The following is a 110,175-nucleotide window of genomic DNA, read 5'->3' as shown; positions in this document are numbered from 1 at the left end:
AAAATGTCTACCCCAGAGAGGAGGAAGCAGGGAAGCATTTAGGGATGGTATCAGGCCAGTATAATTAAGCTTCCCACCTGTCCAAACCACAAAGAAGGGTCTCCCAACTTCTATTTCTGGCTCTATATACTTTATTCCAAAATGAAGCAGATAGCGTTCAGACGTCGGCCATTTAGTGATTTAAGGTGAATTTCCGGCAGCAAGCATGCTTTGATATCTGGTTCAAACTACCATCAGCATGAAACCCCCCACAGTACCTGAAATGTGATTGTTGCAGTGTTCAGTTTCCTTGGGATCCTGCTCCCTTCACACCTTAAGCCCACATCCTTTCCCTTTGGCTGATTCAGCTCCCAGAAGAGACCAGGAGTGTGGCAAGGGATTGTCAAACTGGACTTGGATTAGGCACGGCTGATACTTGCCCAGCAGGAAAATTGTGGAAGGTACACTACCAGAACGCAAAGGAATATGGTTTGGTGGTTAAGGTTTAGCAGGATAAAGGGCCTGTCTTGGTGGGTCTGCCTTTGACCTATAGGCGAGGTCTTGGGGCAACTCGTGCCCCCCTCCCTGCACATCACCTCCATTTCCCCATCCTTGGCGAGATAACAGTGTGAAACACACTTGGGAGATTTGGTTGATTTGAGAAAAGCGACTTTTAAAAACAGCTTCTGTGCTCTGATATGTGTGTGAGCTACATATATGTTTTTAAGACAGGACCATCACTTTAGGATATATTGTTTAATTCTGTGGAACATGTGAAAAACCAAAATGGTTTGATTCCCTGAATTTGAAGCTGCATCTGACAGTGACACCCAGTGGCTCGAATCCTCTTGAGGGTCTGGTTGCCTTTTGCAGTTTGGCTTGTGGACTTGGCTCCTAGGAGAGGTCTGGGGGAGGAGAGAGCCATTTTTAGGGACAGGGAGTTTTATCACCTCTTTCCTCCCCTTCTCCCAGCCCTTCTTAGTCTTTTTCCCTTTGCCCTCAGCTCTCTACTTCGAGGGGCAGTTGGGGTCTATTCTGTTAAGTTAGGCCTCACGATTGGCAGAGAAGACCCCGGGTAAAACCCAGAGAACACTGGAGGGGAACGCTCCAGTTGGTTCTGTATGTCCATTTTCCTCTGTGCCAAAGACAGACAGAGGCTAAGAGACGCCATTCCTGAATCAAAGCAATAACCATCTTTTGACATATACCTGGGCTGTCTGAGAGGAGAAGGGCTCCCGGAAACAGCGTGGGCCAAGGACCCATCCCTTCCCTTCTAAGGCTCCTGGGGGATGTGGGGGCAGTCCGTGCCAAGGGGCAGGGAGCTAAGAAGGGGGTGTGATAGCTCCTGGTTGCACTTTGGGGAAGGAGGGGAAGTTTGGGGCTCCTCCGAGTGGGGCTGCTCTCTGTCCCTTGCCGCCACTGCAGAGACAGCACTGCAAGTTCTCTTCAGGCCCGGCAGACTGGCAGTGAGGAGGGCCTCGTTAGCTCTCAAGGGTGCCTTCCCCTCCTCTCGCCCCAGACGTCCCCTCTGCCACACTGGGAACAGCAGTGCCACCTAACTACCTCACAGAGCCCCAGAGGGACTGCCCGAGCTTCTGCCTCTAGTCGACCCTTCCCTCCTCCCTCTCGCTCAGGGGTGGGGAGTCCCCTTTCCCCCTGAAGCGTTGATGGGGAGATCCTAGTGGCTTTTGACGTTCAAACCATGCTAACTTTTGCCGATTTGTTGAAAACTGGTAGGAGGAAGACAGCACAGCCTGCCACCGTAATTGCAGGAAGATGGAGAAAGAATCCTCAGTGCCAGGGGACATAAAGCCATTTCCCTTCCGAACTCTTATTTGATGTAGATGCAGGACTTTTCTCTTGTATTCAGACTTAGGGCAACACCAGCTAAAAACTTCAGTTTCTTTCCTTTGGATACATAAGGCTTCTCTATCGGGGTACAGGACAGGGAGGAGGCCTCATGACCGAAGGTGGATTTAGAGGGTGAGGGCCAGAGCCCCAACCCTGACCCTCGGCCCTGTGCACCTTCGCAGGGGCACAGTCTGATAGCATCATTACTGGTGCCTGAGTCTGGTTGAATCTGGACGGACAAGACAAAAGAAAGAATTTTTTTTTTCTTAAATGAAATAGCAGGAAGCTCCTCGGGGCATGTGTTTCGAGTAACCACAGGTGATGGATGCTACGAGTATAAATGGATTAACTACCTCAATCCTCACAGTGAGATTAGAACCGAGGGCTGGGACTGGCGAGTAAGGGTATGGATCCCAGCTAGGAGGAGTGAGCTGAGGCTTGTGCCATGAAAGGTTTGTCCTTGAGGAACAGGCGTGCCTGCTAGATTACTCATCGGTTGGGTTGGGAGGACTGGCCATTAGGCCCACCCTTCTGCCTTCCTTGCCCTGGGGCCCCATGCTTCACCTTTTCCCTTCAGCCCGGCCCTCCCTCACCTGCTATATCTTGTTGGACCAGAGGGTGAGGAGAGGACTTGCCTCCTCTCTTCTACAGAGGGGGCTGCCTGGAGGTGAGATGTGGGGCTCGGCCTGGAACCCGCTACTCAGGCCCAAAGCCAGGAAGCCTGGGGAAGCCGGAGCTAAGACCTCTTCAACAGGGTTTCTTTGAGATGCTCCACCTCCTCTGTGCCCATCCCAGGCCTCAGGGGGACGGTTGGCTCTCGAAGAAGAGGTGGAGCAGGATCCCTCATCCTGAGAGTCCGAGGGCCTCGTCCTCTGGTGGCTCAGGAGTCTTTGTAGTCGGGGAGTTCCACTGGGCGATCCCAGCCCCTCCCCACCCTCTAATGGACCTCCTCATAGAAGCCCCATTTCACTTTTGTTTTATCTACCTCTTAGCAAGACAATAGAGATAAATTAGGTAGTGGCGACTCCACTTGCTTAGATTAGGGGGGGAAAAAGATTTCTTTTTTTCCAAAGGAAAAAAAAATATTACCTTAAAAATACGTTCCAAAAAATTAAAAAAAAAAAAAACCAAAAAAAAAAAAAAATTTAAGAGGGAGACATTTTCCAGTGACTGCTGGATTGTTTTAATTCCCCAAACTTTTCTCTTTTTTTCCCCCGCAAATAAGTTTCACTCTTTGGCGATTTTCTCCACTTGTTTAAGATAATGTGCTACTCTAACAGGTACAGCTTTCACAACCTGCCCCCTGGCTTGCCCCACCCCCCACCCCATTCCTGCCAGTGAGTTCCTGCCTGTGCTCTCCCTGTTGCTTCTCAGCCAGTTGACGTCACGCACCCCCACCAAGAATAAAGGCTTTGTGTGTGTTGGGGTGCTGAAGTCTCGGCTAACCGTTTCAACCTGTGGGGGTTGGGGGGGCACTTGTAACACTTCCACGTAGAGTTTCTATAACCTAGTGCAGTGTAAAGGTGTTCAAAATGAATTTCAGCAGATGATGAGGTAGCAGGAGGAATAAACATCCTCTGCCACTATTTGAGTTCTCCCCTTTCTCCAACATCTTGATCCTGGTCCCAGAAACCAGAATGAAAGAGCCCTCTCCCCTGAGGCAAAGTGAATTGGTGTCTGGTCCTGAGACATAACTCACTCGGGAGCGTGAAGGATGTATTTATGAATGCAGAACCGGGGGACTGGAGGGGGGACTCATGCCTGTGATTGTGTGACCCGATTCTGTAACTGCAGCCACTTTGAAAATTGTACTTTGCTGGGAATCTGCCAGCCCGTCACCACCAGATTTTGATTGTACCCTTTCTCCCACCCTTTAATCTGCTCTGTGCTTGGTCTGGGGAGGTGGGGCGGCTGGCTCAGACTTTGGAGTTTGTTCTTTTGCTGGATGAGCACTCCAGTTTTCTTTCCTGTGAAGGTTGTTTCAGCTACAAATCACTTCATTCCGCTGTTTCAATTTCAAAATAAAAGGAAACTTATATTGAAAGCTGTGTCTGTGTCTCATGGAGGGTTTTTGGGAACTGGTGGCTGAGATGCTCAGACTTTGGGGTCAAGCCCTGGTATCCAGGGATCAGAGCCACTCAAGTACAAAGTAGGTGTTTTTTTTTTTTTCTTTATTTACAGGATAACAAGAGAGGAGTGGCTTTTAAATGGCCTTGCTGCTAATTCCCTTTGCGTATAAGGCCTCATTTTAAAGATGTTGGATAATGTCTGCAGAGGAGTTGCAGTTGCTCTTCCTGACGCATGCCCTAAGAAAAACAATGCCAGTGGCTTTTGGGGGGGTTCCCTGGAATGGGAGCTCAGTCACCACCTACTGTGACCCTGCCCTATTTTTTTTCCTTTTTGAACCTCAAGTTGGTGGAGGGACAGCCTCATGTGACACAACCTGGACCCCAACTTGGCTCTCCTGATTCTTGGTCCAGCCTATTCCACTATATCACCCATCCTTATAAGATGACATGACGGTACTGGGCAATGTCACGCTTAAAGGAACATTCCAGGTTATCCTTTTTGTTTTTTAATATAAATTTATTTTTATTTATTTGTTTATTTATTGGCTGTGTTGGGTCTTTGTTACTGGGCGAGGGCTTTTCCTAGTTGCAGCGAGCGGGGGCTACTCTTCGTTGCGGTGCAAGGGCTTTTCATTGCGGTGGCTTCTTGTTGCAGAGCACTTGTGGGCTTTAGAGCACAGGCTCAGTAGTTGTGACACACGGGCTTAGCTGCTCCATGGCATGTGGGATCTTCCCGGACCAGGGCTTGAACCCATGTCCCCTGCTTTGGCAGGCAGACTCTTAACCACTGTGCCACCAGGGAAGTCCCCCAGGTTATGTTTTGAGTGAATAGATGTGGCTACCCCAAGAAGTCTGGTGTAGAAGGAACACACTAAGAACTGTCCCTCTCACTTAGGTTTTTTGGCGGCCCTGCATATTGAGCAGATCAGAGAAACCTTGACTTCCACAGGGGACAGTGAGGAGTATTTGCTGAGTGTAGTGATACCATACTTAACCCTCTTCCTCTGCAAAGTGACTGGATGGGATAAGGTCACTGTTACTGTGCCTTCCCAAATAATTGGATAAATGTTGGGACATGATTTTCAAGTCTTAGTGGGAGCTTTATACATGAGGTTAATATTTATTTGTTCCCTGACTTGTTTCAGGAATAATTAAGGTGGAAAAAAAAGCCATAATTAAGGTGGTTAAATATGGGAATGAAACCATGTGGATACTTTCCTAATGGTGGCCAATATGTGTTGAGATAAATATTGTGCTTGTTACACACATTTAAGGCATTAAAGACTTTACATGATGGATTATTTATTTAGCCCTCACGACAATCCTAATGTGAATGTTATTCCCATTTTATAGATGAAGCAACTGAAGTTCAGAGTGTTACTAAAGTCACACAGACATTTGATTCTAGAAACTACCTTTCACAACAGAGCTAACTAGCATCTCTGCAAGAGAAATCATCACTGGTGCATGTGAGACAAGATGAAAGGTTTACTGGAAAACCTTTTTCTTCTGTTCACCATCCATGTGAGTAATAAACTGTAAATCTCTTTGTATCTTTGCTGGTCAAATCAGTCAGAGCTTGACCTTGGCCCTGCTTTGTCACATGTATGTGAGTTTGACAAATTTGGTGTCCATTGTGGGGCTCATAAAGTGCCCTTAAAAGAAGACTGGAGGCTGCGTGGGCCAGGGTAGGGAATATTATACGTGCCCCGGAACCTAGTAACTCAGTGGTGGGTGAGAGGGGAGGGGTCCTATCTATTCAGGGGCTGCTTCGTGGGTTGTTTAGGGGACAGGACTTCCAGGGATCTGATAGCTAATGCTGCTAGATAAACGTTGGAGGTCAAGCAGCTAGAGGTAGAATTGGTGCTTTCAGGTACTAAAAGTGAGTTTGAGGCTGAATTAATGGCCACTTAAAACTCAGTGTGGGACTTCCCTGGTGGCGCAGTGGTTAAGAATCCACCTGCCAGTGCAGGGGACATGGGTTTGAGCCCCGGGCCAGGAAGATCCCACATGCCGCGGAGCAACTAAGCCCGTGCGCCACAACTACTGAGCCTGTGCTCTAGAGCCCTCGAGCCACAACTGCTGAGCCTGAGTGCCACAACTACTGAAGCCTGTGTGCCTAGAGCCCGAGCTCTGCAGCAAGAGAAGCCACCGCAATAAGATGCCTGCGCACTGCAGTGAAGGGTAGCCCCCAATTGCTGCAACTAGAGAAAGCCTGCGCACAGCAATGAAGACCCAATGCAGCCAATAAATAAATAAATACATAAATTTATAAACAAACAAACAAAAACCCGAAGTAAATGCAAAGCTGCTTGTTGGTGCAAGTTGTTCCCTCAGCTTCCAGCTACTGGTGTGCCTCTGTTAAAACTCCTTGGTCTGTGTTTCTGTGAAAAAGCACCTGATAGAGTTTGGGCAAAAAACTTGCAATGAAGAGAGGGAAAAAAGCGGATAAAGTAACTTTGCAAGTGAAGAGTCCAGTCCGTTCATTGTATGGACTCTTGTATAAATGTGCAGTTGGTATTGAAATGTGTCACCTGTTTGAATTGTGACTGCGCGTGAAGTGTTAGAAAATTCTTCTGGTGTCCAAAACTTTCACTCTGTACTGATGTCTTGTTTGGGAGGTTAAAGTTCTCATTCTTAGTGGCATTGGTTGCCTGCCAGCGGCAGCGACCACAACCCATGAGCCTCAGCGAGACTCAGGCCTGCTTGCCAAGTCAAGTGTCTTGAAACAATGATTTCCTCTAACAGTCAAGGAAAAACTGCCTTTTTTTTTTTTTAAACAAAAACAAAATAAGAAACCCTGTGTTCCTAATTCAAAACTTGTCACTCTTGGCAAAAGTTGGTCAACGTTGGCCTATTGAACCACTGTAACAAATGACCTCCAAACTGGTGGCTTACAACAAGTCAGGTCAGGATGTCAGCAGGTCTGTTCCTTCTGGAGGCCCTTCAGGACAACCATCTCTTCTAGCCTCTCTTCTAGCTTCTGGTGGTTAATAGCAATCATTGGCTCTCCTTGGCTTGAAGACAAATCACTCATCTCTGCCAATATGGTCTTCTCTGTGGCTCTGTCTCTGTTTTTGTGTCTCTTATAAAGACAGTCCTCACTGGATTTAGGGCCCACCCTCATCCGGAGGATTTCATCTTGAGATCCTTGCACACATCTACAAAGACCCTTATTTCAATTAAGGTCACATTCTAAGGTCTGGGGTAGGCATATCTTTTGGGAGGACACCATGCAACTCACTACAGAAACCATACCACATGCAGCTTAAGCCCACCTGCCCCTGACTGGCTACATGGGATTTTTAATCCTCTTTCTGAAGGTTGATAAGACCACAATGCCCTTTTGGGAAAAGACACATGAGACCCTACTAGCTATGGCTCAGGATACTTGGAGGGTGGCACCCTGATTACTGAAGCATTAGGTGATAAGGGGACAAGTGGCACTTGACTGTTGCTCTAAGAACCTTCATGGTTTGGGTTCATGGTTTGAGTTAGAGGACCCTATAACACTAAGAACAACATAGCTTGGTCATTGTTCACCCTTCTGCACCACTGGGAAAGCAAAACTGCTTCCCCTCTCGCCTGTGGGGGTAACCCAAAGTAAAATACTCCCTGGTGGTCAAGTGCAGTCTGTTATGTGGAACTGGCCTGTGGTCTGTCCTTACAATGAGTGGGAAAGGAGGAACATTAGGTTTGGACAAAAGCCTAATGTCTTAGCTGGGGCTGCTGTAACAGAGCACCATAGATGGCGTGCCTTATAAACCACAGAAATTTTCTTCTTACACTTCTGGAGGCTGGGAGGTCCAAGATCAAGTTGCCTGCAGATTTTATGTCTGGTAAGGACCTGCTTTCTGGTTCATAGATGGTTGTCTTCCAGCTGTGTCCTCCCAAGTCAAAAGGAATGAAGAGGGTCTCTTTCTCTCTCTCTCTCTCTCTCTCTCTATTTTTTTTTTTAGCCATACCGTGCAGCTTGTAGGATCTTAGTTCCCTCACCAGGGATGATTGAACCCAGGCCCTCAGCAGTGACAGTGTGGAGTCCTAACCACTGGACTGCCAGGGAATTCCTGAGGGGGTCTCTTTTAAAATGACACTAATTACATTCATGAGGGCGCATCACTGCCCAAAGACCCCTCTTCCAAATACATCATGTTGGGGATTAGGTTTCAATGTGTGAATTTTGGGGGGTCATAAACATTCAGTGTATAGCCCCCAGTGAGACTAGAGGGATTGGTTCCTTGGCTGTAGTGAAAGAAGCTACACTAGTTGTGCTGGATGAGAAAGAGTGGAAACACTTGGTTGTCTAATGACTGATGCGGCAGCCTGGTGACACCAGCCTTGCTGATGACATGAACACGGAGGAAGGACCTGAGCGGTTTATTGCAGTTAGTGGGTCTTTACTTCCACAGTGAAACAGTGGCCTCCTGTGCAGGAGCTTCCCTTGTCTGATAAGCGTCCATGGGTGGTAGAAGTGGAACCTATAAATTTCCTTACGGTCACTGTAACCCCAGCCTGGAATTAGTGGAAACCATGAGGGCCCAGGTGATGAGATTGTCGGTCAGGGTCAGACTGGTTTGTTCAATTGGAACCAAATGCCAGGGACAATTAAGTCCAGAAAACTCTTCAGCTACTGGGCAGCCAAATCCCCAGAACAGAGGCCCTGATACAGGTCAAGGTAAGTGCCCTTCAGACTAAAGAGTAGAAAAACAGATTGAAGAACCAGGCTGTAGGACAAGGTGGACCTAGCATTTATGCCAGGGAGTTCCCACACAGGAGACTGATGGCTTGCCTGTGAGGGAAATTCTCTCTCATGCCATTAGAGGGCCACAGATTGTAAAGATCTGGGCTGTAGCAGGTGAAGAGGCCTGGCCAGCTGTGGCATTTACTGTGGGAAAATAGGAATACCAAGAGAGCTGAGAGGCCCTGCTGAGGTCTGTGCATTTCACACTGGTGTTGGTCCGATGCCTTCACACCACCTGTCTAACCAGACATCACCCCTTCAAGCACAAACAGGACTAGGGCAGAAGCCAAGGTCCCCTCTTCCCTAAGGAGGGCTGGAGGCCATATGCACTGGTCAAGGTGTGCTAGGGACTTGTTGGCAACTGAGGTCGCCAAACCTCTTTAGTCCTTTTGGACACTGAGGTACAAGTCTTCGGTGCCAGGAAACACGCAGGGACATGGCTGGAAAACTACTGCCATTGGGACTAACTCTCAGCTTGGACAGTGAACTACTGTAACTTGATGAGTGGGCCCTTTGGGCCAATACACATTGGAGTGGTTGTCACTGATACTGCTTTTGACCACAAAGAATGTTCCCAATGGAGAAATGCCACAAGTAGAACCATGGTAGTGGGACAAGTCCATAGTCAGAAGCCCAACAGGCTTCCTCAGCCTACTTTTATGACTGTGAACCAACACAGGATGCTGCGAGGTGGAGGTCACCATACTGACCAAGAAGCTAATGAAGACAGAGATGTTTGAGAAGTATTATCACCTTATAATAACCATACGTGGCCAGTGAAAAAGCCATTGGTACCTGGCATCTTCCTGTGGACCCTTGCAGGCTCAGTGTGGCCTCGTGCCCCATTGTGTAGACTGGAGCAGCTTCATACACCATGGAGAACATCGCTAATGCTGACTCCAGCATCCCACTGCATCCAGATGATCAGAGCTGATTTGCCCTTGCATGGCTTAGATTGTGATGTTGTTACTGGGCTGCCACAAGGCAGCCTAATCTCTCCCACAACTTGTCGCCAGTGGACAGATCAAGACCTAAAAAGGCTGACATCCCACCAGCAGGGTCCAGTACCATTACGTGGAGACATTATTCTGATTGCAAGGGCTAAGGGCAGCATACTGACTGCATTAGATAAGATGGGTCAGTTTCTGAGTGATCAGGGCTGGAGATTAACCCCAGCATAAGTTCAGGACCAGTAACCCAACCAAATTTCTTAGAAACTGTTATGGTCTGAATTGTGTCCCCTTAAAATTCATGTGTCAGACTTCCCTGGTGGCGCAGAGGTTAAGGATCCCTACTTGCCAATGCAGGGGACACAGTTTCAATCGCTGGTCCGGGAAGATCCCACATGCCGTGGAACAACTAAGCCCATGTGCCACAACTACTGAGCCTGTGGTCTAGAGCACATGAGCCACAACTGTTGAGCCCACGTGCCACAACTACTGAATCCCGAGCGCCTAGAGCCTAAGCTCTGGAACAAGAGAAGCCGCTGCAATGAGAAGCCCGCACACCACAACAAAGAATAGCCCCCTCTTGCTGCAACTAGAGAAAGCCCATGCGTAGCAACGAAGACCCAATCCAGCAAATAAATAAATAAATAAATAAATAAATAAATAAATAAATAAATAAACTTTGAAAAAAAATCCATGTGTCAAAGCCCTAACCTCCAGAATTCCATGGTGGTCCAATGGTTAGGACTCCGCACTTCCACTGCAGGGGGCGCAGGTTCGATCCCTCATCAGGGAACTGAGATCCCACAAGCCTCAGCAAGGCTAAGAAAAAAAAAAAAAGCCCTAACCGCTAGTACCTCAGAATTGGACTCTGTTTGGAGAGAGGAGTTTTAAAGAGTTAAAGTTAAAATGAGGCTGTTAGAGTGGTCCTAACCCAATGTGCCTGGTGTTCTTATAAGAAGAGGCTATTTGGACACACAGAGACACCAGGGATGTGCAATATGGAGGAAAGGCCATATGGGGACCGTGAGAAGGTGGCCTCGGGCAAGCAAAGGACAGAGGCCTCCGGAGAAACCACACTTGCTGACACCTTGATCTTGGACTTTTAGCTTCTAGAACTGTGGGAAAATAAATCTCTGTTGGTTAAGCCACCCAGTGTGTGGTATTTTGTTGTGGCAGCTTAGAAAACGGTTTCAAACTGCAGGGGCAAAAGAATTCTGCTCAGTGGGCAGAGTGCAGGCTGTGGTGCTGGTTCTCAACACACTCCCTAAAATGTACCTTGTGATCCATTTACTAACTCATGGGACTGGCGGTGTGGTCTGGTGCCAGGTCAAAGCCAGCGGGATCATCAAGACCCTCTGGGGACAAACATTAGGGCAGCAGGTTGCACAAGACCACACCCCCCATTCATGACCCATGTGGAAAGAGAGCCTTCAAGGATGGACATCAGTGGAATCGACAGGCTGGTCTGCACCGCCCTGGTGAGGACCACAACTCCGTGGATACACTGTCACACAGGGTGTGGTCATCCTTGTACAATTCAGAACCGGGTCCTAAAACAAGACCTAGTGATTCCAGCTCAGAAGGCTAAGGAAGCCTGGAAAATGTGCCCAGACTGCCAGCTACATAGTTGAGTAGCAAAGGGAACTTCAGAGTGTAGAGTTAGGGGTACCTGGCCAGGCTGGCCCTGGCAAGTAGACTGCATAGGCCCCTACCCTCTCTTGAGGGCACTGCTGGGCACTGGCTGCAGGAGACGTGTTCTTTCCTTATTGCTGCCGTAACAATTGCCACACGTTTAGAGGCTTACGTCAACATACAGTTATCATCTTACAGTTCTGTAGTTCAGAAATCCAAAATGGGTCTCACTGGGCTAAGCATCAAGATGTTGGCAGGACTGCATTCCTTCCTGGAAGCTCCGAGGAAGAACCCTTTTCCCTGCCTTTTCCAGTTTCTTCTAGAGGCTGTTCACACTCTAGACCCCAGCCTCCTTCCATCTGCAAAGCCAGCAGTGGCCCATACAGGCTTCCTCATGTGCGCTATTCCAACGCTGACCCTCCAGCCTCCCTCTTGCACTTACAAGGACCCTTGTGATTGCCTTGGGCCCACCCAGAAAGTCCAGGAGAATCTCCTCATCTCAAACTCAGCAGCCTTAATTCCACCTGCAACTCTAATTCCCCTTCCCAGGTAACATATGTTCGCAGGCTCCAAGGACTGGGATGTGGGTACCTTTGGGGGCCTGTGGATATCTTCTTGGGGTGGCACAACCATCTCTGTCTGTACGAGAGGTGGGTGCCATGCTACTCAAGGACCCTGAGATGGACTGGGTCTTGCTTTTGGATTCCTGAACACATAAGATCAGACAATGACATTGCCTTTGCAGCAAAAAGTGCAGCAGTAGTGGGCAGCACCTGGAACATTCGCTGGATCTTTCATGCCCCATGTCATCCCCAGGCAGCAGGTGCCATTGACACCTAGTATGGACTCAGTTTTTTTTAAATTATTTAATTAATTGATTGATTTTTGGTTGCGTTGGGTCTTCATCGCTGCGTGTGGGCTTTCTCTAGTTGTGGCGAGTGAGGCCGACTCTTCCTTGTGGTGCGCGGGCTTCTCATTGCGGTGGCTTCTCTTGTTGCACAGCACAGGCTCTAGGTGCACAGGCTTCAGTAGTTGTGTCTTGCGGGCTTAGTTGCTCCGCGGCATGTGGATCTTCCCAGACCAGGGCTCAAACCTCTGTTCCCTGCATTGGCAGGCGGATTCTTAACCACTGTGCCACTGGGGAAGTCGCTAGTATGGACTCTTAAAGGAAAAACTGGAAAAGACAGCTAACCAGACAACCGAGGTTCAGCTTCCAGCAAAGCACACTTAAGAAAGGCAGTTTGGTCTCTGAATGCGGCAATTTTCTAGAAGGTACCTCCCATTTAAATAAATTGCTTAATTACAAGGTCAGGGAGGAGGGGAAGAGGCCCAAAATGGCTGTAAGAGAGCCAAACCACATAACAAACCCTTCTGACTTCACCTTTTTTCTTTCCACATCTACCCCTGGGAAACTGGACCACTGGAATTTGAGAGTAGCAAAGAAGATCTGACAACACGAACCCGGTGATTTCTTCCCCTCCGCCCTGCCCCTCTCCCCGGCTGGCTGGCCATGCTTGCTGAATTTGGGCATTTATGGACACTGAAGATAATGATCAGGACTACAAGTGACAGCTCCTAAGCTGGTCCTGGCACAGATCACAGAGTGGCGGAGCTCACACAGGCGGTAGGAGGTGGTCTGAGATGGTACACGGTATATAAGAAAGAGACTGCTGAGGCTGAGTGTGCAATGCAGGCAAGACATGGGGAGGACTGGACAAAGGGTGGAATGATCTCTGCAGAGCCTGGTCATACGATCACGTGGCTGTGGAAGGAGGGGAAGAGCCTGGGTTGGTGGGAGAGAATCTTAGACCTCAAGAGGCTAGTAAATGAGGCTCAGTCAGGCAGTGTGACAAGGCAGAGTGATGCAAGCACTGGGGCAGAGATTGGTGGGGTTGGGTAGGCCTCCCTGTTATTTTTAATCCCACCAAGTGGGTCTTGCTGCTCGCTCAGCAAGGAGAGGGAAGGTTCCTAAGTGTGCACATTCTACCTCCTATCTTTCCACCTGGTAGCCTGACCCACGCAGGTACGTGATTCCAGGTGCTGCATTATTCATTCCAATCAGCTGAACTGCTGTGTCTTTCCTTTCCTGACCGAAGCGAAGAGCCCTGCCTCTGCCCCACTCTGAAGGGAGAATGCAGGGTGAGGAGAGCCCAGGGCAGAGTCTGACGGTTCAGCAGGGAAGGGGTAGGTGTGGCAGGGAGCTTTGAGCAGACGCTTCTGCAAGAGGCCGGGAAGAACAAGGAGTGGCAACATTCCCAGCAGCAATGGTTTCCAGGGCAGAGATGAATCCACCCATGTCACTGAGGGCAAACTGAGCCTCGGGAAGGGAAAATAAGGTGATACAGCAGATTTGGGAGGAGTTGGGGTGGGGGACAAGACAAGCTGAAAAACTGGTCAAGGCTGGAAACCTAATCCAGAGAAGGGAGGAAAGAGAGGGAACTCAGGATGGGTTTACGTATTATTTTCACTCTCCAGGAATAAGCGTCTTGCTCAGGGGGTCCTTGGTTTCTGGACATCATTTGGAGGTGAAACTATACATTCAGATGCAAACACCTAATTCACCTGCCTTCTCTCCTCCGTGCCGAGATGGCTTTTGTGGCTGGTTTGCTAATTGTTTGAAGCCAAAATTCTAAGCCAGTCTCAAGGCATCGCTTGGAAGGGGGGTCCAGGAACTGTCCAAACAGCTGTCTACTAGGCCCTGCTCTCCTGTGAGAGCATCTGCAAGCTTCTCCTGGGACAGAACCAGCCCTGCCAAAGGGGAAGAACCCCTGCACCAGGAGGAGGGAAGAAGCCTTCTTTCTGACTTCTTCATCCTGACAGAAGAGTGAAACCTTCCCAGGGAGAGTCAGAGCTGGTGTATGAGCCCGACCCCAACCCCAGGGGAAGGATTAAGATGCCCTGACGTTGAGCGTTGGGGGCGGAGCCATAATGGTTACACAGTGGAGGAGCCAGCACGCGGCAGGGGCCTGAGGAGACTGCTGAATTTAGGGTATTTATCTCTGCCACTAGCCTCATTTTTTTCGTGTCCCAAAGCTAGGAACCATCTTCTTGACCAGCCTAGAAGAAATCAGCACCTGTTTAATTTTCCTCCACCTGGACTCCCAGGGTCAGAATCAGCTCTACTTTCCCTCTAGGCTCAAGCTGACCTTGGCTCACTCAGACCACAGCCTCCTTCCTGTTGTGCACTACCCCTGGGTTTGCAATCACTCAAACTCTGTTCTCAGGCAGAGTGCGGGGGGAGCCATGCAGACCTGAACTCAAATCCAGGAAAAGGACTGTGCACTCATCTACGAGACAGGGCTATTCATACTGAAGTTCCAGGATGGCTTTGGTAATTAAGAGAATAAACTACTGGGACTTCCCTGGTGGCACAGTGGTTAAGAATCTGCCTGCCAATGCAGGGGACATGGATTCGAGCCCTGGTCTGGGAAGATCCCACATGCCGTGGAGCAACTAAGCCCGTGTGCCACAACTACTGAAGCCTGCATGCCTAGAGCCCATGCTCTGCAACAAGAGAAGCCACTGCAATGAGAAGCCCTCACACCACAACAAAGCCCCTACTCGCCACAACTAGAGAAAGCTTGTGCACAGCAACAAAGACCCAGTGCAGCCAGAAGAATAAATAAAATTAAAAAAAAAAAAAAAAGAAAACAAACTACCATATTTAATCAGTGCCAAGATGACATCAATTGTACCATGCAGCATTGATCACCATGAAAAGAAAGTGCCATCATTGCTTCTTTTTGTTTGTTTGTTTTTTTGGTAACCATATAGTTCCATATATAATTCTATAACATAAAATTTACCCATTTAAATATACAATTCTATATACAATTCTGTGGTGTTTGTATATTCATAGAGTTGAACATCTATTACCACAATCTAATTTTAGAACATTTTTGTCCCTCCCTCCAAAGAAACTCCTTTAGAGGTCATATCGTCGAGCCCCTGGCAACCACTAATTTACTTCTTGTCTCTATAGATTTGCCTATTCTGGACATTTCATATAAATGGAATCATACAATTTGTGGTCTTTATGACTGGCTTCTTTCACTTAACATAATGTTTTCAAGGTTCATTCATGTCGTAGATACCTGAGTTTTTCATTTCTTTTTATTACCAAGTAATACTGCACTGTATTGGGTGTACCACATTTTGTTTATTCGTAAGTTGATGGATGTTTGGGTTGTTTCTACTTTTTGGCTATTATGAATAATGCTGCTGTAAACATTCCTGTGCAAGTTTTTGTGTGGACATATATACGTCTTTCTCTGGGTATATACCTATGAATGGAATTGCTGGGTTATATGGTAACTCTATGTTTAACTTTTTGAGGAAGTGCCAAACTATTTCCAAAGTAACGGCATCATTTTATTTTCCGACTAGCAGCGTATGAGTGTTTCAGTTTTTTCCCATCCTCACCAATACTCGTTATTTTTGGCTGGTTTTTGGTCATGGCCACCCTGCTGGACGTGAAGTGTGTCTCAGTGGGGTTTTGGTTTACGTTTCTGTGACGGCTGATGATGTCAAGCATCTTGTCACTGCTTCCTTTCCCTTAGAAATTTTATTTTATTAAGAGTCTTTTAAGACTTACTTAGATGTTGTTTTTCTTAACCTTATTACTATTATGCCCATGTAGGAGTGAAAATATGCAGCTTTTCACCTAATGCTTTTAGCAGCTGCTTACCATCACTGCCTAGTTTCATAATTTCATTAGCCATTTTCTAATTCTATGATTCCTTCTTTATTTATTAACTGGAATGTTTTTATCATAAAAACTTTTCCCTCATCAATTATTTGGTTGCCCTGAGGAACATTCCATACAGGAAAGACAGGGTAAATGCTTGAAAATTTCACCTTTGTTTACCTGTTTTCTGAATAACAATTTGGTTTCTAAGCATTCTCTGAAGCCAGATATTTTTTTTAAAAAGTATTATGAATTCATGAATTTTAACATAATTGATATGTTTCAACAACTGTTATTCTTTTTGCTGCTGGTCCACTGAGGAGACAGAAATCACATCAGTTATTTGAAAAGATAGAACAATATAATTTTTTTTAAAAATATAATTGTTTTTAAGAATTGTTATCACACGCCCCTATGTTCATTACAGCATTATTTACAATAGCCGAGATATGGAAACAAGTTTATTTAATTTTTTACTTTATTCCTAGAGTGTGTGTAGTCTTACTTCTAGGGCATGGTCTGTCTGGGATCTCAGATTGTTTGCCAAGCTCTTTTCATTCTGGATGGGGGAAATTTGGGCTGATCACAAGAAACCATATCTAAGAAGCATGAGAATAAAATTAGATTTTATGGGAAATTTGCTGCCTTCAGCTGGCCCTTCTAGAGAGAAATTTTATTTTCCAATTATATATTTCACTTTTTATTTCTCAGGATTGGGTTTTCTTCCTCAAACTTTGAACAAGAGTAGAAACAGCAGAAAGGATAGACAGGCATAGTTTCAGAATTGAGGGTGTTAAAAATTCTGGAAGAAAGAGGGACCAGTATGTAGTCTTCAGTAGAAGTTTTGAACTGCTTATATTAGAAAAAGCAGAAGTTAGGAGAGTGGAGGAAGAAATGAAACAAGTAGAATTTGATAGAAAAACAAAAGCTATATTCCCCTTTACTTCTTCCTTTTTAATAAAAAATTGGGTTAATGGTTAATTGCTCTAGGCTAGGAATTAGGAGTCCTGAGATCTGTTCTCACTATTTGCACTATCGTTAGGGACATTTATTTCAGCCAAATCTCTTAGTTATTTATGTTATTAGGGAAGACCTATGCATGATAAGAATTTTAAACCTTCACCTTAAGCAGTATTTTTACCTCACTTCTCTTTCTTTTAAACCCTTTACCAGAAGCTTTCATATATAGGGAATACTATGATTTGCAAAATCATGATTTGGAAATTGTCTCTCCTCTCCTCTTCCTGTTTTGTCGTGAAGATGCTGTGAGAAAGCAGTGGACTGGTTGGACCATAAGCAGAGAGCATCTCACCCTTGAATCCCTGAGAACCAGCTGCATCCCTCGCTCTCAGTTTTCCATCTGGCCTCTCTGGGGCTTTGAACAAGCCATCAAAGGACCTTGAAAGGGCACTAGTCAGTGGTGGGGGTCCTGGAACCCACAGGTCTCCTCCCCTAGGGAAGTGGTCAATTGAGTAGATACCTCTGGTGCCCGTGGGCTGTCTTCTACCTGAAGGTTACACAATGAGGTACAGGAGCACTTTAGGCAGCCGAGGATTCTGGGGTGTGAACTCAGTTTGGACATGGATGTGGAGGTGGAAGGGTGTTCTGGCCTCACGTTGTCTCCAGCTGCTAGAGCCATTCCTGGCCTCTTCCTCCAGCGGCCATGGGGGCCCTGCAGCAGCGCTGTCTAAGCAAATACGCTGCCTCCTCTCGTGCTCACTCTCTCCCCTTAGACGCATCTGACCTTCAGGAAGAAGTTCACAGAAGCAGTAGAAGCCAAACAGGTGGTTCAGTAGGAAAAGGATGCAGCAATTACACATGATCAGATGATTGAAAGGACTCATGAGATTTAGTAAAGTATACTTGTAATGACAAAGGATACAATACAGTAGAAGAAAGAGAACCTAAGCAAACATCAAAGAGGCCCAAGACATTCAGGTCCTTTCTCAGTCACCTAGGACACGCTTTGGGGGGAGATCACAAAAGATATCTAGGTCTAAGATATCTAAGTCTTGCAGAAAAATAAGACAACAGGGGCTTCCCTGGTGGCGCAGTGGTTAAGGATCCACCTGCCAATGCAGGGGACATGGGATCAAGCCCTGGTCCAGGAAGATCCCACATGCCGTGGAGAAACTAAGCCTGTGTGCAACAACTACTGAGCCTGAGCTCTAGAGCCCTAGAGGCACAACTGTTGAGCCCATGTGCCACAACTGCTGAAGCCTGAGGTCTCTCAGATCATTCAGCCCCAGCTCCAGCTGAGTCCAGTCCAGACCAGAGGAGCTACCCAGTCTATTATCATGAGAAATAATAAGTGCTTGTTGTTTTAAGTCATTCAGATTGGAGAAGTTTGTTATGTAGCAAAAGCTAACTTATAGTCTGTATCTTAATGACAGCATCATAGTATAGGTGGAAAAGTGGTCAGAGGTTAAGAGATACATGAACTTCTGGATAATAAAGAATAGCTTGGCTGGATTGTCTGGGGTCTGGAAGAAGAAAGATTGAAAGACTAGAAAAAGGAGGTCTAGAGAAGATGTATGTGGATGGACCTATGGGAATGGGCATCAGTGTGCGTATGTTTTCCATCAATGACCCTAAGAGGGCATTGACCTCAGAGGCACTCAACAACCAGGCATTCAGTGGATGTCAGCCAGCCTCTGTCCTCCCCACCCCTCCAGCCCTGCCCCGTGCTTGCCAATGGGCCCATGAGCAGAGTAGCCATAATGGCAGGGATGCAGCTAGGGATGCAGCCCTGTGTGTGGGCTCCCATCATCAAGGCTCATCTACCTTCTGCTGCTACCTCTGAGTGTCTGACCTGTCAGCAGCAGGAACAATGGCTAAGTCCTCAAAATGGTACCATCTCTAGGGGATAAACTTGCCACTCAGAGGCAAGTTGATTACATCAGATCCTTTCTGCTCTGGAGGGTCCTAACTAGGATTGATGTAAATACCAGGCACAGGGTTGTTTTCCCTGCCCAGCCACCCTAGTGCTTGCTCAATGGGCCCAGTTACAAAGTGACCATAGTAGAGACACATTCTTCCCTTCCCAAGGTTGATTTGGCTCCTGCCACTGCTGAGTGCCCAACCTGCCAACAGCAGAGACTAATACTAAGCTCCCCAAATTCCCTGGGAACCAGCTGGCTACGTGGAGGCAAGGTGGGTAGACTGCACTGGTCCCTTCCCCATCATGGAGGGCAGTGCTTTGTCCACATGGGGATAAGACACATTCGGGTATAGATTTGCCTGTCTACCCCCAGTGCTTCTGCCAGAACCCCTTGTATATAGAATGCTTCATCCATCACCATGATGTCCCTCATAAAATGTGGAATGCCAACCAGGGGACACATTTTGTAGTGAAGCAAGTATGACAATAGGCTCATGCCCACAGAATGCCTGGTCTTAACTAGTGACCCCATCACAGGAGCAATGGCTTGACAGAACAGCGGAAAGGTCTCCTGAAGACTCAGTGACACACTGGCTGGGAGACAGCACTGTGCCTTTGGGGTTCTGTCCTACAGTGTGCAGTACACGGGCCCATTCTTGAGGCTAAGGCAAGAATATAAGTAGAGGCAGACATAATATGTGTCTAAATATTTTAAATTACAAACGAGGCTAACAGTCAAATATAATATGTTCTGCCTTCCTACCTTAACAAATACATTTTCATAATGAATTGGAAACTCAATTTTTTAGTGTATCTATTCTTTATTTCTTTATTATTATTTTTATTGAATTATAGTTGACTTACAATATTATATTAGGTTCAGGTGTAAAACATGTCTATTCGATACAAAGTCATATCAACTGTATTGCCTGTGCTGTACATTACAACCCTAATACACTGTTGGTGGGAATGTAAATTGGTAGAGCTACCATGGAAAACAGTATGGAAGTTCCTCAAAAAGTTAAAAATAGGACTACCAAATGACCCAGCAGTTCCACTCCTGGGTATTTACCTGAAGTAAACGAAAACATTAATTCGAAAAGATACACGCATCCCTGTTAATTTCAGCACTATTTACAATAGCCAAGATATGAAAGCAACCTAAGTGCCCATCAACAGATGAATAGATAAAGAAGATGTGGTATATGTATACAACAGAATATTAACCATAAAAATGAATGAAATCTTGCCATTTGCAACATGGATGGACCTGGAGGGTATTATGAACTAAGTCAGACAGGGAAATACTGCATGTTTTCACGTATATGTGGAAACTAAAAACCAAAACGAACTAACAAATATAACAGAAACAGATTCACAGATACAGAGAACAAACCAGTGGTTACCACAGGGGTGTGGGATAGGGGAGGGGCGAAATCGGTGAAGGCGATTAAGAGGTACCAGCTAGCAAGGGGAGCTCAAATCTGAACTTGGAGTTTTCGGATTTTTACAGAGCAAGGTGAACCAATCCCCAGCTGCAGCCCATGGTCTAGCCCCTTCCCTTTCCAACCACTTCCTTTGCCTTTTTATAAATTTCTATTGATTTGTATGGACCAGACTTTCACGTCTCAAGCGCCATCCACATGCCCTGCAAACAGCTAACCCTTGGCCACTCCAGGAGCCTAGGGATGTATATGCTGATGGCGGTGACACGGACCTGGGGAAGAGGGTAGGGAATTCCAGGGTCCTGGGCACCCAGACAGTGGCCTGGGTGTGTGTGGGCTCTGGGTTGGTACATCCCCTTGGCCCAGACTCCTGCTCCCATGAGGGCACCCCCACAGAAAAAACACAATGGGACCTCTGAAGGTAATGGTGCAAGTCAGGGCCCCTTTTTGCTTGGGTCTAAAGGGCATATGTCTTAAACCTGTGGCCAGTATATGCCATCTTCTTCCCCTTAACCTGGAAGCACTGATGGGGGAACCACGGAGTGAAGGATGAAGCAGCCCTCTTACTATTACACATAAACATTTGCGTGAATAATTTTTCTTCCCAGCCCCCATGACCTTGGGTTTGGGGATGTGAAATTCCTAGTGAACAAGGAGGAATGTTCCCTTGAAATGCACAGTCATGGTTTCACTGAATTAGAAGCTGAAACTGTCTCTTGGAGGTTTGGGGAGAGAAGTGAGTGTCCAGGTTGGTTGGCCTCCCTATTTTCCTTAACCCCTCACTTGCTTGTGCTGCCTTGATTTTACTCTGAGGACACCTGGAGCAGCTCTGAGTCACCATAGGTGTGGGCGGGCACTATTTGTTCCAAGGTCATGGCCTAACTCCAATAGCTCCTCTTTGAGTTTATACACCCACAGTCGGCTAGCCTCGAGCCAAAGCTACTATCCTATACTTTCCACCCACCCCTCCACCCCAGGTTTTTTCACAAACTTCCCATTTCGTGGTGTTTTCCCTCCATAGTTAGTTCAGCTTATTGGTAAAAACCAGAACCGCACCATAGTTCATTTCTAAATATTTAGCAATTTCCATTGAGATTTCCTCTTTAAGGCATGCATCATTTCAAAGTATGTGTCTCAGTTTCCAAATTAATAAGGGTTCCTGGAGAGAGAGAGAGTCTGTGTGTGTGTAATTCTAACAGCACTGCATTGTAGTTAGAGAATGTGGTCTATAAGTTACTTTTTGGAGATTTTTGAGGCGGCACAGTAAACAGTCAATTTGGTAAATGTTTGCATGCGTGCTTAAAAAGAATGTATATTCTCTATCTTTTGAGTACATATATGTGTGCATGTATATATATGTTGGTTCACATCAGCGCGCGTGTGCACACATGCACACACACACATTTGATCAAGGTTCTTAACCAGATTATTCAATTCTAGTAAATCCTCACTTAGAATTTTGTCTGCTTGAACTGTTTATGTTAAAATCTCCAACTATAATTGAATGCTTGTTAATTTCTCCTTACAACTACAATTTTGAGGTTCTATTATGAGGAAACATTTCCTGATTTCCCAATCGCTATCTATTCTTGTAAGAGTGTTCCTTTTATCATTACAAAATGTTACTCTTTATCTCTGTTAATATTCCTTGTCTAAAATTTTATGGTCCGATTTTAATATTGCTCTACCAGCTTTCTTTTAGTTAGCTATTTGCCTAGTAAATATTTTCATTCCTTTTATGTTTAACCTTCCTGTGCCTTTTTTTCTTCTTCTTCTGACTGCGTTGGGCCTTCTTTGCTGCACCCAGGCTTCCTCTAGTCATGGTGAGTGGGGGCTTCTCATTGTGGTAGCTTTTCTTGTTGCAGAACACGGGCTCTAGGTTCCTGGACTTCAGTAGTTATGGCACGTGGGCTCAGTAGCCGTGGTTCGCAGGCTCTAGAGTGAAGGCTCAGTAATTGTGGTGCATGGGCTTAGTTGCTCTGTGGCATTGGCAGGCAGATTCTAAACCACTGTGCCACCAGGGAAGTCCCCTGTGCCCTTTTTGTTTTGTTTTATTTTGGTTTGGGGTGTGCCTTACAAGCATCATATAACTCATTTTAATAATCCAAGTTGATAGGCTTTTAAAAAAAAAATTTTTTTTTTTGGCCACACCTTGCAGCTTGCAGGATTTTAGTTCCCCGACCAGGGATTGAACCCCTAGCCCCAGATAGTGAAAACGTGAAGTCCTAACCACTGGATTGCCAGGGAATTCCCAATAGGCTGTCTTTTATATATGAGTTTAGTCCTCGTATTTATCATGGTTTCGCATATAGCTGAACATATTTCTAACATCTTATTTGGAGTTTTCTGATACCCATGCTTTTTACCTCCCCCACTTCCTACTGCTTTTCTTTTCTCTTCTTTTTCTTTTTTTAAGATTTACTTATTTATTTATTGGCTGCGTTGGGTCTTTGTTGCTGTGCACAGGCTTTCTCTAGATGTGGCGAGCAGGGGCTACTCTTTATTGCGGTGCCTGGGCTTCTCTTTGCCGTAACTTCTCTTGTTGCGGAGCATGGGCCCTAGGTGCGTGGGCTTCAGTAGTTGTGGCACATGGGCTTAGTTGCTCCACGGCATGTGGGATCTTCCCGGACCAGGGATCGAACCCATGCCCCCTGCATTGGCAGGTGTATGCTTACCCACTGCGCCATCAGGGAAGTCCCCTACTGCTTTTCTGCTTTTGTTGGCATAAGAAGATTTTTCTTTTCCATCTCATCCTTTCTCTATATGTTTGGAAAATATGCATCTATTTCTATACTTTTAATTATTACTCTTACATTCCTAACATATGTACTTTTGATATTGTCAACTATACATTGGCACTCGCCATGGGCACTTGCCATCTACCTCTACAAGGATTACATCACATGTGCTGCTGCAGCAGCTGACCTTCAACATCCCCTGAAGGGAATTCAGGGTGGGGACCAGGAATGAGGTACTCTGTGCTTTGGAAAAACGGGCTGAACAGGTCTTCAGATAGTTAAATGTTTTCAGGAGCTGATTTTGTGAGCCAATCCTTGCAATTTCTCATATCTAGAAAAGCACTAAATCCCTTCATGGTGATGTCTGCTCCTTGTGACTAGCAGAAACACGCTACAAAAATACGTGTTTGATTGCACGTATTCCTACTTTACCAAGATTACATATATACTGACCTTCCCCCTACCTCTTCGGAACAGTTTCTCACAGCTATCTGGGATGCTGTGTCCCTGGCTGCAGTCCTCGTTTTGCCCCAAATAAAACTTAACTTGTAACATTGTGCGTTTTTTTAAATCGACAATAGTTTTCCATCAATATCTAATATTGATCAAAATATTGCTTCTTCTGAGCAAGATAAGAGTCTTAGCATCTTTTTTTAAAAACCAAATTCCAAACTTTCCCTTTCCATATTGTATACTCTTGTTTTCTAATATTTATTTACTTATTTTTAAATTTATTTTTATGTATTTATTTGGTTGTGCCAGGTCTTAGTTGCAGCAGGTGGGCTCCTTAGTTGCGGTTTGCAGGCTCCTCAGTTGTGGCATGCAAACTCTTAGTTATGGCATGCATGTGGCATCTAGTCCCCTGACCAGGGATTGAACCCGGGCCCCCTACATTGGGAGCGTGGAGTCCCATCCACTGTGCCACTGGGGAAGTCCCTCTAATATTTAAATTTACAAATATTTGCATATTTTAGGTTTAGGTTTTTAGGCACACACAAATTGTCATTGTTTATTATCAATAATTATTTAGACACAATTTGTTTTGTTGATTTTTAATCTTGCTATTTCTCATTGCATCCTACTAATTTCCTTCTGGGTACATTTTCCTTCACTCAATTACATCCTTTAGTAGAGATTTTAGAGAGGGTCTGGGGGTGTTTTCCCTAAAACTTTACTTTCGGTCTCAAGGTTTGTAGGATTCGCTGGCAAAATAACCGTTCTACAAGAATTTAGAGTTTAGTGAAGTAACAAAGATCATAGTGTACTAAGAAAGAATATTAAAGACAGAGGTTTATACATCACCAAATTGGGGAAGCACCTACATCCAGATCCAAACAGCACTCAGAAGTCCGGAGTGACAGCAATCTGGAGTCCCAGTTGGGAAGGGTCCCGGGCAGTGCATCCACTCCACGGGTGAGACTTCAGATCAGAGTTCTGGGGGCTCCTGATGTCATCAGTTTGCCTGTAAAAATGCAGCTCTGGATTTACTTTAACAATGTGGTTGGTTTCATGACGTGAGTCACAAGGTTCTCCAGACTCCAGGAGACTAGCCAGGTCTCCAGAGCTCAAGAAATTCCAAGAGCGGCTCCCTTTCTTATCATAAGCACAGTATGACTTGCTAGCAGCAATTGTTAGATGTGTAAGCAGGCGCGCAGTCCAGGCAAGGGCACAGGTCTGTCAGAGGCCTGTTTCTGTCTCTGAGGCTTGAAGAAGACTATCAGGGGGTAGTCTTGTTCAGGGGGTTAAAACTCCCCTTTTGTGCTTTGTAAGTCGGAAAATGTCTATTTCACTTCAGTTGTTTTGCCTCGGCACTGCTTGGTCTCCATGGGTCTCCAAGATATGACTGCAGTGTCTCCTGACATCTGTTGTTGCTGGTAAACATGCTGTTGCCAGTTTGAATATCCCTTCCTTGTTAGAAATCTATTAGTATTTGCCTCTTTTTTGGTAGTTTTAAGTTTTCCCTTTTAATCCTGATCTTCTGCAGTTTCACCACAATATGTGATTTGTTTTTGTTTATCCTGTTCAGAACTTGGTGTACGCTTTTCAAACGGAGGATGCATAATGCTTTCTTCAATTCTGGAATATTCTCAGCCATTAACTCTTTGAATATTGTGACTTTCCATTATTGCTATTCTTCTCTAATAGAACTCCCATGAGATGTCTTCTGAACATTCTTATTTAACTTTCATGTTTCTTAACCTAGTTTTCATTTTTTTTCAAGTTCTTTAACTCTCTCTGCAGAATTCTGGGGAATTGATTCAGATCTGTCTTCCAGTTCATGGAATCTCTTTTCAGCTAAATCCAAATGGTTTTTGTCTGTCCACTGATTTTTTTTTTCCACTGATTTTTATCTTAATGCTTTCCCTCCATTTATAGACTTTCTTTTTGAATCTTTTTCAGGTGTGCATGGCTTTTTTCCCCATAATATTCTTGTTTTGTTTTAAGGATTCAATTTCTTTTTTATTCTCTTTGAAAAATGCAAATACACTCATTTCAAAGTCTATTCCAAATTGTCTTATTATTTCTAGTTCACAATTTGTTGCATTTTCTAACTATTTCTTACTGTGTTGGGTTTCCTTATACACTTTATAATTTTTATTTGTAAGTTTATCTTTGAAGGAGTATCTCTTTGGGCTTTTCTTCTTGTGGGAGCCCCAATATTATCCTGGGTTATGGATATGTCATTTTATGGTACTTTTCTATAGTTACCTCTTTTGGAATCATACAGAACGCACTTGTTCTGATAAAGTCACAGATGTAGAAACCAAACTTACGTTTCCCTGAGGGGGAAGGTGGGGGAGGGATAAATTGGGAGATTGGTATTGACATGTACACACTACTATATAAAAAAATGGATAACTACTAATAACCTACTGTATAGCACAGGGAACACTACTCAGTACTCTGTAAAGACCTATATAGGAAAAGAATCTAAGAAAGATTGGATGGGGATTCCTTGGTGGTGCAGTGGTTGAGAATCTGCCTGCCAATGCAGAGGACACGGGTTCAATCCCTGCTCCAGGAAAATCCCACATGCTGTGGAAAAACTAAGCCCATGTGCCACAACTGCTGAGCCTGCGCTCTAGAGCCCACAAGGCACAACTATTGAGCCCATGTGGCACAACTATTGAGCCCATGTGACACAACTACTGAAGCCTGTATGCCTAGAGCCTGTGCTCCACAACAAAAGAAGCCACAACGAGAAGCCCACACACCGCAACGAAGAGTAGCCCTCGCTCGCCGCAGCTAGCAATGAAGACCCAACGCAGCCAATAAACAAACCAACAGTAAATAATAAGTAAATAAATAATAAGTAAATAAATAAATTTATTTTTTAAGAAAAGAAAGATTGGATATATGTAAAACTGATTCACTTTGCTGTACAGCAGAAACTAACACATTGTAAATCAACTATACTCCAATAAAAAATTAAAAACAAAAGAACCCACTTGTTCGGAATCAGTTTTATACTAGTTTGTCATCTGGGAGTTTCTACAGTCTGTGACAGCTGTTAATCAAAGAAATTTACATAGTCGGCTTTATAGTAAAAGGGTGAGATTCAATAAAGGGCTCAAATTCAAGCCCTGCCTTGAGCTAAAAGTAGACATCTGCCATTAGGGGAATTAGGGCAGGCACCTCACCTTGGGTGTTGCATGCATATCCAAGTCCAAGTGGCTGTCTTCTCTTGGTATGATAGGAACTGTGGGGTGCTTTCCAATATCCATTCACCCTTTCTTTCTTTTTTTTAACAAATTTAATTATTATTTATTTTATTGGCTGTGTTGGGTCTTCATTGTTGCACATGGGTTTTCTCTAGTTTCTCTTCATTGTGGTGCGTGGGCTCCTCATTGCGAGGTGGCTTCTCATGTTGCAGAGCACGGGCTCTAGGTGCATGGGCTTTAGTAGTTGCTGCAATGGGCTCAATAGTTGTGACTCATGGGCTCTAAAGCGCAGGCTCAATAGTTGTGGCACACGGGCTTAGTTTCTCTGAGGCATGTGGGATCTTCCTGGAGCAAGGATTGAACCTGTATCCCCTGCATTTGCAGGCAGATTCTCAACCACTGCACCACCTAGGAAGCCCCTGCCCATTACTTTCTGATAGGAGCCTTTGGTCACATCCACAAACTTCTACTACATTCCTTGGAAATGAATCACCAGACATCTGTTATCTCTCACAACACTGCTTGGCTCTGGGTGTAGACAACCAGGGACCACAGCCAGGCTTTGCCATGGGGAATTGGTGTTTAAGCCCCTGGCAAAGTAACCTGAAAGAAAATAAACATCCTCACTTAGCTAACTTTCCCTTCTTGCCAATCACAAAGAACACATCCTGCAACAAAAATCACAGGTCGCAATGTTACTGAACAAAAGTTCCTATGTCCAATGTGTAACTGAGAAGAGCAAAATAGGATGCCATGTTCAGTTTGTTTCTTTGACTTTCACCTTTGCTTTTCACTGCTTTTGTTATTAAAATCATACATGATGGCCTGCCTCAGGGAACACTGCCCCTCTGCCTGAATGTTAAACTTAAGTGCCTCTGTTCAGCTCACAGGCAGACAATCTGCCCTGCCCACCTGTGTGAATGGCTGCAGAAAAGAAGAAATTAATATATCCCCTCACCAACGCTGGCCATTCCCAGAGATGTTTTGCAAGACTGATGGCCCTTTCACTTTACTTCCTTCACAGCCTCTCCCTCTCTATTCTGCCCTTTTACTTTACTTCCTCATGGACTCTCACTCTCTGATTCTATAAAACACACTGGCACTCAGACCCCAATAAGATGGTTTTTTAGGAGACACTAGTCTGCCATCTTCTTGGTCTGCCAGCTTTCCAAATAAAATCATATTCCTTGCCTCAACACCTTGTCACCGGTTCATTGGCCTGTCATGTGGCGAACAGAGCGAGCTTGGACTTGGTAACAAATTCACAATAAGTCCAAACTGAGACTTCAGAGTTTGGAGCAGAGAAAGGTTTATTTCAAGGCCAAGCAAGGAGAGTGGGTGGCTTGTGCTCAAAAACCCTGAACTCCCCAATGGTTTTTGGAGAGAAGATTTTATAAGTGAAATTTGGGGTGAGGGCTGCAGGGTGTGTGACTTTCTTCTGACTGGCTGGTGGTGAGGTAACAGGTTGTTGTTCCAGGAATTGAGACAGGCTGGGACTTGAGACCTGGGACACTTTGCTACAGTGCTTGCACCTGGACAAAAGTCTCCTCAAGAAACAAAATACAAAGAAACTATAAGAGACTAAAAATGACTGTGTGCATGGGCAGTTGGGGCAAATTATGGACAACAGAATACAAAAAGACCCCCAAAACCCCCCAACTGCCACTTCTGAAGAGCCAGGAGCAAAAAACGGAGTGTCAGAAGCAAAAGCAGGGTAATGCACGGGCCCCCTGCACTCAACACTGCCAAAAGGGTGGACAAACGACCTAAGCCACCCCTTTGGCTCCACCGCTGGACACACCCCTACCCTCACCCCACATAGGGAACCAGCTCGTCCCCCCAGTCCCCCCTCCTGAGCAAGCAAGAGAATCTGTTACTTGTTTTTGCTTCCCTCTGCTGCAGCAGGAACCCCAATAAAGCTTTGCCTGAATTTCTTGTCTGGCCTCTTATCAATTTCTATTGATGGGGGAAGACCAAGAACCCTGGTTGGCATCAGAATCTTGTGTTCAGCCTGAAGTTACCACCTCTGCTTGGGTGGGGGCCTTAGTTCCTGTAGACGAACTCAAAGGTGTTCCTATGTATATTCCCAGGGGGAGGAACCAGGACCTTGCCCCATCACTGCAGTGTAGTTTCTTGGTTGTTCCTCCTTTGTTCCTGCATTCCCTATCTCCCTGTTTGAATCTGCCTTTTGGTACTCAGGGAAGGTCTAGCAGGCTGAAGCCTTTATTTTGCAAATAAGTGGGGGACTGAATCAACTATACTCCAATAAAATTTTTTAAAAATTAAAAATTAAAAAAAAAGAAAGAAAAGAAGTAAGGGACCCAAAAAGGCTTTTGTGTCCTGGAGGACACCACAGGGTCTTGTTCAGTTTCAACAACGCTCTGATAGGGACAGAGTAAAGGGACAAAGTAAGTGACTAAATAGTTAATCCCGGGCTTCCTAGGTGGCGCAGTGGTTAAGAATCCGCCTGCCAATGCAGAGGTCACGGGTTCGATCCCTGCTCCAGGAAGATCCCACATGCCGCGGAGCAACTAAGCCCGTGTGCCACAAAAAAAAAAAAAAAAAAAAAAGTTAATCCCACTAAAGGACTGTAAGTAGAAAAAAGTATGGGACACCCTTGTAAGCTAATGATTACTCAAGAAAGCAGGTCTGCTTAACCACAAAAGCAAGCAGGCTTGCTTAGCAACAAAACCATATGACACAAGTACGAGACATGCCCCCAAACAATAAAACAGTTGTGGCATGAGACCCACATTCTGCCCAGTGAGCTCAGTAAGTTACAGATGTACTCTCTGCATACATAAAAATGCAATAATTTATGGAAAGGTGCTCACTGTACAGAGACCTGAAATAATTTTTACAGTCTTGGCTTGACCATGAGCTGATATGGAAGCATGATGTCAACACAAGAAAGATAAAGAAGATCCTTTCCTCCTCCCCACTTTTCCTTTGATTATAAAACTGTAGCCCGCTAAGCTCTCCATGCGGCACCCTCTTGCCCACCCACTTGTAAGACTCACAAGCGTCCTAGTCTAATAAATCACTTCTTATCTATTACTTTGCCTCTCACTGAATTCTTTCTGTGCTGAGACATAAAGGACCAGGCTCCTTGGAGCCCCCTGAAACCACACCTATCCGTTTTACCTCTGTGAGGCAAGAGTTATGGCTGAATTAACCAGGACCCACTTCCAAGTCACAAGAAAGCTCCCCATTAGATAAAGCTGGTGAGGGTGGGGTGTGGTGCAGTGGAATCAGCACTGGCCTTAGAGACACACCTCCTGGGTGCAAGTCCTAGCTCCAGGCTGGCCACAAAAGTTTGAACAAGTCATGAAATCTCTCACAGGCTGGGTATTCACATCTGCAGAGTGGTTCATAGCTTTATTATAAGAGTTGAATTGAGGAGGACAATGCATGTGAAAGCCCTTGGTAAACAATGAGGTGTTTTTACTACATGTAGGTGGCAAGCAGTACAAGGCTTTACTGATTAGTCTTGTCCAGCATCCCTTTCACAGCTATTCCTGGAAAATAATTACCTGTAATTGCTACTTCAGAGCTCCCTCCAGCAGGGTTTCTTTTTCCTGCTGGCTGCTGAGAAGCTCTGAGCTGAATTTGAGATTCACCTGCCGCAAGGTTGTAGATCCCTCTGGTTGTAGATCCCTCTGGTTGTAGATCTCGTTCCAGACTTATCTGGTTTGATTGATTGACTGTCATTTTTCTCTTTTATTTACACGGCATTCTACCCTGTCTTAACTTCCTTTTTGGGACACCGGCTATATACACATAGAAATACCAGTCATTTTGCAAGCATTTTTAATGCCATTGTTTTCTCTAGTTTAGAACAAGGTTATGTTTGCGACTGAAGCCGGGTCGTAGTAAAATAGAATACAATCACACTTGAGATGAACCACAAGAAGCCGTCCACCACCGCACTTGGTTTATGAAAAGCGTCTGGCAAGCGCTAATTTTATCTGAAATTCACCAGACTGTTCTAGACACAGAGGCATTAAGTGGCTGTACAGGGCTGTTGGATTCAACCACTCTAGCTTTCCTCCCAGTGTCTTTTGCCAGAACAGTTCCGGTGGGGTGTGGGGTGCGGAGCGAGGTGCAGGCGGGGCGAAGACGCAGCTCGGTGAACCTGAGTGTGAGCTGCGCCGGAGGCGGTGAGGCTCCCGGACGAGTGGATACGGTTTCAGTGGGAAGGAAAGCGAGAGGCCACGGTGGTAGGGAAGCCAGAAGTGAGCGCGGGGATTTTGTTGTTCTTTAAGGTGGAGAGGGAACTCCATTTACCCACCGAGAAGTAGAAGTGGTCCCACACGGAGGCGGGGAGATTGGGAGAGAAGCGTAGGGTGCGCTCCGCGTTCAAAGCGCCGTGCGAGAACGGGCTCCGACAGCCCAGCGCGGGTGACCCGGGCGGGAGCAGGGAAGTGCGGGTGCCGCGGGCTGAAACGCCGAGTCCACGCGCTTCTCCGCAGAAAGGCGCCTTATATCAGCTCCAATCACCACCAAGGTGGAGTCTGGCTGACTTGGGAACCCCGCGTACAAGGGACAGAAACTGCTTCAGTCGCCGGGGCTTCCGAGTCACCCAGACTCAGCTCTTCCACTTGCTAGCTGATCACCCCACTTCGCCTCAGCTTCCCCGTCCAAAACGTGGGGCTAATAACTGTACTCGTTTCTCGGAGCTGTTGTGACGAATAAATGGTACCACGTAAATAAAGCGTTTAGCCCCCAAGCCCTGTGCGGAGGCTGTCGTCATTACTGTCACCTTTTGGGGAGTTCCCTGGTGGTCCAGTGGTTAGGATTCTGCGCTTACACTGCAGGGGGCACTGGGTTAGATCCCTGGTCGGGGAACTAAGATCCCACAACGTTCGGTCGTCCCTCAAAGACGACAAAGATGCTCGGTTGGACTTGCACCGAGTTGGGCGCAAGGCAAGGCCCAGGAGGTGGGCGGGGGTTGGTGGTGAGATGGGCGGCTCCGGCCCAGGCTCTCAGGGCTTCCTCTGCCGGGGGTTGGTGCCAAAAACTGGACAGTCGGCGGGGTGGCAGCCTGGCTCCACAGCCCGGAAGGTCCGAGGCGGCAGCATTCGGGATGACGTCGTGCGGGTGAGTACCCCCGAAGCAGAGAAAAGTGGGAGGTCAGATTTGGCCAGCCAGATGCACCTCCTGGGAGCGGCCGGGTGCGGGGGGCGCGGACGCCAGGGCCGAGGGGAGGTGCAGCCGGTCTCTAGATTAAGTCCAGCCCGTCCCCTACGTAGGTGGGGCAGCGAGGAGACGGTGCCTGGGGACGCTGTTGAGAGCCCCTGCGCGGTATAGAGCGCTGCGCTCCGGGGAACACGGATTTTCGGGGTAGAAAATTCGACGTGGAGGTTGCCTCTGGGGCTTGCAGTGCGTAGCGCAGCGGTGCCGAGCGTGGGGGGGGGGGCCTGGAGCCCCGAAGCTCCGACCAGGGCTGGAGCTGTGGGGCTTCGGGGATGTGGGACCCCGGCGCCGGGGCCGCGGGCTCTGTGCAGTCGGGACACCGAGGCTGCTTCTTTTACGCAGCTTCAGAAAATAGCCCGGGGTTTTGGAGTCAGGGATTTCTAAACGTTTATTTTCAGGTCCAGGCGACAGCCTGGAGGCAGAGTGAGCGTCTGCGTTGCGGTTCCGGGTTTTAAAGCCTCTAAGGAATAGCGTAATAATGACCCGGGGAAGAGTAGGCTTGGAGGGCCCCTTTAGTTTTTATAAACCAGGAAGAAGTATCAGAAATACATTTTGAAAAACCAAACCAAAACTTGTGTGCCTGTTTTCCGAAGTTTACTTTTTCTTTGTATTTTTCAAAACTAGAACGATCATTTAACGCTAACAAGGAAGGCATCTCCCGACAATGCAAAAACATGTTGGTGAGATACTGTTTTATGAACATTAAAATGAAGCAAACGTTGTAATAGGCTGTGGCGGAGCGAGGGGAAGGAGGCGGCCCTTGTGTCGCCGAAAGACCTTGGCTAAGGCTTCCTTCTAGCACCTTCCCCATTCCTTCTCCTCACATTCCTTAATGAGTGACGAGGAGTCCTGGCACGAGGCTCCAAACTGGAGCCAACGAATTTAAAGCTGGCAAGTCCGCCGCATAGTTGACTTGGCCTTCACATATGGCCAGCTGGAATCGTCAACAAAAGGTCTGGCTTTTAACTGATGTTGTTGCTATGTTTAAATCTATACCATCTTAAGGCTGCTGGCATGTGTGTGACCTTGGGGAATTAACATTTCTTCGAAGAAACGATTTCTTTTAAACCTTCTTTGCCTTTTTAGTTTTCTTTTTTTATTAAAAAGTATCTGACTTTGAAATAGGTATTTTTGATTTTTGTCCTTCTGAGATAGGGTAATTCTCTCCAACACACCCTACCATCCCAGGAAATGATCGCTATAATAGCATACAGTAAACCCAGTAAATGGTAGTTAGTAAATTCATTTCATTTCATCCATTATGGAGCACTTATTTGTTATGTATAGACCCTGTTCTAGATTGTGCCACCAGTGCTCAAGGCAGCACTCTTTGAAGAATTATGTTCAGGCTACAGCTGTGGAAATGGAGAATAAAGTTTGCCCAAGGACTACCTTGGAAGGAGCAGGTTGGAATCCAACTCCATTTGAGAATAAAGCCAATACTTTTTTGATTGTGTGGGACATTTTATTCATAATATTTCATTCCACAAAAGTTTGATGATCCTACCGTGTGTGAGGCGTCGTGCGCGGTACTGGGAATACAACTGTCCTGACCTCTTGGAGAGGTTATGACTCTAGCATATTTCACATCATCAGCTCATCATTTTTTAATATCCCCCTTCTCTATCAGACAGAATTACTTTCAGTAATAATATGTAATACCAGTGATAATTGCTATTGTCTTGCTTTCTTTTCATTTGAAGACAGTTCAAAAAAACTACATTTTTTAAAGATTCAAATTGGGTAAAATATTTTATGTATGAATTCATAAGTTGTAAATTCACACTTACCAGACAAAATATACATGGCAGTTTGCCCTGTTTTGCTGTTTTAAGTTTTAAACACTAATGAAAAACAGAAAGTGGTCACACTGGTGACAGAATTGAAGTAACCAATGCTTGGTTTCATCTTTAAAATCACTGTATATTTCACATCTGTTGCTTAAACAAAGGAATGGATAATAATACCCTCTAGGTTAGAGACACAAACTAAGCCAGCTTGAACAGTTCTGAACGTTATATACCTACTCCGATTGCAAGTTTACTCTTGAAAGGAACCTATGTAGCTAAGCCAGGTAGCATGTTAAAATCTCTCACCATGATTGTGGGTATGTCTATTTCTCCTTGTAATTCTTTCAGTATTTTGCTTTATGTATTTTGAAGCTATGTTATTAGAATAATCTAATATTATTCTAATATAATAATAATATAATAATTATTCTAATATTATTCCAATTAGAATTATCTCTTCCTGTGAACTGAATATTTTATAACCTGAGGTATTCCTCTACTGTGGTTTTGGCTTTTTGTCTTAAAAGTCTACTTCACTTGATATTAATTTAGAGATATCAACTTTATCTTCGTTACACTTGGTACTTAGCTTCCTTTTTACTCTCAATGTTTCTATGTCATTGTTTTAGATGTGTCTTTTGCAAAATGCATATAGGTGGGCTTTTTCATCCAGTCTGATTACCTTATGTTTTAATTGGCGCATTTAATCAATTTACATTTATGTAATTATTGATATAATTGGTTTAAATCTAACATCTCAGTGAGTGCTTTCTATTTGTTCTACCTGATCAATGTTCTTGTTTTCTCTTTTCTTGCACTTTTTGGTATTTATTATTTATTTATTTATCTGGTTGCTCCAGGTCTTAGTTGCGGCAGGCGGGCTCCTTAGTTGTGGCATGCAGGCTCTTAGTAGGCATGCATGTGGGATCTATTTCCCTGACCAGGGATTGAACCCAGGCCTCCTGCATTGGGAGCGTGGAGTCTTAACCCCTGCACCACGAGGGAAGTCCCTGTATTGATTACTTTTTTATTATCCCATTTTCCTGTCTATTAGCTTGAATATTATTTGTACTATTTCTGTAGTAGTTATAGTATAGATTATAGCATATTCTTGACTTATCAAAGTCTAAAATTACTTGGTGTTCTTAATCTTATTCCTAGACCTTGGAACACTTTTAGCCCGTTTACTGCCTTTCCTGACTTACATGTCATTTCTTTACCTTTTTTGGTTCAATTGTTTTTTACAAGTTTTACTGTCTTGTTTAGGAACAAAACAGTATTATTTTATATACTCAGTAGTCATCTAGACTTACCCACTTATTTGTCATTTTAATTTCTCTTCCTTCTTTCCTTATGATCTTCCTTCTGGAGTAATTAGTGCAAATTTACTGGTGACAGATTCCCTCAAATGTTGCTTTTCTGGAAATGCCTTTATAGGGATCTTCACTTTTGAATAGTTTTGATGGTATAGAAGATATTTCAGTGTCTCTGGCTTCCCACATAATCTGTTGGAAAGTTAACTAGCAATCCCTTTTAAAGGTAATTTTTTCTTCTCTGGCTGCTTTTAAGATTATCTCCTTGTATTTTATTTATTTATTGAAAAGCACTTGTAGCCAGACTCATCAAGAAAAAAAGGGAGAAGATGCAAATCAACAGAATTAGAAATGAAAAAGGAGAAGTCACAACGGACACCTCAGAAATACAAAACATCATGAGAGACTACTACAAGCAACTATATGCCAATCAATTGGATAACCTGGAAGAAATGGATACATTCTTAGAAAAATACAATCTTCCAAGACTGAACCAGGAAGAAATAGAAACCATGAACAGACCAATCACAAGTACGGAAATTGAGGCAGTGATTAAAAATCTCCCAACACACAAAAGCCCAGGACCAGATGGATTCACAGGCGAATTCTATCAAACATTTCGAGAAGAGTTAACACCTATCCTTCTCAAACTCTTCCAAAATATTGCAGAAGGCGGAGCACTCCCAAACTCATTCTACGAGGCTACCATCACCCTGATACCAAAACCAGGCAAAGATGTCACAAAGAAAGAAAACTACAGACCAATATCACTGATGAATATAGATGCAAAAATCCTCAACAAAATACTAGCTAACAGACTGCAACAGCACATTAAAAAAAATCATACACCACGATCAAGTGGGGTTTATCCCTGGGATGCAAGGATTCTTCAATATACGCAAATCAATCAATGTGATACATCATATCAACAAATTGAAGGATAAAAACCATATGATCATTTCAATAGATGCAGAAAAAGCTTTTGACAAAGTTCAACATCCATTTATGATAAAAGCTCTCCAGAAAATGGGCATAGAAGGAAATTACCTCAACATCATAAAAGCCATATATGACAAACCAAAAGCCAACATTGTTCTCAATGGAGAAAAACTGGAAGAATTCCCTCTAAGAACAGGAACAAGACAAGGGTGTCCACTCTCACCACTGTTATTCAACATAGTTTTGGAAGTGTTAGCCACAGCAATCAGAGAAGAAAAAGAAATCAAAGGAATCCAAATTGGAAAAGAAGAAGTAAAATTGTCACTCTTTGCAGATGACATGATATTATATATAGAAAACCCTAAAGACTCTACCAGAAAACTGCTAGCACTAATTGATGAGTTTAGTAAAGTAGCAGGATACAAAATTAATGCACAGAAATCTCTTGCATTCCTATACACTAACAATGGAAGAGCAGAAAGAGAAATTAAGGAAACTCTCCCATTCACCATTGCAACCAAAAGAATAAAATACCTAGGAATAAACCTGCCTAAGGAGGCAAAAGATCTGTATGCAGAAAACTTTAAGACATTGATGAAAGAAATCAAAGATGACACAAACAGATGGAGGGACATACCATGTTCCTGGATTGGAAGAATCAACATCGTGAAAATGACTGTACTACCCAAAGCAATTTACAGATTCAATGCAATCCCGATCAAATTACCAATGGCATTTTTCACAGAACTAGAGCAAGAAATCTTACGATTTGTATGGAAACGCAAAAGACCCCGAATAGCCAAAGCAATCTTGAGAAGGAAAAATGGAGTTGGTGGAATCAGGCTTCCTGACTTCAAACTGTACTACAAGGCCATAGTGATCAAGACAGTATGGTACTGGCACAAAAATAGAAAGGAAGATCAATGGAATAGAATAGAGAACTCAGAAGTAAGCCCAAACACATATGGGCACCTTATCTTTGACAAAGGAGGCATGAGTATACAATGGAAAAAAGACAGCCTCTTCAATAAGTGGTGCTGGGAAAATTGGACAGCAACATGTAAAAGAATGAAATTAGAACACTTCCTAACACCATACACAAAAATAAACTCCAAATGGATTAAAGACCTACATGTAAGGCCAGACACCATCAAACTCCTAGAGGAAAACATAGGCAGAACACTCTTTGACATACATCAAAGCAACATCCTTTTTGACCCACCTCCTAGAATCATGGAAATAAAATCAAGAATAAACAAATGGGACCTCATGAAACTTAAAAGCTTTTGCACAGCAAAAGAAACCATAAACAAGACTAAAAGGCAACCCTCAGAGTGGGAAAAAATAATTGCCTATGAAACAACGGACAAAGGATTAACCTCCAAAATATACAAGCAGCTCATGAAGCTTAATACCAAAAAAGCAAATAACCCAATCCACAAATGGGCAGAAGACCTAAATAGACATTTCTCCAAAGAAGACATACAGATGGCCAACAAACACATGAAAAGATGCTCCACATCACTAATCATCAGAGAAATGCAAGTCAAAGCCACAATGAGGTATCACCTCACACCAGTCAGAATGGCCATCATCACAAAGTCTGGAAACCACAAATGTTGGAGAGGGTGTGGAGAAAAGGGAACTCTCCTGCACTGTTGGTGGGACTGTAAGTTGGTACAGCCACTATGGAAAACAATTTGGAGGTTCCTTAAAAAACTACAAATAGAACTACCATATGATCCAGTAATCCCACTCCTGGGCATATACCCAAAGAAAACCATAATCCCAAAAGAAACTTGTACCATAATGTTTATTGCAGCACTCTTTACAATAGCCAGGACATGGAAGCAACCTAAATGCCCATCAACAAATGAATGGATACAGAAGATGTGGCATATATGTACGATGGAATATTACTCAGCTATAAAAAGGGATGAGATGGAGCTATATGTAATGAGGTGGATAGAACTACAATCTGTCATACATAGTGAAGTAAGTCAGAAAGAGAAGGACAAATATTGTATGCTAACTCACATATACGGAATCTAAAAATGGTACTGATGAACTCAGTGACAAGAACAAGGAAGCAGATACAGAGAATGGACTGGAGAACTCGAGGTATGGGAGGGGGCGGGGGGTGAAGGGGAAACTGAGAAGAAGCGAGAGAGTAGCACAGACATATATATACTACCAACTGTAAAATAGTCAGTGGGAAGTTGTTGTATAACAAAGGGAGCCCAACTCAAGGATGGAAGATGCCTTTGAGGACTGGGGCAGGGAGGGTGGGGGGGACTCGAGGGGGGGGCGTCAAGGAAGGGAGGGAATATGGGGATATGTGTATAAAAACAGTTGATTGAACCTGGTGTACCCCCAAAAATAAAAATAAAAATAAAATAAAATAAAAAATAAATAAAACAAGGTGGCAGGATGAATTTAAAAAAAAAAAAAAAAAAAAGAAAAGCACTTGTTAACATTTAATGAATCTCCCGCCATGTGGCTTCAAGCTACCAGGACACAAGCCCCACCCACCCACACCCTTCATCTCCTCAGCTCTGCTGCTGAAGAATTTGGCTTCACCATGACAGGCTGCTTTGGGAGCTTTCCCTTCCCCAGAACTTTGTAGTAGCCCGGTCACACCACATCAGTGATAGGAGCTGCTCCTGTCTTGTTCTTGGCAGCATTAACCCGTGTCTGCTCACTCACCACAGTCCACAGTTTATCAGGGTTGACAGTTGGGCAGAAGCTCTGGTTCCTGTTTAAGTGGTAATGGCTAATATCAGCGTTATCAGAGTATCTTGGGTGACTGGGGAGAGAAGGCAACCATTTTCACTACCTCACTCCGGTTACAAAGCTATGCTTGTCATCTTCATGGTCCATCTCCCTTCATGTAAGTTGTTCACCCGTGCAGAAGAGTGGCATAGCAGGTATTCCACTTGTTGAATAAAACAAATCTTTAAAAAGCCAGCAAAGACTATCATGTGGAAAAGACTAGCCTTTATGTGGAACCAGAGTAAGTCACTGAGAAAGTCAGAGGCAGTGCTGAGACTAGAATTCAGGTTACTTGACAGCTTCTACACACTCCTGTAACAGAGGTCTCCTAAACTCCCTAATTTTCAGGATAAGTGAATCTAACAGTTGTGTAAGTCAATCTGATGCATGTCACTAACCTAGTGACTGACTATGCCATGAGGGCCACAGCCACTGAGGAAGGTCAGCAGTTACTCTTCGAGGACTCTAGGACACTAAGGCTGATACCCAAGTGTGACTCTAGCCTCGATTCTCCTTGTATTTTAATTTTTACTATTGCTATAATGTTCTTTGGTGTGCATTGATTTATTTAAAATTTTATTTATTTTCTTCATTTTTTTGGCTGCATTGGGTCGTACATCATGCGGGATCTTCATTGAGGCATGCGGGATCTTTTGCTGCGGTGCACGGGCTTTTCTCTAGTTGTGACACACAGGCTCTCTTGTTGAGGCATGCGAGCTTCGTAGTTGTAGCGCTCAGGCTTAGTTGCCCTGCAGCATGTGGGATCTTAGTTCCCCGACCGGGGATGGAATCTGTGTTCCCTGCATTAGAAGATGGAGTCTTTAACCACTGGACCACCACGGAAGTCCTGGTGTGCATTTATTTTTAAATTTTCTTCCTTGTGGCTGAAATGGAACTTCTTGAAAGCTCCTCACTAGTTTTGAGAGTTTTCAATCATTTTTTCTTCAAGTATTACTCTGCCCCATTCTCTCTTCTCCAGTACTCCAGTACTCACTGTATCCTTCTGTGTCCTTAACTCTTTTCAGTAATTTGAGATGTTTTGTTCCTCTGTCATTCATTTTTGGCAGTTACCTTCTTCTTTTATTTTTTTTATTGAAGTATAGTTGATTTACACTGTTTCAGGTGTACAGCAAAGTGATCCAGTTATACATGTATATATCTATTCTTTTCAGATTCTTTTCTAGTATAGGTTATTACAAGATACTGAATATACTTCCTTGTGCTATACAGTAGGTCCTTGTTGATTATCTGCTTTATATATAGCAGTGTGTATCTGCTAATCTCAAATTTCTAATTTATTCTGCCCCCCTCCGCCCGCTCCGGCAGTTATATTCCGACCTATTTTATAGTCTTGTCTAATTATCTGTTAAATTTATCCACTTAACTTTTCAATGCTGTTTTCTTTTGTATTTCTGCCTATTTCTTCTTGTATTCTCCAATTTTGTGTTTAAATTCTCAATGATTAATTTATAGTTCTTTAATATTAAGCCTGTTTAGTTTACAATATGTGTCTGATAACTCCAGTATCCGAATTTTTATTGTCTTATTTTCCTCATTTAAAAAATGCTACCTCCACATGTGCCAAACAATGTCTTTATAAAATAGTTTGTGAAAATAATCTGAGATCTAGGATAACTTCCACCAGAGATGATTTACGTTTGGTTCTGCTAGGCACTGGGTTCACTAGCAATGTGGAATTGCCTCAATCCAACTTCAAGAGATGATGGGAAGCCTTGTGGCCATGCCTGGGCGTTCCTATCTGATTCTGGTTCACTCCTCCTAGGTGTAGCCCATTGGAGTTCCAGTGCAAAGCAAAGCGGATTCACCAGGGACCCCCATCCCCATCTCCACTCATGGTAGATCTTGGCCTCTCATGTAATGTTTATTCCCTTAACCCCAAGGAGCTGAGATAAACATGCTCAGCCTGTTAGGAATCAGCAAACACATCCAGAGGAGAAAAGCCTCCATCCTTAGCCTCCCTTATCCCTTGAATCCTTTCCCAGGGATTCTTCACTGTCTTGGTAGCAATCTGATCCTTTCAGGCAGATTTGTTTTTGTTGTTCAGCTTTTCTAGTTGTCATCAATGAGAAAGTTGGTCTGAATTGCCCAGTCCGTTGTTATTGACGGCGAAAGTCCCTTTTGCCTTTAAGGCTCTTAGATTAGAAGAAGAGGCAGGAGCTTCGTCAGATTGTTTTTTTGACTTTCTACCAATCACAGTAAAGGATGAGGTATAGCCAATTCTAATTTAGTACAAGAAAATAAAGGTTATTTATATTCTTAGTATAGCGAAGCAATTCATAGGTATTATATAATTATGTAATAACTCATAGTCGTTATGTATATAATTTAACTAAGTTTCTGTTACTTGCAACCAAAAATTCCTGACTAAAATGTTTAAAAGCAGTGTGTATATATCACCTTTGCCCACAATCTCATCATACCTTTTTGGTTATTAACTTAATAGGCATAAAATGCTACTTCAATGTTATTTTCAGTTTCAATCTTTTTAACTTACAAGTGAGAACAAATATTTTCCTGTGTGTTCTTCTACTAAATGTCCTTATTCGAGTCAGTCATTTCTTCATATTCTGTGCCCGTTTATTAATTGGTGTCTTGGTGTTTTTCTCATAGGTGAACTAAGATTAAACCTTTGCTCTCATTTTTGTTAGGAACCATTTCAGTAGTCCAATATTATTACCATTTTGACTTCAGTGTTTTTTTCACTGTGCAGACATTTTTTAAAGCTCTGATGCATCTTTAAATATTTAAATCTTTCCGTTTGTGGATGTTTCCATGCTGTCAAAGTGTCATGGTTCACAAAGGGATTACTGCTTTATTTTTATTTATTTATTTACTTATTTGGCTGTATTGGGTCTTCATTGCTGCACATGGGCTTTCTCTAGTTGCAGAGAGCAGAGGCTACTCTTGGTTGCGGTGCGTGGGTTTCTCACTTTGGTGGCTTCTCCTGTTGCCGAGCACAGGCTCTAGGTGCTTGGGCTTCAGTAGTTGTGGCACACAGGCTTTGTTGCTCCATGGCATGTAGGCTCTTCCTGGCCCAGGGATTGAACCTCTGTCCCCTGCATCAGCAGGAGGATTCTTAACCACTACGCCACCAGGGAAGCCCGGGATTACTGCTTTAGCACACAGAATCATGAGATTACTTTTTTGGGCAAAAGGAAAATCTTGACTGATCGGTTTCCATTGTCTGCAGAGACAGCTTAACATCAGACCCTACCTGCGAGGGTACAAGAGCCCTTTGGAGCAATGAAGATCACCACCTTCTGACTCAGGATTCAGGCTGCCCCTCCAGTTTCTGCCTGGTCCCAAAGCTCTCTGTACTTGGAGAGCTGCTTGGCAGGGTTAATAGCTTCATTTGGCTTGAAGAGAGAAGTTACTAGCTGATGACAGGCTCATTTCCTTATTTCTCACTGACTTTATAAATTGGATTTGGAACCTTTTTTTTTTTTTTGGCCTTTTTTTTTTGGCACACGGCTTAGTTGCTCCGCGGCATGTGGGATCTTCCTGGAGCTGGGATCGAACCCGTGACCTCTGCATTGGCAGGCAGATTCTTAACCACTGCGCCACCTTGGAAGCCCTCGCCTTTTTTCAGTGTTTCTCAAATATGGTCCAATCAGAATAGCAGGTCCATACCATCATAATTTTAATATCCCCATTTAGACACATAAACTGTGTGATTTTAACAGTGTAGAACATTTGTAGTCATCACTTAACAGTTTGGCTGTTGAACATTTTATTAGGAACCTCCTACTGAACAATTCCTATTAATTAATGATTGCATCACAAAATGCTGTGCCTAGCTAAAACTAGCTTTGGTAAATCAGAACTCCAAGCTGAGGCGGGTCTGATCAAATGGTTGAACTTGACTAAGGGTAAGTAAAGGCTTTTTTTTGCAGGTGTGTCTATAAGTTGATTGGTTTAAATATATCTATCTTGTTCTGTATGCCATTCTAGAAAATTCAGGTGTTACAGAAATTTATAACAAAATAGTGAAAATTCCACATAAAATTCCACTGAAGTATTTCTGGACTTTGGTTTATTCCATTTACCTATTTGCTTATTCTTGAATCAGTATCATGCTTTTAATTAACTCTAGTTTTATAATAATTTTATTCTCTAGTAGTACAACTCTCCTTATGTATAATATTTTCCTTGCTTTTCTTGTGTGTTACTTCCAGTTAGTTGTTTTGACAAAAAAAAATATTGTTGTGGGTTCATTTATGTAGTTATTGTATTGAACTTATAGATTAATATAGGGTGAAGTTCCATTTTTACAATGTGGAATTATTCTAGTCAAGAACAAGAAGTTTATCTCCATTTATTTGTACTTCCCTAATATACTGGTAATTTTCTTAATTCTTAATTCTTCCTTTGTTCAGTGACAAAATTAATACTTGATCACTGCAAAAATAGAGATAGAGAGAGAGTACAGGAATATGTTGATATGAGAATGTATTGATTGAAAAATTCCTCACCGTAATCTAATTCTTAGCATTGACCATAACTAACAACTTGATGCATATCATTTCAGATATTTTTCTATGACCATACTCTTTTCTCTTTTTTTATGACTATACACTTTATTATTATTATTGCCTGTGTTGGGTCTTCGTGGCTGTGCATGGGCTTTCCCTAGTTGTGGAGAGTAGGGGCTACTCTTCGTTGAAGCACATGGGCTTCTCAGTGTGGTGGCTTCTCTTGTCTCGGAGCATGGGCTCTAGGCGTGTGGGCTTCAGTTGTAGCACGCGGGCTTAGTTGCGTAGCAGCATGTGGGATCTTAGTTCCCCGACCAGGGATGGAACCCGAGTTCCCTGCATTGAAAGGCAGATTCTCTATCGCTGGACCAGCGGGGAAGTCCCCTCATTGTTTCTAATAGTTTCCCATTTAATACAGTTTAGTTTTTCCAAATATGCAATTATTACATCTTGTAAATAATTATACTTTTAAATTACCCTTTTAGTTACATATATTCTTTAGTCCATAAGCTAATTTTACTGCATTTATTAATACTTTCATGATAACATTAAATAACAGCAGTGGGCATTCTTATCTTGTTCCTGGATATAATGGATTTTTCCAGTGTTTACCTTTAAACATAATGCTGGATGTGGAATAGGAATAGAGCATAGCATAACCCAGCCTTCTGTTCCCCCATTGGTGAGGTTCTAAAATAGAACAATGTGACTTCCTACCCAGCCGGGTCCCTGGCGCTCGCTCGCTCTCTTTGTGTGCAGAGTCTGAGTCAAACCACGTCACCACGTAGCTCATAGAATGGCAACCACATAAACAAAAATAAGTGATAAGTCTCAGACCAACTAGAACTGTCCATAAAAATAATACCAGGTCAGCCTCAAATAAGCTCAAATCAGCCTTAAACTCGCTTCTTTGGCCTCAGTTACAGCTCATATAATGTGATCTGTATGGACAATTTCTGCTGTAAAGTTACCTCATAAAGAAATACATCGAGAGGAAAAGATGGCGGCGAAGTAGAGAGACGTGGAGTGCATCCCTCCCCACAGATGCATTGGGAATGCACGGAAGGACGCAGTAATTCTCACAGAGAACCAGCTGAACACCAGCAGACGGCCTCGGACACCAGATGGGACTGCGGGGAGCCCGACATAGCCGGTAGGGAGGCATCTACGAGGGCTCAAAGAGGGTGAAGCGGCGGAGCTGTGGCAGACGGGAGGGAGTGAGAAACATTCGGAGGGTCCGCAGCGCAGCTCAGCTTTCCCGGACCAAGACATCGATCCGCGGCTGAACGGAGGGTCCAGGAGCGGGAGTGTGGGAGCAGGAGAGCTGGTTCAGTGTGGGAAACATTGTTGCCGGTAGGGTGACGGACCGAGAGGACAGGAGGGAGGAGGCCCGCGGAGAGGAGTGCCCGTTCCTGAGAGCTGCCCGGCCATGATGGCGGCTGGAGGCTGCAGGCTCACTGGCGGGGGGGAGGAGCCACACGCATAGCCTCTCTCTCTCTTTCCGCGCCTCTGCAACAGGCAGTGGAGAGACGCCCTGCGGGCCACCTAAGGCGCTCAGGGATAACAAGTACCCTCAGGCACTCGGGTGGGGCTAGATTAAAACCCCTTGCAACGCCAGCAGCAGGGAGGCTGCCGAGAGAAAAAAAAAGAAAAGAAAAAAACCCCCGAGAGAGGCCCAACTCTAAGACTTTCTGTTTACGCCTGAGCCACGGGCGCCCTCTGCAACAGGCACCTCCAAGCCTGACTGAGACATCAGTGCGGCACTGCTCACTCCCTCCCAGGAGAAGGAGCCACTGTTGTACGCTCTCCCTCCCCACACACCGACGCTTACAGACGAACAATAAAGGAACCTCTGCTGGTCACAGAATAACGCAAAAAAACCCAAGGACAAGCAACCCCAAAAGTTTGGACAACCATGAGGAAACAAAGAAACACCATGCAGGCAAAGGAGCAAGAAAAAAACCCACAAGACCAAATAAATGAGGAGGAAATAGGAAAAATGCCTGAAAAGGAATTTAGAGTAATGATAGTAAAAATGATACAAAATCTCGATAACAAAATAGAGAAAGTACAAGAAACAGTTCATAAGAACTCAGAAAAACAAACAGCAATGGATAACAAAATAACTGAAATTAAAAATACTCTAGATGCTATAACCAGCAGAATGACTGAGGCAGAAGAACGAATAAGTGAGTTGGAAGATAGAATGGGGGAAATAACTGCCACACAGCAGGAAAAAGAAAAAAGAATAAAAAGATTAGAAGACAGTCTCAGAGACCTCACTGATAACATTAAGCGTACCAACATTCGAATTATAGGCATCCCAGAAGAAGAAGAAAACAAGAAAGGGTCTGAGAAAATATTTGAAGAGGTTCTAGTGGAAAACTTCCCCAACATGGGAAAGGAAATAATTCACCAAGTCCAAGAAGCACAGAGAGTCCCATACAGAATAAACCCAAGGAGAAATACACCGAGACACATATTAATCAAACTAACGACAACTAAACACAAAGAAAAAATATTAAAAGCAGCAAGAGAAAAGCAACAAACAACATATAAGGGAAAACCCATCAGGATAACAGCTGACCTTTCCACAGAAACTCTGCAGGCCAGAAGGGAATGGCAGGATATCCTGAAAGTCCTGAAAGAGATAAACCTACAGCCAAGAATACTCTACCCAGCAAGAATCTCATTCAGATTTGAGGGAGAAATCAAAAGCTTTCCAGACAAGCAAAAGGTAAGAGAATTCAGCACCACCAAACCAGCCTTACAACAAGTGCTAAAGGAACTTCTCTAAGTAGGAAACACAAGAAAAGGAAAACACCTACAAATACAAACTCAAAACAATTAAGAAAATGGTAATTGGAACACACATGTCAATAATCACCTTAAATGTAAATGGATTAAATGCTCCAACCAAAAGACACAGACTGGCTGAATGGATACAAAAACAAGACCCTTCTATATGCTGCCTACAAGAAACCCACTTCAGACCAAGGGATACATATAGACTGAAAGTAAAGGGATGGAAAAAGATATTCCATGCAAATGGAAGTCAAAAGAAAGCTGGAGTAGCAATACTCATATCAGACAAATTAGACTTGAAAGTAAAGACGATTAAAAGAGACAAGGAAGGACACTACATAATGATCAAGGGATCCATCCAAGAAGAACATATCACAATGGTAAATATCTATGCACCCAATATAGGAGCACCTCAATACATAAGGCAAATGCTAACAGCTATAAAAGGGGACATCGACAGGAACACAATAATAGTGGGAGACTTGAACACCCCACTTACATCAATGGACAGATCATCCAAACAGAAAATAAATAAAGACACACAAGCTTTAAATGACACATTAGACCATCTCGACTTAATTGATATTTATAGGACATTCCATCCAAAAACGACAGAATACACGTTCTTCGCAAGTGCACACGGAACATTTTCCAGGATAGATCACATCTTGGGTCACAAATCAAACCTCAGCAAATTCAAGAAAATTGAAATCATATCAAGCATCTTCTCAGACCACAATGCCGTGAGACTAGATATCAATTACAGGAAAAAAACTGCAAAAAAGACAAACACATGGAGGCTAAACAATTCACTCTTAAACAACCAAGGAATCACTAAAGAAATCAAAGAGGAAATCAAAAAATATCTAGAAACAAATGACAACGAAAACACAACAACCCAAAACCTATGGGATGCAGCAAAAGCAGTTCTAAGGGGGAAGTTTATAGCAATACAGTCCTACCTTAAGAAACAAGAAAATGATTGAATAAACAACCTAACCTTACACCTTAAACAACTAGAGAAAGAAGAACAAAGAAACCCCAAAGTGAGCAGAAGGAAAGAAATCCTAAAGATCAGAGCAGAAATAAATGAAAAAGAAAGGAAAGAAACCATAAGAAAAATAAATAAAACTAAAAGCTGGTTCTTTGAGAAGATTAACAAAATTGATAAACCATTAGCCAGACTCATCAAGAAAAAAAGGGAGAAGATGCAAATCAACAGAATTAGAAATGAAAAAGGAGAAGTCACAACGGACACCTCAGAAATACAAAACATCATGAGAGACTACTACAAGCAACTATATGCCAATCAATTGGATAACCTGGAAGAAATGGATGCATTCTTAGAAAAATACAATCTTCCAAGACTGAACCAGGAAGAAATAGAAACCATGAACAGACCAATCACAAGTACGGAAATTGAGGCAGTGATTAAAAATCTCCCAACACACAAAAGCCCAGGACCAGATGGGTTCACAGGCGAATTCTATCAAACATTTCGAGAAGAGTTAACACCTATCCTTCTCAAACTCTTCCAAAATATTGCAGAAGGCGGAGCACTCCCAAACTCATTCTACGAGGCTACCATCACCCTGATACCAAAACCAGGCAAAGATGTCACAAAGAAAGAAAACTACAGACCAATATCACTGATGAATATAGATGCAAAAATCCTCAACAAAATACTAGCTAACAGACTGCAACAGCGCATTAAAAAAATCATACACCATGATCAAGTGGGGTTTATCCCTGGGATGCAAGGATTCTTCAATATACGCAAATCAATCAATGTGATACATCATATCAACAAATTGAAGGATAAAAACCATATGATCATTTCAATAGATGCAGAAAAAGCTTTTGACAAAGTTCAACATCCATTTATGATAAAAGCTCTCCAGAAAATGGGCATAGAAGGAAATTACCTCAACACCATAAAAGCCATATATGCAAAACCAAAAGCCAACATTGTTCTCAATGGAGAAAAACTGGAAGAATTCCCCCTAAAAACAGGAACAAGACAAGGGTGTCCACTCTCACCACTATTATTCAACATAGTTTTGGAAGTTTTAGCCACAGCAATCAGAGAAGAAAAAGAAATCAAAGGAATCCAAATTGGAAAAGAAGAAGTAAAATTGTCACTCTTTGCAGATGACATGATATTATATATAGAAAACCCTAAAGACTCTACCAGAAAACTGCTAGCACTAATTGATGAGTTTAGTAAAGTAGCAGGATACAAAATTAATGCACAGAAATCTCTTGCATTCCTATACACTAACAATGGAAGAGCAGAAAGAGAAATTAAGGAAACTCTCCCATTCACCATTGCAACCAAAAGAATAAAATACCTAGGAATAAACCTGCCTAAGGAGGCAAAAGATCTGTATGCAGAAAACTTTAAGACATTGATGAAAGAAATCAAAGACGACACAAACAGATGGAGGGACATACCATGTTCCTGGATTGGAAGAATCAACATCGTGAAAATGTCTGTACTACCCAAAGCAATTTACAGATTCAATGCAATCCCGATCAAATTACCAATGGCATTTTTCACAGAACTAGAGCAAGAAATCTTACGATTTGTATGGAAACGCAAAAGACCCCGAATAGCCAAAGCAATCTTGAGAAGGAAAAATGGAGTTGGTGGAATCAGGCTTCCTGACTTCAAACTGTACTACAAGGCCATAGTGATCAAGACAGTATGGTACTGGCACAAAAATAGAAAGGAAGATCAATGGAATAGAATAGAGAACTCAGAAGTAAGCCCAAACACATATGGGCACCTTATCTTTGACAAAGGAGGCAAGAATATACAATGGAAAAAAGACAGCCTCTTCCATAAGTGGTGCTGGGAGAACTGGGCAGCAACATGCAAAAGAATGAAATTAGAACACTTCCTAACACCATACACAAAAATAAACTCCAAATGGATTAAAGACCTACATGTAAGGCCAGACACTATCAAACTCCTAGAGGAAAACATAGGCAGAACACTATATGACATCCATCAAAGTGCCATCCTTTTTGACCCACCTCCTAGAATCATGGAAATAAAATCAAGAATAAATGAATGGGACCTCATGAAACTTAAAAGCTTTTGCACAGCAAAAGAAACCATAAACAAGACTAAAAGGCAACCCTCAGAGTGGGAAAAAATAATTGCCTATGAAACAACGGACAAAGGATTAACCTCCAAAATATACAAGCAGCTCATGAAGCTTAATACCAAAAAAGCAAATAACCCAATCCACAAATGGGCAGAAGACCTAAATAGACATTTCTCCAAAGAAGACATACAGATGGCCAACAAACACATGAAAAGATGCTCCACATCACTAATCATCAGAGAAATGCAAGTCAAAGCCACAATGAGGTATCACCTCACACCAGTCAGAATGGCCATCATCACAAAGTCTGGAAACAACAAATGTTGGAGAGGGTGTGGAGAAAAAGGAACTCTCCTGCACTGTTGGTGGGACTGTAAGTTGGTACAGCCACTATGGAAAACAATTTGGAGGTTCCTTCAAAAACTACAAATAGAACTACCATATGATCCAGTAATCCCACTACTGGGCATATACCCAAAGAAAACCATAATCCCAAAAGAAACTTGTACCATAATGTTTATTGCAGCACTATTTACAATAGCCAGGACATGGAAGCAACCTAAATGCCCATCAACAAATGAATGGATACAGAAGATGTGGCATATATATACAATGGAATATTACTCAGCTATAAAAAGGGATGAGATGGAGCTACATGTAATGAGGTGGATAGAACTACAGTCTGTCATACAGAGTGAAGTAAGTCAGAAAGAGAAGGACAAATATTGTATGCTAACTCACATATACGGAATCTAAAAATGGTACTGTTGGACTCAGTGACCAGAACAAGGATGCAGATACAGAGAATGGACTGGAGAACTCGAGGTATGGGAGGGGGCGGGGGGTGAAGGGGAAACTGAGAAGAAGCGAGAGAGTAGCACAGACATATATATACTACCAACTGTAAAATAGTCAGTGGGAAGTTGTTGTATAACAAAGGGAGCCCAACTCAAGGATGGAAGATGCCTTTGAGGACTGGGGCAGGGAGGGTGGGGGGGACTCGAGGGGGGGGCGTCAAGGAAGGGAGGGAATATGGGGATATGTGTATAAAAACAGTTGATTGAACCTGGTGTACCCCCAAAAATAAAAATAAAAATAAAATAAAATAAAAAATAAATAAAACAAGGTGGCAGGATGAATTTAAAAAAAAAAAAAAAAAAAAGAAAAGCACTTGTTAACATTTAATGAATCTCCCGCCATGTGGCTTCAAGCTACCAGGACACAAGCCCCACCCACCCACACCCTTCATCTCCTCAGCTCTGCTGCTGAAGAATTTGGCTTCACCATGACAGGCTGCTTTGGGAGCTTTCCCTTCCCCAGAACTTTGTAGTAGCCCGGTCACACCACATCAGTGATAGGAGCTGCTCCTGTCTTGTTCTTGGCAGCATTAACCCGTGTCTGCTCACTCACCACAGTCCACAGTTTATCAGGGTTGACAGTTGGGCAGAAGCTCTGGTTCCTGTTTAAGTGGTAATGGCTAATATCAGCGTTATCAGAGTATCTTGGGTGACTGGGGAGAGAAGGCAACCATTTTCACTACCTCACTCCGGTTACAAAGCTATGCTTGTCATCTTCATGGTCCATCTCCCTTCATGTAAGTTGTTCACCCGTGCAGAAGAGTGGCATAGCAGGTATTCCACTTGTTGAATAAAACAAATCTTTAAAAAGCCAGCAAAGACTATCATGTGGAAAAGACTAGCCTTTATGTGGAACCAGAGTAAGTCACTGAGAAAGTCAGAGGCAGTGCTGAGACTAGAATTCAGGTTACTTGACAGCTTCTACACACTCCTGTAACAGAGGTCTCCTAAACTCCCTAATTTTCAGGATAAGTGAATCTAACAGTTGTGTAAGTCAATCTGATGCATGTCACTAACCTAGTGACTGACTATGCCATGAGGGCCACAGCCACTGAGGAAGGTCAGCAGTTACTCTTCGAGGACTCTAGGACACTAAGGCTGATACCCAAGTGTGACTCTAGCCTCGATTCTCCTTGTATTTTAATTTTTACTATTGCTATAATGTTCTTTGGTGTGCATTGATTTATTTAAAATTTTATTTATTTTCTTCATTTTTTTGGCTGCATTGGGTCGTACATCATGCGGGATCTTCATTGAGGCATGCGGGATCTTTTGCTGCGGTGCACGGGCTTTTCTCTAGTTGTGACACACAGGCTCTCTTGTTGAGGCATGCGAGCTTCGTAGTTGTAGCGCTCAGGCTTAGTTGCCCTGCAGCATGTGGGATCTTAGTTCCCCGACCGGGGATGGAATCTGTGTTCCCTGCATTAGAAGATGGAGTCTTTAACCACTGGACCACCACGGAAGTCCTGGTGTGCATTTATTTTTAAATTTTCTTCCTTGTGGCTGAAATGGAACTTCTTGAAAGCTCCTCACTAGTTTTGAGAGTTTTCAATCATTTTTTCTTCAAGTATTACTCTGCCCCATTCTCTCTTCTCCAGTACTCCAGTACTCACTGTATCCTTCTGTGTCCTTAACTCTTTTCAGTAATTTGAGATGTTTTGTTCCTCTGTCATTCATTTTTGGCAGTTACCTTCTTCTTTTATTTTTTTTATTGAAGTATAGTTGATTTACACTGTTTCAGGTGTACAGCAAAGTGATCCAGTTATACATGTATATATCTATTCTTTTCAGATTCTTTTCTAGTATAGGTTATTACAAGATACTGAATATACTTCCTTGTGCTATACAGTAGGTCCTTGTTGATTATCTGCTTTATATATAGCAGTGTGTATCTGCTAATCTCAAATTTCTAATTTATTCTGCCCCCCTCCGCCCGCTCCGGCAGTTATATTCCGACCTATTTTATAGTCTTGTCTAATTATCTGTTAAATTTATCCACTTAACTTTTCAATGCTGTTTTCTTTTGTATTTCTGCCTATTTCTTCTTGTATTCTCCAATTTTGTGTTTAAATTCTCAATGATTAATTTATAGTTCTTTAATATTAAGCCTGTTTAGTTTACAATATGTGTCTGATAACTCCAGTATCCGAATTTTTATTGTCTTATTTTCCTCATTTAAAAAATGCTACCTCCACATGTGCCAAACAATGTCTTTATAAAATAGTTTGTGAAAATAATCTGAGATCTAGGATAACTTCCACCAGAGATGATTTACGTTTGGTTCTGCTAGGCACTGGGTTCACTAGCAATGTGGAATTGCCTCAATCCAACTTCAAGAGATGATGGGAAGCCTTGTGGCCATGCCTGGGCGTTCCTATCTGATTCTGGTTCACTCCTCCTAGGTGTAGCCCATTGGAGTTCCAGTGCAAAGCAAAGCGGATTCACCAGGGACCCCCATCCCCATCTCCACTCATGGTAGATCTTGGCCTCTCATGTAATGTTTATTCCCTTAACCCCAAGGAGCTGAGATAAACATGCTCAGCCTGTTAGGAATCAGCAAACACATCCAGAGGAGAAAAGCCTCCATCCTTAGCCTCCCTTATCCCTTGAATCCTTTCCCAGGGATTCTTCACTGTCTTGGTAGCAATCTGATCCTTTCAGGCAGATTTGTTTTTGTTGTTCAGCTTTTCTAGTTGTCATCAATGAGAAAGTTGGTCTGAATTGCCCAGTCCGTTGTTATTGACGGCGAAAGTCCCTTTTGCCTTTAAGGCTCTTAGATTAGAAGAAGAGGCAGGAGCTTCGTCAGATTGTTTTTTTGACTTTCTACCAATCACAGTAAAGGATGAGGTATAGCCAATTCTAATTTAGTACAAGAAAATAAAGGTTATTTATATTCTTAGTATAGCGAAGCAATTCATAGGTATTATATAATTATGTAATAACTCATAGTCGTTATGTATATAATTTAACTAAGTTTCTGTTACTTGCAACCAAAAATTCCTGACTAAAATGTTTAAAAGCAGTGTGTATATATCACCTTTGCCCACAATCTCATCATACCTTTTTGGTTATTAACTTAATAGGCATAAAATGCTACTTCAATGTTATTTTCAGTTTCAATCTTTTTAACTTACAAGTGAGAACAAATATTTTCCTGTGTGTTCTTCTACTAAATGTCCTTATTCGAGTCAGTCATTTCTTCATATTCTGTGCCCGTTTATTAATTGGTGTCTTGGTGTTTTTCTCATAGGTGAACTAAGATTAAACCTTTGCTCTCATTTTTGTTAGGAACCATTTCAGTAGTCCAATATTATTACCATTTTGACTTCAGTGTTTTTTTCACTGTGCAGACATTTTTTAAAGCTCTGATGCATCTTTAAATATTTAAATCTTTCCGTTTGTGGATGTTTCCATGCTGTCAAAGTGTCATGGTTCACAAAGGGATTACTGCTTTATTTTTATTTATTTATTTACTTATTTGGCTGTATTGGGTCTTCATTGCTGCACATGGGCTTTCTCTAGTTGCAGAGAGCAGAGGCTACTCTTGGTTGCGGTGCGTGGGTTTCTCACTTTGGTGGCTTCTCCTGTTGCCGAGCACAGGCTCTAGGTGCTTGGGCTTCAGTAGTTGTGGCACACAGGCTTTGTTGCTCCATGGCATGTAGGCTCTTCCTGGCCCAGGGATTGAACCTCTGTCCCCTGCATCAGCAGGAGGATTCTTAACCACTACGCCACCAGGGAAGCCCGGGATTACTGCTTTAGCACACAGAATCATGAGATTACTTTTTTGGGCAAAAGGAAAATCTTGACTGATCGGTTTCCATTGTCTGCAGAGACAGCTTAACATCAGACCCTACCTGCGAGGGTACAAGAGCCCTTTGGAGCAATGAAGATCACCACCTTCTGACTCAGGATTCAGGCTGCCCCTCCAGTTTCTGCCTGGTCCCAAAGCTCTCTGTACTTGGAGAGCTGCTTGGCAGGGTTAATAGCTTCATTTGGCTTGAAGAGAGAAGTTACTAGCTGATGACAGGCTCATTTCCTTATTTCTCACTGACTTTATAAATTGGATTTGGAACCTTTTTTTTTTTTTTGGCCTTTTTTTTTTGGCACACGGCTTAGTTGCTCCGCGGCATGTGGGATCTTCCTGGAGCTGGGATCGAACCCGTGACCTCTGCATTGGCAGGCAGATTCTTAACCACTGCGCCACCTTGGAAGCCCTCGCCTTTTTTCAGTGTTTCTCAAATATGGTCCAATCAGAATAGCAGGTCCATACCATCATAATTTTAATATCCCCATTTAGACACATAAACTGTGTGATTTTAACAGTGTAGAACATTTGTAGTCATCACTTAACAGTTTGGCTGTTGAACATTTTATTAGGAACCTCCTACTGAACAATTCCTATTAATTAATGATTGCATCACAAAATGCTGTGCCTAGCTAAAACTAGCTTTGGTAAATCAGAACTCCAAGCTGAGGCGGGTCTGATCAAATGGTTGAACTTGACTAAGGGTAAGTAAAGGCTTTTTTTTGCAGGTGTGTCTATAAGTTGATTGGTTTAAATATATCTATCTTGTTCTGTATGCCATTCTAGAAAATTCAGGTGTTACAGAAATTTATAACAAAATAGTGAAAATTCCACATAAAATTCCACTGAAGTATTTCTGGACTTTGGTTTATTCCATTTACCTATTTGCTTATTCTTGAATCAGTATCATGCTTTTAATTAACTCTAGTTTTATAATAATTTTATTCTCTAGTAGTACAACTCTCCTTATGTATAATATTTTCCTTGCTTTTCTTGTGTGTTACTTCCAGTTAGTTGTTTTGACAAAAAAAAATATTGTTGTGGGTTCATTTATGTAGTTATTGTATTGAACTTATAGATTAATATAGGGTGAAGTTCCATTTTTACAATGTGGAATTATTCTAGTCAAGAACAAGAAGTTTATCTCCATTTATTTGTACTTCCCTAATATACTGGTAATTTTCTTAATTCTTAATTCTTCCTTTGTTCAGTGACAAAATTAATACTTGATCACTGCAAAAATAGAGATAGAGAGAGAGTACAGGAATATGTTGATATGAGAATGTATTGATTGAAAAATTCCTCACCGTAATCTAATTCTTAGCATTGACCATAACTAACAACTTGATGCATATCATTTCAGATATTTTTCTATGACCATACTCTTTTCTCTTTTTTTATGACTATACACTTTATTATTATTATTGCCTGTGTTGGGTCTTCGTGGCTGTGCATGGGCTTTCCCTAGTTGTGGAGAGTAGGGGCTACTCTTCGTTGAAGCACATGGGCTTCTCAGTGTGGTGGCTTCTCTTGTCTCGGAGCATGGGCTCTAGGCGTGTGGGCTTCAGTTGTAGCACGCGGGCTTAGTTGCGTAGCAGCATGTGGGATCTTAGTTCCCCGACCAGGGATGGAACCCGAGTTCCCTGCATTGAAAGGCAGATTCTCTATCGCTGGACCAGCGGGGAAGTCCCCTCATTGTTTCTAATAGTTTCCCATTTAATACAGTTTAGTTTTTCCAAATATGCAATTATTACATCTTGTAAATAATTATACTTTTAAATTACCCTTTTAGTTACATATATTCTTTAGTCCATAAGCTAATTTTACTGCATTTATTAATACTTTCATGATAACATTAAATAACAGCAGTGGGCATTCTTATCTTGTTCCTGGATATAATGGATTTTTCCAGTGTTTACCTTTAAACATAATGCTGGATGTGGAATAGGAATAGAGCATAGCATAACCCAGCCTTCTGTTCCCCCATTGGTGAGGTTCTAAAATAGAACAATGTGACTTCCTACCCAGCCGGGTCCCTGGCGCTCGCTCGCTCTCTTTGTGTGCAGAGTCTGAGTCAAACCACGTCACCACGTAGCTCATAGAATGGCAACCACATAAACAAAAATAAGTGATAAGTCTCAGACCAACTAGAACTGTCCATAAAAATAATACCAGGTCAGCCTCAAATAAGCTCAAATCAGCCTTAAACTCGCTTCTTTGGCCTCAGTTACAGCTCATATAATGTGATCTGTATGGACAATTTCTGCTGTAAAGTTACCTCATAAAGAAATACATCGAGAGGAAAAGATGGCGGCGAAGTAGAGAGACGTGGAGTGCATCCCTCCCCACAGATGCATTGGGAATGCACGGAAGGACGCAGTAATTCTCACAGAGAACCAGCTGAACACCAGCAGACGGCCTCGGACACCAGATGGGACTGCGGGGAGCCCGACATAGCCGGTAGGGAGGCATCTACGAGGGCTCAAAGAGGGTGAAGCGGCGGAGCTGTGGCAGACGGGAGGGAGTGAGAAACATTCGGAGGGTCCGCAGCGCAGCTCAGCTTTCCCGGACCAAGACATCGATCCGCGGCTGAACGGAGGGTCCAGGAGCGGGAGTGTGGGAGCAGGAGAGCTGGTTCAGTGTGGGAAACATTGTTGCCGGTAGGGTGACGGACCGAGAGGACAGGAGGGAGGAGGCCCGCGGAGAGGAGTGCCCGTTCCTGAGAGCTGCCCGGCCATGATGGCGGCTGGAGGCTGCAGGCTCACTGGCGGGGGGGAGGAGCCACACGCATAGCCTCTCTCTCTCTTTCCGCGCCTCTGCAACAGGCAGTGGAGAGACGCCCTGCGGGCCACCTAAGGCGCTCAGGGATAACAAGTACCCTCAGGCACTCGGGTGGGGCTAGATTAAAACCCCTTGCAACGCCAGCAGCAGGGAGGCTGCCGAGAGAAAAAAAAAGAAAAGAAAAAAACCCCCGAGAGAGGCCCAACTCTAAGACTTTCTGTTTACGCCTGAGCCACGGGCGCCCTCTGCAACAGGCACCTCCAAGCCTGACTGAGACATCAGTGCGGCACTGCTCACTCCCTCCCAGGAGAAGGAGCCACTGTTGTACGCTCTCCCTCCCCACACACCGACGCTTACAGACGAACAATAAAGGAACCTCTGCTGGTCACAGAATAACGCAAAAAAACCCAAGGACAAGCAACCCCAAAAGTTTGGACAACCATGAGGAAACAAAGAAACACCATGCAGGCAAAGGAGCAAGAAAAAAACCCACAAGACCAAATAAATGAGGAGGAAATAGGAAAAATGCCTGAAAAGGAATTTAGAGTAATGATAGTAAAAATGATACAAAATCTCGATAACAAAATAGAGAAAGTACAAGAAACAGTTCATAAGAACTCAGAAAAACAAACAGCAATGGATAACAAAATAACTGAAATTAAAAATACTCTAGATGCTATAACCAGCAGAATGACTGAGGCAGAAGAACGAATAAGTGAGTTGGAAGATAGAATGGGGGAAATAACTGCCACACAGCAGGAAAAAGAAAAAAGAATAAAAAGATTAGAAGACAGTCTCAGAGACCTCACTGATAACATTAAGCGTACCAACATTCGAATTATAGGCATCCCAGAAGAAGAAGAAAACAAGAAAGGGTCTGAGAAAATATTTGAAGAGGTTCTAGTGGAAAACTTCCCCAACATGGGAAAGGAAATAATTCACCAAGTCCAAGAAGCACAGAGAGTCCCATACAGAATAAACCCAAGGAGAAATACACCGAGACACATATTAATCAAACTAACGACAACTAAACACAAAGAAAAAATATTAAAAGCAGCAAGAGAAAAGCAACAAACAACATATAAGGGAAAACCCATCAGGATAACAGCTGACCTTTCCACAGAAACTCTGCAGGCCAGAAGGGAATGGCAGGATATCCTGAAAGTCCTGAAAGAGATAAACCTACAGCCAAGAATACTCTACCCAGCAAGAATCTCATTCAGATTTGAGGGAGAAATCAAAAGCTTTCCAGACAAGCAAAAGGTAAGAGAATTCAGCACCACCAAACCAGCCTTACAACAAGTGCTAAAGGAACTTCTCTAAGTAGGAAACACAAGAAAAGGAAAACACCTACAAATACAAACTCAAAACAATTAAGAAAATGGTAATTGGAACACACATGTCAATAATCACCTTAAATGTAAATGGATTAAATGCTCCAACCAAAAGACACAGACTGGCTGAATGGATACAAAAACAAGACCCTTCTATATGCTGCCTACAAGAAACCCACTTCAGACCAAGGGATACATATAGACTGAAAGTAAAGGGATGGAAAAAGATATTCCATGCAAATGGAAGTCAAAAGAAAGCTGGAGTAGCAATACTCATATCAGACAAATTAGACTTGAAAGTAAAGACGATTAAAAGAGACAAGGAAGGACACTACATAATGATCAAGGGATCCATCCAAGAAGAACATATCACAATGGTAAATATCTATGCACCCAATATAGGAGCACCTCAATACATAAGGCAAATGCTAACAGCTATAAAAGGGGACATCGACAGGAACACAATAATAGTGGGAGACTTGAACACCCCACTTACATCAATGGACAGATCATCCAAACAGAAAATAAATAAAGACACACAAGCTTTAAATGACACATTAGACCATCTCGACTTAATTGATATTTATAGGACATTCCATCCAAAAACGACAGAATACACGTTCTTCGCAAGTGCACACGGAACATTTTCCAGGATAGATCACATCTTGGGTCACAAATCAAACCTCAGCAAATTCAAGAAAATTGAAATCATATCAAGCATCTTCTCAGACCACAATGCCGTGAGACTAGATATCAATTACAGGAAAAAAACTGCAAAAAAGACAAACACATGGAGGCTAAACAATTCACTCTTAAACAACCAAGGAATCACTAAAGAAATCAAAGAGGAAATCAAAAAATATCTAGAAACAAATGACAACGAAAACACAACAACCCAAAACCTATGGGATGCAGCAAAAGCAGTTCTAAGGGGGAAGTTTATAGCAATACAGTCCTACCTTAAGAAACAAGAAAATGATTGAATAAACAACCTAACCTTACACCTTAAACAACTAGAGAAAGAAGAACAAAGAAACCCCAAAGTGAGCAGAAGGAAAGAAATCCTAAAGATCAGAGCAGAAATAAATGAAAAAGAAAGGAAAGAAACCATAAGAAAAATAAATAAAACTAAAAGCTGGTTCTTTGAGAAGATTAACAAAATTGATAAACCATTAGCCAGACTCATCAAGAAAAAAAGGGAGAAGATGCAAATCAACAGAATTAGAAATGAAAAAGGAGAAGTCACAACGGACACCTCAGAAATACAAAACATCATGAGAGACTACTACAAGCAACTATATGCCAATCAATTGGATAACCTGGAAGAAATGGATGCATTCTTAGAAAAATACAATCTTCCAAGACTGAACCAGGAAGAAATAGAAACCATGAACAGACCAATCACAAGTACGGAAATTGAGGCAGTGATTAAAAATCTCCCAACACACAAAAGCCCAGGACCAGATGGGTTCACAGGCGAATTCTATCAAACATTTCGAGAAGAGTTAACACCTATCCTTCTCAAACTCTTCCAAAATATTGCAGAAGGCGGAGCACTCCCAAACTCATTCTACGAGGCTACCATCACCCTGATACCAAAACCAGGCAAAGATGTCACAAAGAAAGAAAACTACAGACCAATATCACTGATGAATATAGATGCAAAAATCCTCAACAAAATACTAGCTAACAGACTGCAACAGCGCATTAAAAAAATCATACACCATGATCAAGTGGGGTTTATCCCTGGGATGCAAGGATTCTTCAATATACGCAAATCAATCAATGTGATACATCATATCAACAAATTGAAGGATAAAAACCATATGATCATTTCAATAGATGCAGAAAAAGCTTTTGACAAAGTTCAACATCCATTTATGATAAAAGCTCTCCAGAAAATGGGCATAGAAGGAAATTACCTCAACACCATAAAAGCCATATATGCAAAACCAAAAGCCAACATTGTTCTCAATGGAGAAAAACTGGAAGAATTCCCCCTAAAAACAGGAACAAGACAAGGGTGTCCACTCTCACCACTATTATTCAACATAGTTTTGGAAGTTTTAGCCACAGCAATCAGAGAAGAAAAAGAAATCAAAGGAATCCAAATTGGAAAAGAAGAAGTAAAATTGTCACTCTTTGCAGATGACATGATATTATATATAGAAAACCCTAAAGACTCTACCAGAAAACTGCTAGCACTAATTGATGAGTTTAGTAAAGTAGCAGGATACAAAATTAATGCACAGAAATCTCTTGCATTCCTATACACTAACAATGGAAGAGCAGAAAGAGAAATTAAGGAAACTCTCCCATTCACCATTGCAACCAAAAGAATAAAATACCTAGGAATAAACCTGCCTAAGGAGGCAAAAGATCTGTATGCAGAAAACTTTAAGACATTGATGAAAGAAATCAAAGACGACACAAACAGATGGAGGGACATACCATGTTCCTGGATTGGAAGAATCAACATCGTGAAAATGTCTGTACTACCCAAAGCAATTTACAGATTCAATGCAATCCCGATCAAATTACCAATGGCATTTTTCACAGAACTAGAGCAAGAAATCTTACGATTTGTATGGAAACGCAAAAGACCCCGAATAGCCAAAGCAATCTTGAGAAGGAAAAATGGAGTTGGTGGAATCAGGCTTCCTGACTTCAAACTGTACTACAAGGCCATAGTGATCAAGACAGTATGGTACTGGCACAAAAATAGAAAGGAAGATCAATGGAATAGAATAGAGAACTCAGAAGTAAGCCCAAACACATATGGGCACCTTATCTTTGACAAAGGAGGCAAGAATATACAATGGAAAAAAGACAGCCTCTTCCATAAGTGGTGCTGGGAGAACTGGGCAGCAACATGCAAAAGAATGAAATTAGAACACTTCCTAACACCATACACAAAAATAAACTCCAAATGGATTAAAGACCTACATGTAAGGCCAGACACTATCAAACTCCTAGAGGAAAACATAGGCAGAACACTATATGACATCCATCAAAGTGCCATCCTTTTTGACCCACCTCCTAGAATCATGGAAATAAAATCAAGAATAAATGAATGGGACCTCATGAAACTTAAAAGCTTTTGCACAGCAAAAGAAACCATAAACAAGACTAAAAGGCAACCCTCAGAGTGGGAAAAAATAATTGCCTATGAAACAACGGACAAAGGATTAACCTCCAAAATATACAAGCAGCTCATGAAGCTTAATACCAAAAAAGCAAATAACCCAATCCACAAATGGGCAGAAGACCTAAATAGACATTTCTCCAAAGAAGACATACAGATGGCCAACAAACACATGAAAAGATGCTCCACATCACTAATCATCAGAGAAATGCAAGTCAAAGCCACAATGAGGTATCACCTCACACCAGTCAGAATGGCCATCATCACAAAGTCTGGAAACAACAAATGTTGGAGAGGGTGTGGAGAAAAAGGAACTCTCCTGCACTGTTGGTGGGACTGTAAGTTGGTACAGCCACTATGGAAAACAATTTGGAGGTTCCTTCAAAAACTACAAATAGAACTACCATATGATCCAGTAATCCCACTACTGGGCATATACCCAAAGAAAACCATAATCCCAAAAGAAACTTGTACCATAATGTTTATTGCAGCACTATTTACAATAGCCAGGACATGGAAGCAACCTAAATGCCCATCAACAAATGAATGGATACAGAAGATGTGGCATATATATACAATGGAATATTACTCAGCTATAAAAAGGGATGAGATGGAGCTACATGTAATGAGGTGGATAGAACTACAGTCTGTCATACAGAGTGAAGTAAGTCAGAAAGAGAAGGACAAATATTGTATGCTAACTCACATATACGGAATCTAAAAATGGTACTGTTGGACTCAGTGACCAGAACAAGGATGCAGATACAGAGAATGGACTGGAGAACTCGAGGTATGGGAGGGGGCGGGGGGTGAAGGGGAAACTGAGACGAAGCGAGAGAGTAGCACAGACATATATATACTACCAACTGTAAAATAGCCAGTGGGAAGTTGTTGTATAACAAAGGGAGTCCAACTCGAGGATGGAAGATGCCTTTGAGGACTGGGGCAGGGAGGGTGGGGGGGGGCTTGGGGGGGGCATCAAGGAAGGGAGGGAAGATGGGGATATGTGTATAAAAACGGATGATTGAACCTGGTGTACCCCCCCAAAAAATAAATAAATAAATAAATAAATGCTGGATGTGGCTTAAAAGGTAAATCTTTTGCCTTGAAGAAAGTATCCACCTATTCTTATTTTACCTGAGGAATTTTTACTTAATTGTTTATAAATCCCAATGTTTTATTTTTAAATTTGTCAAACTAAAGAAAGCTTGAAAGAATGTCGCTGAATACTCATACACCCTCTGCCTAGATCCACCTAGCTTAATATTTTACCACATTTGCTTTATCTCTCACCCCCTCTTTCAAATGGCTGAATCATTGAAAGGAATTTCCAGACATCTTAACACGTCACCCCTAACTACTTGAGCATACTTCTAAGAATAACGGCATTCTCCTATAGAATCACAATATAATGATCTCACCTAAAAAACATTTAACAATTTCCTAACATAATCTAACATTCAGCCTGTGTTCAAATATTCACAGTTGTCCCTTAAATGTCTTTTCAGATTTATTTTATTGAACTACAGTTGATTTACAATGACGTGTCAATTTCTACTGTATAGAAAAATGATTCAGTTATACATATATATATTTTTTCATATTCTTTTCCATTATGGTTTATGACAGGATATTTTTTATAAATTTATTTATTTATTTATTGGCTTCGTTGGGTCTTCATTGCTGTGTGAGGGCTTTCTTTAGGTGCGGAGAGTGGGGACTACTCTTTTGTTGCAGTGAGCAGGCTTCTCATTGCAGTGGCTTCTTTTGCTGTGGAGCACGGGCTCTAGGGGCATGGGTTTCAGTAGTTGTGGCACGTGGGCTCAATAGTTGTGCCTTGAGGGCTCTAGAGTTCAGGCTCAGTAGTTGTGGCGCATGGGCTCAGTAGCTCTGAGGCATATGGGATCTTCCCGGATCAGGGCTCGAACTGGTGTCCCCTACATTGTCAGGCGGATTCCTAAACACTGAGCCACCAGGGAAGCCCCTATCACAGAATATTGAATATAGTTCCCTGTGCTATACAGTAGGACCTTGTTGTTTATCAATTCTAGATATAATAGTTTGCATCTGCTAATCCCAAATTCCCAATCCTTCCCTCCTCCACCCTCCACCCCCTTGGCAACCACAAGTCTGTTCTCTCTGTCTGTGAGTCTTTTTTCCTTTTGGCTTCTCTGCTTGGCTTGTGGGATCTCAGTTCCACGACCAGGCATTGAACCTGGGCCATGGCAGTGAAAGCCGGGAATCGTAACCATTAGGCCACCAGGGAACTCCCCTTGAGTCTAGTTTTGTTTCATAGATAAGTTCATTTGTGTCATATTTCAGATTCTACATATAAGTGATTATCACATGATAATTTTCTCTGTCTGACTTACTTCACTTAGTGTGATAATCTCTTGGTCCACTTACATTGCTGCATTATTTCATTCTTTTTTATTGCTGAGTAATATTGCATTGTGTGTGAGTGTGTGTACACCACATCTTCTCTATCCTTTCATCTATAGATAAACATTTAGGTTGCGTCCATGTTTTGGCTATTGTAAATAGTGCTGCAATGAACATTGGGTTGCATATATCTTTTCGAATAATAGTTTTCTCTGGATATATGCCCAGGAGTGGGATTGCAAGATCATATGGCAACTCTGTTTTTAGTTTGAGGAATCGCCATACTGTTTTCTGTAGTGGCTGAACCAGTTTACATTTCCATCAACAGTGTAGGAGGTTCTGTTTTCTTCGCACCCTCTGCAGCGTTTGTTATTTGTAGACTTTTTAATGATGGCCATTCTGACCAATGTGAGGTGGTACCTCATTGTAGTTTTAATTTACATTTCTCTAATAATTAGTGCTAAATGTCTTTCATAACTGTTTCTTGGAACAATGATAATCAAAGTTCACACATTGCACTTTGTTGTTTGATCTCTTTAGTCTCCTTAAACTATCAAAAGCAGTCCCATTCTCCCACTTCTTTTTCTTTTCATAGCATTGTCTTTTTGAAGAGTCCAGGCCAGTTGTCTTACAGAATGTCCCACATCCTGATATGCCTGACTGGTTTTGATGGTGTTATTCAGTTTGCTTCTTTATCCCCTGTTATTTCTTGTAAACTGGCAGTGAGGTCTCTGAGTCTTGATTACATTTTGGTTCAACATTTTTGGTATTAATACTCCATAAGTGATTTGCATGCTTCATATCACATCATATCAGGGGGACCTTTGTCAGGTTGTCTCACTGTTAGTGATAACCAAGTTTGATTACGCGGTTAAGGTAGTCACCACTTGATCATTCCAGTGTAAAGGTGCATTTTTTTCTCTTTGTAAATAGTAAGCGATTTGGCACCATTCAATATCCTGCTCCCCAACAACCTTCTACCAAATGGTTCTAACATGCATTGATGATCCTGGCCAGAATCATTTATTACAGTGGCGGTAGCAAAGTAGTGATTTCTTTAATTCTATCATTTCTCCTACATACATTAGTTTTCATTTTTTATAAAGAGGGGTTTTTTTTCTTCAATGGGTAAAAGATTAAAATTTCAATTACAGAAAAATTGATAAAAAATGTTTGCATGCAAAAATATAAACAAAGAAAAAAGAGAAAACTTCTGGAGACCCATTGTACAACAATGTGAACAATATACTTAATGTTACTGAACTGTACCCTTAGAAATGGTTATGGTGGTAAATTTTATATGTTTTTTCTCCCATGATTAAACATTTTTTAAAAAAGAAAAAAAGACAAGTGACAAATTAGGAAAGACAGTCTTAGCTATTTATACCACAGATACGAATATCTCTGCATACATCAAGAGCTTCTAAAATTAGGGAAGGAAAACACTGACAACCCTGTAGAAGAATGGGGTAGAGCAGGGCTTCTCCAGTTGTGGGCCGCAGACTCCTGAGGGTCTCAGTGACCCCCTCAGGGAGTCTGCAAGGTCGAAACTATTTCATGATAATAGTAAGATGCTATTTGCCTTTTTCACTGTGCTGACATTTACACTGATGATGCAAAGGCAATGATGGGTGAAACTGCTGGTACCGTAGCTTGAACTGGTGGGAGCTGTACACTTCCCCACCACACTCAGGGGAAAAAGCCAGTTTACTTCAGAATATCCTTGATGAAATTGTAAAATCAATTGATTTTAAAATATATATATCAATTTTAAATATATCGTTTGATGAGAGATACATGTAAAACATTCCTGCCACAGACGGAAATGCAGTGGTTATTGTCTCAAGAAAAAGTGCTTATGCGATTTGAGTAGCTGCTTTTTTTTTTTTTTTTTTGATGTTTTGGCATCTTTTTTTTAAAATTTTATTTCTTTATTTATTATTTTTGGAGGGGTACACCAAGTTCAATGAGTAGCTGCTTTTTAACGGAAATCTTTTTTTTAAAAAATAAGCTTGTGTTGTTGTTTTTAATTAATTAATTAATTAATTTTATTTTTTATTTATTGGCTGTATTGGGTCTTCACTGCTGCGCCCAGGCTTTCTATAGTTGCGGAGAGCCGGGCTGCTCTTCATTGCAGTGCAGGGGCTTCTCTTGTTGCGGAGCATGGGTTCTAGGCACTCGGGCTTCAGTAGTTGTGGCGTATGGGCTCAATAGTTTTGGCTCATGGGCTCTAGAGCTCAGGCTCAGTAGTTGTGGCACACAGGCTTAGTTGCTCCGGGGCATGTGGGATCTTCCCAGCCCAGGGCTCAAACCCATGTCCCCTGCATTGGCAGGCAGATTCTTAACCGCTGTGCCACCAGGGAAGCCCTAATGGAAATCTCTTTTGCTTGAAAGAATGATTAAGGATAAATAAGAATAAGCTGGTTACTCAGACTTCTGTATTTGGTAGATGTCTTCTCAAAAAATGGACCAAGTGATCTTGTCCATTTGAAGAAAACAACTGGCAGTATTTGTTGCTGATCATAAACTTCAAGCTTTCCAAAAAGTTAGAACTTTGTAAAACTTATTTCTACTGCAATGAGTTTAACAGTCTTAATATTTAGAGACTTTTCTGATGAGATTGGTGTTAATATTAATGAATGTGAATTCTCAATATTGCATTAAAAATATATCAGCATTTGGAGGATCAGCGAGACTCAGTGAACCCATATTTTCCATATGACTAATGAGTGGTATTATAAAATCATGCGTAGGTAAAAGATCCATTCAAAGTCCAAGTAGTACCAGTGGATTTTAATGTAACAGTGTACAAAAAATTAATTGATATGGTTTCAGATTCCATACTGCGGCTAACCTTTTAAGAAACTACCATTTCTTGGGACTTCCCTGGTGGTGCAGTGGTTAAGAATCCACCTGTCAGGGACTTCCCTGGTGGCGCAGTGGTTGAGAGTCTGCCTGCCAATGCAGGGGACACGGATTCAAGCCCTGGTCTGGGAGGATCCCACATGCTGTGGAGCAACTAAGCGCATGTGCCACAACTACTGAGCCTGCATGCCGCAACTACTGAAGCCCGAGCGCCCAGAACCCCTGCTCCACAACCAGAGAAGCTGCCACAGTGAAGAGCCCGTGCACCGCAACAGATTGGCCCCCACTTGCTGCAACTAGAGAAAGCCTGTACACAGCAACGAAGACCCAGTGTAGCCATAAATAAATAAATAAACCATTATAAAAAAAAAGAAAAGAAACTACCACTTCTTGATTTTTGGTGTGGTATCAAAGATGAACATCCACAATTATTTGAAAAAAACAGTTAAAGTGTTTCTCCCTTTTCCAGTTACATATCTGTGTGGGGCTGTATTTTCTTCATACACTTCAACCAGACAACATGTCATAACAGATTGAATGCAGAAACAATATAAGGATTCATTTTATCTATTAAGCTAAACATTAAAGAGCTAGGCAAAAATGTAAAACGATGCCACTTTTCTGACTACTTTTTGTTTGGAAAAATGTAGTTACTTTTCTTAAAAATATGTTATTTGTGTTAACATGTAATGGGTTTATTATTTTACTTCTAAATTAATACTTTTAAAAAACTCAAATTTAATTTCCAAAATGGTAAACATTGACAGATATAACCCACAAAAACAAAAGCTCTTTGGGGGTCCCCAATAATTTTTAAGATTATAAAGCGGTCCTGAGACCAAAAATACTCAGAACCAGTGATTTGGGCAATCATCAAATGCTGCTAGTATCCCCCAAAAGAGGGATGATGAGCTATTCTGTGCCTTGCCTCCCTGATGCAGGGGCACTCACCATCACCTATGAAGTAGTTTTCTCAGAAATCAAACCTGAATCTAACTGAGCCTCTTGATCTAACTACAAATTTATAGACCATACAGAGGACAAAGGAACGTGACCCAGGGGGCTGAAATCAGCACAGCCCAGAAGTGGAAATTCCAAATCACGTAAGATAAACAACATGGTTTTCAACAAATAAGTTGCAGAGAAAAATAAAGGGAGATATAGGGGAATCTGTATATTAAATGGAACTGATGAGACATATCAACCAATGTATGGACCTTATTTGGATTCTGCTTTGTTCCTTAAAAAAAAAAAGACAAAAGGGAAATTTAAACTCTGTGGACATTTGATGATATTAAAGAATAATTGTTAGATTTTTAGCTGATAATGGTATATTGTGTATAGGTGTAAGAACCCTTATCTGAATCCCTCAAGCCTTAAGCAAAGAGGCAGAGCTTCTATGAGTATTGCAGAATAAGAAATTTATCATAGATATTAACACAACTGTAGGACAAGCTGAGGAAAAAAAAGTCCTCCCCCCCACCAAAAAGAAAGATCACCAACCGCCTTGTCACAGGTGAATGAGCTGGAACTTGCAAGAATTCAGAAGCATCTATTTTCTGGCGTACAGCCACAAAGAGGGTTGCTGGAGAAGGATATGAAAGATTGTTTCTCATGGTTACCGCTACTGTGAGTTCTCAGAGAAGGTTCTGATAGTGAACCTGGGGTAGTTGGTCAGCAGGGCCAGTAGTTGAAAGGAGTGCCGGACACAGAGTCGAGGGAAAGAGGACCAAGTGGATGGAACTTGCCAGTACCTGCACTGCCTCTAAATCTCATGTAGATTTCTGTGTGGCCATCCTTAACCTGGCATTACACAGGGACTGGAATTCAAGGAAACATGGTTCCAGCTTGATTCATTTGAGTACAAAACTACTATATTACCTTTCAGAGATAGAATATTTACTGATGAAATGATACGATGTCAAGATTTTCTTCAAAGTGATTTGAGTAGTGAGGGAAATAGGTGAAGAAACAGATAAATCTGTTTTGTACAGGAATAGAAGGTGGGTAATGGGTACAATAAAATTTATTTTGTTTTCTTTATTTTTTGTATGTGCTTGGATTTTTTTCTATAATTAAAAAGTTGTTGTTTTTTTATAAGTACCCTACTTACTCCTCGCATGTTTTCTCTTGGAGTATCACTTGCTTCATGGGTTATAAAGTAGGCAGATATCTTAGAAATTGTCTCCTCAGTGCTTAGATTTAGCAGTTATTCCATTTTAGGTTTTTTTCTAATTTGTCACTTTCTATTTGCAGTGTTATTAAGTCCTTGTTTCTCCTTTTCTTAGATTCATTTTGTTATGTGTTTTCAACCTTTTTATTTGATTGTTTAATTTATTAATTTTATGTCTCGTGATCAGAAATTTGTATTTAAAGCTTCAGATTTCCTGCTCAGTATAGTTTTAGTTTGTTCCATAGTTTTGTATGTAGTATCTTCATTACCTTTATATTTTTGTTCTGATGTTGTCCTTGATTCAAAGAGTTGCTTTGGAAAGCTTTAAAACAAATGTTCCACACTGTTGGAAGGTGGGGCTTAGCGTTATTATAGGTTACATTTTGATTGCACTTAAAGAGTGTAGAGTGTATAATCTGAATGATTTCTACTTTATTATGGGTTTTCTTTATGTTCAAATATGTGGCCAATTTTTATAAATGTTCTAAAAGCTCTTTAACCGAATATGAGTTCTATAATTTAGTTTCTCTATTGCTTTATATGTTTTTGAGACTTGATCTGTTAAGGCCTGAGATGTTAGAGTGTTAGCTATGAGAATGTTACGTTGTATTTGTAATCCTTCTTCCATATCCTCCCATTCTGTGCTTTGTGTGCTTTAATGCTATTGTTTACTGGATAAAGTTCACGACCACTACATCTGTTTTGTGGATCACACATGTGATCATGATAAGTGATCCTTTTGGTCCTATTTAATAATTTTTTTGCCTCGAATTCAGCTATGTCAACATTAATATTGCAAACCTTACTCTTTTTTTCCCTTGGGCTGTTTTTGCCCATTCTTTTATTTGTGATTTTTCTGAGCCTCTCTGTTGCAACTTGATTCTTTATTCTTCTATTTATCAGAAATCAATCTTAGTAAGTAGTATAAGATGCAGGCTTAGCTGACATTTTTCCTTCAGTTACTATTCCTGTCTATATTACACAATTAAGTCTTTTTTCTTATGTAATCAAGAAAAAAAGATTTTAATGGTGTTTGCTCTTTTGTGTCCCAACAGCTCTAGATGTCTGTGGATCCTCAAGATGTCGGTCTTACTCTTGGCCCTGGGCACTGTGTTATTTATGTTCAGAAGTATATACGTTTATACAGAGTCCAGGAGCGACACACCACAGCTCCCTCACCCTGCTCTGGCTGCCGGGATGCTGAAGCTTCCACCTGAGAAACGTGTCAGGAGCCTCTTTACCTACGATGGAATCTGGTGAGACAGCAAGTTATTGCACTTTGGTCTGACCTCTCCTTAGCTCCTCCTGTGGCTCATGGTGTCCTGTTGTGCCCCCTTTACAGCCAGTTCCTTACCTTCCTCCTGCACCTGTGCTGATTGCAGGCAGAATTCCAAACCGCAGGACCAGGAAAGGGCTTGGTGTGCAGGGCACGGACTCTGTTCCCTATAGCACGCAGCAAAGTCCCTTACGATTTTGGAGGGCCTGTTTAACCCAAACTACAGGAAAGATGCCTTTCTGTCCCTCTGGCCGCCTCTTCTGGTGGGTGGGGCTGAGATGCTACTGACATTCCTGCAACTCTCAAGTTTAAAGAAGTTTGGGGCATTCCCTGGCGGTCCAGTGGCTAGGACTCCACACTTTCACTGCCAGGCCCAGGTTTGATCCCTGGTGGGGGAACTAAAATCCCACGAGCTGTGTAGCGCAGCACTGAGAAGTTTGGTTTGGTGCAGAAGGTGATTCAAGAGAGAGGGCCTTTCTTTTTTAATTATAAAATTTATTATTATTATTTTTTGAATTTTATTGGAGTATAGTTGATTTACAACATCATGTTAGTTTCAGGTGTCAGCAAAGTGATTCAGTTTTATGTATACATACATTCATTCTTTCCAGATTCTTTACCCATATAGGTTATTACAGAATATTGAGTAGACGTCCCTGTGCTATACAAATAGGTCCTTGTTGGTTATCTGTTTTATATATAGCAGTGTGTGTATGTTAATCTCAAGCTCCTAATTTATCCCTGCCCCCCGGTTTCCCCTTTGGTAACTGTAAGTTGGTTTTGAGAGGGGACCTTCCTGCCCTTTCCCCTTCCTTCCCCTCCCTGTGTCTTTGGGAGCTGCCACGGCTGGGATTCTAGGGTCTCAACCTAACCCGGACGGTGGCTGTGGGAAAGGAGAGTCTGGGGGGAACGACGCACTAGGTTGGGCTTCAGGGCCCCCCTTGCCCACCAGCCCACCCACCCAATCCATGATCTTAGTCCTCATCTTGTTTTAGGCTCTTTCCGAAAAACCAGTGCAAATGTGACGACTCGGAGCTTCAGAGAAGCTATAACTTTGAGGATGCCTATGACCCGAGTGACCTCCCTGCGGTGAAAATGAGGAGGCAGGCTGAATTTGAGCACTTTCAGAGGAGGTAATGCAGACTGCGAGGGCGCTTGGGCCCTGAGATGGAGCAGGAGCTCTCCCTACTCTCTCCTGAGGGTGTGGATCCAGGGAGAGAAGGAAGGCACTCCCGCTCCTGCAGGGTCCCTGGAAGGAACTGTTAGGAATAAACCAAGTAAGGAGAACAGAGGAAATAGTCCTTCAGTAAAGATTTATAAAACTTGGGAGTTCCCTGGCGGTCTAGTGGTTAGTACTCGGCACTTTCACTGTCAGGGACTTGGTTGGGTTCAATCCCTGGTTGGGGAACGAAGAGCCCACAAGCCACCACGCTGTGCGCCCCCCAAAAACACAAAAAACAAAACCACACGCACGACATGCCTCAAGCATTTCATAATAAAGAAAGAGTAAAGGAATGAAGAGACTTTTTGAAACATCAGTGCAGTGTTGGTGGTACAAGCTCCACGCACCTGGGCCATCAGAGCACATACCTTTAGAGTCTCACCACGTGGCACTGTCTTAATCACTTATGTTAAGAATGTACTGTTCCTCTGCTACATGCAAAACCCAGAGTTAAAGCTTCAGGGTGTATCGGCCAGGATTGTCAGTTGAAAAAAGCAGAAATGGATTCTGGCTGGCTCATGTCAAGAGGGAATTTGTAGGAAGGATGTTGGCACGTCCCCAAATCCATCGGTGATAAGATGACCAGGCTGGGAAATCAAGAATCAGAGGAGCACGGAATGGCTGAACAGGTCTTTTCCACCCCCACCCCCCAGCAATCAGTTATGAGTTTTACTGGAAAGCGTGCTGTAATAAATAATAACATTGTGATTAAGGACTTGAACGCTGGAACAGGCTGGATGGCAAGTTACTTAGCCTCATGGTACTTCAGTATCTTCATAGGAAAAACTGTAACAGAGATACCTCCTTCATAGGTCTATTGTAAGGAGCATTGTGTTAACATACAAAGAGTAGTAACTCATAAAGGGCCTGGCTTGTAGAAGCACATGAGAATATTACTTACTGTTACTGTTGTGGTTCACTCTCAACATTATCATTCTTATAGTTCTTCACAGGCAATGCATAATACGTTCAGAGGGATGTCCTTGATGGTCGAGTTGGTTAAGACCTTGAGCTTCTACTGCAGGGGGCATGGGTTCGATCCTTGGTTGGGGAACTAAGATCCCACATGCTGTGCAGTGCAGCCAAAAAGAAAAAAAAGAAAAAGAAATACATAAATCACCTAAATAGTAGATCATTACAAGTGCTGTGTGGAGAGGTAAATTAAAGTATTTTGGTCGATGGCATAAAATTTAATGGGACGATGAAAGAAGGTGACCTTGAACTCTGATGTGTACATCACCGGGAGTCTGCCACAACCCCCCATAAAAGAGCATCCCAGAGGGAACCATTAACACAGGGCCCAAAGCCAGGGTGGGCCTTTCCTGATGGCTGCACGACAGGAAAGCAGTGTGTCGGGGGACGCTGGCGGTATTGGCCCAGAGAGGCCGGGGGTGACGGATGTGGTAAGCCAGCAGGAGGAGTGTGTATTTTGCTTTCTGGGTGATGCAAAGAATTGAACAGTTTTAAAAAGCGGCAAGTTATTCTATGAGATACTTTCGTATATAAAACATCACTCTGTCTTTTCTGTGGAGCATAAACTAGCGGGAAGGTAAAGGGAAGGCAGGGAGACCTGTGGAGCAGCCGGGAGGAAGGTAAACGTTCCTTCTGCTGCCTCAGCAGATGTTGTCTGTGCCTCTTTGATGAACGGTCCCCAGGCCACCGCCTTACCGCTCGGTTGACTGAGCCTAAGTCTTGAATTAGGGAAGGGAAGGGGGCAGTTGGTCCCCTCCAAGTTTGATTTTGGGAATCAGCCACTACCTCAGGCTCCATACAGACAGAAGACTCCCCAGCAGAGGGAACAGCAGCAGGAGGGAGTGTTGGAGGCAGGAAGCCAGTGCAGTGTGCAGGGGATCCTGAGCGGCGTGTGAGCCCTGGCCCCATGTGGCTGTGCGAGGAGCATGGAGCTCCGTGGTCCGTTGTGCTGCCAGGAGAGGCAGACCGGCTGCATCCTACACGTCTCAGCTAGGTGCCCTTGGGCAAGCAGCTTAACCTCCTCTGTACCGTGGGGATAATAATAGTACCTTGGGTTGATGTTTAGTAAGTTGATCCATGGAAGGCCTTTACAGCCTCAGTGAAATTATGGGATAGAAGAGGAGATAAGAAAAATATGTAGACATACGATATGATAAGCTGCCCGCCAAGCAGAACCTGTGCGCTGCCGCTGTGCCTGTGTAACACCCTGCCTGCTTCCTGCCAGGACAGTTCCCGCTGTTTCCTTCCTGCTTTCCCTTCGCCACTGTCTTTGAGGTCCCTGTGCTGGGGGACTTGAGGTGCTTGGCACAGAGTAGGGCTAACAGGCATCTGTAGAATAAGTGTATGGTGGGAAGGGAAGCACAGGGGCACATTTATGTGGGAAGATGGCTCTGTCTCTGTCCCGGGCGGCACAGGGCTGCGGAGAGAAGGAAGTCGTGGCCGTGCCCAGCAGGGAGTGCCTCCGTGGGTACGTGGCAGGAGGTGCACGGTGGGGGAGGGGAGAGCAGGGAAGGAGCTTTGAAGAGATTAGAGCAGGTGGGATGGTTAGTCAAGAAGGGATAAGGTGAGGTATTAGTTGGGAAGGGCGACTGGTCCAGAGGGAGCTGGGCAGAAGGAATTACAAGAAGGAACAGATTCCAAACAGGGAAGGCCAAGGACTGGCCGTGTTCTCAGCCGCCCTCTCCTTTGCCTCTTGGAAATGCCCAGTTCTCTTGGGATTATACCTGGCAATCCAGATATGAACAAAAACAGAGCCCAGTAATGATATCGGATGTGAATTGGGTCTCGGGCCATTAAGGTAATAATAGCTGGGCGGGGAGACTCTTAGGGCTGAGCAAGGCACTGAGTTAGGTACAAAGATCAATCTGATCTAGAAAACATCTCTCAATGAGCTTACAGTATAATAGAGGGATACAGAGTGTGCCCTCCCTGGGGTCAAGTGGCCACTCTCCACATCACAGCCTCCTGCGCCACCCTCATTATGGAGCACGTGGGCAGTCTGTGGCTGAGGGAGTGCTTTCAGCAAATTGAGTGGAACTCAAGGGTTCAGTCCCAAGCTCAATCAGAGGGAGAGCAGCTTCCAGTTCTGAGAAATGAAAAAAAAAAACATTTGGGACTTCCCTGGTGGTCCAGTGGTAAAGAATTGGCCTTGCAATGCAGGGAACCCTGGGTCAATCCCTGGTCGGGGAACTAAGAACCCACATGCCCTGGAGCAACTAAGCCCACGTGCTGCAAGGAAGATCCCACGTGCTGAAACTAAGACCTAACACAGCCAAAAAAAAAAAAACCACACACACACACACACAAAAACACATTAAAGAAAAAGGTGACATTCAGAGCTGACCTGACCTCTGTTACTGTACAGATGACCTTATATTCTACTTGTTGGAGTCTGGCTTTGGATTCTCACCCTTCCAGGAAAGGGACTTTATTGATCTCTTTGTCCTCAGTTTAGCACGGGGCCAGGCAAGTCAAGAAATGTGTGAATAAGAGGCATAGGGTGATGTGTGACTCTGGACAGATCTCTGGGTGTGGCTCACTTCCTGAGGGCAGAGAAGCAATTTGGAGGATGAAGCTTCAGGCATTAAGAAATAATGAAGTAGATGCCACTGATGGGGAAAGAGCTCTGTTAGATATTACGTCAAAAATCAAGATGCAGAAAGTTTGTACAGTGTTACATTTGTGTTTTTAGAAGAGGAGTGGGCATTTGTGTAATTGTGTGCGTGTGTGTGTGTAGGTGTGTTTATGTATGTTGCGGTGAGAAGTGTAAACGGTGGTAAATGTTTACCAATAGGCTTTTGATAGTGGTTTGTAATGTTCACCAATTTTCGTGGCTTAATAATCACACTGTGGCTGATTTCAAGCTACGGACAAGATATCACTGAATTCCAGTTATAAAAAATCTCCACCATATAGATAGGATAGATGAAAATAACCTCAAGAGCAGAGTAATAAGAAAGGGTAGTAAAATAATGTTGGAAGTGGTGAATTTTGAGTATTTATTACCTCTGTTCCCATTATATTTAATTTTAAATGTATATAATTTAATTTTTATTACTGGCTGTGTTTAAAAGCTGCCTTGCAAAGTTCCTGAAAATTCAACAATTGACTATCCTGTGTCAGTACAAGCCAGCTCTCGCACACCACTATTACACATTAATATCAATGGCTATGTGTCCCTTGGTGGCAGGCAAGTGAGTGAGCAAGATTTTGTCTTACAAGCCCCTTTCACACAACGTGTCCAAGCTTTCCAGTGGACAGCGGGCTGGGCCAAGTCATTGAGGCACCTTCTTTCAATGGCTGATACACTGGCTACCAATTTAGGGCATCCAAGAGGCCCGGCTTTGGGAAAAGTTTTCTGCTAGTCAGTCCCCCATGGTCAAGAAGGAAGATCCTGCTTGGGCTAATGGTGTTTCTCTCCTCACCCCAATTCTTCAAGGGCTCAAGATCTTCACATTTTCCCCTGCAGTCTGAGGGACCCCTTTCCCACCAGCTGTAATTACACTCTGGATAAACTATACTCAGATGCACAAACTCCATCTGCCGGGTCACGCTGTTCCTTTGCACACCACTGACAGTCCAGCGGCTTCTTGCTGGTGGGGCAGGTCTGCAACTTGTGGGATGGATAGGACTCAGACCTGGGTTTTTACCTGGCAGTACAGGTGTAAGCCAAGCCATCAGAGCTTGTAGATATCAGCTGAGTGGGACAGGCCATTTCTCAGGCCAGGAGGCTGGACACCAACACCCCCGGGCCTAACCATGTTCCCGCCCAGATCTTCCTAGCCCTGTTCTTAGCAAAACACACCAGGCAACAAAGATCGTTTCTGCATTCTCTGTTTCACACACTCTCTTCCTCTGAGTTTCATTTGGCATCTTCAGGCTAGGAACCTACCTGTCTCAGTTCAGCAAGTACAAATTTGATTGGCCTAGATCAGTGGCTCCCCCAAGGTTTTTCTGTCCCAGCACACCTGGGGGAATAGGGCACACTACAGCTTCTTGGTAAGAGCAAGTGGAGATTTTTCTGGGGGTAATGGGGGGGGCTGGATAGTAGAAGGGATGTTATTCGACATTTTTTTATACTGTTACACAGATGAACACACATAATCACTCACATATTTATGTGTGTGTGTACATATATATTCAGATAAACTTATACTACTGGGATTTTGTGTGTACATTTTTTTTAAAAATAAATTTCTTTATTTTATTGGCTGTGTTGGATCTTTTTTTTTGCTGTGCGTGGGCTTTCTTTTAGTTGTGGTGAGTGGGGGCTACTCTTCGTTGTGGTGCGCGGGCTCCTCATTGCCGTGGCTTCTCTTGTTGTGGAGCACAGGCTCTAGGTGCGTGGGCTTCAGTAGTTGCAGCACATGTGCTCAATAGTTGTGGCACACGGGCTTAGTTGCTCCATGGCATGTGGGATCTTCCTGGAGCAGGGATTGAACCCGTGTCCCCTGCATTGGCAGGCAGATTCTTAACCTCTGCGCCACCTAGGAAGCCCCTGTGTGTACATTTTTAATGTAATTGGTACCATAAGAACAAATCACTCTGAAATTTGCTTTTTTCATTCAGTGATTTTTTTTTTTTCGTTTTAAACAAGAAGTTTATTTAAGCAACAAGATGTTTGACTTGAAGGAAAAAACTATCCAGAATGTATTTCTTTTCGAGTAATTTATTCCTCCTTAAGTAGATTGCTCCACCTATAACAGCTACGTGCAAAAGAGTTATAAAATTGTCCTTGGTTTTACAATGATAAATGAAAAACATTAAAATTCTCCAACAGAACAAGGTATGCAAGGATTTTTATCTTGTTACTCTTGTGTTAAACAGCGAGAGCAAAATAACTTACTAAATATAAAGACGAGCTGAGTGAGCCTGCCACTAACGGAGAAGGGGTATTTTCTCATAAGCAGTATTTCCCCATCCCATCTCCATTTAATGCCAATTAAAATATACCATTGGCTTTTTAGTTTTAAGAAGTACAACATGTGGGAAATCCTTGGCTGTCCAGTGGTTAGGACCTGGTGCTTCCACTGCCATGGCCCAGGTTCCAACTCTGGTAGGAGAACTAAGATCCCAGAAGCCACATGGTGCAGACAGAAAGAAAAGAAAGGAAGGAAGGAAGGAAGGAAGGAAGAAAAAGAAAGCAATATGTTTGTGCACATACACTAGTCATACACACCAGGAATGGGGAAGAAAGTGAAAGAATAGAGAAAATGATACTGTAGTGGTCAGGATGTGGTGGAACCCAACTGCAGTTTTTCTGAGAACGCCGGTCACATAGGCTTCGTCAGTTTGCTAAACGGTGTGTGCCTCTTAAACTGCACGCAGAACCATCCTGCCCTGCCCCCCTCTAATCACGTGATTGCAGTCCTCGGTCTTGACTCCCTTGGGCTTTTTGTCCGTCATCCAAACGCCATTTCACAAATGAGGCACCAGGTCTGCACCAAAGGAGCACACGAGCAGCACCAGGAGCCTCAATGATATGCTTCTAAGAGTGGTCTATACATCTAGTTCATTCCTTTTAATTGCTATACAGCTATGAATATGAGAGCCCTGAATTTTATTAAGCCATTCCCCTATTGAAAGATATTCAGAGTATTGTAAAATTTTCATTATTACATTTACATAATTTATAATCATATTACATTAGACTTACATTCTTTCCTTCATTTATTAAGATGTGTGTAAGGATGTTCACTTCCGACAGTGCTGAAGCAAACCTCCTTATGCACGTCCTGTTGCTGACAACCGCAAGTTTCTCAGCTTACCTAGCATCTGAATGGCTCAATCATAGGATATACTTATTTCTGTTTTTAACAAATATGGTCAGATTGCCTTTAAGAGGACCTGTATTCACACTTCCATGAAGAGTCTGTAAGTGTAGTACCTTATTTACATACCCTCTTACCTAATCAACACTTGCTATCAAATTTTAAAACTTTAAGGAAAAGGTATCATTGTTTTTTCGTTGTTTAAAATTGCGTTTCCCTGATTAATATTGAAGTTGAACGTGTTTCATATATTTATTAGACATTTGTATTTCCTTTTCTGTCAATTGCCTATTTCTATCCCTTTCCATTTTAAAATTTTGTCTTTTCCATGTTCCTGTAAATACCTCGGTAGTCTAATTTTTCTTCCAGGTAATCTAAATGATTTCCATGGTTAAATGGATCCCTGAAGCCTGCATTTCCACCATATTACCTTAGTCTCTCAAACAGTCAGTATCACTGGGTTGTTTATGTCCTTGACTGAAGGTTGTTACAACAGCAAAACCATCTGAAAATGGTCACTGTGTTTGCTCTAAAAATATTGAGACAACATCCACTCTTAAAGTTTCTTGTTATATATTTTACTTTTTAGTTCAGTGCAAGGAAAAGTTTTACCACCATTCAAGAGTTGGTCTGCTTTGTCCTTTTGATAATAAGACCAGTGTATTATTGTCAATTACTTTTTACCCTAGCTACCAGGAAGTTCAGATGTGACTTTGGTGTTTCGTGACTGCTGCTGGGTTGGCTGATATGATCTGATTATTTTGTTTCTTCTTTTTTGCTGGTTGTGATTTTGATTTTGAATGTGCTTTGTTGTAATCTGTAATCTGCTTTAATTCCTTTGTGGAATTAGAGGCTGCAGGGAGGGGCAGGAATAAGGGAGGAGAAAGAATGGAGGGCAGGTGGGGCCAATCTACTTTTGATTTCTCCTCTTTGGTAGCACAAAGCTCTGGGTACAGACATCGCTTTAAGAACTAACTAGGGACAGGTGTCAAGGCAGCTGCTAATGGTTTTGTTTCTCTGCAGAGAAGGGCTGCCTCGCCCACCGCCCGTGCTGGCTCAACCCAATCTCCCCTTTGGGTACCCAGTCCACGGGGTGGAAGTGATGCCCCTGCACACGGTTCCCATCCCAGGTAGGTACATCACCATTCAGAAAAGATCCAAGCAACTTTCTAATTGCTTCTTAAGCAAAAGGGGGGAGCAGAAGGGAACAGTCATTCATTGAGTACCTGCTGTGTACCTAGCATAATGAAGGTTGACATTTAATATTAGTCTTACTCTTTCCCCCACTGGGAATCACCCTTAGTAGCTGTGACCTCCTTGGGGATCTGAGATAACACAGAAGAGGACACGAAGGGGAAGCTGGGATGAAGTGAGAGAGTAGCATAGACATAGATACACTACAAACTGTAAAATAGATAGCTAGTGGGAAGTTGCTGTGTAACAAAGGGAGATCAACTCGATGATGGGTGATGCCTTAGAGGGCCAGGACAGGGAGATTGGGAGGGAGTCACTGGAGGGAGGGGATATGGGGATATATGTATAAATACAGCTGATTCACTTTGGTGTATCTCAAAAACTGGTAGAAGAGTGTAAAGCAATTAAATTCCAATAAAGAGCTAAAAAAAAAAAAAAGAGGGCAGAAATCTCTGTGCCTCGAGGAATCTTGGGATATAATTGGCTTTTTGGTGTCCTCCAGCATCACGGGAGCAGGCAACGCATGAGCCCCTCTCCAGAGAGTGCATATGGAAAAGGATATTTAAGCCAGTTAAAACTCCCCTCCATGAGGGATTTTTACAGTCTAGTTCTAGTTCAGCATCACATCCCTGTGAGGTGAATATTATTTTGCCAACTTCACTTTTGAGTTTAGTAAGTTATCTAAGGCCACATATGGAGGATATGTTTGAATTAGAACTTGAATTAGTCATAAGAACAGTGATAGATTCTAAAGTAAAAACATTTATAGGGTGAATTGCTAGTGTTTTTGAATAGTCATTTAAAAAATGATTTGCTATTTTGGGTAGTTCTTTTTTTATTGTGGTGAAACATACATAACAAAATTTACCATTTTAACCATTTTTAAGTGTCCAGTTCTGTGGCATTAAGTACATTCACATTGTTCTACAGCCATCACCAGCATCTACCTCTAGAACTTTTTCATCTTCCCATCTGAAACTGTACCCATTTAACAGTAACTCCCTTTTCCCCCCAGTCCCTGGCAACCACCATTCTATTTTCTTTCTCTATGACTATTCCGGGAAACTGTTCTGGGATGATTCATTATTTACCTATTGCTTCCTTCCCCTCGGTAACAGAAATACCTGGAAGGGACTGGGTTAATTCACAGCATCCGTCCAAAACTGAGGGTGGGCATCAGAGGCTTTAGAACTCTGGAGTTTGAGAAGGACCATGGGACACCATCTAACAGAGCCCTGGGGAGGGGGAGTAGTCAGCAAACGCCCGGGAGAGGTGACTCTTAAAGGGACTCTGAAGGGATGTGTAGGAGTCAGCCAGGAGGGTGAGAGCATCAGGAAACCCTTGGCTTCCTCTCACATGGTGTTTTTTGTCCTTTTTCCTGTGCCCTCCAGGTCTCCAGTTTGAAGGACCAGATGCTCCCATCTATGAGGCAAGAGTCCCCTTCCCAGCTCCCTTTTGCACTTGGCCTCCTGTCCTTGGCTCCCTGCCCATGCCCTCTTTCCCTGATGGTGGCTGGTCTCAGATTTTGACAGAGCCTCTATCCTGATTAAATATTAGACGTGAGTCCACGGTGGGGAGAGGGGGAAGGGTGTCTCCTGAAGTCATGAATTTTCCAGCCATGGGATAGCTGGAGTTCCAGGGAGGACTTCTAAAGGACTGGGCCACCAAGGATGCTGCTGGCTTCAGCTGTAAGAAGAAGCTGCTGCCACAGCGGGCTGTTGCCTCTGGGTCAGAACCAGCCAGGCAGATGATCTGTGGCCTGCCCTTCTTTCCCCACTTAACATAGCTCCACATCAAGGTCTGTGCACGTATGTGTGAGGGGTGGGATGTGTTGCTGAGAAAAACCTGGCCTCTGTTCACCGATGCCGAATAGAAACACGGAGACAGAGCTTTGGAGGAGTAGAAAGGAATAGCTGTCTTACTTTGCCAGGCAAAGGGGGAGCGCCGTGGCTAGCGCCTCAAGAAATGTGCCCTCCTCTCTGGGGAATAGGGAGAGCTCTTATAGTTGGGCTTGTGGTCAGGGGTAGGTGATAAGGATCAAGGCAGTAACCGTCCTGCCTTCTTCTGATGGGTGGGTGGTGAGGTAGGTAGGAGTCAGCCTCATCAGCCTTCAGGTCCCACTGGCCTGGGGTCTACACGCTTGTGGGCAGCACACCATCGCTCATCACTAACTTCTCCCACCTGGAGGGGGTTTCAACTTCTGCAAAATAGCTCAAAGATACTGTGTGTGTTGTTGCTGGGGAAACAGGAGCTGCCCCCAGGCTGCTCTTGACTGTTTTTCCCAGGTCTCGTGCACAACCCCTCCCTTCATTAATTACCAACTGCTTGAATCTGCCCACTGGAACTCAGGGAAGGTCTTGGAGGCTGAATGAAGGCTATTTTCCTATAATCAAAGAAATAGGGGACACAGAAAGGCTTTGTGCCCAGGAGCCCCACAGGGCCCTGCTTGGTATCAGATGTAAATCACATCCAGAAGCCTAATTGAAAAGGAGTCTGGGAAACATAGTTTTAGTTTTCCCACTTCTGCATGCCAGACAAGGCTGGAATGGGTGGCGACTGAGCAAAGCTGCTCTATCCTCCAGAGGACGCCTCTGCCTCCGAACCACCCCCTTTTGTCACTTTCTCTCTACTCTGTTACATTCTTCATGGCATATATCATACCTGAGTTATTTTATGTGTGTCAGGATATGCTCATTGCTGCTCTTCCGCACTAGAATATAAGCTTCTTGAAGGCAAGGAGTCTGTTTTATTCACTACTCTTTTCCCAGTGCATGTAGTTTGGATCTCAGAAAGTATCTGCCACCTGACTAAAGTATTTTCAGCAGGAATGAGATAATTCAGGTTACTTTTCCTAAAGATATCTGGCTGTTGTAGAAGACAAGAAGGCAAGGGAAGAGAGTAGCAATGGAGATGGAGAGAAGCAGACGGAGGCTAGCTACACGTTGAAGGTGGACCCGGCAGCACTCACTCATGGATTAGCTGTAGGTGTGGGGGAAGGAGCAGGACAGGAATGCTCTCCACTGGGGACCTGAACAGTTGAGTGGGTGGAGGTGCCATTCATGAGGCAAGGAGAGCCAGGTATGTTGTGGAAAACAGGTTTATCAAGAAAAATCAATAGCTCGGGTTTTGTTTTTGTTTTTTTTTAAGATTTATTTTATTATTGATTGATTGATTGATTGATTTGTGGTTGCATTGGGTCTTCATTGCTGCACACGGGCTTTCTCTGGTTGTGGCGAGCGGGGGCTACTCTTCATTGCGGTGCTTGGCTTTCTCATTGCAGTGGCTTCTCTTGTTGCAGAGCACGGGCTCTAGGCTTGCGGGCTTCAGTAGTTGCAGTGGGTGGCCTCGGTAGTTGTGACTCACGGGCTCTAGAGCTCAGGCTCAGTAGCTGTGGTGCACGGGCTTAGTTGCTCTGCGGCATGTGGGATCTTCCCAGCCCAGAGATGGAACCCATGTCCCCTGCATTGGCAGACGGATTCTCAACCACTACACCACCAGGGAAACCCAATAGCTCAGTTTTGAAGATATCAGTTTGAGTTGCTTGTGAAACTTCCTAGCAGACTAACCAACTAGGCAGGTGGATCTCAGAAAGATAGGAGCTGAAGATGTACGTTTTTAAACCATCAACATATGAATCGTATGTAAAGCTGCCTCCTCTACACTACAAAGCCCGCATCTCACGGGGCTCTGCTTTCTCTGCAGCTGGGCTGCTCTGAATTTAATTGATTTCTGCTGATGTTTTCACTTAACAATTCTTCCAGCCTTTGCCTCTTTCTCACGCCAACAAACTTCCTTCTTTAAATAGAAAACAAACTTTCTACCTGCTTGGCCAGCAATCGCACTTCTAGGTCCTCGAATCGGGTGACCCTGGTAAGTTCCACCTCTCTTGGAACCTCTGTCCTTTATCTTCACAGTGGGAATCAATTTAACAGCTGCTTTACAGAATTCTTTTCCAGCTCAGTTGGTACAACAGGCCAAGACTAGAGCTGCCAGTCCTGCCCACACCTCAGTGATCCCACCCCAGGATGAAAGCTGAGCAGCTGAGATTTCGGGGCGCCTTTGTAAGCCCTCTGTTGGGCTTCTGTCTCCAACAGTAAAGGCTGACTCTGGCACCGAGAGTTTCTTCTTCTGGTCTATAATCTGCTCTCCCATTTTTGAGATCCTCCAGAACATCTTAGCCAATAGGAAAAGAGGGAAAGGAAATAAAACCATATTTTAATGGTCACCTATTACTATACAAAAAAAAAAATAAAAATAAAAAAATAAAATAAAGCTGCCTCCTCCAGTGAGAAGGTGTAGATTAAAAAGGGAAGGAGATGAAGAACCAAACCCTGAAAAACTCTGAGGTCAGATAGACAAGGAGGAGTTGGCAAACGGAATTCAAAAGGAGCAGCCAGCAGGGGTAGGAAGAATGGTATCCTGCAAGGCAAGACTTAAGAATGTTTCACGCCATGAGCACATTCACAAGCCGTGTGTGGGGAAGGGGGGGCGATTCTGCCCCACACCCAGCCACATGCTAGGGAGAAGCTGGGGAGGAGAAACCCTTTACTTCCCCATAACTGATAGAAAGCCTTAATTTGGCGATGACAGTACGATGAGAGCACAGTAGAGAGAACCAAGTGCCTTGACGCTTACAGTTATATTTCTGGTCAGCCGTCTTCTTGTTTTGCTCACTTGGAGGGGTTGCGTGTGTGCTGTGAATGGAGATCTTGAGTGTCCTTCAGGGCTCAACAACAGGGCAAGTAGTGTCTGTTTCTTTACACTGCAGCTTGTCTGGCTGTGAGTGTGCATCTGGATGAACTTAAACCTAACATCAGTAACAGCAGACTCTACCCAACTGGTCTGAGACACATGTCCAAGGCTAGCTCCTAGGACTTGATTCTTCTTTACTGGGGCTGGGGCAGCAACTCCCGCAGAACCAGACCCTAAGTTTCAGGGGCACCCGCGATCTTTCTCCTCTCATGCTTAAGAACTCTGCCCCCTGCTGTCTGTCCTGGGCACGTGCCATTCTTTGCATTTAGTCTTTCTATCTCATCCACCCCAGGTCACCCTGACAGCTTCTCTGGGGACGCTGAACACCCTCGCTGACATCCCAGACAGTGTGGTGCAGGGCAGAGGCCAGAAGCAGCTGACCATTTCAACCAGTAGCCAGGAGCTTTTGAATTTCATCCTCCAGGACGTGACATACACGAGCACAGAGTACCAGCGCCACAGGGTGGACATGGGTGAGAGGCTGACTTTGGATGACAGAATGCTCAGGGACCCAGAAAAACACCACCAGGCCCTCAGAGTCGTCCTCCTCCAAGAAACCTGCCTCCCTGGCTCCTGTTTCTAACTCTAAACACCTAACTTCCCAATTACTGTACCCAGTACCATCCCCACGTTGCCATTGACCCCATAGAGTGACTCGAAGGAAAGGACAGGCAAAATGTCTGCTCGTCCCTCCATGAAGACAGATCATTCATGCTGCGCCCCTAGAAACCGTCCAGTTCTGTTCCTCATCCTCAGCAGCAAGCAAAGCTGAAGATTTCGGCGGCGGTAGATGGGGGCAAAGTCTATGCATCGATGCCTCGATATCTCATCCTGGGCACTAACAGGAGAGAGGGACGTGGGGAACTAGCAGTCCCAAGGGCAATGGCTTTGTCTTCCTTCTCGCATCCCGGTCCCCATTCCCACCCCTGGAATTCCCGGGAGAACAATTCCTGCCACCCTCAGGGCAGCCCCAGTCTCTGGATGAATTAAAGGCACCCTTTCCCATTTTGAGCAGCTACACAGGATGCATTCCCAGGACACCAACAGAAAAAATGAAATATGGGGCAGATTTCCCGTGAACACAAACTAGAGGGAGAGTTCTCTCCACCTTCAGATTTTTAAACATTTCTTGTCACAAAGTGACCTTGTGAGGTAAAATGGGGCAGGTAGTATTATCCTGGTTTTGCAGATGGAGAAAGAGATGAAGTGATTTACCCAAGGAATTTCAGATAATAAGGCAAAGTCAAACAATCCATCCTTCTGATTCCAAGCCCACTTCACCCCACAGATTCTCACGGGGAGGAAATGTGAGTTTCAGAGGCAATCAGCAGGTTGCCCCAGGGACACACAGCGGGTTAGCAGCCAGAATGCCATAGACTATGCAGTCCTCAATCTCGTCCCACCAATCCTTCACTCCCCCATCGTGTTGGTCAGTGTGAGGAGTGACCGAGGTGTAGTGCATGTACTCTGACCTTATTTCTCCCTCCAGTGACTCTGGAGTCCAGCTCCTCAGTGGCCAAGTTTCCGGTAATCATTCGCCTTCCTGTCATGCCCAAGTTATATGACCCTGGACCAGGTAAGGCCCTTGTCCCTGGGGTTCCATGGTGGATCCTATAGACTACTGGTGAGATTCAGAAGGGACCCCTTCTGAGACAGAGGAGAATGATTATAAAAACAGAGTGGTACTGGAACAAGAATAGATACATCAATGGAATCAAATTAGAAATCTAGAAATAGACATGTTGGAATTTTACCATGTGATAAAGGTAGCTTTTCAAATTAAAGGGTGAAAAGATGTATTATTCAAGAAATCCTGTGGAATAACTGTGTAGCTATGTGGAAAATAGCAAGTTGTATCTATCTCACAGCTCATACCAAGATAAATTCCAAATAGGCAAATATCTTTTTTCTTTTTTTAAGTACTAGAAAGGAAACATGGAGTTTAAAAATAACTTTGGGGGACTTTCCTGGCGGTCCAGTGGTTAGGACTCCGTGCTTCCACTGCAGGGGCCATGGGTTCAATCCCTGGTTGGGGAACTAAGATCCCACATGTCGCTCAGTGTGGCCAAATAAGTTTAAAAAAAAAAAAAAACTTTGGAGTATAAGACTTTTCTAAATATGACACAAAACCCAGAGGTCATAAGGAAAAGACTAAGAACATAAAATACACAACAATTTTTAGTGTTTTTATGACAGAAAGCTACCATATGCAAAGTCAAATGACACATTGGGAAGAAAAAATATCTTCAACACACATTAAAGTCAAAGGTCTAATTTTATTTAAGAGCATTTGTGAATCAATAAGGAAAGAACATCAATAAGAAAAGAACGATAAGAAAAGAATAAGCCAATTGACGGGAAGTTAAATTCAAGAATAATTTCAGCCGTTAAAATATACGCTCAATTTCACACTAAGAAAAGTGCAAATGAAAACTATACTTATATCAAAAAGTATTGGAGGAGTGGGGAAACATTCTTATAAACTGCCAGTAGGAATGTAAATTGGCACAACCTTTCTGGAGTAATTTGGTGATAGCTATCAACATTTTATTTATTTTTTACTTCTTGGCCGTCCCTCACGGCATATGGGAACTTAGTTCCCCAACCAGGGATTGCCCCCTGCAGTGGAAGCACAGAGTCTTAACCACTGGACCGCCAGGGATGTCCTGTCTGTCAACATTTTAAATGTATATGTGCTTTGGTCCAGTGATTCCGCTTCTAAAAATTATGTATGCTTACATCTGTGTGAAATGACATTTGTTTGAGGGTATTTATTGCAGCATTGTTTGCAATGACAAAAACCTTATAAGTGGGAGGCACTGGTTAAGTCAAGTGTGGTCCTTCCGCATAATGAAATGCCTTGCAGTGCCATTCAGAAGGACGGAGCAGGAAAACAGGAGCAGGAAGGTTTTTTTTATATTGATACAAAATGCTTTCCAAGATGTAAGCAAGGTACAGAAAAGAGTGAAGAGTAAGCTACCATTTCTGTAAAAAGAAAGGGGGAAAGAAGACATAACTGCTTGATCACAGAAAAATAAACAAGAAATTAGTAATACTGGTAAACTCCTGGGAAGAAACCAAGTAGTTGGGGACAGGGATGGGAAGAAGTATTTTCATGGTATAACTTTCAATATGTTTAGAATATTGAACCAGTTGGCATTTCTTTACTATGTTACCTGTATATTTGAAATGTAATCTATTGAAATAGATTCTATTCAAAATATAAATTGTTATTTAAAAGTAGTAGTATTAAATATCTATGGAGAGGAATTTAAAGTATGGGCTTAACATCATAACTATCTCAAAAATAAAAGAAATAAGTACAAGAAGTTTACAAAAAACCTTTTTTTTTTTTTTGGTTTTAAAGATAAAGTGTTACCGATAAAATGGAAATCTCCACAATCTTATTCCCCTCCTTTCTTCCAGCAATCATGATCTTTCTTTTCCCTGTTTTTGTACATTTTAATATGTAGATTTCTATTCCTACACACACACACACACACACACACACACACACAGCATACAGTGTGGTATAATGCATTTTTGAACTTTTCATACAAGGTATCACACTGTATGGCATGAAGTTTTAGTTTCTGACCTTTTCTGACCTTTTGTCAGTCCAAGGCTTATCTTTTGATTTTGCTTCTGGCATCTTTGTCCTTTAATAAAATTGATTCATTGGTTTTTTTTTTCTAGCTTTTGCTTTTTGTGCCTTATTCAAGAAATTCTTCTCTACATTGGAGCCATAAAGATATTCTCTTGTACTTTTCTCAAAAGTTGTACCTGTCTGGTTCTCACATTTAGATACTTATGTGTGGCATGTGATGAGGACCTAATTTTTTGTGTGTGGAGAGCCTATTTTCCCACCGCCACAGACCTAGTGGTCCAACCTCCTCCCACTTGTATAGCCAGCCCCTCACACACCCACTTTCATGCATGCAGGGGTCTGAACCCACCTTTCTTAGGTCACATTGATCTGTTTATCCTTGGGCTCATTCTACAAATTTTCCATACACTTTATAACAGGTTTTATGTCTAGAAGGGATAATTCCTATACTTCAGGATGACTGTGCTTCATTTAGCAAAATTTTCTTAGCTCTTCTTGGTCTTTTACTTTTTCATTAGAGTTTTAGCATCAGCTTATCAAGATCCTCCAAAATCCTTTGAGATTTTGACTAGAATTTCATAGAATTTGTAGATTAATTAGAGATGAATTGACAGTTTTATGAAGTTGAATATTCCCAACAATGAATCGTGTATACCTCTCCATGTTATAATCTCCATGTCATAGTCTTTTCATAGGTTCTTCAGTAGTTTATTTTGTAGTTTTATTGGTAAAGGAATTGCACATTTTGCTGGATTTAGTCTTAGGTATTTTATATTTTTTATTGCTTTCATAAATTGGATCTTTTTCTTCTACATTTTAATTGGTTGTTGTTGGTGTATAAGACATTAGTGATTTTTTTTTTAATCCACACTCGGCTGTAGAATTTATTTTAATTAACTTTTAGAAAAGATAAATACATCATTTTTTGACATAATCTCCTTGCTTTTCAATACACTTTGTCCATCTGTCAACAATCTTCTGTATTTCCTCATTAAAAAATGTTTTAGGCTGAGCTGTGAGCCACGAATGCACTGCCATCTTCATCTCCATACACTAGTGATTTTTGAATGTTGAACTTACAAAAAATATCCTTCTTGCACTCATATTAGTGATCTTTTTTAAGAGTCTCTTGAATAAATAATGATTTTTGTCTCTTCCTTTCCCATTCTTATCATTTGTTTCTTTTTCTTGTCTTACTGCATTTTGCTAAAATCTCCAGTACAGTGTTGTATAATAACAGTGGTAGCAGGCACTTTTGCTTGTCCCTAACTTTAAGACCATTCGAATGCTTTACCATTCATGTTTGCTGGATAGGAGTGTGGTAGATGTGTCAGGGTAAGAAAGTTTCCTTCTATTTCTGATGTGGACCTTTTTTTTAAAAAAAGTCTGTATTGAATTTGTGACAATATTGCTTCTGTTTTATGTTTTGGTTTTTTGGCCAAGAGGCATGTGGGATCTTAGCTCCCTGACCAGAGTTTGAACCTGCACCCATTACATTGCAAGGCGAAGTCTTTTTTTTTTTTTAACATTTTAAAATCTTGTTTAACAAAACATTTATGTATCAAGACACCGTTTTGGAAGGCAAAGTCTTAAGCACTGGACAGCCAGGGAAGTCCCTTTCCTTCTATTTCTGTTGCTAATAATTTTTATATTTCTACTTTCTATTTCCTTGCAGAGAGTTTTTATATGTATGATTATTGAATTTTATCAAATTGTCTGCACCCATTGAAATAATTTTTCTCCTTTAAGTGGGTTCATGTAGTGACTTACATTGATTGATTTTCTGCTGTTGAAATTGTTCTTGCATTTATGGAATAAACCCATCTTGGTTGCAATGTATTGGTTGATTAAATGCTGAATTAAATTTGTTGCTATTTTATATAGGAGTCTTGCATCTGTATTCGAAACTGAGAGTATCTTTTCCTATAATGTCTTTGCCCAATTTTGTTATCAATATTACACAAGTCTCATAAGATGAACTGGATAGCTTTCCTTTTTTTCACTGTTTGCTGAAGTGAATTGTAGTAAAACAGGAATCATATGTCTCTTGGAGTTTTATTAAAACTTATCTGGTCCTTGTGTATTTTTTTTTTTTTTTTGGTCCAAGTTTTGGGGAAGGTGAATGGAAAGGAATGAGAGAAAGGGAAGAAATTTAAAACTATCAGTTCTGTGTCTTTAATGGTTATTGATGTGTATGTACCTTGAGTCAATTTTTTAAATGTTTCTAGAAAGTTGCCTTAAATTTGACGTAAATTGCCTATTCTTTTGTCATAGAGCTGCTTATAGCATTTTCTCACGCTTGTGAAAAATTTTTAAATATCTGAATCATGTCTCCCTTTTGGTTCTTTACGTTTATCTTTAGTAAGTTTAAGTTGGTTTCATACCTAAATGTTCTCGTTTCATTTATGCCTGTTTTTGTTTCATATTTTTTTCATATATATGATTCTGTGATTTCTCACTTTAAAGATTTTAACCCTTCTCGTTTTACGTGCTTTTCAGATTCCTCTATTATTTTGTCTGTCTCTAGTGGGTTCATCTGCACAGGGTAGATTTGCTGGCTGTTGTCCTTCAAACTAGTTTTCTTTGTCTTGGAATTTTTGCGGGTGGCTCATCGTGAGTAGGAGACTTTTGCTTGTTTGTTTTCGTTTGTTTATTTTGGGTTTTTTTGGCTGTGTCGGTGGGTCTTCATTGCTGAGCAAGGGCTTTCTCTAGTTGTGATGAGCAGGGGCTACTCCTCATTGCAGTGTGCAGGCTTCTCTTGTTGCAAAGCACGGGCTCTAGGCGCACAGGCTTCAGCAGTTGCAGTATGTGGGCTCAGTAGTTGTGGCGTGTAGGCTCAGCCATTGCGACATGTGGGCTTTAAAGTGCGGGCTCAGTAGTTGCGGTGCATGGGCCTAGTTGCTTTGCAGCATGTGGGATCCTCCTGGGCCAGGGATCAAACCCATGTCTCCTGCATTGGCAGGCAGATTCTTAACCACTGTGCCACCAGCGAAGTCCTGCTTGTTTGTTTTGTTTTCTCCTTTCTCTCTCTTTCTCCCTCTTTCCTCTCTCTGTCTCTCTGTCTCTCTCTCTCCTGATACGTTTCCATCTCACAGCTTTACTGTTGCTTCTACTCCCAGTAGCCCCAGATTTCTTGTCCATCATTTCATACTTGCATCTTGGGGTCCCTGTCCCCTAATGATATTGGTGTCACTGAGGAGCCAGTTGCTGGGTCTGAGAGTGGCTTGGCACAGGGCTTGGCTGTGATGTGATGTCGTCTCTGCACCCAGAGGTGTGTGCAGGGATGATGGCTATTTGGGGTTGGTTCCTTGCCCTGCAGGTAGTACTTGGTGAGAGATGGAGGGAATGCAGCCTGGCTCCAGTCCATGGCTTCTAGCAAAAAGCCTGGCTTATGGGACACTTTTATTCCATTAATGCTCAGACTTGGCCTCCATCCTCCTCTGCTGTTCTGACCCCAGATTGCAGCAGGCCCAGCTCCAGCTCTGCTCACTGCTTTTGATTTCTGTTCCTTAGAAGAAATGTCTATTTTTTAGCATGACTATGTCTTTGCCGTTTTCTTTATCATTGCTATGTGTTTGGGACAATAAGGAATCTCAAAGTAGAATGCTATACCACCGACTTGGCTGGGAGTCCCCTACCTTGACCGCCTCCCATGGTCATTCAGGCCCCCGATTCTCTCTTTATTACAATGGAAGAACCAAACTTATCATGTGGCCTGAGAAGGGAAAAGGTAGGAGCTGATTCATTTGACATGCTCTTGAATGTGATTTATTTGACTGTTTCTGCTACCTGGCCCTTTCCAGATTCTTGGGCAGCAGCAACACCATAGAAATGAACATTGCTTCCACAAGGCACTTAGGCACACAGAGCTTTTTATTAAAAGAGATAGTTTGTGCACAAGAGAGAAGGTGGCAAAGAAGCCCAGCTCCCCAAGTAGAAGGGGAAAGTTGGTTTTATAACAAAAGGAATGGTTTGTCTCATGATCTCTGATAATTTCCAAAAAACCATCAAACTTCTTTGATCAGCAGCAGGTGTCTGTGTGGTGGCTGTCAGGAATAGGGAGTGCTTCTGTGAGGGGGAAGAAATGCACGAGAATTTTCTGCAAGAAAGCCCGGATAAGGTTAAAATTTACAGTTGAGCTTCTTGTCTTGTGGCAACTGAGTTAGCAGCACAGAGATGAAGTTGATCTTTTATTCCTGTGAGCCTGGTTTTTTCCCTCTAGGACTCTGGCCCCCAGGGCCCTTGTTTTTTAGTTTGCAAGGCCTGTTTTGGCCAAGGCTGGTCTTTTCCCAAAATGGCTGTACTCTTGTCTCCCTGTCTTATTTCCACTCATTCCCGCAGACCCAGGAGGAACTGTGTCATGGTGCAACATGTACTAAAAAGGGGTTCTGGAATGATTCCTGATTTCTGTCATTCTGAGAAAGTGGCTCTGCAGTCAGGTTCTGTTGCATTCACCCACAAACAATATGTGAGGGTGTGGCTTTCAGCACGTGTTAACTCCAGCTGACCCCGATGCACCAGACCACCCACGTGCCCCGTCGGTTGGCGTGGCTTCATTCGTGGCTAGGTCCCCCAAACACACCAGCAGCTACAGTTTGATCTGAGGACCTTTCCCATAGAAAAGCTGTCCTTTCTCCAACTTTTTCTGTAAATCACACACCTTAAGGCACACAATCTGGTCTAGCCCTTCCAATTTCCAAGTGGACCTATTTTCACTCACGTCCTCCCAAGGATAAAGACCAGGCAGGTTTCTCTGTAGGAGTGCAGCTGATGACAGGCCAGGTCTCAGGTCATTTAGATCTTTTCTCCTCTTCCTGGGTCCCGTGACCCTCCATAGCGAACCCCTTGATGGGCAAAGCTCTGTGCATCTCAACTCCTAGCATCAGCATGAAAGCAGGATGCAAGCCAAGTGCAGACAGACAAGTATAAAATGAAGCATTGCGATAGAGAGTAGGAAACAGCAGAGTGGAACCAACAGAACCAGGAAAGAGAAACTCTAGACTAGAATACAGACAAAATTTAAACAAGTTGGGTATGTTTTAAATATATTTAAATATATTTTTTTAATTCACAAAACGAACTCTTATTAAGCACAGACTATGTACAAGAGGTATGAGGCCCACAGACATGTCAGAGGTCGTGGCGCAAAGAAACCCCCAGAACAATGCAAGACAGTGGGGTTTCCCGAAGACAGAGCTCTAACATCTATGCTTTCTTGCCCAGAGAGGAAGCTCAGAGACATGGTGACAATTGCCACCAAAACTTTCCTCCGTCCCCACAAGTTCATGACCATGCTCCAGAGCATTCGCAAGTATTACCCAGACTTGACCGTGATCGTGGCTGATGACAGCAAGAAGCCCCTGAAAATTAATGACAGCCACGTGGAGTATTACACCATGCCCTTTGGGAAGGTATGTCTCTCCCAGATGGGGAGACACCTGGGTCCCGGGACCAGAGAGGCCAGAGTCAGCTTCTGCCCTGGAAGGGGCTTCTTCAGTGGCCTTGCCCAGGCAGCAGGATCCTGGCATGGGAGCGGGTGGGACTCTCCTCTGAGTCCCCTTGCTGATTCCAAATTCACAGAGAAATCAGGTCATTCTCCCTTTTCTGCATTAACAGGGTGGCTAATCTGCCTCTCCTTATGCTTGGTGTGGGAACCAATTGAGGTCCTTCTAAGTGACCTGAGGTGTCTGACAGTCTAAGGTTTCCTGACATGCAGGTCCAACAGCAGAGAAACCTCTCAGCCCTATAATTCCCCGTCGCTGGAACGTCTCTCTCCCCGATGCACCTTCCATCAAGCAAACACAGGTGGAAGTGGATATTATAGGTACAAGGGTGTGCCACCCTCCAACAGCTTCCAGGCTACCTGAGGGGAAAGGCCAGGAGAGCCACAGAGACTCTCGGGTGAAAAGGGACTTCCATCAGTCCATATTAGCCACAGGGCCAAGGAAGGACTTTCTCACCTTTCTTTGTCTCAGTCCTTCTCCCAGTGTCTCTGAGGCATGGACTCCCTTTAACCCAGAGGTTAAACCACTGTTTGGGGTGTAGTCTGGCTGTTGAGAACTGAGAAAGCTCCCAGGTGACTCTTATATGTAGCAGGGCAGGCAACCACGATCTAACCTCACTCTACTCACAGGGTTGGTTTGCTGGTAGGAACCTGGCCATATCTCAGGTCACCACCAAATACGTTCTCTGGGTGGATGATGACTTTCTCTTCAATAACAAGACCAAGATTGAGGTGCTGGTGGATGTCTTAGAGAAGACTGAACTGGACGTGGTAAGGGAGAGTTGCCAATTCTACCCCATTGCAATCTGACAAGCGAGAGGGGAAGGGGAGGAGAAAGGAAGAGAGGAACATATGGGAAGGGAGAGGAGAGGGAAAGGGAGAAGGGAGGGAGGAAGTGGAGGGGGAGGGGCCGGTGTAGGAGGTGATGGAGCGCAGCTCTGGGGTTGAGACCATCACATGGGAATCAGATGTGCGAGTTCTGCTTCTGCCTCCATTCTTACTTTTCTTTGAGCAGCTTACAGCAACACCCCTCCCCCCCAACTCACCATTGCTCTGTCTTAAATGGTGTGTTTATGCATCAGCTTTTTAAAATTATTTATTTACTTATTTATTGTCTGCATTGGGTCTTCATTGCTGCCCACAGACTTTCTCTAGTTGCAGCAAGCGGGGGCTACTCTTTGTTGTGGTGTGTAGGCTTCTCACTGCGGTGGCTTCTCTTGTTGCAGGGCATGGGCTCTAAGTGCGCAGGCTTCAGTAGTTGTGGCTCGCAGGCTCAGTAATTGTGGCTCGTGGGCTCTAGAGTGCAGGCTCAGTAATTGTGGTGCACAGACCTAGTTGATCCACAGCATGTGGGATCTTCCAGGACAAGGGATTGAACCCATGTTCCCTGAAATGGCAGCACCACCAGGGAAGTCCTTATGCATCACTTCTAACTTCCTCCCTGGAGTGGTGGGAGAAGGCAGGCAGGGCTCTGTTTCTGTCACACACCATTACAAAAATGAAAATGGCACAAATCTGTAAAAGCATATGACATTAAAAAAAATAACAAAAACATCAAAAGTCAATTCACATATAGAAAAGAGAAGAAAAAGCTGACAATAATTAATAATACTGCATTGTATTCTTGAAATTTGGAAATAACTGTACTATGTAGAGGTGATGGATTTGTTAATTAGCTTGAGTGCGGTGATCTTTTTACATAGTATACATATATCAAAACATCAAGCCGTACACCTTAAATATATACAATATGTCAAAGATATCTCAATAAAGCTGTTAAAAAGAAAGAAAACGGATAAGTAGCATAGTGACCACAGTTACTTCTTACTCCAGATGGACAGCATCTGGCTTGACCAAGATGTCTCTAGCAACCCAATCACGATAGAGTAAATGACATAGAAGGTGCAGTTCCTGCCTGTGTAAGAATGCGAGCTGGCACTCGACTTTCCTTCCAGGGTGATCCTGGACCAGCTTCCTTCCCCATTGTTTGTCCACCTTTATGATCCTTGGCTGCATGGACAGAAGAAATGGGGAGGGGGAAGTGAAGGACAAGAAGTTTTCTTTTAGGAATGTGATCTTTATAAAAGTTGCAGACATCTATTCTAAATCACATCCTCTCAGCCAGAACTTAGACGTACGGTCAAACCTTGCAAGGGAAGTGGGAAAATTTTATCTTTCGTGGGAAAATTGGCTAGACCTTAATTTAGTCCAGTTAAAACTCAGAGGATTCATTTACTAAGGGGGGAGGGAACGAACAGGTGATGGCAGACAATAGCAGCCTCTGCCGTGCCGCCCTGGGTGACTGTGATGGTTCAGGAATAGATATACTTGCTTGTCCTGTTCTGCTCAGGCTCCAACACATAGATGCACGCACCTCCCATGAGTGTGGGGACAGGCAGCGCTGAGAGGTGAGCCTGGAGCAGAGAATGGGAGGAAGGCAGCGGGATGCAAACGGCGGCTGGCTGCAGGACGTCCACTGCCTCTCACTTGCGCCTAAAAGCTGCTGGGAGGGAGTGAGTCAGCTCCTGGAGAGAGTGAGCTTGCTGGAGGGTAAGCGGAGCAGAGTGGTCTGCCCTTTGGACTTGGCATACGTGTAGTATGAAGGGTAGATAAAGGGTGTGATTCTTGTCACAACTGAGGATCGTTCCAGTAAGGCTTCCTGGCAGTGCCCACCTGGATGTTGAGTCCGTTCTCTAACGTGGATTTCTCTGCCCACCGGCTAGGTGGGCGGCAGTGTGCTTGGAAACGTGTTCCAGTTTAAGCTGTTCCTGGAGCACGGTGAGAATGGGGACTGTCTCCACCGGCGGTCAGGATCTTTCCGGCCCCTCGACGGCTTCCCTGGCTGCGTGGTGACCAGCGGTGTTGTCAACTTCTTCCTGGCCCACACAGAGCGGCTCCAAAGTGTTGGCTTCGACCCCCGCTTGCAGCGCGTGGCGCACTCAGGTGGGGAGGCTGGAAGAGTGAGGAAGGGGGCCGGGCTGTGGACTGACCTCAGAAGCCTGAGGGAGGGGGGGCCTTTCCGAGGGAGGGAGGGCCGTGCGCCACTGTTCAGAGGAGTCTGCCCTTTCTTCTTAAACTGGGGAGCTCATGGTCTCTCTTGCCTGCCTCCGCCCTCTCGTCTTCTTGTCCCCCACAGGCTGTCCTGCTTCTCTGAGACACCGTTCGCCTTCCTCTCCCTACGGCTCTGGCCCCTCCCTCTCTTCCTCTCTTCCCACCTTGCTGCTGCTCCTCCTTTTCCGGACATCCTTTCCTGTTCGACTGCAGCTCGTGAACTTCCCCGCTCACTCCCCTCAGTCCTGGAGGCCACGGTTCCATGCAGTTGGAAGCTAATCTGTGCCTCTCTACACACATCACTGTCTGTCCTTCCAATTCAGTAGCCTGGGCAGGTGGCTTCACATGGGCGGAACCTCCCCAGGGGTATAAACTGTGTCCCCTCCCCCCGACTCTCCTCCCAGACCTGCCGTGTGGCCCTGGGTGTCTGGCTGAAGCTCACATTTCCTTCTCACGCTTTCCCTCTCTTGGCAGAATTCTTTATTGATGGGCTTGGGAGCCTGCTCGTGGGGTCCTGCTCAAATGTGATTATAGGTCACCAGCCCCATTCTCCAGTGGTAGACCCAGAGCTGGCAGCCCTAGAGAAGACTTACAACGCATACCGGACCAACACCAAAGCTCAGATTGAGTTCAAGCTGGCTCTCCACTACTTCAAGAACCACCTCCAGTGTACCACATAAAGGCATCCAGGCATCAGAAAAGTGCTAGGCTGACTGGTTGCAGGTATCGAAAACAGAGGAACTGGTGGATGCGCTACCAAAATTTGAACTCCTGATGAGATGAACAGGGCAGATGGGTCTGGCTCAGTTATCGGAAGTATTGATCAAAAGCTAAGGGTGATTAGAAATGGACAAATCACTGATCAGGGTAATGGAGACTGTGTTAATCATTGTTTCTAAGATATCTTACCATTTGTGAAGCATTTGTACAGATAATATCTCACATCATCTCACACTAAAGAGTATATAATGGGTTGGTATCCTCGGTCAAAAAGATGGCTGCTGGGTCCTTGAGGGTTATTTGGTGGAAATTATATCACAGATCATCTCCAGCATCACTGTCATCCATAAAATTTTTTTTCGTCCTGCCTTGTGGACTCAATTAATGTGAATAACGCAGGGTCTTTGCCTTGAGAAGGTGGCAGCCTGGTTCAGTTCAGTCCGCTAGTAGAATTGGGCAGCCAGGGCCAGAGGATCAGAGGAGGGAGGAGTCACAAGGGCCCAGGCAGGTGAGGAGGGCTCTGTGGAGTCAGCTCACCTGGAGCCCTGCACAGGGATGGAACGCAGGCAGCTGGAGGATGAGATCATTGTGGGTAGTCTACTCACTGGTGGAATAAAGGTTTCCCTGATATCAGACTTCCTACCATAAAGACACATTCCAGAATGCCTGGGATTGAACTGGAACCCTGTGCTGAGTTGGCATGATAAACAGTGTAAGTGCAGTGGCCAAGCCACCAAATTCCAAGGCCTTGAGGTCAGTTGCTGACCACTCAAGACCCATGGTATCTACAGAGTGGAGCCACCCCGATGAGGCAGGCTCTCTCTGTTATCCTGGGGGTCAGCAGATTCTCCTACAGCTTCACTGGCTCTGCCTTTTGGCTTCCACTCTTTCCTACTGAAGACAGCCTAGGGTAGTTCAGGATCTCTGAAAATGTGTCTGTGAGATATTAATAAAACTTGATGAAAAAAAAAAACTTCATGAAAAATGTTTTGGTGATCAAATAATTTTGAAAAATACTGTATGCTCTATCTGCCTCTTGGACAGTCACAATTCACAGTAGTATATTCAAGGCTCTGAGAAGTCCTGCTGTAAAGAAATTGGCTTAACTTCAGCATTTCTCAGATATGGATAAAGACTGGCAATCATTTTTATTCTCCCAAACAGGAATAAAGCACATACCTCATTCCATTGTGTGTGTCATAAAGATTCTACTGCGAAAGTTCTTACAACTTTAGTGCACATGCATGATCATCTAGTGCAATAGTGTATATATTTTACGTACAACACCATAGCTCTATAGGGGAACAATGTCGGATTACTCCATTCAGTACTGTCCTTAGACCCAGGCAAGATGAGCCCCTACCTGGATCCTGCGCGGTACAGAGCCCTGCTTATCACAGACACATGTATTTACTTCAAAAACAAACAAACTCACAGAAGAGGTCGGATTTGTGGTTACCAGAGGCAGGGGGTAAGGGAAGGGAAAATTGGATGAAGGTGGTTAGAAGGCATAAACTTCCAGTTATAAGATAAATAAGTACTAGAGACATAATGTACAACGTGGTAAATATAATTAACACTGCTGTGCCCTATATATGAAAGTGGTTAAGAGAGTAAATCCTAAGAGTTCTCATCACAAGGAAAAAATATTACTTTTCTATTTAATTTTGTACCTATGTGAGATAATAGATGTTCATTAAACTTATGGTGATAATCATTTCACGATGTATGTAAGTCAGATCTTTATGCTCTACTTAAATTTATACAGTGCTATCGGTAAATTATATCTCAATAAAACTGGAGGCAAGAACAAACACATGTATTTACTGGTGAACATTTGGGTATCTCTGTCACTCAGGACCTATGCTCAGCCCTGGGACGGCATAACCTGTTTCCCTATATCCCCTCTTGGGACTGTTCAGGCTCCAGAGAAATGCTTCTCCATTCCTCTTGCCTTATGTTCTCAAAACAAAAGACGACTGCGTGTAAATGCACTGAAAGTCTGTGGACAGTGCTTTGGAATGCCAGTAAGATTTGAGCAGCAAAGTGCTTAGGTAAAAGAAAAAGACACAGTTTAAAATTTATCAGATTTTCCTCTCAGATAACATAAATAGCAATAGAGTCTTGTCCACTACCTAGTGTCTGTTTTCTTGCCTTTCAATTCATGGTTCCAAGAGTACTAGAAAATTAGTGTGCTGTTCACAACAACTGCACATGTGGCTTAAGAACATTTTAAGACAGTAGGCAATTTTTATTACTCTTTAGTTTTTATACATGTAGTTCTAGATGTATCATGCTTGAAGTGTGATACCAATTCTTTACATTGGGAATTAAGTGGTTATTGAATGTGAACATTGTAATTATCTTTATAAAAGCATTTAATGGCTTAAATTTTTTAAGTTAAATTTAAAGTAACTACAAAAGGGACTTCCCTTGTGGTCCAGTGGTTAAAACTCTGTGCTTCCATTGTAGGGGGAACTAAAGTAACTACGAAAAAACCACAGCTTGGGACTTCCCTGGTGGGGCAGTGGTTAAGAATCTGCCTGCCAATGCAGGGAACGTGGGTTTGAGCCCTGCTCTGGGAAGATCCCACATGCCATGGAGCAACTAAGCCCATGTGCCACAACTGTTGAGCCTGCGCTCTAGAGCCTGTGAGCCACAACTGTTGAGCCCGTGTGTCGCAACTATTGAAGCCCATGCGCCTAGAGCCTGTGCTCCACAACAGGAGAAGCCTGTGCTCCTACAATGAGGAGACTGTGTACCACAATGAAGAGTAGCCCCTGCTCTCAGCAACTAGAGAATGCCCATGTGCAGCAACAAAGACCCAACACAGCCAATAAATAAATAAGGAAAGAGAAAGAAAGAAAAAGAAAGAAGGAAGGAAGGAAGGAAGGAAGAAAAAGAAAAAGAATCTGCCTACCAATGCAGGAAACATGGATTCCATCTCTGGTCCAGGAAAATTCCACATGCCCTCAGAGCAACTAAGCCTGTGAGCCACAACTACTGAGCCTGCATGCCACAACTACTGAAGCCCATGCGCCTAGAGCCTGCGCACTGCAACGAAGAGTAGCCCTGGCTCAGCACAACTAGAGAAAAGTCGCATATGGCAACAAAGACACTATGCAGCCATAAATAAATATATTTTTAAAAAATGATGTATTTATCAAAGTAAGAGGAAAGAACATTTATTTTAACAATTTGCTAACTTCAGTTATTATAGCTTTTAAATATTTAATTTGTCCCAAGCCTGGTTCCATAGAAAAAAATTTCTGCCTTCCTGATGAATTACTTGCATTCTTGAGACAGGGAGATAGAGGTGTGCTTTCATGGCAATTGTAGCATCCTCCAGCATCCCAAAGCAGGAACTCTTGTGACGTGCTGTAGTTACCATCAGTAAGTTCCAGGAACATCCTCTTCCCTATCCTAAGATCTGGAACCTTCTACTCCAGCAGGGAGGAGTACTTAAAATGGAGGATGTTTGCCTAAACTGTGAGCCAGTTCTCCAAGAATTCTTCTTCAGGAATAGATCAGCTACCCAGAGAGTGTGTGACTCCACTCCCTGGTCAAAATATGTTGGATATTTTGACCAATAGCCAAGCAGATTGTCTCTCTTGGAATTTGAATTGGACCTGAAAACCCCAAGTGGGGCCGGGGCTCTGTGGGTGCTGAATGGCAGGCCTCACACTCAGGAGCAGCGGGGCAGCCCCTTACTATGCAGACTGGGGAGCAGAGAAAGCCAGTCTGCAGTGGGAAAAGAATTCAACATAAGCACAAAGAGGAGCTGAAATGAGACACTCCTGGCAGCCTTCTGGCTCTTTCCTGAGGTCTGGCTACCATCCTGCCCTGGGGTTTTGTGGAACACTGTACCCTTATAACTCTCCTTTTTTGCTTAACCTAATTTGAGTTGGCTCCTGTGACTTATAAGCAAAGTGTCCTAAATAATACAACCATTCTGTGTGTCTGCATGCTTTCAAAACAGAAAGGCATAAATAAAGCGTTTCTCTTTGGGTGGTTTGGAAGCAAAAATCAGATCACAGACAATAACTGCCACACAGGATTTCCTCCAGCCTTGAATCTCAGATAAAACCAAGCAGCCTGGACCAAACCAATGACAAAGGTTCCCTTCCAGAACAGTGAAGGGCCTCTGATACTTCCTGCTGAACTCTAAATTCCTGGACAAGTTAGTACAAATAATTGTGTAGGTCTTCAGGAGGAGCTCAAGCCCACTCTCTCTGTTTCCCCTCTACTTATTCCCACCCTCCTGCTCAGGAAAGGAAAATTCCTAAGACTTTCAGAAAGGAGGAATCCTATTGGCTACTGGGCTGGTGGCCTTCTTCTTGCATGCATGGGCATGTCCATTTCATGTGGCTGAAGTGGAAATGGGACTGGGGTCTGCCTCCTGGATACTCTCTCTCCCTGACTCAGAAAGGAACCTCCCCAACTGTTTGTTTTTGTTTTGTTTTGTTTATTTTGGTTGTGCCAGGTCTTAGTTGCAGCAGGCTGGCCCCTTAGTTGTGGCATGGATGCTCCTTAGTTGCAGCCAGCAGGCTCCTTAGTTGTGGCTCACTGGCTCCTTAGCTGTGGCATGCAAACTCTTAGTTGCAGCAGGCATGTGGGATCTAATTCCCTGACCAGGGATCGAACCCAGGGCCCCTGCATTGGGAGCGCCAAGTCTTAACCACTGAGCCACCAAAGTCCCCACAACTGTTTTATTTTTTAAGTTCAGTGATCTGTAGCATCTAATCTGCTTTTTTTCTTTTTTTAAAATAAATTTATTTATTTATTTATTTATTTAATTGGCTGTGTTGGGTCTTCGTTGCTGCACACAGGCTTTCTTGAGCTGTGGCAAGCGGGGGCCACTCTTCGTTGTGGTGTGCAGGCTTCTCATTGCAGTGGCCTCTCTTGTAGAACACAGGCTCTAGGTGCCCTCAATTGTTTTTGATTGTTGACAGACCAACAATATATACAAGCCACTACCAGGTTTATCTATGAGAATGCATTTGTCTGCAAGTACTAGAAGCTTGACCCAAACTGTCTTAAACTGTCTCATGTATGTATATAGCTTGAGGCCCAGAGGTGGGGCAGACCACAGGTATCCTATGCCCAACAGGACTAAGTATCAGGGATTCTGAGCCCTGGCAGCAGAGGGGTGCCTTGCTTAGCCCACCTGGCACCATCCAGAACCATCCAGTTTCTTCTCTCTAGGAGAAGAAACCCTCCCTTGTCCATTACCTTCCCACTCCCCATCTGAGTGGGCACTGGGCAGGGTGACCTTTCTGAGGCCTACACAGCTATAATTGCCTACTTCCTGCTGGCTGTGTTTGTAAGCCCGGGGTGGCCGCAGAGTTAAAACGTACTAACTGTTATCAGATTTTTAAGGAAACTGAATGGCCAATGAGATCTCATTGCCAATTCCTTAAAACTTGCATGTTGTCTGTCATTTCAGTCAATTTCAGACACCTTGTCTAGACATAGTCTGAGACTAGGAAATCCATTCTGGTAACCACAGGTCTCCACACCTGGCCTCTGCCTTGATGCTATTCAAAACAGTCGTCTAAGGTCCAGAGAGACCATCTATAATCTGCTCTTTGCCTCCAGGTTTTTCCTCTTTATGGGCAGAAAGTGTTTAAAGCATTGCAGTGTAGTAGACTGGTCTTTTGCTCAAATTGGTCTCCTGCTAAGTCCTCTGTCTCTGCTGGTGCTTTCTCTTGGGTTGGAGATTTCAGCTTTTCTAGTCCTGCAAGGGTCCAAATTATAGGACATCCCATAAACTTGGATTGCAAGCCACTCTTAGCAAAACCATAGTACATCTGCTTTAGAACAGGCTGCCTCTGCCTAAAACTTGTCTCTCTTATAGGACCATCATGAAGACTGCATGAACTCACTAACACATGCTAACATCCTGATTTTTTCCCATCATTTCCCATTCTTGATACTCTACAGTCTTGTTAGACCCGTAGTCTGTGTTCAGAAACCGGCAACAATTTCAGGATCACCAACTTCCCAGGAAGTCACTGCTCTCTACCCCATTTCTTCTGTTCAAACCTACATTTAATGACCGTCACAGTATTCATGTCTATATATGGCTCTTTTTCTTAATCCTTTGCCTGGATGCTCCAGCTACCTTTCTGCCCTTCAGCCTCCCTGCTGCAGCTTCAGACAAGTCTCCCACATAAAACCTACATCCCTCATTGTTCTTTAAATTTTACCAAGAGATTATCAAAGTTTTCATTGTGTAACTGAGTAATCTGTATAACTGCACAAGCCTCTCTCCTATCCCATGTGTTTGGAAATAGCCCAGATCTCTGCATGCAGGAACACAGAGGCGTTAATCATAAAAGGAAGGAAAAAGGATAAATTTGACTTCATTGAAATTAAAACCTTGTGCTAATCAAAAGACACTGTTTTGTTTTGTTTTGCCTTGGCCGCATGGCTTGTGGGATCTTAGTTCCCTGACCAGGGAATGAACCCAGGGTCTCAGCAGTGAAAGTGTGGAGTCCTAACCACCGAACTGCTAGGGAATTCCCAAAAAGACACTATTAAGAAAGCGAAAAGACAAGCCACAGACTGGAAGAAAATATCTGCAGTACAAATATTTGACAAAGGATCCATCTATATATAAAATTATCCATGTATATCCATAAACAATCCATATAAATATATAATTCTTATAAATCAATAACATGATGACAGGTTTTTTTAATGGTCAAAATACCTGAAGCACTTCGAAAAGAAGATCCTCAAATGGCTGGTGAGCATGTGAAAAAGATGTTCAACATCATTAACCATTAGGGAAATGCAAATGAAAAGCAAAAAGAAAGGTCATTATATACCTCTTAGAATGGCTGAACTTACACGACAAACAATACCACTTATTTGCTAAGATTTGAAGCAACTGGAGCTCTCATACACTGCTGGTGGGAGTGTAAAATAGCACAACCACTTTGGAAAGCTGTTTACCATTTCCTAATAAACTTAAATGTACACTTACCCTATGACCCAGCAATTCCATTCCTAAGTATATACCAAGATCAGAAAAAGTTTGTAAAGATATGGTCATGGTAGCTTTACTTATATTAGGCCCAAAGTGGAAACAACCCAAATGTCCATCAACTGAAGAATGGACCAAAAAATTGTAGTATATTCATACAATGTACAATTGTACAATTCATACAAGTACTTCTCAGCAATGAAAAACATACTGCTGATATATAAAGTGACATGGATGAACTTCAAAAACATGTTTAGCAAAAGAAGCAAGACATAAAAGATACTGAAAAACAGTATATGTATACTACAATAATAGGCAAAACTAATTTCTGGTGATAGAAACCAAAGTAGTGATTTCAGTAAAGACTAGAAAAAGGCACCAGGGAACTTTCTGGAGTGATAGAAATGCCCTATATCTTGACCTAGGTGATGATCACACAAGTATACATTTGCAAAAAAATAGTTGATTTCTTCAGTTAAGATTTATGCATTTTCCTTAACGTAAATAATATCAATAAAATGCCTTTAAAAAAGTGAGGTATACTTCATATGTACTGTTATGGAACAATGCTTAAGATACAGTGCTAAATAAATAAAGCCAGGTGCAGAACAATGTTTTGATTTTTTTTTAATAGAAAAGGATTATGCATGTAGATGCAAATATACATTATGCATGTATATTTGTGTAAGAATGAAATATTTCTAGAAGGACCATATTAGAAGTTGCCTCTGAGAACAGAAAAAAATTATAATCAGGAAGTTTTATTTATCTGTGTTTTCCTTTTATACCTTTTGAATTTTGTATTATGCTCATGTATTATCCATTTAAATATTTTTAACATTTTAATTATAAGTGCAAAAGCAGAACATAAAATTATATATACAGTGAGACAGACTATATAAAAATGCATTTAAAAAAGGAAACAAACTGTAAAATAGTCAGTGGGAAGTTGTTGTATAACAAAGGGAGCCAACTCGAGGATGGAAGATGCCTTAGAGGACTGGGGCGGGGAGGGTGGGGGGGACTCAAGGGGGGGGAGTCAAGGAAGGGAGGAAATATGGGGATATGTGTGTAAAAACAGATGATTGAACCTGGTGTACCCCCCCAAAAATAAAAATTAATTAATTAATTAATTAATTAATTAATTAAAAAAAGGAAACAAAATATCAAATGTTAAAAGGGCTTGTTGGAATTGCAGTTATTTAAAAATTTTCCTTCTACTTTACTGTATTTTCTACATTTTCCATAAATATTTTACTTTTGTAATCTGAAAAGGTAAAAAAGAGAAAGTGAAAACACGAGAAAAAGATAAAAGATGAATGCTGCTGCTTTTGGTTGTTCAAAAAAAGTAAGTGGCCTAGAAGGGATAAATTAGGAATTTGGGATTAACAAATACACACTACTATATATAAAACAGGTAAACAACAAGGACCTACTGTATAGCACAGGGAACTATATTCAATATCTTGTAACAACCTATAAGGGAAAAGAATCTGAAAGAGAATATATATGTATATATTATATATAACTGAATCACTCTGCTATACACCTGAAACTAACACAACATTGTAAATCAACTATACTTCAATTAAAAAAAAAAAAGACAACTAAGTGGTCAGACTTCCCCATGAGAGCCTGGGGAATGCCAGGCCCAGAGCAGGGGGGACAGGAGGGGTTGGGTGGGACAAGCTGGAGACTCATCTGTCACCCTGCACAAGGTGGTAGCTTGTCTGGCAAAATCAGGGCTCCCAAGGCAAAGTAAGGACTTGTGGCAGATCTCACCTATCCTGGGTGGCAAGGACACAGAACAAGGCCCACTCTATCCCAGCTGTGAGCAGCCTAGCACGGATACGGGAAACTAACTGAACACAAAGCCTTGGAAGTGAATATGAAGACGTCCCAAGTTGACTATTCAAAGCATTATTGTCCTACTCCATCGTCTATTCATTTACAGGCTCAAAAGAAACTTGGGAAAATATCTTTAACGTCCCTAATCCTGAATCAGCCCTCTTTTCTTAACGTCTGGCTTCATTGTACTTTCTGAGGTACACATGTGGCTCAGTCACTGGTGCCACAGCTGAAGCCACACTAACCCCAAGTTACCCTGCCTCCAGCAGAGCCCTGGACTCCCCCAGCTTCAGGAGTCACCTTGTGGAGGCTTGAGAGTCTGTTCTCAAGGATGTCATGGGATGCCATCTTTTTTTTTAATTAATTAATTTATTTATTTATTTTATTGGCTGTGCTGGGTCTTTTTTGCTGCACGGGGGCTTTCTTTTAGTTGTGGTGAGTGGGGGCTACTCTTCGTTGTGGTGCGCGGGCTCCTCATTGCAGTGGCTTCTCTTGTTGGGGAGCACGGGCTCTAGGTGCATGGACTTCAGTAGTTGCAGCACATGAGCTCAATAGTTGTGGCTCACGGGCTCTAAAGCTCAGGCTCAATAGTTGTGGCACACGGGCTTAGTTGCTCCAAGGCATGTGGGATCTTCCTGGAGCAGGGATTGAACCCAGGTCCCCTGCATTGGCAGGCGGACTCTTTAACCCCTGTACCACCTAGGAAGCCCAGGATGCCATCTTTGGGATGTCACACACAGTGGATTTATATTAAAAGAATCTAGTTTTACCGCAGCAGGAAGATTACATGTTGTCTCCATTTTCTCTGTTATCATTAAATACACACACACACACACACACACACACACACACACACACACACACACACGAGAGTGAGTCAAAAATTATCGGCACTCTGGCTGTAGAATTTATTTTAATTAACTTTTAGAAAAGACACATACATCATTTTTTACATAATCTCCTTGCTTTTCAATACACTTTGTCCATCTGTCAACAAGCTTTTGTATTCCCTCATCTAAAAATGTTTTAGGCTGAGCTGCAAGCCACAAATGCACCGATGTCTTCACTTCTTCATCAGAAGTGAATCTTCGTCTTCGTAGGGCTGCTTTCAGGGGACCAAACAGGTGAAAGTCTGATGGAGCAAGATCAGGACTATAGGGAGGATGTTTTGACACCTCAAAATGATGTTTTTGCAGAGTGTCGACAGTGTGGGCAGAAGTGTGCAGACGTGAACACCCTCAGATCACAAAAAATGAATTACTGCACACTGCTCTTCTTTCGTGCAAATCACAAAAGGGGCATCCATTTTTGCTTGCACTGCAGTTACAAAAGAACTGCTGTAACATGTTCACACCTGCACAGCAGTGACTGGGGAGACAAGTAGCCTTGAACAGAAAGTGCCGATAAGACAGTGCAGCCAACAGAAGTTTTAATATAACCGGAGTGAGGATAATTTTTGGCTTACCCTCATATATAGAATGAGACGGTAAAGGGTCTCTGAACACAAAATGAAAATGTTGATTCTTCCTCTTAATTTCTCCTGTGCCCTCTAAGGGGGTTCAGGGAACATGTCTGTTAAGGCTCTAGCCACACTCAAAGATAAGCAAGTCCCAAGGAATTCACAGCCCAACCAAGGGGAAAAGGGAGGGAAGATGGTAGCGACTGAACCACAGAACATGATTTCTTATAATTCCAGTGAGTCATGACAAAAGCTGTAATGGAGCGGATCCTTTTATGTTCCTTGAGGAATGAGCAAGTGGGGGATTTCATTTGGGCTGGTAAAATTTTTTTCAAACTGAGAAAGAAGGTGGAGGGAACTGCAAAGGAAGAACTAGGGAGTGGAGTAGGGAGAGTGGGAATAGGATAGTCATTCCTTCTCCCTCACACTGGACACAGAAACTATGTCTTACACTTTCAAAGGATATAATCATCACCCTTTAGTAGCTTTCTAGTAGCTTTCTTTTTAGCCTCTAGCCAGTACAGAACCCTTGTAAGAAGGAAACAGATGGGAAAGCTGAGGTCCAGAGCAGCTAAGGCATTTGATGTTGTCAATTTGATATTAAGTCACTCCAGCTTTAAGAGAGGGACACCTTATCTCATCATAGGAGCTCAATGGGAATTTGGTTCATTCTTCAAAAAAAATCGTTAATGTTTCTTCTGACGATATACAAGAGTTAAAAAACTGATTGTTTCAAGAAATACAAAAAACAGACCTTCATAAACATAATCCCAGGAGATAACTGTCATCAACAAATCTTTTCGGTCTTCAGCTAAGCAGGTTCTTGACTCTTTGCAACAGAAAGGGACTTTGGGTACCTTACATAGAAAAGGGACTTATTGGGAGGATGTTATATACTTCACAGCACCAGAGGGAAAGCAAATTCAGAAAGATGAGCAAGAATGAAGAGCAACTAGGCAACCAGGAACCCAGCCAAGGTCAGGATCATGAACAATCTAGTTAAGATGCTGCTTCTGCTGCCAGTGAACATGGTACGGCTGCCATCACTGCCCCTGAGCCTCTGGACGTCACAGCCACCACCAGCAACCGATTAAATTCTAAAACGTTCCTGCCTCTGGATTCTAAGTCCAATTGGCCAAGGTAAGGACACACACTTTCACTCTGGCTGCCAGAAGCCTGGAGAGTGAGTATGTTTATCTTGGGGCACAGCTCTGCCCTCACCCAGTCCCATAAAATGTTGCGTCTCTCGAGAAAGGGAATCAATCAGATGGCCCAGGGCAAATAAATAGCAAATATTCATTACGTATGTATTCATTCAGCTTTTCTGTTTGTGTATAAATGGGATTTTATACACACTAATTGGTAAGTAGATTTTTGCTTTGATTTTGGTTTTGTTTGTTTAGGACAATATATCTTTTCATGCCGATAAGTTCCCCCTCAAATTCCTGACAGTATTTATTGTATAGATATTGTCAATATTTATTTTATTAGTTTTCACTCAGTGGACATTTGTTTTTGTTCTTTGCTATTGCAAACCACACAGCTGAGAACCTCCATGACCAATTGGCACTCGTCCCTTAGGATCAAGTTTCAAAAGTGAAATTGCTGAGCAAATGGCATATAAAATTTTATCTGTCGCCAGATTGACCTGAAGAAACATTATCCTTGTATACCTTCACTGAAACTTATGAGAAAGTCTAAAAGGACTCATTCGCTGATCTGATTCTAACCTACACGTTAAAAGGAACCATCCACAAAGCAGTTTGTAAATTAGCAGAGGGAAGTGGAAGCGAAACGTCCTGTGCAGATTTCTCGGCGTCTCTAGCCACGCGGAACGCCGAGGAATCAGGTGCGGCGCACTTCCTGGCGGCAACTCGCGCTTGGGGAACCCGGGCCTTGAATCGCGGTCCCCGCACGTGCCCGTCTGTGTCCCTCCCCGCTCGGCCAAGATAACCTGTCCAGAGCACTCCCCGTGTAAATAAATAAATAAACAATACGAAGCCCAGGATGCCAGCGCTGAGCCTCCTGCTCGGAGGCCAAGGATCGGAGCCGGCCTCCTCTGGTCCAGCTTCGCGGGCCTCGCCCCACTAAGACCGACCCCGCCAGCCTGCCGCCCTCCGGGCTTCCCCTGACACGGTGAGGACCCCTGGAGGGAGAGAGGCGGCAAGAAATGACACCCCGGGGCCGGGATCGTATGGGACGCCGGGAACGCCGAAGCCCTCGCTGCTCGGCTCTTGCCCGCCTGTGCGGCTCAGGGCCAAGAGCCCAGGGCCCAGAGCCGGCGATCCCAGCATCCACTCCCACTTTCGAGAGGCAGCCCGGCGCGCCCGCTGTGTGACTTGAGAAGGCTCCCGGACGCGTAAAGAAGCCAGCAGGTCCCATGGTGTAATGGTTAGCACTCTGGACTTTGAATCCAGCGATCCGAGTTCAAATCTCGGTGGGACCTCTTCAGATCTTTTGGTTCTACAATTCCTGTTTTGGAGGCCTCTGGCGGCAGTGGCCATCTCGGGCTGTGCCGTCGCCCCCGTGACCTACCGGGCCGAGGTTTAGGGTCCCTCCCTCTTTCTCAAGATGCTTTCATTTCAGAGCCTGCCTGTGGTCGCAGTGCGCATGCGCGAGATTCGGGCCAGCAAAGTAAGTGTGTCTGTAGGAGCTGGAGCGTGACGCTAGCCTGCAGGGGACGGCCGAAGGTGGCCGAGGCATCCCGAGGATCCCGCTTCGGGCGGGGAGCAGCGGCAGTCTTCTGGTCCGGGAGGCGCCCCCTGCCCCACAGTCCGCCGGGAATGCCTCCCATTGGCGAATATGCCGAGTGCCAAACCCCTCTGCTCTGGTCACCGGGAACGAAATGGCCCGACCGAGCGGAGCGGCGCGGGAGCGAATAAGCGGCTGCGCGGGAGCATGTGTGTTTTGGGGTCTGTCCTCCCGGATGTCGGTCAGATACTGAAGTGTGTCTGCCGGGGTTGTCCGCTACTCGGGCAGTAGACTGCGAGGTTGTCTGTGTCTTTCAGTCAGAAAAAGAAAATCCCTTAGTTAAGGAATCCGTTCTTCAATCCGTTTCAGCTGGTCAGGGGATCGCTGCCGGCGGTTCCTCGCCGTATCGACGGGCTATTTCTCCCGAGCGGAGGATGGGATTCTCTATGGGGTTCACCCGCAAGGCTGAGCGAATCTCTTGGCGAATTTGTCCAGGATCGGTGACTTGGGTGCTGACCAAGCGCACGTGATCTACAGGAAAGGGTATACCTCTGGGATAGCGGGGAAGAGACGTGCACGGAGTGCTGTGTTCTTTGGATTGGTATCTGGGTTTTGAGAGCTGTCTGTCCCTCGGGCATAAGTGACGAGGGAGCCCGCTGACGCATTTGTGATCTCCCTACAGGGTGATTGGCACTGTGGTTATACGACACCGTGCCTTGG

General features: G+C 43.3%; 1 protein-coding gene and 3 non-coding genes across 4 annotated transcripts; 2 read left to right on the top strand and 2 right to left on the bottom strand.

Moving 5' to 3' along the window:
• The first annotated feature begins 31,386 nt into the window (after positions 1–31,386).
• B4GALNT2 (beta-1,4-N-acetyl-galactosaminyltransferase 2) lies at positions 31,387–97,654 on the top strand. Its single transcript, XM_057714103.1, has 11 exons — positions 31,387–31,735; positions 69,454–69,654; positions 70,670–70,807; positions 78,663–78,769; positions 80,225–80,262; positions 83,878–84,058; positions 85,075–85,161; positions 92,416–92,603; positions 93,326–93,466; positions 95,419–95,638; positions 96,221–97,654. The coding sequence occupies exons 1-11, from the start codon at positions 31,527–31,529 to the stop codon at positions 96,424–96,426; spliced, it is 1,716 nt and encodes a 571-aa protein (XP_057570086.1). The 5' UTR covers positions 31,387–31,526; the 3' UTR covers positions 96,427–97,654.
• On the bottom strand, positions 39,031–39,154 carry LOC130841103 (small nucleolar RNA SNORA3/SNORA45 family). The gene has a single exon (XR_009050145.1). It is a non-coding gene; the product is annotated as a small nucleolar RNA SNORA3/SNORA45 family (small nucleolar RNA).
• LOC130841102 (small nucleolar RNA SNORA3/SNORA45 family) lies at positions 50,918–51,041 on the bottom strand. The gene has a single exon (XR_009050144.1). It is a non-coding gene; the product is annotated as a small nucleolar RNA SNORA3/SNORA45 family (small nucleolar RNA).
• An 11,484-nt stretch (positions 97,655–109,138) lies between the features above and the next one.
• On the top strand, positions 109,139–109,210 carry TRNAQ-UUG (transfer RNA glutamine (anticodon UUG)). The gene has a single exon. It is a non-coding gene; the product is annotated as a tRNA-Gln (tRNA).
• The last annotated feature ends 965 nt before the right edge of the window (positions 109,211–110,175 follow it).

This window comes from Hippopotamus amphibius, chromosome 17 (genome assembly GCF_030028045.1).
Source record: "Hippopotamus amphibius kiboko isolate mHipAmp2 chromosome 17, mHipAmp2.hap2, whole genome shotgun sequence".
In the NCBI taxonomy this organism is placed as follows: Eukaryota; Metazoa; Chordata; class Mammalia; order Artiodactyla; family Hippopotamidae; genus Hippopotamus; species Hippopotamus amphibius.
The sequence above is the reverse complement of the archived record's forward strand: the minus strand, read 5'-3'. Positions and strand labels throughout refer to the sequence as shown.

What these genes read in the sequence shown, in the direction of transcription:
- B4GALNT2 (XM_057714103.1), top strand. Translation starts at nt 31,527, where the DNA reads ATGCTCGGTTGGACTTGCACCGAGTTGGGCGCAAGGCAAGGCCCAGGA. An exon ending in GCGCCACAGGGTGGACATGG is followed by an intron (nt 84,059 to 85,074) that starts GTGAGAGGCTGA and finishes TTCTCCCTCCAG; the next exon opens with TGACTCTGGAGTCCAGCTCC. An exon ending in GTTATATGACCCTGGACCAG is followed by an intron (nt 85,162 to 92,415) that starts GTAAGGCCCTTG and finishes TTTCTTGCCCAG; the next exon opens with AGAGGAAGCTCAGAGACATG.